Source organism: Gymnogyps californianus, chromosome 22, assembly GCF_018139145.2.
Source record: "Gymnogyps californianus isolate 813 chromosome 22, ASM1813914v2, whole genome shotgun sequence".
In the NCBI taxonomy this organism is placed as follows: Eukaryota; Metazoa; Chordata; class Aves; order Accipitriformes; family Cathartidae; genus Gymnogyps; species Gymnogyps californianus.
The window spans coordinates 6,466,878-6,605,544 of NC_059492.1; the positions used below are offsets into that span (position 1 = coordinate 6,466,878).

Here is a 138,667-nt window from a genome sequence, read left to right on the forward strand (position 1 = left end):
TTGGAGCTGCCCGCTGGCTCCTGGGCTGTCCTGTACTCCCCGGGTGGGCTCTTCAACAGCCAGAAACAGAGCATTTGTCTGAATTAAACCTGTATTTTTCTTACACAAAACATCTCTTTTAGAAAACACAGAAACAAAATGTTGGGGCTGGTGATATCTGGGACGTGTTCCCCCTGGAAGCATTTGCCAGCCAGGGTGCTGCCTCCCCGGCCCCGGCCCCAACCTGCTGGGCCAGTTGTGGCTCCCGCGGGGCTTCGGCACGTTCCTTCTGCCAGAGCTGCGCAAGCACCCGCCGCTGCAGACCCGCAGCAGCCCATCGCTGCAGACCCACAGCAGCTCTGCGGGCGCAGCTGGACCGTTCCTGTGGCACGCAAGGAGCTGGCCCGCAGCGTGTCCTCGCTGTTGGGCACAGACCCACAAACTTGGCAGTTCCTCGCAAAACCGGACTAATTCTTGCAAAGGCAAAGAGGCTGCAAAAAGTCTCCTCTGAGCATTGCTGGTGCTTGGCTCTGTCCTTCGAGGGCTTGGCCCTCCCTCCTTACCCCGGGATCACTGGATGCTTCGCTCTGATCTTACCCCCATACTGCAACCCGCCCCGTGCTCGCATCAGCGGCGGTGTGCATTACTCAAAGCAACTCCTTAAAAGCCAATGGTGCAGGGACAGACCCAGCCCGCCGTCCTGCAAAACCCTCTGGCAGGGTTTTGCAGGGTTTTTACAGCACGGAGTCAACAGCTGCCAACTCGCCTCTGGGTAAAAATCACCCGGGGTTTGTAAATCCAGGCGGCAGTAAAGCTCTGAGTCAGGCTTAGCATGCTGCCCTCCTCGCACCAGGGCAGCCCCAGGCTGAGCCGTGGAGCCGGTTTGGCCAGCGCAGGGCCTCGGGGCTGCCGGCAGCGGCGGGGTGCCAGCCAGGGCGACATGCCGGCGACACGCATGGACTCTTGCTTTCAGCAGCCCTGCTCTCGCCTGTGCTTGGGCTGCCTCAGGCGTCACCTGCGAGAGAGAAAACCGGTCCCTGGCGTGTCCTGGCATCCCAGCTCTGCAGCAGCCGCTTCCCCTTCAGCTCTCACCGTTAGCGAAGCATGACAGCTGGTTTAGCCCATTTTACTGGTGTAGAAACTGAGGCTCTGGGAAGGCTGGGACCAGCTGGGACCAAGCCTGAGATCCCCTGGGATCTCCCTAATGGTAAAGGTCCCCATCCATCCCCAAAACATGCTGGTGCAGGGCATGCAGGGGAGCGTGGCTGAGCCGCACGAAACCCTGGGGAGGAAAGAGGATGAGCCTGGGGAGTGCAGACCAGGAGCTGTGCTGGTCCGGTGCTGCTCCCCATGGGGAGCCAGCACCTCAGCAGCCAAAAGGGAGCTGGCAGGGCGCTGGGGATCCATCCTGGCGGCCATCAGCACGTGCCCCTGCGGGCAGCAGGGCAGAAGGAAGACGCAGTCAGGGATGGAAATGCTCTGTGGGGTCCCCTCCTGCCCCCATCCCAAGGGACGTGCCAGCTCACAGGGCTGCTGCCCACACAAGCCTTTGCTTTGCTGGCATGCCCAGTGCCCTGCACAGCCGTCCCCGCCTGCCACCCGGGCACAGCCTCCCCCATTGATCCTGGCCGGCTCCAGCGGATTGCGCTGCCAATTTACACCAACGTGCGCAATCAGGCTGGGGACTTGGCGGCAGGGACTTGGCCGGGTCGCTCATCCCTTACGGCAAAGCCTCTATCAGAAGGAAGTGCAGAGAGGTTGAGTCACCCCTGACTGTCACCGGGAGAGTGCGGGGCTGGGCTTTACTGTCCGCAAGTGGGACGGTCCCTCCACCCCAAACGAGTGTAACGTGGTGAGGGAGAGATTCTGGCAGGTCAATGAGATTAAGTGCAGCGAGAGACGAGCTCCCCCATTGCTGTCTCCCATCGCGTCTCTTCACCTACTGCTTCTGCTGCTGTTTCTCCAGGTCGGGTGACTCCAGTCTCCACCGGCCGCCATGGATTGGAAAACGCTGCAGGCGCTGCTCAGCGGGGTCAACAAGTACTCCACGGCCTTCGGCCGCATCTGGCTCTCTGTGGTCTTCGTCTTCCGCGTGCTGGTCTACGTGGTGGCAGCCGAGCGTGTGTGGGGAGACGAGCAGAAGGACTTTGATTGCAACACGCGGCAGCCAGGCTGCACCAACGTCTGCTACGACCACTTTTTCCCCATCTCCCACATCCGCCTCTGGGCCCTGCAGCTCATCTTTGTCACTTGCCCTTCCCTCCTGGTTATCATGCACGTGGCCTACCGAGAGGACCGTGAGAAGAAGAACCGGGAGAAGAATGGGGAGAATTGCCCCAGGCTCTACAGCAACACGGGCAAGAAGCACGGCGGGCTGTGGTGGACCTACCTGCTCAGCCTCTTCTTCAAGCTTATCATAGAGATCCTGTTCCTCTACCTCCTCCACAAGATGTGGGACAGCTTCGACTTGCCACGGCTGGTCAAGTGCTCCAACGTGGAGCCCTGCCCCAACACTGTAGACTGCTACATCGCTCGGCCAACTGAGAAAAGAGTCTTCACCTATTTCATGGTCGGAGCCTCCTCCATCTGCATCGTCCTCACCATCTGTGAGATCTTCTACCTCATCTTCAAGCGGGTTGTCCGGAGTGCACGGAAGTGGAAGAAGTCCACCAAGCGCTCTGTCAGCTACAGCAAGACCTCCACCTGCCGGTGCCACCTCAAGACAGAGGAGAAGGACAACAAGTCCCAGACTAGGTGTGTGCCTCGGCTCCCAACCTGGCTGCTGTCTGATGGGGTGCTGGGAGGGGAAGAGGGAGGGAGACGTGTCCAGGGATGGCTGGCCCCAGAGGTGGCCACCGGTGATGCCACCACCAGACTCTTCAGCCAGGACCTTGATGGCTGTAAGGGGAGGGGGACACATCCATGGGAATTCTCCTGCTTGGGACCATGGGCACGTCCCCGGGTTTTCCAGCGGCGCAGGCACGCTCGGCAGAGGTGGGTGCTGGCTGCACACGAGCATGCCTGAGGGTGTCTGTTCTTCCCACAGAGGAGAGGAGCTGTGAGCTCGCCTGTCCAGCCAGCTCACCTTCCCCTTGGCCCAGCAGTTTCTCAAGCCTGCCGAGTCCCCGAACCCTCAAGAGTCGACCCGTGTGAAAAATGACTAAACCCAACAAACTAAAGACCCCCGAGAGAGGCCCACGGGTGCCCGAGCAGACGCAGGTAAGGCAAGGGCAGCCCCGGAGCTCTGCTGGCTGCCACGGGGCTCGTACATCACACCAACGCACAGACGCCATGCACAACTCTGCCGAGCAGCCAGCCCCGCCGTGGCAGCCAGCGCTGTCCGGCCTGGCAGCGAGCCCAGCCAAGAGCTGCAGGGATGAAGCTGGGAGGGCACATGGGACTGGGGCTGGCATGGGGGGCCCCCTCCGAGCATGGGGCTCCCGTGTCCCAACAGCTTCTCTTGGGTCCTCCAGCTCTGCTGCTCCCATGCTGGGTATGAATGCATTGGTTGGTGCCCAGCCAGGGCTGGTGTCACCCAGCGCGGTGACAGTCCTCCTGGCTCGCTGTGCCTCGTACATGCACAGTCCCAAGCACTGTTTCATCCTCCTTTCTTTTGTACCAAGAAACCAAAGAAATGCTGGGCTCAGCGCCGTGGCCAGAGCCCTCTTCACGCACCCAAAGTAATCACGGAGGAACAGGGCTCCAGGCTGTTGCCAACTGCTCGGTTGGCCCAGTTTGCCCAGTTTGCCAGTACTGGGGCAGGAGCAGCTTTTCCCCCTTTGCTCATGCAAGCGCCATGCCGGTGTCCTGCCCAAATGCCCTTGCTGGCTCTGCTGCTTCCCTCGGTGCCTTTGCATCCCCACTCACCTCCGACGGATATGTGATGCACGGCACAAGCTACGGATCCAAAAGGCCAATAAATGTTGTGGTGTTTATAGACACTGGGATCTGCTCTGCGCGCTGTAAATCAGGGGGACTGGTGAGGGCAGAAGAAATGGATTTGCAGAGCTTCCCCAGGAGCCTGTGGCTGGGTCCTCCTCACTCCCACCCAAGCCGGGGCAGCGCAGGTTGAGCCCCGGGGCCGGCGTGCCCAGCGTCCGCTCTCTCTGCCTCCTCCTGGCTTGTCATGCGTCATTAAACTTTAATTCTCCAGAACCGAAAGCTGGCCCCCAAGGAAATCAAGGAGGGATCAGGATCAATTATTTAGTAAACTTTGATAAATGTTACAATAAATAGAAATTATTTCCATTTAATCTCTTCTTAAGCAGCACTATGCGGAGAGTCTGCTGGCTCTCCGGCCAGCAGTGTTTCCAGCTCTGCTCGGCCTGCCCACGCTTCCCCAGACCCATGAGTGTGTCACGGTGTGCGCTGCCACAGCCAGAGCTCGTGCCACTGCGAGAGGCCGTGACAGCGATGCCCACGCTGCCGGGAGGGTGACATGTCTCTGTGCCGGCAGGGTGACGTGTCTCTGTGCCGGCACACGAAAAAGTGCTTCCAGAATGGGCTGCTCCCGTGGGCACCCCAGCACCGTGTCACTTGTGTCACCCATGGTGCCAGCCCTGGGCACGGGGCAACCTGTGCCAGAGGAAAGATGCTCCGGGAGGTTGAACAGCACAAGGTGTCCGACTGGGAAGCGGCTGTGGCACCAGAATGGGGGTCTGCTTTGGGAGACCCGCACGGCTCACTGGGGACCTGTGGCTGGTGTGGGTGAAGCTCGCGCTGGGCACGGTCGTCCTGGTGGGTAAAGCAATGTGGGAGCTGGCACATCCGCGGGCGAGGGCAGCTCCAGTTCCTTTGTGGTTTTGGAGCAGCTCCCCAGAGGTGATCGCTTCCACCCATGGAGGGCTGGCGGGCTGCAGAGCATCACTGGGGACGGGCACCAAGGGGGGGCCTCGCTATAGCAGCAGACACAACCCAGGGGCAGTGGGAAGGGGGAAGCAGTATTCCTGGTGGGCCGGCTGGGAAATGGGCACTGGGCTCTGCAGCACCCTGGTGCCACGGCATTGGGCAGCACGTGGGTGTTACCTGAAGCACGGCAATTATTTTATATTAAACATAACAATGCTGTTCCGGCTCTGCCCTCCGCTCAGCCCCGGCACTGTCTGTGAGGAGGAAATGCCACGTCTCGGTGCGGGAGCGGCGGCAGCTCCCAGTTGTGTGTGCAGACTGGCCTAGTTTCTGGTTTCCAGAGGCCAAGCCCAAGCCCATGCCCCCACGCAGCCCATGCCAAGTGTGCCAGCCCTTCGCGGCCGCTGCAGGACAGCGAGTAGGGGCACACGGAGGGGCTTTGCCCCCCCCGAAGTCAGCAGGACTTAAGCCTGTGCATAAAACATCAGCATCTGCCCACCCGCTGTCCCCCCCTCCTTGTGGTGGTGCCTCCGCACCCCCCGCAACGCCCCGTCTGAGCCCCCCGACAGCAAAGCTCCGCTTAAAACCCGGTGGCGGGTCCCAGCCCCTGGATGCCCGGCGCAGCTCGGCCCGGGAGCCGGGGAGGGGGGGGGGAAGCGGGGCCGGGGCAGCGCCGGGCTCCGGTGTGGCTCCAGCACCACCCAGCGCCCGCCGCACCGCACGGACCCGCGGGGGACCCGCCGAGCGCCGCAGCAGCGGCCCGGCCGGAGCGGGCAGGGGACGGAGCATCCCCGGGGGACACCGCGCTACGCACGCCCCGGGGCATCTCCCCGGTCCTGCCTCCCCTGGTGCCCCCGCCGACGGGACGCGGGCACCAAAAGCGCGGCGGCTTTAGGGGCGCGCAGTGGGGTGACACGCTCAGGGTCCCACCCGTGGGCAGGCTCCGGGCACCCCCGGCGGCTCCCTCCCCCCGCTCAGCGGGTTTATCCCGGTGGCGGAGCCCCGGCCACAGCCGGGCTGCCGGGCACGGGCGGTGCCGGCCACCGGGCTGTCCCCGCAGCCCGCCGGGGACGAGCGGGCAGAGACACCCGGGCTTCCCACAGCCCACGCAGCCCCCACCACCACCCCCGGCTTTCGGCCCCGACGGCCCCCGGGGGTCCCGGCCGGGCGGTGCTCCGCGGCCCCGCCCGCCCCCTCGGCCGGGGGCAGCGGGACGGGGCGGCCCGCACACCTGCGGCACGGCGCTAAGCCCCGGCCCCCGGTTTCCTGCCCGCGCTCCTCCCCCGGCTCCCCCGGGCCCCGCACGGCCAGAGCCGCCCGGCCCGGCCCGGCCGCTCACACCCAGCGCGGCCCGAGCCAGGCGGGACGTGCCCGGCGCGGCGGAGGTGAGTGAGCGGCGCCCGGGACCGCCGGCGGCTGCGGCTCCCCCCGGGGGCATCGGGCACCGCTCGGGGAGACCGTGCTGGGGAGGGGGGCAGCGGGCACCCCCACCGCTAGCACCCGCTGTCTGCTTCGGGGCACCCCCCCTCGCCCCACCGCGGCTGGGTGTCCCCTTAACGGCGCGGCTGGCACCTCTGCCGGCTTAATTAGCAGAGGTTAATTAGGAGCCAGGGCCGTGGCCGCTTCCTCTCTCCCAGCTGGGCTGCGGGGCTGAGCTCCCGCGGGGGGATGCGGGCTGCGCTCGCCGGCAGCCGGGGGTGAGGCTGAGACACCCCGGGGTCCCCGGAGCCACAGCGGGTCTGTGTGCGGTGAGTGGTCTTGGGGGTCCCCGGGCCGGGGCAAGGGGGAGCGTGCTGGGCCTGGGGTGCCATTGCTCCACAGCAAGGGGGCTGGCTGGGGACTGTCCCATCGGTCTAGGGTGAGCCCTGAATGGGTGTCGGGGTGGCTGCTGTACCCCAGGGGTTTGTACTCCCCTCACCGGACGCTGCTGCTCTCTGTCCTTCGGTAGAACCGGGGCAGCGGGCTGTAGGAGAGGCAAATCTGGGCTGCTCTTGTGAGCCCCCGCCGTGCCCCCTCTCTGGCTGCCGTGGCCCTGACCTCCCAGGGCAGCCCCAAACCAGCCGGCCAGTGAGCCCTTTGCTGCGGGCTGTGTCCTGGGAGGCCGGGACAGCCACGAGCCATGGGTGCTGCTGGGGGAGGCGAATCCCTGCGCTGCCCCTTCTCCCCCAGCCCCATGTTTCCACACTGGGCAGTGGGGTGTAGGAGGAGCACTCCTGGGCTCAGCAATGCTGCCTGGCTCCCTCCCCCAGGTGTGGGATGTTCCTCAGTGGGTTTGCTGGGACCCTCTGCAGAGCAGCCGTGTCCCAAGAAAGCATGGGGTTTAGGTGGCCCCATCTGCCCTGTGCTCTCCAGCATGGAAACGGAGGATTGACTTGGTTCCCCTCCCCTCTCTGCTGGCAGAGGCACGAGGCTCCCTAAAAGATGGGCGACTGGGGTTTCCTGGAGAAACTGCTGGACCAAGTCCAGGAGCACTCGACTGTGATCGGGAAGATCTGGCTCACCGTGCTCTTCATCTTCCGCATCCTCATCCTGGGCTTGGCCGGGGAGTCTGTGTGGGGGGACGAGCAGTCGGATTTTGTGTGCAACACCAAGCAGCCGGGCTGCACCAACGTCTGCTATGACAAAGCCTTCCCCATCTCTCACATCCGCTACTGGGTGCTCCAGTTCCTCTTTGTCAGCACCCCAACCCTGATTTACCTCGGCCACGTTGTCTATCTCTCCCGGAAGGAGGAGAAGCTGAAGCAACAGGAGAGCGAGCTTCGGGCTATCCACAGCAAGGACCCGAAGATCGAGCAGGCCCTGGCAGCCGTGGAGAAGAAGATGTCCAAGATCTATGTGACGGAGGACGGGCGGCTCAAGATCCGAGGGGCGCTGATGTGGACTTACATCATCAGTGTGATCTGCAAGAGCATCTTTGAGGCTGGCTTCCTCGTTGGCCAGTGGTACCTGTACGGCTTCTCCATGGTGCCGCGCTACGTGTGCAAGAGAGATCCCTGCCCACATCAGGTGGACTGCTTCATCTCCCGCCCTACCGAGAAGAGCATCTTCATCATCTTCATGCTGGTGATGGGCTTGATCTCCTTAATCCTGAACCTCCTGGAGCTCTTCCACCTCTGCTGCAAGAACCTGCTTAGCAACATTAAGAAGGTGTCAGGGCCGGCCGGCCCGAGCCGGGACGCCTTTGCCGATGACATGGTCTCGGGTCCCTACCCGCCCAAGCACTACCCCTTCCTGCCCATGGCCGAGAGCCACACGCCGCCCTACCAGGCCTACAACAAGCTCTCCAGCGAGCAGAACTGGGCCAACTTCCACAACGAGGAGAACCTGGCGCTGGGCAGCAGCAGCAGACCACTGTCGGACCCCTACGCCCCCAGGGCTGCCGAAGCCCCCACCCCGGAGGAGAAGCCGAGCAGCCGGCCCGGGAGCTCAGCCTCCAAAAAGCAGTATGTCTAGTGCCGGGCTGGCCCGGCCGGCCGAGGGGACCTTCCTTGGTCCCTTGTACCTGCAAAGGTGCTGGGCGCGGGCAGGCAGCTGCCTCCTGCCTGGTGCTGTGCCGTATGGACGGGCCCCGCTCCGGAGGCTGTGCCCGCAGAGACCTGCCTGCCCTGGGATGTGATGCTCAGGAGCATCCGCCTTGGAGCGGAGCCTCCGCTCTCTCCTGTTTTCCCCACAGACCCTGCAAGGAAGGAAACTGCAGAAAGTTCCCCGGGACGATGTGTCCCGCGTGCCTCGCCGTGGGAAAGGGAGAAATCCCTGGAGCCACATGGCTGGGAACAGGCTGTCCCCAGGGCCATGGTAGAAGCGTGCTGCCTCTTGGGAGCCACGACTCGGCCGGACCCCGGGGCTTGCCGGAGCCCCCGCCGGCATGAGAGCTGGGCATGCGGCCGTGGGAAGCCGCTTGCCTCCAGCCTCCGCACGGAGCAGGCTGAGCCCGGGAGGGCTGGGGGGAGCTGAGCTGATGGGTCCTGGCCACCAGCCCTGTCCTGTTCCTGTGACCCTGGCAGGGAGCCAGCGGGGCCAGCAGCTCCTGCCCAGGGTTCGCTGCAGGAGCTGCCCCTTCTCCGTGGGGCACAGGGAGGGTTAAGCCAGCAGCAGCTCTCAGCCGGGGCTCTGTGGTGACTGGCAGATCCCAATGGCTGCAGGGTCACTGCTTGGGTGCCCTGGGAGTTGGAAGCTCCCCCGCCCCACCTCCAGGCCCTGGACCCTTTCCCATGTGGTGTGTGTCTCTAAGTTATTTTTAACCTGCTGGCCTGAGCACGGAGCTTTCTGCCTTAAAGGCGCAGTTGTGCGGGGGATTTGGGGAACCGTGTCCAGCCCGGGCCACGCACCCTCCAGCCCTGTGGGTTTTGGGGAGGAATTAGCCTAGCAGCTGCTGGTTCAGGGGGGTATTGGTTTTATTACTTTGCACTAGTCATCTCCTGCTGTGGACTGAGGTGCTGAGGGGGGGACAGAAGAACCAACTGCCACCACGAGAGCGGTTGCCCCAACTTCCCCAGCCCACTGATGCTGTGAAAGGGGAAGGTCCTGCCGTGACCGAGGGGCTGTGGGTCCTGCATGACCCAGGTGGGAGTGTGGGATGCAGACATTGCTCCTCCATGCTGTTTCCTTTCCCCCCGGCAGACTCAGTGTTGCATCTTGTTGAATAAAGTTGGATGAATGAAAAAGGTGAAGTGTGGTGTGACTGTGCTTCGTGCAGCCGCCTTGGGGAGGGTGGGTAAGGGTTTGGGGCCGAGGGAGAGGGAAGCTGCTGTCCTGTGCGCGATGGGGCTGGGGTGAAGGGGAGCGTGGGCACGCCCTGAGCTCCAGTTGTGCTGCTGGTGCCACCCACTGAAAGTGCAACCCTCCCTGCCATATTGTCCTGTCCCCTCGAGCCCAGCCTCAGCCCAGGGGCTGTCGTGGGGCCATCGTGGTGCAGGCTCCCAGTGGCCCAAAGCAGAGCTCAGCCCCTCTCCCCCTGCCCCAGCTCTGCCGCAGAGAAACCCAGCAGAGGCCGTGGAGCTGCTCGTGGCTGCATAATAGGTGGAAATGAGCCGCAGATAAAGGCACACAATGCGGCTGGGGCTGTTGTTTAGTTTCTCTGGCCAAGCCAGCCCAGGGCAGAGCCTGCTTTCTGCCGAGGGCCTCTTCAGCGAGGGTGGGACAGACTAAAAATACCCTGGAGAAAATGAAATATGGGTGATATGGGGTGATATCGCTGCCATCGGCCACTGGAGGAAGTGAAGAGGGAGGCACCCGGCTACGCTGCCCTTGGTGCAGAGCCTGGGCTGGCGGCCGAGCCTGCTTTTGGCTGCACTCCCTGCTGGGGATGGGGGGGGTAAAATCCCCTGAGGTGGGGGTCTGGGGTGCACATTACCAGCTCTCAGCCCTCCCCTGTGCCCCCCATGAGGACGCTGGGGCAGATCCCCTCCAGAGGCACCCTGCCCTCCTCCCACCATCTCTGGAGGCACCCTGCCCTGCTCCCACTGTTGCCCAGTGAGGACCCTCCGGGGCACCCCAGTGCAATGGGGGACCACAGCCCAGTGCTCACCAGGCATCAGCAGAGCTGCAAAGCCCTGCAGAGCTGCGGCTTTCGGGGGAGAGCAGCCTGGCATGCTCGGCCAGGAGGAAATACCCGTGTGAAAGGTAACGGTGCAGCCGTGCCGTCTGTTTACCCGCCGGCAGCGCTCCCCCGCTCGCCTCCCCTCTCCTGGGCTGATATTTTTGTTGGCACCGGGGAAGCATCACGCTTTTCCAAACAGCCCCGCAAGGTGGAAAACAAGACGGCCGAGAGCCCCCTTGCCTGGACACGGTGCCCGGCCGCGGGCGCTGCGCAAACACAGCTCCGCGTCCCGCTATTGTTCCCGTGTTGTGACAAGGCGACTCGGGGCGGCCGGCGTGACCCCGCGCCGCCGGGACCTGCCCACGGCACACGCCAACAACAACAGCGAGGGGCTCACCTGCGCGGCGGGGCCGGGGAGGGGGCGGCAGCGGGGGGACGGTGCTGGCAGCAGCCCCCCAGAAGGCGGGCGGGCAGCCCTTAGGCAAATAAAAGTTTGCAGCTGATAAGGGTGCAGGATGGCCTGGCGAAGCCCTTTGGCACAGCCCAGGGACAGATAGCAGCCGGCCGGACACGCACGGCCTTTCTCACACCTCCGTGCTCCCTCCTGAGTAAACAGGCCCCTCCGGTCCCTTTCTGGGAACAGCACTCACTGCCCCAGCGCCCAGCCCCATACCATGATGCTGAGCCCTGCAGTGGCACGGGCAGCCTGGGGGCTGCGGTGAGGGGCTCCCCATGGGCACCCCCAAGACCCAGCTCCGGGTCCAGTTCTGGGATAACGGGCAGCGAGCACAGCCCCAACTATGTGCTGTGATGCGCAGGCACCAGGACCCACCACAGCCGCCCAGCCGGGACGGCGGAGAGCCCTGGGCACGGCCATGGGGTGGGAGCACCGCAGGGCTGTTCCTGTGGCCACTCACAGGCTGTGGCCCCCACGCTGGCATTGCCCTCGGCATGGGTTTTTGGGGAGGGCAGCTTTTGTACCCTCACCTAAGAGCCTTGTGGGGTTTATCCCGACCCAAGGCTGGATGTACTTTCCAAGGCACAGCCGCAGCCCCCCAGAACTAGCTTGGCGAGCGAGAGCCGCCTGCCTGCGCTGTGCCGTGCCACAGGAGCCAGGCTGCCTTCCTCGGCAGGGTGCAGGCAGCACCGTGGGGCTGCTCCCGCATCCTCGGCTCCTGGAAGAAAGTGAGTGCCCAGAGAAGGAGGTGATGTGGCCGAAGAAGCGAAAGGAAGAGGGACAGAGGTGGACAGACACGGATGTGCACCTGACCTGACCGCCAACAGCCTGAGTCTGAGGGTGCACAGGCATGGGGTGTCCCTTGGGTGCACGGCCGGCACCGCTGTGCACCCCCTCTGCTGCTGGCCAGCGATTCGGGAGGATGCTGGGGGAGGTGGCCACTTGGAGCACCCCCTGAGTCAGGGAAGGCTCTGGGGCGGCTCTGCCAGTCCTGGGACTCCAATTCCTGCTGGGGATGTTGGTCTAACACCAGCCACGGCCCCCAGGAGCCTGCGCCAGTGACTCTGCCCCACAGCCATGGGTTTGCAGGGAGGTTTCTGCCCTCCTCCCAGTTAGGACCAGTCTGTGCTGGGCTCCCCCTGCACTATCCTGCCCTCCGTCGGGGGAGAGGAGCTGTGAGGGCTGCTGCAGCGTGTCCTGCCTGCAAGGCTCTGCCCAAGGCGCTGGCCAAGCACCAAGGAGTTTATTTTTAAGCTTTCCCAGCGTACAGAAAATAGCAAGTGTCTAAATCTGACCTGCTCACAGGAAGAGCCGCGGCAGGAGCAGAATCGCAGCTGAGAGGGGAGGAAGGGCAGAAGGCTGGGCAGGGGGATGCCAGCCGGGGCCACAGCACGGCCCCCATCCTGCTGGGGCCCCATCCGTGCCAGGGCTCTGCCTGCAGCTTCCCAGCGCCCCATTTCCCACAGCCCCTCAGGGGGGAGCGGGCGCAGGCAGGAACATCCTCCTGGGCCAGGCACAGACCCCCCCAAGCCCCAGCACCCTGTGCCCACAGCACCCACCATCGAGGCAACATCAAACCAGGTACAATCCTGCCCTTATCAGCACTGCTGCCAACAGTACACAACAAAGGAAAAGCAAACCCCAAACAGTTCCCTTCCTCCCCCTGGCCCATCCCCGGCACGGGGTTATATTTAGCCCTCCACGCGTGGGCACGGCAGACAATGCGGCCCCGTGTGAGAACCGCAGGCAGGAGGAAACGCGCTCAATAGCCCCGATGACTTCCCGCATCCTGACATTGTCACTTCCCTCCAGCCGCTTCCTCGTGTGGAGGCAATGGGACCGTGGCGCCCGGCACCCCATGCCCACCCGGGTGCGTCCTGCCCCTGCCAGCAGCTCAGGGCATCATCCCTGTGCAGCACCAGGAGGGCAGAGGCTGCTGCTTGCATAGCCAGGGGCTTTTCCTGGCACGGGGAGATGGATGTGGTCTAAAAGCAAGGAGCTGCGGTAGCCCCAGGGTGCTGGGGATGGGGATTCAGCCCTGGGCTGTGGCCACAAGAAGAGGCGATGCCGAGCGGGAAGGGACGGTGTCCCGCTGTAGCTCTTCCCAGCCAGGGCTCAGGGGATGTGTCTCGATGCAAACCAGAGCTGCTCCTCTCTCACAGCACTTCAGGACTTTGGCTGGCCATAGAAAGGAGCCGCTGGGCATGGCACAGCAGACCTGCACCGTGGGTCCGTGGCAGGAAGAGGCAAGATGGGGAGGCTGGGAAAGCACTCGGCCGCACTCAGGGAAAGGGCAAAACCAGAGCCTGGGAAAACAGCCTCGGCTGGCCGGGCAGGGAGCAGACATCCCCAGGGGCTGTGGGGGACGTGCCTGGGGGATGCACCATTTGCTATCCAGTGCAGCTGGGGTGAGCACCCTCCGTGTCCCGGGGCTGCAGGGACACCACACTGCGTGCAGGTCCTGGGTGCCCCGGGGTGACTGTGCTGCTCCAGGACGGGACACAGGAGCGTGAGTCCCTGCGGGCCCCAGCTCCCTCCACCTCAAGCCTCCCACACCGCTCCTCTCCTCCCCAAAAGCATCATCGCTCCCGGCCTTGCAGGAAGGGGCCCGATGGCTCTGAGCAGCCCTTGTGCCAGTGCATGGTCACAGCGTCCCCAGCCCCGCGCAGCTGGTGCATCCCTGCTCTGATCTAACCGGACATCCGCTGCGGCTGTCCAGGTGAGCCGAGCCGTGCCGAGTGGCCGGGGGAGCTCTCGCTGCCCCTGCCTGCACAGCAGCTGTCCCAGTCCCCTGGGCCGACCCCCAGCGAGCTGGGGCACAGCTCACCCCCCGCACAGCCCCGGCTCGCTCCCTGCATCCTGCCTCCGGAACCTGCCACCTGCTCCTCTCACAAGCTGGTCGCGATGGATCCCCCGGGGACCAAACCCGGCCCTGGGCAGGGCAGCGGGTCAGCCCAGGAGCTGCAGCCACCCTCGGAGCCGGTGGGGAGGAAGCAGCAAGGCAGCAGGGCCATGCCAAGAGCACCGCAGCCGGCTTGCTCTCCCCGAGCCTGGGGCACGGCCACCATGCGCTCAGCAGGGCCAGGCAGCACTTCTGCAGCTGCTGGATTCAATCTCTGCCCTGCGGCACAGTGCAGCCGCAGCCGGCCCCAGCTGCAGGGACTTCCCCGAAGCTGGACAAGCCCTGGGAGGATGCTGTCCTGCAAAAGGCCAGCCTCCTGGCCAGGCGTGGGGCTCCCTGCCTGGGGACAGGCTCCCCCCCTGCCTTGCACAGCCCCGGACGCGCTGCTGGCACGGTTCCTTGCCACGCTCCCGCTGCAGCGCCCAGCTGTGCCATGCTGGGAACAGCTGGATTACAAATGCGCTGGACCAGACCAAGGACTTGTGCTCGAGCAGTCGTGTGCAGGCTCGGGAAGCCAGTTTTTTGCCACAATGGTTTATTCAACAAAGCTTCCTCTCGCTCTTCGTGAGCCACTGTGGCTGCTCACCCCAGCCCCGAGTGCTTGCCGGCTCCTATTCTTGTCCAGCCGGTGCTTCCCAGGCAGCACATTGTTGGGATTCAATGGGAGGAAGGGTGGGTTTACGGCACCAAGGCTTTAAGAGAAAAGCGGCGCTTTCCCGCACTGCGACTGGTCTCTGGGAAGCGGCTTCACCCCTGCCCCAGTGCTTGCGGGGAACCACGACCCCGCAGCAGTGCCGGCGTCTGCCGTGGGGATGGATGAGAGTCCCCAGACACACAGAAACCAGCTGGAAACACAGTGGGACCAGCAAGGCAGCTGCAGCGGGAGCAGGGCAGGGGCTGGGGCTGCCCAGCCAGGTGCCATCGGTGCCCGCGCAGCCGCCGGCGGGGCTCAGGCCTTCCCGAGGGCATTGCTTCAGCACCGCGCCGGAGCAGCCCCCCCCCGACCGACGCGGTGTGGGCCCAGGGGAGGAAACAGGGCAGCGAGGCCCCGACAAAGCCCGATTGTGCCCAGCAGGCCCTGGGAACAGGCAGATCAATGGGCTATAAACAGCTGAGGGAGCCACTCCGTCGCGGGGTGAACAAAGGCATTTCGGAAGACGTTTCCGAGCTGGGTTTGGCTGGTCCCGGCTGGGGGAAGGGACGGGACCGTTCCCACCCTGGTGCACAATAGGGAACAGCCGTCGCCCAGCGTCACCCTGCAGCCAGGCTGGGAAAGCAAGAGGCCAAGGGCAGGGGCTACCTCAGGGGACAGTGCCAGCCTGCCACGGGGACCGGGGAGGTGGCACAAGAGGTGCTGTGAGCCCCAGTGCAGGAGGTGGCAGTGGGGCAGGGCTGGGACAGCCTTTGCATCGCCCCGGGACTCCTCCTGCACCTTCTAACCCAGCCTCAGCTGCCCTCGCACGCCACGACGGCAGAGGTCTGCGAGTTCCCGGCGGTGCCGGGCTGCAAGCCTGGCCGGAGGGCAGCGATCCAGCCCGAGGACAGCAGGTCGGGAGGTAAACACAGCCGGGCAGCGCCGGCAGTAAAGCTGTCAGCGGGGCAGGAGCGGGCCCTGAGGAAGCGGGACGGAGCGATTCGAAACGCTGAACTGGCTGCTGACCTCAGGGCTTCGCACCAGGCACGGCAGATTTATCGTCCCCAGGAGGGGAAGGCCAGGCCGGGGCAGCAGCAAGGCCTCGCTCAGGCACCAGGGGAAAAAACAAGCCGGGAGGCAGCGATAACCCCGGCTACAGCCCCGGCACGCTGCCGGCACAGAGCGGCGGCATGGTTACCGGCTGGCCCTGCTCGGGCAGCTCTCGCCGGGGTTTGGTCCTGCTGTGCCCGTGATGCCCGAGGCTGGAGGGGACACGGGCCACCAGTCCCCAGCGCTCACTGCCAGCCTCTCCCACCACGCGCTGCCCTGCTCAGCAGCCCAGCGGGACCCCCCCGTCCCCTGGGACCCCACGCGCCGCTGCCACAGCCCTTCTTGTCTAGATAAGGAGGTCGAAGGGAAGCAGATGACGTGGCCAGGGGAGCCGGGAGGGAGGCACAACCGCACCACGGGCTGGGATTTTGGTGCCTGGGGGAGGCACCTTCCTGCCCACCACCCTGTTGCCAGGCCCCGAGGTCAGTGCCCGGCCAGGGACAACGACGGCATTTCTCCCATTGTAGAAGGGGTTCCTTCTTGAAAACTTGGGGAGCAGAAACACGCTCTGAGGCAGGGTTGGGGCCAGGTGCTCATGCAGAAGACACAGAGGCCCAAGGACTGACAGAAGTTTATTCTGGCTGTTCCCGTACAGGGCAGGGACCTCCCCATTCTCTACACGCCAGCCCAAAGCCACCGCCACGCTCGGAGCTCCATGACGGAAGCAGGGCACCTCCCCCCGTCCCCCTTCCTCGCTGCGAAGCCCGGGGATGATGCAGAGAGGGGTTCCCCAGAGTTCTCCACCGCTGCTCAGGCTCCCGTGGGTGTAACGCAGGAGCGTGGTGCTGTGGTCGCGGTTCACAAAGAGCTACGGGAGAGCTGTAAGCAGGACGGCAGGTCCTCGGGCCGCAGGCGGTTAGCCTGACCCCAACCCCATGTCACTCCGGTCCAAGTTTCTTCTATCTTCATGCCACGGAAGAAACCAAACCTAAAGAGACGTGGGTGGAACCAGGCTGAGAGGGTTTCAAGGTTCAGGGGCCGGGACAGGCCGAGAGCTGCTGAGTTTCAGACACGCTCTATCTCCAAAGCATGGTTCCCTGCCCGCTCTGCCACAACAGAGGAGGTCTGGGTGCTGTGTCTTGAGCACATCCGTGGGGCGGGCAAACCTTGACCCTCCGGAGGGCCCCGGGAGGGTGAAGAGCAGCAGTGGGCACAGCGTATTGCCCAGGTACGGCCCGGTGTAGGAGGGAGGCTGGTGGAAGATGTGCAGGTGACAGGGGAGTCCCCAGCATGGTGCTGCGGGACGCAGCCCTCCGGCAGCCGGCCCCAGCCCCGGGGACGGTCGCTCCAGGGCACGGCGTTCGCCCAAAACAACTTTATTAACTTTTTTCCGGGCGGTTCCTGTTCAGCACGGCCCGAGGGGCGAACTCGAGCTTGTCCTTCAGGCTCACCACCTTGGTCAGGTCCTTGCCCGCTATCTCCTGCAGCTTGCGGTCCTCCCGCTGCTCCGAGATGCTCTTCTCCTCCTCGGTCGTGGGCGGGGGGTCGCCGCGGAGGAACCACTCCAGGTGGTAGCCCACCAGCCCCACCACGAAGGCCACCGGGAAGGTGACGTACGGGGCTTTGGAACGCACGGCCGCCCAGACCACGGACCACATGGCGCCGGGGGCTGCGCCTGGCAGGGGGGCGAAACGCGCCGGTCACAAGCCGGGCCCGGTCCCCGGCGGAGCCCGAGGCCTGCGGGCTGGCAGCGCCCGGGCGAGGCTCCGACGGGCAAGGCCGCACCGGGCGGGCCGCACCGGGGGCCTCAGCACCGACCCACAGGGAATCGGGACCCGGCTGGGCCGAGCCGGGACCCCCGCCCGGCCCCCGCGGGGCTCCCCCGCAGCCGGAGCCGGAGCCGGACCGAGCCCCGGGCGGCCCCCGCTCACCTGGGCCCGGCCGCCGCCGCCGCCGCTGTCGCCGCCGTCGCCCCGCCCCTTCCGGTCAGCGGCGGCGGGCGGGAGGGCGGCCAGCGAGGCGCCCCCCCGCGGGCCGGCGGGGCGGTGCTGCCCCCTGGCGGACAGCGCGGGACCGGCGGCGCTGGAGGAGCGGCCCGGGCTGAGGCCGCCCCGCGTGGAGAGCCACGGGGGGGAGACCCACGGGGGAGAGCCAGGGGAAGAGAGCCACAGGGAGACACCCACGGGGAGACCCACGGGGACAGCCACGGGGAGAGACTCATAGGGGGAGAGACCCACAGGGAGAGAGCCAAGGGGAGATCCATGCAAGTGCCCACGGAGAGACCCACGGGGACACCCCCAGGGAGATACCCACAGGGAGACCCACGGGGAGATCCACAGGGAAAGAGCCACGGGGAGACCCACGGGGAGAGACCCACGGGGAGATCCACAGGGAAAGAGCCACGGGGAGACCCACGGGGAGAGACCCACGGGGAGATCCACAGGGAAAGAGCCACGGGGAGACCCACGGGGAGAGACCCACGGGAGATCCACAGGGAAGGAGCCACGGGGAGACCCACGGGGAGAGACCCACGGGGAGATCCACAGGGAAAGAGCCACGGGGAGACCCACGGGGAGAGACCCACGGGGAGATCCACAGGGAAGGAGCCACGGGGAGACCCACGGGGAGAGACCCACGGGGAGATCCACAGGGAAGGAGCCACGGGGAGACCCACGGGGAGAGACCCACGGGGAGATCCACAGGGAAAGAGCCACGGGGAGACCCACGGGGAGAGACCCACGGGGAGATCCACAGGGAAGGAGCCACGGGGAGACCCACGGGGAGAGACCCACGGGGAGATCCACAGGGAAAGAGCCACGGGGAGAGCCACGGGGAGAGACCCACGGGGAGATCCACAGGGAAAGAGCCACGGGGAGAGACCCACGGGGAGAGACCCACAGGGAGATCCACAGGGAAAGAGCCACGGGGAGAGCCACGGGGAGAGACCCACGGGGAGATCCACAGGGAAGGAGCCACGGGGAGACCCACGGGGAGAGACCCACGGGGAGATCCACAGGGAAAGAGCCACGGGAGACCCACAGAGAGACCTGCAGACACCCCTCAGCTACCCCACAGGGAGATCTGCTCCTGCCCCAGCAAGAGCCCCCCTCCCACCCCACGGACACCCCTCTCGCACCCCACGGACACGAAGGGGCGGCAGACAGGGGAAAGGCGAGCCCGGCGCCGGCTGCGTCCCTGTGGGGAGGTGGCCGCTGGCCCGGAGTAACCAAAGTCATCTTTATTAATTGCGGCGGTTCGTTACAATAAAAAGGGAGCCACGTGTCACGGTCACTGCACGGCGCTGGCCGGGGCGGGGGCTGGGGGGCCCTTCCCAGGCACATCCCTAAATCCGGGGTGCGGCGGGGGGGGGGAGTGGGGTGGGAAAGGGCTTTGGGTGGCTGAGTGGGCGCTGCTGTCCCGGAGGTGTTTAGCACCGACAGATCCCCTGGAGCAGGGACCCCCAGCGAGGTGTCCCCCTGCTCGGCCCTGGCACCCCCTGCTACATGGAGGGGCACGAGCTGGGCCCCCCCCCAGCTGCCTCCGATCCCACCGCCCTGCCCGAGGGCCCTGGGCGAGGTTTGGCCCTGGATTTCGGGAGCTACTCGGCACCCACCGGCCCTGCCTGGGGGGTGGCTGGTGATGCTGCGTGGGGCTGGTGGCGTGGCAGGGTGGGGGACAGGGATGGGGTCCTCCCCCCTTCTGCCACCAAAAGGGACACTGGGGGGGACACGATGCTTGGACAGGGACCGGGGATGGGGACAGGGACAGGGCAGATGCAGCCTCCTGCCCCACCACACTGCTCTGCCCTGGAGGGCACCTTTGGGGACCCCCCCACCCTGCTCCCCGGTCTGTGAGCAGCGATGGGGGAGCTGGGAGCAGCAGCATCCCAGGGTGTCCCTTGGCCCCGCGGAGCACCAGGCGCATGACAGCCCCGTCCTGGGGTGTCCCATCCCCGCAGGGCACCGGGAGCTCGGGGAGAAGGGGTGACCCCCCGGGGTGATCTCTAGCAGCCCCGCACTCAAGGGGCAGCTGCTGGCCATGTCCACGCTCCCATCCCACCTGCTGGCACCGAGCCCGGCCCGGGGCAGAGCCACCGCGGTCCCTGGCACCGCAAGTGCAAACGGGCTGCGGGCAGGTCTCCCCACCACTACCGCCTTGCTCGCACACTGGGGAAGCGACTCCCACCGGCGGTGAGGCACGGGGGGACCATATCCCCCGTCCCCGGCTAGTGCCATGCTGCAGAGCTGCTCCCAGACTCCAGGCTGGCAGGAGGGAAGGACGGATGGATGGAGGGACAGACTGATGGGGAAGGAGGGCTGAGCGGGTTAGGGGAGAAGCGCGTCGCAATGCTCCGTGCGAGGGAAGCGGGGCGGCTCGCCGTGACCGGGGGTTTCTGCTGCTCTGGTCCGTCCCACCAGCCAGAACACAGCGCTGGTCACGTGTAGTTTCTGGTTTATTCCTCAGGTTATATTTATATATGTATATAGGGGAAGGAGCCCTGGGTCCCCCGTAGCACCCGAGCCGGAGGCAGGCGGGGGCAGCGCGGGGGAGCCCCTTGTCCCCACCGCGTCCCAAAGCCTCGTGCCGGCAGGGCCGGGGAGCGGGGCTGGGGGGGCTCTGGCCAGGCCGGGGCTGGGGGCCCCGTCCCCGCCGCACGCTGGGGGATTGCACTGAGTACAGAGAGGCGGGGGGGGCCTGCCTGCAGCCCCCTCCCCTCCAGCCCGGCAGGGCCGGGGGCTGAGGGTCACCTCTCTTTTGGTTGGGACGCAGGCTGGGGGGGGTGCAGAAGAGCTGGGGGGGTGGGAAGGGGACAGAGAGCTGCCCCAGGGAGGGCAGAGGGAGGGAGAGCCCCAGACCCCGGGAGAGGCTGGCAGGGGCATGCGGGCGGGGGGCAACGGGATGGGGCAGAACCGGGCTTGCGTTCACCCGCCGTCGGATCCACGAAAGGTCTAAGATAGAAAAGAGAGAAGCTGTGAGTGGGGCCAAGAGCTGCCCCAGGGTGTCCCCGCGGCCCCCCATCACAGTGAGCTACGGCCACGCCGTCCAGTCCGGGTAGAAAAGCGGAGGCTGCGGTCACAGCCGGGTCTGTGCCTCGGGGATGTAGATCTCGATGCTGTCCGCGCTTTCGGTGGCCGAGCTCTGGCGGAAGGAGGCAGCTCGCTTGGCTGCCAGGAGCCGCTTGCGGGCCTCCTGCCGCTGCCGGTCCACCGAGTCTAGGGAGCGCTCCTTCACCGGGTGCACCTTGGAGCGCGGCGGCTTCTTTGGTATCGGGGGAGGCACCTTCTTCTCTTCCTGCACAGACAAGGGGGGCGTCAGGGCAGGCGTGGGGCAGGGACCTCTGGGGAATGGGCGTCCTGGCGGGCTCGGGTGTGCAGGACTTGTGCACCTCTGTGCATGGCGCTGCCACAGATGGCAAAGCCAAAGCCACAGCAAGACGGCCCCGTGCCCCTCCTGCACCGTACCAAGTCATGAGGCAGGGCTGCGTGTCCCTTCGTCCATCTGCACGGGCGTGAAGGCGCCCACAGCATGCTGCCCCTGCCTGTGCCGAGACCCTGCCCGGCCCTTTGCAGGCAGCGCTGCCCAGAAATGCCCAGCGAGCCAGCTGCGAGACCGCAGCGGGGGAACAGCCCCTTCTTTAGCCTCAGTTTTTTCCACTCTGTTTTTTAAGTGTTTGTTAAAAGCAGTCGCCAGCGACAGCCCGGCAGCAGCGGTTTGGGCACAGATGTGCTTGAGGAGGAGGAGGGAGGGAGAGGTGACAGGGACGAGTGCCAGCGGCAGAGCCCTGCCCTTACCTTGGGCTCCACAATCTTCCACCCGTTGGCCTTGAGCTGCTGGAGCTCTGCAAACTTCATGCTGACATCCTCAATGGAGAGCTGCAGGAGGTCCCAGAAGCCGGCCAGGTCTTGGAAGGTGGGCACGGGGAACGCGTTGGGATCCTGTGGGGACAGAGGGACAGAGTGTCATCCACGTCCACCCACGGGACGTCAGCTCTGCTGGCCAGGCAGCCATCCCACCCCACGCTGCTGCAGGTGCTCTCTGTCCAGCTCTCCCCCATGGCGTTACAAAGTCCCTTTTCCACCGGCTAAGGGTACAAGACCTGCTGTCCACCATGGCTGACCCCCCAGCACCGCTGCCCGGCACTCACCATGTTCTGCTGGCAGAGGCGGTAAAACTGCTGCACCTTCTGGGACATGAGGAGCTGGGCACTGCCCACGGCGCTCCGGATCTTCTCCAGGACTGGCAGGGGGAGAGCAGACAGTCAGCACTCTCGCGGGGCACAGAGCCTCTCTGCGTGGTGGGGACCTGCACCCCCCCGGGGCCAGCAGGACGGCCCGGGCAGCTCAGACTCCCCCCAACCCATGTGGCATCTCCTCCCTCCTCCAGACCCCACTAGTCCCAGAGGGTTTCCCAGTGTTTCTTGCCCCCATCCAACCTCTTTAGCCTTGGCAGGGGAGATGCTCCAAGGTGGTCCCAAGGTAGGAGCACTGCAGGACCGTGGCTGTGCACCCCCGGCTCTACAGGAGCCCCAGTCCCTCCCAACCCCGCAAATCCCCCCAACTCACTCTCCTCCGGCAGGTCATAGTCCTCGGCCTCCCTCTCCATCTGCTGGCACCAGCCCTCCATCTTCTCCACCTCCGCCTGCAGCAGTTTGATGAACCATTCCCCATCACGGTGGCAGGGGGAGGCACGGCCGGAGTCGGGGAGGCTGCGGGAGCCCCGCTCCATCCAGGCATCCCGCCGGGGCACCTCCACCGTGTCGTACTGCAGCTGGTAGTCCTCCCGGTACGCCCACTGCCCCTGCGTGTGCACCGTCTTGTACACCGCGTACTGCCGGCCGGACTCAGGCTCTGAGGAGTGCCGCTGGAAGGGGCGCCCGAACTGCAGAGCTTTGTCCTCGGTGGCCACGGCCAGGCCAGTGAAGCCCTCCAGCTCCAGGTCTGCCTGCACACCCGCCGTCACGCTGTTGGAGCGCTTGAAGCGCGCTCGCCTGCGGAGAGCGAGAGCGCGTGGGGACCCTCGCAGCCAGCGAGGACAGCCCCGTTGCCCCGTCCCCGCGCCAGGTACCATGGCGGGCAGGGGCAGGGTGAGGGATGCCCGCAGGCAGGATGGGGCTGGGGATGCCGGTCTGGATCCTGGAGTATTCGGGGTAGCGGGGACAGCCCTCAGCAGTGGCAACCCGCCAGTCCCTCATCTCCTCTGCTCTTAGCCTGTTTCCATGGCTACCGGCACTGGACCGAGGATGGAGAGGAGCGTGCACCAGGGCCGCGTGGGCACGTTGCCGGAGCTCCCCTCCCGCGGGCCATGCAGGTCCCGGCACACGGCACTCCCACCCCAGCCAAAACGTCATGTTTAGCTGCAGAAAAGCCCAAAGGTTTCATCTGCGCCTGGGCCGAGCTCAAAGCCCAGGGCTGAGCCCCAGCGGAGGAGACCCGAGCACAGGGTGGGAGCAGAGCAGCCCCTTCCCCGGGCAGTCTGGTCACAGCAGCACAGTGCGAGGGTAAAGGGAAGGCCAGATCCTGCCCCAGGTGGGGGCAGCCGGCCCGGGATGGGGACGGTGCTGAGCTCTGGGGGTCTCAGCTGGAGGAAAGAGGGAAAAGACGCTGCGGGGCAGTGGTGGCAAGTGGAGCTCAGGGAGGCCCAGGGGGACCCAATCCCCTGGTGCAGCGAGCGTGGCAGGTCTCAGCCCAGCCCAGCCACATGGTACCTTTTGTCCTCCTCCACCTGCACTCCGATGGAGTGGAACTCCCTCTGGCTCCGGCTCTCTGTATCCGAGTCGGAGATGGCCTCGACCTGCCAAAGGGCAGAGGGAGAGCACTGGAGGGTGGCCCCGAGATGTGGCGCGGCGGCTCAGCACCACCCACGCCATGCGGGCAGGCTCAGAGCCGTCTCGGAGCCCGCAGGGAGGAGTGAAACCCACCTGGACACCGATGGAGGGGCGCCACTTCCGCTGCCGAGCCAAGCTCCTCAGCTCCTCCCGGCCGGGGATGGCCTTGATGATGAGCGTGGAGGGCTTGGGAGCGGCACGGGGCTGGACCGGAGGCAGGTCGAGGGCCACGGCCGTCACCTTGGAGGTCTCCAGACTCTCGGCCGAGTTGCAGCGGGCCGTGGCGTCTTTGGACCAGGCGGGGCTGCGGGTGACCTCGCCGGGCAGGTAGCTCTCATGGGTGGACTCGGTGCTGCTCTGCGCCGTGACGGAGATGAGGGGTTTGGCTTTGGTTCCTGGAGGGATGGGAGGTGGAGCTTTTCTGTAACTGAAGGCTGTTGTGGGAGAGGCGCAGGATGAAAAGGCACGTGAAAACACAGACACTGGCTCATTTCCCGCCACGAACAGGGGCCCCAGGGGAACAGTGCCCACCTCCTCCCGCAGCGCGGGGCTCACGGCCCCGCAGGGTTTGCACCTCAGCTGGCTGAGATCCGGGCTGGAGCTCAGAGGGGCTGTTTGGCCAGTTTATCCCCAGAAAGGGATCGGAAACCACCCCAGATGCATGCTGGCCACACCGCTGCAGCACCCAGCAAGGGGCAGAGATGGGGACAGAAGTGGAGGGAAGGAGGGAATGGCAGATGGGTGCTGGGGGCACAGAGCAGCCCCCTGACCGGGACTGAGCCACGAGCAGGATGCTCAAGCCCTGTGCCGGGGGCTGCATGGGGCCGGGGGCAGGAGGGGGGCAGCAGCAGCCCTTGGCAGGTGCCCAGGTGAGCAGGCAGGGAGATGCGGGGGTCCCTCACGCGGCCGAGCCCCCGCCACCCCCCGGGACTCACAAGTGCTGGGCTTCAGGATGCTGCTGGTGATGGGCGGCCCGGCGGGGGCCGACATGGAGAAGAGCGAGAGGCAGTCGTCGTCCTGGGAGCAGCCCGCCTGGATGGCCCGCAGGTAGCTGTGGCTCCGCATGCGGAAGCAGCCGGGCAGGTCCAGCGCCTCCACGGCCTGCGACTCCACCTCGCCGAAAACCGACTCGCAGACGGCCTCGAACTGGTGGTTCAGCTCGTCGTTGATCTGGGGAGAGCGGCGGGTGAGGCTGGGGGCGGTGAGCCAGGGCCAAGCGGGGCAGGAGATGCTCAGAAGAACATCCGCTGCCCCCCCCCGCCCCAACCTGCCCCGCGGCGCCCGTGACGTGGGACCCTACCTGGCCGGTGGTGAAGGAACGCCCGTAGCCCTGTCCCCGCGGGAGCATTCGCGGTGGCGTGCAGCAGCTGGGACAGTTACAGATATATGAATCAGAATAGTGCCTACTTGCAAACCTAATGAGAGACAGTGGGAATAGAAGGGATCGCACCAAAAGCAACATATTCAAGCAGAGCCTTCGGAAACGCAGCCGCAGCGATGCTCCCGCCGGCCGCCACCGCTGTCCCCACTCCTAACTGCCCCACAGCGTTATCCTGGGGGTACGGAGCCATCCCCCAGTGGTGCGGGGCCACCAGAGAGGTACATGCCCGCTGCGGGCAGTGGGGCTGGGGACGAGGATACTGCCTGTCACCCACCGGGACTGGGGCACGTCCCAGTCGTCTCCTTTTGAACATGCCTCTTCTCCCCAGCCTCTGCATGTGGCTGCAGCAGCGGGTCCCACCCCAAAGCCCATGTTCTTCTCCGGCGCCCGCCAAGGGCAGCTACGGCACAGGGGCAGGGCTTGGTGCCGCTGCATTGGGGAGTGCAGCCGTGAGCGGGGACAGTGCCACTCGTCCTCCCGGGGAGCCCCAGCCCATGGCCCCGCTGCTGCCTGCGGTGCTGAGACGGGGCCGGGAGGCGACAGCCCTTACTTGGTCCTGGCCTGGTCGGCGCTGGAGGAGCGGCGGTAGCTGTCTCGCCGCGTGGCCGCCCTGGGCGATACTTTGGCACTGGCGTCCGAGTCAGCGCTGTCCTCATCGCCCATGGCCTTGATGTAGCTGCCGCTGCGCATCCGCCGGCAGGGGATCTCCCCGTCCTTGCCCACCGCTGGGTACCCGCTCCACTCGTCCTGCGGCACCTGGAGCAGGAGGCAAGCGTGGGAGGACACGGTGGCTGGGGTCCCGCGGTCGGGACGCGGAGCCGAGCCCCACGCCTGCCACATGGCACATGCCAGCCCGAGCCTGGTGTGCATGCATGGCCCAAACCCAACATGTGTGCATGGCCCAAGGCCGGTGCACATGCTGGCACAGCTCCCCTGCCCTCCCCGCGGCACCCCAGAGCTGTAGGGACAGACCCTGGGGGCTCTGACCCCCTGGGAAAGCCCCTAAATCCAGGAGAGCTGATCCCTCCTAACAGCCACGGCTCCCTGTGCACCGTCTGGGGCCGTTTCCAAAACGCGGGGCAGCGCAGCCGCTCCCACCTCGCAGCCCCCCTGGCAGGCGCGGCCGGGCCAAATCCCACCCATGCCAGCACAGCCGCCCGGCTGATGTAGCGGCTGCCGGTTCCACCACGCACCGCTGACGCCGGCACCACAGGGTCCTTACCGGGCTGTGGCAGGGGGATGGTGTCCCCTGGGCCCCACGGGGAGGGCAGTGGGGCCGGCACCCTGTCCTGATGCCCCCGCTGCCAGCGGAGAGTGGCCCTGGCCACCCCCTGCCCCCGGCCAGTGCAGCATTGCCACTCCCTGTCTCCTTCCCCCGGGAAAGTGAGAGAAGAGTTAATTAGTTTTTAATTGGAAGGGGGGTGACCTAGAAGGGAGCCTGGTGATGAGGCAGGCAGTGGCACCCAGCCAGGCGCAAGCGGGATAAAAGCCGCGAGGAGGGAGCGGGCGCAGGGCCGCCGGCAGCCCCGAGCCGACAGAGCCGGTCTGACCCCAAATGCAGCGGGCACAGGGCAGGAGGCGGCAGATGGGGCTTCGCACTGCTGGCGAGGGGACAGTGGGGACCGGTGCGGGACCCTGGGGGACGGAGCGCAGGCACTGGGGACATGGAGAGGAGCTGGAGCATCCCCACAGCACCCTGGGCTGCTGGGATGGAGGGTCCCAGCCCCAGCTCACCCCACGGCATTGCTGGCTGCAGTGCCAGGGACGGCAGCCCCCCACCCTGCCCTGCCTCTCACCTGCAGGTACTGGTACGCTCGGTCTTTGGCCTTTGCTTCCTGAAGCATCAAGGTCTTCTCGGTGCCGCCGGCGCTGGGGTAGGCTTCACGGGCCTGGCTGACGGTCATGGTGTGCCAAGCGCTCCTCTTGAGCGTCTGGCCGTCCAGAGACATGGACATGCCGGCACAGGCCAGGCATTTTCCTTCCCCGCCGCCCTTTAGACTCTTCAAGGTCAAGTCTCTGAAGGCACTTTCGGGAGCGTCCACGCAGTACTGGGTGCCCTGGTCGGCGGCGTGCTGGCCGGACACCATGTAGCTGCTGTCGCTGTCCAGGTTGTCGTCGGAGCTCCACCAGCCCATCATCTTGGACCGGTGGCGGGAGTCCACCTTGCGGTCCTTGCTCTTGCTGCGCTTGCCATGGCGGGACTGGTGGTGGTGATGGTGGTGGTGGTGGTGGTGGTGGTAGCCGTCCCCGCGGCCGTCCATCTTGGCGCCGTTGTAGTCCCGCTTGGCCGGCGCCTCCAGGGAGTGGGACTTGGCGAAGAGCTTCTGGACGGAGTGGACGAGGTGGCGGATGCGGCTGGGGCTCTCGCTGCGGGGCTCGGCGCCGCCGGCCCGCGGGTACTGCAGCGTGTGGAAGCCGTCGTGGTGCAGTGGCAGCTGCTTCTCGAACTGGTCCAGCAGCGTGGGGGGCAGGCGGTTGATCTTGCTGGCGGGGTGGGCGGTCGCCATGCATTCGTCGCAGGAGTCGTAGGGCTGCTGCGCGTGGTGCATCCTCGGGAAGGTGCTGCTGGCGCTGGTGGAGGGCGGCTCGCTCAGGGGCCCGCCCAGGCACTCGCCGGCCGCGCCGGGGCTCCGCGCCGGGCAGTATGGATGCTCCAGGGAACACGGCTCGCTGGGGCTGAGGAGGTACGGCGGTCGGCCCTCAGGGCCGTGCTGGACGTAGTCGGCGGGATGCTCGCAGTCCTCTGGGATACAGCGGCAGCGGTGGCCGGAGGAGGGCTGTGCCTGGCTACGCTCCCCATGGTAGCCCTTCATGGTGTCAGCACCCGCCCCATAGCCTCGGCATCCTGCAGGGTTGTCCCTGCGGGCTCATCTGTGGGGACAGGGACAGGCACGGTGTCACACTCCCCTCTGCACCCCACTGCCTGTGAGACATTGGGGCTGTCCCGCGGGAACCGACTGAGGGGGCTGGGAAGCTCCCAGGGCAGGATCTGGCCCTGGCTGAGCCCCTGTGAAGCCGGGCTGGAGTGCCAGAAAGCTGGCTCTCCATGGGGTGAGGGGGGCACAGTGCCGGGGCCGGGCACCTGGGGTCACCCCCAGCTCGGCTGCTTGATGGGGCAGCGCTGAGGGGGGAGCAGGAAGGAGAAGGCGCTGCCAGCAGCGATGCAGGCAGCACGGGCCCTGCAGACGGCGAAGGAGGACACGCTGCCATCATCAGAAACTTGTTTTCTTCTCCGACACCAAATATTATGAAGTGTTTCTCCATTAGGAAAACGGTTCTGGCTGAGTTTTTCAGCCGTTGCGATTCACAGAGCCGTTAATGAGCTGCCGCGGGGTGCGGGGGGGCCGCGCTCTGATGTCTCCATCCAGCCCATCCTCCCTGCACGGCCCCGGCCATGGCACCTCACTGCGGATGGAGACCCACAACCGGCCGCCCCGCCGGCCCCCACGGCCCTGCCAGCCCCCACAGATGGAGAGCCAGGGAGCGGAGATGGCTATGCTGCGTGTGGGGCATCCCCACGCAGAAGCAGAAGGACAGACGGCGTCGAGCCAGGCTGAGCCCCACGTTGGCCGCCGGGCCGCCAGAGCTGTGGGCACCCATGGAGGTTTGTCTTCCTTATGGTCCCTCAAAGGCTCTGCCTTTTGTATGACTGTAAATGAGGAAATTACTTATTCTCCAGTGTAGCTTGGCTAATTAACAGGCATCATTAATGCTCTTGTTATCATATTTGGGCAGGGTGCTGTGGGCAGCCCATCTCCGGCAGGGAAAGGTGACCATGGGACGGTCCCCGCGGCACATGGGGTCCATTAGGCACGTGGGGATTGGAAACGAGGGACACCGGGAGGGCTGGGGATGCGTGGGGAGGGAAGGGCTGTGTGCCCCGAGGAGCCCCGGGAGGGGAGAGGGGCTGGAGGCCCCCGAGGGGCGCGGGGGCGGGCGGCGAGGCACGCGTTGGCGGCAGCAAGCGGCAGACAGGGCCGCGGCAGCGTCCGGGGAACGCGTCTGCCCTAATAAGCCTCCGCCGCCACCTTCCTTCCCGGCTTCAAGGCTGGATGGCTCGGTCCTGCGCCTCTCCCCCCCGCCCTCACAATCGCGCTCCTGCTCTAATGAGGCTCCCTAATTGCTGCATCTTAACCAAAGGATTAGCTGCAGCCAGTTACAAAAAGAAATGCCTCTCGCCTCCCGGGAGAGCTGCTACAAGGAGCGGACACAGCAGCGTGGGAGGGGGCTGCCTCCCCTGCTCTGGGATCGAGCCGGCAATCGGCAGCAGGACGGACGGACAAACAGACGGGCTCCCAGCCCCAGCTCTGCCTCTGCGGGCTGAGCTATCATCTCCTGCTCGGGAAGGGAAGCTCTCAGCTGATCCAAATATTGCCGCTGCGGCGGGAAGAAGGAGTCAAAATAGCTGAGCAGCCCGTCACCACGAGCCCGGCGGGCTTTTGTGCTCGGCAGGTACAGGAATTAAACAAAGCTGGGCCCCGCCGCCGCGCCGGCAAGGCAGCGCCGCAGCTCTCCCGCAGCCGTGGGCAGTGGTGGAGCAGGGGCAATGGCAGAGGATGGGGACATGCCATGGTGAAGGATGCTACATCCCGCCAGTACCCGCTCACCAAAGCCAGGCAGGTGCCTGCGCCCTGGCCAGGGATCCTCCCGCGGGCACCCTGGGGATGGGGAAGGAGTCAGGAGCGATCCTGTGGGTCTCAGCACAGGCAGCACGGCCTGGGGTCCCCATCCCCATGTGCCGGCGGGAACAGCCACATGCAGAGGGCAGGAGAAGCTGCCGAGCCCGCTCCTCGCCCCTGTCCAGGGTGGGCAGCGCAGGCAGGAGGCTGCCACGCAGGGCAGGGGAGCCGGCCGGAGCGCGGCTCACGGGCAGACGGCCATGGCCAAGAGCCGGAGCCGTGTCCCGCTGAAGGCCGCTCGCGCTGCGCAGCCCTTGGGAAGAAGGGGATTTGCGCCACCGAACCGCAGACTCAAAAACGGGGGGGAAAACCCAGCCCGGCTGATTTTTGTGCCATTTAACACCAGGGTAATTACCACCAGTGGGAACCTACCGCCCACACAATTATGTGCTAGGATAAACTGGAAGAGCATAATTACCATTACAAATAACTCACTTCTTGCCTTTATTGCATCCAAGGCCTGGAGAAACTCCCACCGGCGATTCCCCCATCGCCACCTTCCCTCTGACGTCTGCTCCCACCACGTCTCTCCCCGCTGCAAGGGTCAGCACAGGGAGGAGAGGGGCCCATAGCCCCTGGCGCTGAGGGCCACACCGAAATTCAGCCTCCTGCTTAATTTCCCACAGGGGCACTTGGCAGAGGCGGTTCTGCTTCCCAGCAGCCGCCCGGTGAGATCTCTGCCTTGGAGGCAGCACCATGCCGAGGCTGAGGGTTGCAGGGACCCGGGGCAGCCTTGGCAGCAGCCTGAACTCCCTCGGGACCTCATGGCACCCAGGGTCCCCCCAGCTTTCCTCCAGCTCCAGGACCACTAGCAGGGAAGAGACGGGACAGCAAAACCCCACTGCAACGTCTCGGTCTGGCAAACCGCCCTGGCGCAGGGCAAGACTGGGTTATCCAACATTTCCAGGTCAGACCCCGAGAGCTGGGGTTGATGGCCCCGCACTCAAGGGGTCCCGGCCCCCGGCCTTTCCCAAGCAGCCCCCGCCACGGGCAGCGCGTGCCGGGGTCCCAGCGAAGCCCGTCGGTGGCACTTACCGCCCAGCGCTCAGGGGGATGCTGTCCTCATGGCCCCGGCTGGTGGCACCTCCTCCCCGCTGGGTCTCCCGGGGGCAGCAGGCTCTGGGGGGAGTGACACGAGGGGGATGAAGCCCAGGGAGGAAGAGCAAGGGTGTTCCTCCCCAAAACCAGCCTGACCCAACTCTCTGTGTATTTTTGCAGCAGCTCAGCCTTCCCTCCTCCCCCAAGGCCACCCCGTAGGCAGCGCTGCCTGCACCGGCAGCGACGGGGATGGCTCTGCATGGCCGTGGACACGTGTTTCGCCCTGCTTAGCCCCAAAACCATCCCCAGCCCCATCCTCTTATGCAATTCCCTGACAGCGGGCGCCAGAGCCGGCCCAGCGGCCGCCTCGCCAGCGACTTTGATTTGCTTCGGATCCGGCCATATGCTCCACAAAGCCTCCTCCCGCCACCCCAGCTTTCTGGTGCGAGCAAAGGGATTTTTTCCAGCCGCCGGCCCGGCAGAGGCGCGAGCTCAGCCCGTTCTGCTTTGCAAATTAGCACGAGGTTTTGCCAGCGCGGGTCCTGCTGGAGATCTTTATGGCTGGGGATGAAAGCAGGAGAGAACAAACACGCAGTGTGAGCGCCCGGCACCGCGCGCAAGCTGGAGCCTGGGAAAAAAATAAATAAATAAAGTGGTCTGCCCACTTAGGAGCTGAGCAAATTTGATCTACAGTCGTCGGAAGAAAATAAATATGGAATATCGCCAGGTCGTTTCCACCGCGCTTTTAATCTATTTATTTTTTCCCAACCCGTTGTAAGCGAGAAGGATTGTAGAAAGCAAACATTTTATTTTATTACTAATTGCTCTGTTATTTTATTAGGCTGTATTAGTAAAATTTACTCAGCCTGGAAAAAAAAAAGAGGGGCTTAGTAAGAGATCGCCTAATTTAGTACATAATTCTGCGCTGAGTCATTATTTTCTTAAACGTTGAATTAGCTGAAAGCAGCTCACCAATGGTTCATTAATTGTGTCAGGCAGGGAAAGGAGTGTCATTAGGGAGAGGTTCGTCACCCTGGTAGGTAAGGGCTGGCCAGGGGAAGGGGACGGGGATGGGGACGGGGACGGGGACAGGGAGTGAGCAGGATGCAAAGATCACAGCAAACGCGCTCGATGCAATCAGGAAATCCAAGCCGATGACTGTTAACGAAAGAAAACCGAGCGGGCTGCAGGCGGGCACTGCCCGGAGAGGGTTGCGAGGGGCAGGAACCAACCGGCCGCCGCTGTAAATAAGGGATGAGGCAAGATTTGTAAAAAGTCATGAAGGACAAATACCAGCTGAAGAATTGCAAATGTGACCGGAGCAAGAAGTGTTTACCGAGGCTGCCAAGAGGGGCCGGCAGCATCGCACTGCCCAGCACGGCTGGCCAGCACCCTGACAGAGCTGGGCTGGGGGGGCCCTGGCACCCCAGTGCTAGGGGGCATCTCCCCTGCCTCAGCCCTGCTCTGGCACGTCCCTCCTCGCCGAGCACAGGTGCTTCCCGGGCACTAAACCCACAGTGTCCCAGGGCTCGAGCCCAGCGCTGCCGCCCCACTCCGCGCGCCGGGAGGCTGAGGACGGGACGTTCGACGGGAGGGGCAGGTTATTAAACACATGATTAATTTTGGCACCGGCCCCGACTGCCTGACAGCTCCTTCTCCAGGGCTGGGGAGAGCGAGTGCGAGAGGTGCTGCCTCTGCTGATGCAGCGGTTGGTGGGATGAAAAATCCTGCAATGCAGCACTGCTTCTTAATGAGCCATTTGTCTTTGAGTCTTCTTGACTCATTACCATGCCGGGAGAGGGATGGGAGTTGCCCCAAGTCCCCATCTGAGCAATTACTCCTGGAGCAGAGCAAGGAAATACGGCCACGACGCGCCCCAGCTGCCAGGGATACCGGCACGGCCGCCAGCACCGGGACTCCCCGCAGCAACGCAGGTGCCTCTGGCTGCCGCCGCCACGGGGGGAGCGGGACCCCCCGCCTCGCACAGCATGCGCAGCCCAGCACTGCCCGCCCGCACACCCTGGTCCCCAGAGCTGATTCCGCCGGGGCAAGAGCCACGCTCCTGTGCCGGGGCATGTGAGGGAGCCAGAGCATGCCGGAGCTGCCGGGGCAAAGCCAGCGGAGAAGGGAGCCTGGCACTCCATCCCTGCAAAGCCCAAACCCGGAGCTTGGCAGAAGAGCCACGTCTTCAAAAGCCCTGTACAAGCGGGGAGCAGCCGGGGCCAGCAGCCAGAGCCCGCAAAGAAGTTTGCTGAGAAGGCAAGAGGTGGCACAGGGAAGGGGCCGTGCCAGCATCCCCGGGTGGGCATGGGCAGAGGCAGGGCTGGCAGGGGTGAGCTGCCCCAACGCACCGGCACCTCCAGCCCCCTCAGCCCCACAGCGATGCTCATCCTGCCCACGGGAGCCAGGACACGGCACACGGGGAGCCGACTGCCAGAGGTGGGACCCCACGGCCAGAGCAGCAGAAGCGCAGCTGACTGAGTCAGGAGACCACCCTGGAGGGACCCCCGGGTCAGGCAGGGCCCCGGGGAGCCCAGCCCTCGCCAGCTGGTGCAGGATTCATGGGCGCTGCACTGCACGGATGAGCACCCATCACTGGTTATGCCCATGGACAACTTCCCTCCCACGGACGCACTCAACATCTGCCTGCGCTGCCTGGGGCCAGCAGCAGCCGCACACTCCCCCAGTGCTTGGTGGAAAGGGGGGACGTGCAGGTGACCCCGGGGAGCCCAGTGGGATGGAGAGCCAACGCGAGACCAACATGCCCGATGTTCACCTGCAGCAAAGGGAAGGGACGAGCAGGGGCATCCCCCCGCACCACACTCGCCCTGGGGGCTCTGCCCACATTCCCACCGGGCACCTTGCTCCAGTGCCCAGTGGAGCCCCAGGCGGGCAGTGGGCTCCAGGCATGCCCCAGGAGTTAGACCTGCCCCCGCCAGAGGACTCTTTCCAGGCATCTGGGGGCCATGGCAGCCCCCCCAGGCGCTGCCGGCTGTGCCACAGCCCCCAGCTGGCAGCGGTGCCGGATGAACCCCGTTTCCCCACCCGCCCCCCTTGGCTGTGCCATTTCACCCTCCCCACCCGCACGCAGCCCGCCCCGTTGGCAGGACGGGCTGTGCTGCCTGGGCTTAAAAAGCCACTTATCTCCCCAGCCACACTGTGTAATGACTTAAGCCAGGGATCACTCCAAAGCTGCTTTGGCGAGGTCGGGGTGGCATGGCGTTAGCACCAAGCGTGGCAGCAGCGACGATCTCTGGCCATCCTCTGCCCGTCCCCACCGAGCCCCTGGGCGGGCTGGCCCTTCCATCCCCGGCTCTGCTGCCACCGGGTGCTTGGCTGTGCCAGGGCTCTCACCTGCCACCGGCATTTCTCCATGCCCCGCTTTCCCCAGCATGCGGCACCCTCTGCTCCGACCTCAAATAACACCCATCCCATCCAGTTCCATTTGCAACACCGTCCTGTCCCATGGCTCTTCCCGCAGCAGGGCCACAGGGGCCAGGGTTTCCAGCAAGCAGGACCTGGGAATGGCGCGGAAGCAGAGCCCTTGGTCCCTGCACCAGCAGGGATGCTCCGGGCCACTGTGCCCCATTCCCAGGCTGCAATCCCACCCCCGGGGCCCCTCAGGGCCGGGGCTGGGATGGGAACAGGGAGCCCGGGGCACAGCACAGCCCAGCTCACCAGTGGAGGACCCAAACTGCTGCTTTAATGGATGGGCTTAATTTGCAAAGCTGATGAAAACCTAAATATTTAAATACATAATTCTGCACAATGCTCTTAGCGCAGGCCCGGCGCAGGGGCAAAGTGAGGGCGGGTACATGGCTGGCAAGCCGGGGGCACGGCAGGGATGGGGGGCACCCTGGCGGGACCACATCGGTCACCCGGGCACTGGCATCCCCATCACGTACAGTGCGGGGAGGGCGCATGCCCTCGCTCCCGCAGTGGGCAGTGCAGGCAGGGCAGGTGCCATGGGGTGCTCTGCCACAGGGTGCTCTGCCACGGGGTGCTCTGCCGTGGGCACCGAGGTCCCGCTCCAGCACCAGCCTCCAAAGTGTCCCATGGGGAGATGTGGGGAAAGGGGAGCGTGGTCCGAGCTGGGGAGCTGCGAAGGGCGGTGGGACAGGCCCCCGCGGAGATTACACCACCGATATTCCTGCTACAAGAGCTTAGAGATAAAAGAGATTTACAGGATTTACCAGCAATACAAATTGAATATTTAATTTTAGAGGCAGGGGAGGAGCGGGGGCCCGGCCCTGGGGGCACCCAGAGGTGTGCGGGCAGTGGGCGCAGCGGCTGCCCTGCCTCCTGTGGAGGCGTTTCCAGCTCTCAGGGGAAAACCGATGCCAGGGCTGTCACCGGAGGCCGGGGGGCCGGGCAGCCCCATGCCGGTGGGACTGGGCACCCCCTGCCCAACCTGCCCCTAATCCTACCAGCCGCTCGCCGGCTGCCAACTGTGCAGCACAGCCTCTGCCACCACGTGGGAGCTCCTGCGGGATTGTCCCCGGATGAACCACGTGCATGGCCCCAGCACCGGGAATGCTCCGGGGGGGCTCAGGAGGGACCCTGGCCCCCGCACGCTCTGCCCATGGGCCAGCCTGGAGCTGACGCTTGGCTGCTGCCTGCTTCGCCATGCTCCCCCCCCTGCCCTGACATGGGTGTCCCCAACAAGGCCGTTCCTGGACGAGGATGTTCCTGGATGAGGCCATTTGCCAGCCAGGGCACGGACTGTGCTGGGGAATGGGGCTGGAGGCAGCAGGAAGGGATGATGGAGCTGAGCACCCTCCGGGACAGGGTGGAGAAACCCCAAAGGGAACCCGGCCACCCCTTGCAAGGCCAGAGCAGGGGCAGGGGCCGGGCAGCAAGAGCCCCCTGCCAGCCGCGGGGACGGGGCTGCTGGCTGGCCCCAAGCCCCAGCACGGGGGTCCCCACGGTGCCACTGAGCCCGGTGCCCGTCCTGCCTCGCCACACCATGGCCAGGCATGCAGCGCCGGCGCGGGTGCTGCCATGGGGCGGGCTGGGGGAGGACAGCAGAAGATGAATGAGGGAGTCGGGAGGCTAATGGCATTGTCTGGAAAGTAGGTCGTGTGCTGAGCAAAAAGATATTTATATCAAAGCTCGTTCCCCCGCAGAAGCTCCCGAGCCGGGTGCAGGCAGCACCACAAGCCCGTGGCCGCAGCCCTGGCACCCCGCGGTACCCCAGGCCCCACAGGACCCCCCGCCTAGCCCCACACCCAGCTCTGCCATCCTGGGTACCCGCAGCCCACCAGCCCCAAGGCGGCGGCGGCAGCAGCAGCGGGTGCCCCGGCTGCACCGCTCGTGGGGTGGCAATGCCGGAGCTAAAGTTATCCCAATGGAGCGGGAGCTGCCACAGCCCTTTGCCTTTTGCTGACCTGGCTGCAGGCACCTGGCGACGAATGGGACCGGGTTATTTTTATTTTAATGTAACCTTTGCCAAGGTGTAATATTCCCACGGACGCTCCCCAGATGGGCACAGCCAGCCTGCGCCAAGACGGTCACGGCAGGTCCTGCCCAGCTCAGCCCCGTGCCAGCCGTGGCACTGCGGCCCCTCTCCCTGCACCCAGCCCTGGCATCAGCCCCGGCCACGCTCCTCGCAGCCTGAGTCACCCCTGTCCTGAGCTTCAGCCCGGTCTCAGCCTTGTTGCAAACCTCAGCCATCTCCTTTCCTTCTGGGGGGAGACCTGTGCTCCAGGTCCCCTCCCTCACACCTCTGACCTTCCCAGAAAAGCTGAGAAATCGTCCCAGTGAGCCCAGACAGAGCCAGTGTCTGCCAAGAGGTTTTGCCCCCTCTGGCCATGCCGCCCCAATGGCTGCGGACACGACCTAGCCCGCAGCTGCACAGCCATCCAGCCCCGCTCTCCTGTCCCCATCCCTGTCCCCATCGCCGTCCCCTGCCTGGGCAGCCTTGGAAGCGGCACAGGAGCAGGTTCATTTCCCATAATAGCTGTGTCGGCTGAATTTACAGCCTCGCTCTGAGTTATTAATAATAATGGCCTCACTCTTAAGTAGGGCTTTTCATCTGCCTCAGAGCCCTTTCCAGAGGACGTCTGTGGCATTATCACCATTTTATTCTCGTTTCAGCGGGCAGGAGAGCGAGACGGAGAATGGACGGCTATGCCTGCTGCCGGGCAGCCGAGCCGGGGTGTGCAGCGTACGGCCCCACGGGGAGCCCGGCCACAAAAACCCCCGGAGAGGCTGGAACACCCTGGCCCGGTGGGAGGCAGCCACTGTGCTCGGGCTCATGCTGGCCGCGCTGCGGTGATTTACACCGGCAGCGAGCCCAGGCCCCGCCGCGCAGATAAATCCACTTCAGGCAGCAATAAACCAGCGTCACCGCATCGGTAATCTGCAGGGCTCCCACCGCGGTGAAGAAGCAAGGGGGAAGGCGCTACCGCTGCCGCTCACACGCTTGTGCCAATAAATCCCTGTGTCAGCAGCGGGGTGGGGAGGTTTCCAGGCTGGAAATCTGCGGCAGAGCCGCGGCCGGAGGGGTGGGTGCCACGGGGCACCCATGGGAGATGCCAGCAAGGGACACCCAGGCACAGGGCACTGGCCTGGTGATGGCCCTGGCACATGGGACCCGCAGCAGCCACGTGGGACCAGGGACATCCCCGAACCGCCCCCCGCGCATTCCCCCGCAACGCCCACCCACCCCGGGCAGCACCGACGTCTCCATGCCATGCGCCGCAGCGGGGCTCTATCGGCAGATTTATTTCCCTGTAAAAGTGCTTTGATCTGAAGTTATTTTTTGTTTACTAGCAACAAGGTATTGTAAATACATCTTTGCCAATAATTATAGAGTCTAGGCGCACACCTTAATCTCCATAAAATATCAGATGCTACAATTTGCCTGATTTAATGAGATTGGAGGCTGATAAGCCGCTGAGCTAAGCTGTAAACTTGGTGGGGAGGAGGGAAATGATTGCAAATGTGCTAAAACGCCTTCGTCCTCCTCCTCCTGCCGCTCCATGTGCCCAGCCCGGGAGCATGTGCCCAGCCCCGTAGCCCCCTGCCCAGCTCCCAGGGTGGGCCCGGGCTGCGCCGCAGCAGCTTCACGCAGGGATGGGCATTTAGGGCAAACGAAGCTTTTTATACAACTTACCTCATTAAAACTCCAAGAGCTGAGAGCAGCACCGAGGTCTCACCGAGTCGCCCGCTGGGCTGCAGCCGGGGGCTCTGCCTCAGCATGCTCTGCACCCCATGGGCCCCATGCAGTGCCGTGCCACGGAGGGCAGGCAGCATGGCACTGCGGCCCCGGTGCCAGGCTGGGGCGCAGGCAGGTACATGTGCGCACGTGCACGCTCCCATGCCAGCAGCGTGCACGGCTGCGTGCCGGTGGAGGTGCGAGGATAGGGTCCCGAGGGGGTGCGGGGGCACGGCTGCGCTGCCCAGGGAGGTGTGCACACTGGCATCCCACGCTGTGCAGGGATGCATGCGTGTGCATGTGTGTCCATGCATGTGCACGCGTGTGCAGCTCTGCCTGGCCATGCCAAGGACAAAGTGGGGCTGGGGGGGTCCGTGCCGGAGGGGGCAGGGAGGGAGCCTGGCCTGCGGGGAGCTGCACACCCAACGCCAACCGCCTGCGTGTGCGCAGCCGTGCCCTCGCCACGTCCCTCCCCAGACACGGGGGTCTGTGCGGTCCTAGGGGTCCGGGGCGGGGTTCCCTCTCCCGCAGTGATGGGGGGGCCCTGCCTGGAAAGCAGGAGGCTCCTCCCGGTAACGAGCACCACCGTTTCCACAGCAACCTTAAAGACCTATAGCTGCCGCCTCACTAACGAACCTGCGCTGGTAGCATTCCCGGGGGATGCCGAGCCCTGTCCCCCTGCCCATCACCCCGGCCTCGGACCACGGCACCCTCTCCCCCCACCCGACAGCCCCCAACCCATCTCCCCCAGCTGGTGCCTGGGCTCACCCGCAGCCCCCCCCTCCCTGCACCGAGACCCCCAAAAGACGCAGACCCCTTGTGCCAAGCGGGATGGGCACCCCCAAACCACCCCTGCTCCTGCCCGGATGGGCGCAAGGAGCCAGCGGTGACCTACAAATGTCAGGCTGACGGATTAATTAATTTCTTTCTTCCTCAAGCCGTTATCAGATGGAATAAGACGTCACCTGAGACTGTTAATTGGGCTAATTATTCCAGTTTCAGATTTTAAATAATTAGTTACTGTTGTCTCCAGCCTTACTTTCACAATTTTCTAAAAAGGTCAGGTGGTTCCTGGCTCCCAAAACCCACGAGACAGGGCAGAGGGGCTGCGGCGGGGGCCCAAGCGCACCAAGCCCCCCATTCCAGCTGGGGACACTGGGGACAGCACGGTCCCCGCCAGCACCATGGTGGGAACCTGCCTCGTGCTCACACTGGAGCTGGCAGGAGAAGGATGTCCTCTGCCTCGACGGCAACGGAAGGAAACCAGGAGAGAGAAGTGGAGACAGAAGCGGAGGGTGAAGGATGGGGGTCCGAGAGGAGCCCTCCCCAGCCCTCTCCTCCCTCCCTGCACCAAAATGGTGATGCCTGCTTAGGCTGAGCCCCCCCCGCCGGACCAAGCCGCCCCAGCCCCTTGCCGCCTGGTTGGGACACAGCTCACGGCAAACCCCTTGAGCGGTGCCCAGGTCCCCCCAGGTACCTAATTCCTCCTTGTTCGAGGATAAACTCCCCAAGGGGAAAATCTCAGCCCAGCCTTTTCAACAAACGCAATTTCCCCCTGGGGTTTCCCGGCCGCTCGGCATGGAGACATGCACCGTTCACGCAGGACGCCGGGCAGGAGCACAGGCACCCGCCCTGCAAAGGGTCACGGCAGCCAAAGCGATACCTGGTGTCCATGGGCTCCCCGCAGGGACCACCTGCCACCCTGTCCAGGGCATGGGCAGAGAGGTGGGTGCCTGCCCGGGTGGCACATGCAAGGCAGAGGGACAAGCAGAGCCAGCTCAGCCCCCAGCCTCATCCTCTCAGGGAACGCCATGCTTTCTCACAGCCTCATCCCCCGCTATTAATAGCCTTCACTAGCCTCCTCGGGAGTCATTTGCATATTTGATTGCAACTGAGGCGGGGCAGGGCCCTTCAATCAGCCGCTCCCGCAGCCTCATTTGCATGGTTTGACATTTTGTTCTGGGAGCTCTGACACCGGCACCGTGCTCGGGGACACGGCTCTGGGGGGCGGAGGTGGGCGCAGTGTCCCCAGCCAGCAGTGCTGCCCCAGGCACGCCGCATCAGCCACCCTGCGCCCACCCGGGTGCACCGAGCAGAGCCAGCAGCACCTCTCCGGCCTGCCCCAAACCCGGCAGGGTGTGATGGAGCCTTGGTGGCCCATGTCCCCAGCTGCCCTGCTCTGCCCTGCCCCGTTCTCCAGTCCAACTTGCAGCACCCCATCCCCGTCTGACCTGCGCAGCGGGGCAATTAGCAGCGCCCGGCGGCAGGCAGGCCGTGCCCAGCCCGGCAGGCAGGGCGTGGGGTGGCGGGCACGGCCGTGGGTCGGCTGCCCGTCCCGCCAGCCCTGTCTGGAGCTGCCGCACATCAAAGGCCAAGGGCAGGCCGGGACGTTCCCAGGGGAGTGGGGGGACCCCGAGCCCCAACGCGCCCATCGGCACGCCCGGGGGGACCGAGGGGTCGGGACACGCTGCCGGTTCTCCCGTTGGGACACGCAGCGTGGGGCCCAGCGGGCAGCGCCGGGGCGGTCAGCACCGCGGACAGCGCCCGCCCGCCGCTACCACCGCCACGGCCACCACGGCCACCACTGCCACCACGGCCACCATTGCCACCACGGCCACCACGGCCACCACGGCCACCACAGCCACCACGGCCACCACACCGCCCGGCAGCACGTGCCGCAGACAGCCGCCCCGCGGCCCCGCCACCAGTCCCTCTCACAGCCCCAGGCCAGGGACACGCCAGGCGACGGCAGGAGGAGCCGGGCGGCTCCAGGGCCCCAGGCAGGCACGGGCAGGAGCTGTGTGCTGGGACGCCCTTGCTTCCCCCCGGCTCTTGGCATCACTTGGCAGGAAAAAACAACTCAGAGTGAGGCGTGGGATCGAGCCTGAGGATGACAGGGATCAGGAGAGGGCTCTGCTACTTCCCTCACTCCTGCCTCAGTTTCCCCTCCAAGAAAACACAGCGGAGAATACACGTTCATGTCATGGAGAGGCAAGGTGGTGGGGGAAAACCATGGAGAGGTATGGAGGGACCCGACTGCCACTGTGACTGTGCCAAGGAGCGAACCGAAGACAGGCAGGGCTCGAAGCACAGATGTCGGCACCGGCTGTGCCGCTCCCCGGCAGCGGGGCCGTCTGGCAGGCAGGCAGACCTGGGCTCCCCTGCTCCATCCATGGGCCAACACACAGACACCGCAGAGGGGACCCCGTCCCTCGCACGCATGGAGCTGCAGCCCTGCCCTGCTCCCCATGCTGCCAGGACACACACGGCCCAGCCGCCCTGGGACTCTGCTCCCTGCTCTGCTCTCCGGAATGCAACAGGCAGGCAAACGAACACCCACCCCACGGGGGGCTCAGGCAAGGCCAGCATGTCCCCCCAGCTCTGAGCACGCAGCAAAGCCTGCCCCACACGCAGCCCGCTCCCTCCTCACCCCCGCAGCCCGTCATGGACCCCACTGCTGCACGCCTCGGGGACAGCCAGCACAGCGTGGCCCCATGCAGAGCTGGGCCGGAGCAACGGGGTCTCACCTCCCTCATCCTGAGCAAATGCCCGCACTGAGACCACCGTGTCCCCAGGGCTGAGCACACCGTGTCCCCAGGGGTGAGCTCAGCTCAGGCACAGCCCAGGCTGCCACCCGCAGCGTGCACAGCCCCAGCGCACGCAGCCCCCGGCCCCAATGTGCGCAGCCCCTGGCCCCCAGCCCCAGCACACACCCCAAAATGTGCACAGCCTCCAGCCGCAGCAGACACAGCCCCCAGCCCAGCGCAGGGCTGCAGGGAAAGGGAGGAGAGACCTCTGGGCTGGGAGCTCGCCATCCCGGCCGGGTGAGCTTCAAGGCTGTGCCGAGGCTTGTCTGGGCGAGGGCTGGCCAGGAGCCATACGCTGCACACCGAGAAGAGGAGGTAGCTGCCAGGGAGGAGGACTCGGCCAGGAAAGGGTTAGGAACGGCTCCGCGGGGGTGCAGGGCTGCCTGGGGGGCTCCGGCTCTGCCCAGGCTGGGCGGACTCCGCTGGGCACAAAGCGGGGGCTCTCCCGGGAGAGGGGCTCTGCGAGGCATGGACCCCCCTGTACGGAGCCAGGCCCGCTCCCCTCCTGCTCAGCAGCCCCTTCTCCTGCCCCCGCCACCCCACTCACCCTGACGCTGCTGCTAAGCCATGAAGTTGCCCGCCTGGGCTCGGCAGGAGCCGGAGGACGGAAGCGGCGTGGCAGCTGGATTCGCTCTCTTCCTGCAAAATCCCTGCGGGCTGCCCATGCCGTGGCCAGGCCGCGCAGCGAGCGGTCGCCGGCCCGGCCGGAGGCGTCCTCGGGGTCACGGCCACCCACGGCAGGGCGGCGGTGGCCACGCTCCCGGTGCCTGAGCCGACACCGGCACCTTCCAGCGGGCGAGAGGCGGTGGCAGAGCCGGCGCCCCCGCGCGCTCGGGACACACCCACGCGCGCTCCCCGGCGCGCTCCGGCCACCCCCGCACAGAGCCACGCACCCCCGGGAAAGCGGCTGCCCACGCCAGCAGCGCCCACGCACCGCCCCGCACGCACCGCCCCGCTGCATTGCCGCGCGCGGACGGACAGACAGACACAAGCCCCGCACGCCTGGACGGACACACGGCCCCGCACGCTCGGACGGACACACGGCCCGCACGCTCGGACGGACACACGGCCGCCCCGCACCGCTGCATCCCTGTGCACCTGGACGGCCCCGCGGCCACGCGCACCCCGCTGCTCCTGCACCGCTGCAGCGCTGTGCACCCCGCACCCCCGCTGCTCCCACCCCGCAGCGTCCCCCCACCCCCCACCCACACGCTCCTCTGCACCCCGCAGGCACCCGCGCGCAGCCCTCGCCAGCCCCCCGCACCCCCACCCCCCCGACACCCGCTGGCACCCGCCGCAGCTCCCCTGGCACGGGGCTGTCCCCAACTCCCCCCCCCACCCAGAGAGGGCCCAGGGGAGCCTGGAGCAGACGCATGTCGTGACATGAAACACCGAGACTGATGCTGCACCGATGGCACCAACAGCACCGACCCGGGGTGCATCAACCGCCACGGGGTCTCGCCCCAACCCCGCCGGCTGGGGACACCGACTCGGCCGAGCTGCACCACCACGGCAGGGAAAGCCACATCCAAGACACGCAGCGTCTCCCAAGTAACAACCAGTTCACCATCCCCAAAACGAGGGGCCCGGGGCCCCCAGTCCCACCACAGCCCCTCCAGCCCCTTGGGGAGACACGGGGTGCCCCGGGCTGAGTCTGCAGCGCCAGGGATGGGACACTGGCAGGTCCCCCACCGGGCATCGCGTCGGGATTCGATACCTTCAGCTTTCGCAGTCCTCTCGCTCTGAAAGCAGCACCCCCACACGCCCACGGACAGGCTGTTCTCCCGCTCTGCTCTGCCCACCAAAAACTTCAGCTAATTCCCAGCCCAAACAGCTCCCGGCCTTGCCGGGGGAGAGGGCCAGGCAGGCAGCGAGGCTCCTACCACTGCCTGTTGCCCGAAGCTGCCAGTTTAAGCCCAAACAGACCCTCGGTGAAACACCGAGCGCTGGCAACCACGCCGCAAACATCTGCTCTTCCAGCGGCATCATGATTCACAGGCTATTAATTGGGGCTTGGCAGCGCTGGGAAGTGTTTGCATCCCCTGGCTTTGCTCAGAGCCACAACTCGCCGCCGACGAGGTCTGGGTGCTGGGGAAGGAGCCAAACCCAGCAATGCACCGGCTGCAGCAGAGCCACGCTGGGACAGGCACACGGGGCACGGTGCCCAGCTCCCGCACCCGCTGCCCGGCCCCATGGGAGCAACGCAGAACGGGCCCCAGGAGAACAGCAGCAGCGGCGCTCCGTGCTTGCCAGGAGCAGCCAGCACCGCTGGCACAGCACCACTGCACCGCGCAGCAGCCCCAGTGCCCACCGGCCCTGGGTTGCGGTGGGGAGGCCACCTGCTTTGGCTCCCACCCGGCCATGCGTGACAGGGTCTGTGGGTGCCGGTGATGCTCTTGCAAGTGTCCGGCTCCAAACAGCACTGTGTTTCTGTAGGGTCTCCCAGCTGCCTCCCCACGCGGCACTGAGCTGCTCGCTCCCCAGGGCGCCGGCATCGCCTGCCGCGGCGGCTTCGAGGGGAACCGCAGAGCAGCACCCTGCTCGGGCAGCACCAGACAAAGGCTGTGAAAAGCTTCCTCCAACGACAGCCAAGAGAAATCTGAATTCAGAAGCTGATTAGAAACCATGTCATGGCTCCTTCCCGCTCCAGCATTTGGGGAGCAGTGAGCTGGGGGGGAACGTGGAAAATCTAATTAGGATTGAGGGCAGGTTGTAGAGGCGCTGACACGGGAGCTGCGGGAGCACAGCTGCTCGCAGGAGGGGGACACCGGGCGCCCGCAGCATCCCAGCCCCATGGAAACGGGGAAAGTACAAATTAATTCTCCTTAATCTGATGGGCACTTGCTCTGCTGCCACGTGCCGCCGCCGCGGCTGGCAGAGAGCAGCCCGGCCTCCCCATGGCTTGGCTCGTGTGCCCATGGCAGCCGTGCCCTCTCCGTCCCCCCGTGGCCAACACCGTACAGCCCTGGGGACAAGGTGCTGGGCGCTGGGCAGGGCAGAGGGAGCAGAAGGGGCTTGATCCTGCCCGGCCTGGGGGAGGTGGGTGTGGGGTGCTGAGTTCAGAGCCTAGCCCTGTCCTTGGCTCCTGGGGTGGCCCCCCTGTGCTGCTGCTCATAGGGGGACCAGGCATCACAGGGCCATCGAGAGGGCCACGATCCCGAGGCCGCTTTGGCAGCACAGGCTTTACACCCAGCTCTCAGGGACGGCAGAGCCCCGAGGCCACACTGAAGGGCACTACGCAGGGTCAGCAGCACCGGGCACCGCTCTGCACGTCCCCATCCCCTTGCTTTCTGCTGGCACCTGCCGTGCCCCGTGCCACCAGCACCACGGGGATGTCCTCCCCCCTGTGAGGGACGCGGGCTGCCACCTCCATCCTCCCCATCACCGGGATGTCCCCCAGAGCACATCCAACCGCACACCCCTGGCCCCCGGCCCTCCCCGCGAGTCCCCCGGCTGCCGGCACGTCTCGCCTGCTATTCTTAGCTCTCCAGCGCTGCGCTCTCCCGGCAATGGCACCGTATATTACTATTATTGCTGGCTGCCAACGTCTTGAAGCAGGCAGCCAGGATCGTGGTGGGGCTTCCACAGCCCTGGTGACCTGTCATTTGGTCCCTGCCGGGCTCTGGTCTTCAACAGGCTATTTCAGGAAATCCAATTTGATGGGCAGAAGGAGCACAAGCCACACGTTCGGCTCCTGAGCCGGATCCAGGCTCCTCGCGTCCCTGCTCAGATCCAGATTTTAGCTTCGCCCGTGATGGCAATAAGGGCCAAGAGTCACCTTTGGCTCCAGATCCAAATTTCTGGCTGGGTGGGATCCAGGGTTTCAGATCAGCTTGTCGGAGAGACGCGAGCGCCTGCAAAACCTGGATCTGGAGCCCCAGCCCCAGCCCCAGCAGCACCACCTGGGCACGAGACCCCAGCGTGGGGCCCAATCCTGCTCTCACGGGTGGGCAGACCCGTGGAGACTTACGCACCAGCGCAGCCACTAGCCTCGGGGCTCCTGCATGGGCTCTGTGTCCCGCAGGTCCCAGCGTGGCTCTACCTCCGAGCGAGTGATGGGGAGGCTGAAGGAAGGGGCCCCCCAGGGACCCCCAGCCTGGGCTCCCCACCACCCTCTGCTTCTCTCCCTGTGCCTTGCCCAGGCTGCTGGGAGCCAGGCCCAGCAGGAGGGCTGGGTGCTGCTCCTCCAGCCCACACGGCACAAGCTCTGGCATTCGGGAGGGAGATTTGGGCATCAAGGGCTCGGCACCAACTCACCCAGGCTGGATGGGGACGCCACAGTTGTGTACCCCATTCCCCGCAGCAGGGATGCCCAGAGCCGGTCCTGGTGCCCAGGCTCAGTGGGGTAACAATGCCCAAGGCAGCCCCAAACACGCTCATGCCTGTGCCACCCCACGCCGGTGCTCTCGTTGTCCCCACAGCCAAGAGGGGCCCCTCCAGCTCAGATGCTCCATGGTCACTTTGATAGCTATTTTTTCCCTCTCAGCCCTGCCGGCGCTTGAATAACGCTTTGAAAGGGCTGACATGCTTCCTTCCAGCCTCCCAAGTGTGGCCGTGCCCGTCTCCCGGTGGCCATCCCCCTGCTCCATCCCTCAGCAGACGGGGTCCTAAGGGCTGGGAGCCGCGGACGCGTGCAGGAGGAAAGTGGGAGCACGGGGGCGAGGAACCGAGATAGATGGGAAATGACATCCATTTCCTAAAGGAGAATCTGCTGCTGCTGGCCAGATCCTGCACCGATTTACAGCAAGGGAGGCCGCCTGCTCCCAGCCCGGACTTCCACGGGGGCAGCCAGCACTCAACAGCCCGGCTCTGTTCCCTCCTGCCCGCTCAGGACTTCATGCCTGGCCTGGGGAGCAGGCAAGGAACCCCTGCGGGCAGCGCGGCCCTGCGCCCCACGAGGGAGGCAACATGCAGGGCTGGATGTCACGGGATGGAGAGAGACAAGCGGTCCCAGCGCCAACTTGCTCTGCAGGTTTGGCACAGGGTGGAGGGACCAGACTGGCTCCCCCAACAAAACCCAGCCGTCCGGGAGAAGGAAGGAGATGAGAGGAGACAGACAGCCAGACCCAGGCCCCCGAAAAGCCTGCGAGGCTGGGTTGTACCATGAAGCCTGGATGCGTGGCAAGAGTCACAGCTCGGCTTGTGCTCTGCAGCAGCTCCCAGCACCTGCCGGTAGCCCCGGACCCGCACCGGCCCGGCTGGGACACCGTTCCCGCACCCAGCACCAAGCCTGCCTGCCTCATAGCTGTGCAGGCTGGCGAGATGGGAGACCACCGGGCTGGGGAGGGGTCCTGGGCCTGCCCAAGCCTGGCCAGAGCTCTCTGCAGCGGGAGAGCACCAGGATGGCTGGCGTCGCCTTCCGGGGAGAGGCTGGAGGGGCTGAGAGCTTCAGCCCCCTCCCCAAAGCCTCAGGCAGCAGGAGATGGGGGATGCCCGCACCCCTTCTCCCGCACCCACCGGGGGATCCTGACCAGCCGCGCCGGCTGAGCTGAGCGCCGCGGTGCCGGTGAGATGCCCCCAGCCATCTTGCCAGCTCCCCCCGGCTCCCCCCCAGCACCCGCTTGGCGGGGCTGGATGGGTCCCCGGGCAACACGTCCTGTCCCCCCCGGGGCCTGTCCCGTACGGCCCCGGCGCCCCGTTGGGGAGAGCACACACACACACACACCCCCACACACACACACACCCCCGCGCTGGGCACCGCGGATCCCCCGGGACCGGGGCCCCCGCCCGCCCGGCGGTGCCCCGCGGCGGCACCAGCCCCCGGCGGCAGCACCGCGGCACCGGCCGGGCCGGGCAGCGCCGGGCCACCGGCCGCCCCCCCCCCCCTCCGCGCCCACAGCCCGCCGCCCCCGCCGCTCTTACCCCGCTCCCGCCGCCTACATCCTCCGGCCGCTGCCGGGCGGCTCCCCGACGGCCCGGCCCGGCTGCTCCGGCCCGGTTGGTACCGGAGCGGCTCGGTTGGGCTCGGCTGGTCCCGGTTTAGCTGGTCCCGGCTTAGCTGGTCCCGGCGCGGCCCGGGCCGGCGCCCCGCGCGTGGGAGCGCGGCGGGCGGCAGCATGCGAGTGGCGGCGGCCCCGCAGTGCAGCGCGGATGGGCGCGGAGCGGCGCGGAGCGGTGCGGAGCGGAGCGGGGCCGCCGCCGCGGCGCAGCCAAGACACGGCGGTGGATTTTCCCCGGGAGTCAGAGCGGGAGGCGGCGGCGGCGGCGGCGCAAGATGGCTCCGGTGCGGCTCTGCCGCCGCCTCCCGGCACCCCGGGACCCCCGGCCCCGAGCCCGGCGGGGTGCAGGCGGGATGGGGGGGGGGGGGGGGGAAGCGGGGGGAGCCGCGGGGGCCACGCGTGTTAGGCCGGGGAGCTGCCGCGGGCGGGGCCGCTGCGTGGGCTCTGCCCCGCGGTGCTGGGCTGGCAGCAGGACAGGTGGTACCCACCCGTGGGCATCCCCCTGGGGCACCCCAGGGCGGCAGGGGCACCCTGGGACCCGTCACCCACCCCTGCTTGTGGCCACGCTGCCTGCCCAGGAAGTGCTGGGCTACCGGGACAGCGCTGGGCTACCGGGATGGCCACGGGCAGGGTGCAGCCCCCCGGGGCCCAGCCTTCCCCCAGGAGACTGGGGGCCGCCAGCTGCCGCCCACCCGCCAAGCCCCTCGCGCTGCGCCGTGTAATTTGCTAATAATAATAATTACGGCGCGCGGGGCTTAGAAGCGCAGCGGAACAAGAACCTGGTTAACGCCTTGCTGCGCGCCGTGGCGGGAGCCACACCGTGGCACATGCCCGGCCCTGGCACTGTGCCGCCCTGAAGCCGCCCACCACGCCGCGCGGGAGCCCCTGCCCGAAGCACGGAGGGACATGGCCCAGGCAAGCGCCTGGAGCCAGTTTTCAAGCAGCCGTGTCCTGGTGTTTTGTGTCCATGCCCCAGCACTGTGGTCCTTAGCCAGGCCGGCTGTGTCACCAGGCAGGGCTGTCCCCAGCAGTCACACCATCAGTCACCCAGCGGGACGGCCGGGGCTGGAGGACACGAGTGTTTCCCCGGGGCGGCACAGGGCAGTGGGATAGGAGCACGCTGTGGGGAGAGCGAGGCCGGATCCAGGCCCTGCTCCCAGCGCTGCGGCTCTGCAGAGCCACCCCCATCTCAGGGCACTCTGCTTAGCAGCCCCGTGGCCCCTGTCACTGTCCCCCCCCCGCTGAACAGTCCCTTCCCTGGGACACCCTGCCAGAGCTGGAGCTGGGGCTGCCCCTGCCCCTGCCATGCAGAAAGCCCCCCCGAAAGTCCTGCTGCCCCCGGGAGGGGAGCCCCAGCCCTCGCCAGGCCCTGCAGCACCCTGCATTGCCACCGGCACGGCTGCTCCTGCTGCACGTGGGGAGCGGAGCTCAGCCCACCTCCCTGAGCAGTTATATAAAAGGATTAAAATTTAATATGAACTTCAAAAGAGGAACAACCGGGTGGTCGAGGACGGCTGGGCCAGGGCTGGGTGCGGAGCAGAGGCACCCTTGGCCATGTCCTGGCTCTGCCGAGACACGGCACCGCAGCACATGGACACCAGCTCCGTCCAGCCCGGCCCATGGGCACAGCTGCATGGATCCAGAGCAAAGTGCCCGGGCACCATGAGCACCCCGGCATCCTGTGAGCCCACACCGGGTTAACTGTGCCGTGGTCTCCCTGAGTCACGATGGAGCACGATTCTCATGGCACACGGAGATCCCGTCCCCCCCGGGGCCTGGCTTGCCCCCCACCTTCACCTCCCCGCTGGCAGCTGAGCAGCCTTTAATAACCCACCACCGACAGGCACAGGGCACAGCATCACCCAGCTGTCCCGGTGCCTGGCTGCCACCCTGCCCGTGCCGTGCTGGCGGTCCCCCGGGCAGCCCATCTCCTCCTGCCCAATGCCTCAGGCTTCCTTCGCAGGCACCGGTGGGTTGGAGCATGCTGGAGAGCAGCCCTGTGCTGGGGGGCGAGACCCCCGGTTGGGGGGCAACTGATGCACCCTGGCCCCCACCACGCGCCCCAGAGCCCACGTGGCTGCGCAGCACCCACCGCTCCCGTCCGTGCAGCGCAGGGGAGTGGGGCTGCGGTGGCGGCAGGAACGAGCCAGGGCTGGGAAAACACCATCTTCCGCCCACGCAGCCGCCCACGGCCCTGCGCTGGCTCCGCCACCCCCACTGCATGCCAGGGCTCGCTGGGAAGGTGGGCGGCAGGCGCGGGGCTGGGGGCTGCGCTGCACCCACCGTGGCCACCCACCCGTGGGCAGGGCAGGGGATGGGGCGGGGGGAGCAGGGCCCCGCAGCCCTCGGTGCAGGAGCCGCCCCGGCGCAGGCTCCTGCTGCAGGAGCGGGGCTGAGCCGTGGCTGGGGCTGGGGCTGGGGGCCGGGGCTGGGGGGCTGGGGGCTGCCCTGCACCCAGCTCTGCCCCGGGGTGCAGGAGCCGCTGGTGCTGCTTGGTGTGTGGCACAGGCGCCCACCAGCAAAGAGACCGGGGAAGCCTTTGGCTCATTCATTTTTAATCCCGGCTGAGAGCAAGCAGGGTGTGGGTGTGAGGCTCGGGCACGGTGCAGGACAGGACCGGCCGCGTGGCCCCAAACAGCTCCCCCGGGCAGCCCAGCTCACACCACGGGTGTCTTTGATCATGCATGTCCCCATGGGATGGAGACCCCCCGGAGGGGACAGCAACCCCTGGGCATCCCTCCCCGTCCTGTCTCACCACATCCCACCATGGCTCAGCCTCCCCCGCAGCAGCTCAGCCCCCCCTCGCCGGGCAAGCCGCCCTCCCAGTGCCTGCGAATGCGGAGGGCAGGATCCATGCGTGAACGGAAACCGTGGGCCCGTGAGCACGTGGGGATGCGCAGAGAGCAGAGCGGGGGTGGGAGGAGGAGGCGGGGGTGCACAAAGCCAGAGCTCCCCCCACGCTGCTCCCCACTCCCAGCTGGGTGCCAGGGACTCTGTCCCACTGGGACTGTGGCACCGGGGCAGCCGGGGGGCAGGACCCCGGCACCCGCCCCGCTATGAGGAGGCGAAGGAGGATGCGCAGATGCTGGGCACAGGCCCAGCGGGGGCCGGCGGGGAGAGCGGGAGGCATCGGCCGATCTTCCGCAGGGTCCGTCCCACGTCGGCACGGAAGCGCCGGATGGAGAAGCAGTAGACGAGGGGGTCGAGGCAGCTGTTGAGGCTGAGCAGGGCCACACTCAGCGCGTGCAGCACGTCCAGGGTGGCGGGGGGCCCGCAGAGCGGCACGGGGGGCTGGCTGCCCACCCAGGGGGCCAGCGTGAGGTGGTAAGGGGCCACGCAGACCACGAAGACCAGCAGCATCCCCAGCACCATGGCACGCGCCTGCTGCCGGTGGGAGCCCGGCGAGGTGGCTGTGGGCACCGAGAGCGCCCGGGCGATGGAGGCGTAGGTGCCCAGCACCACCAGGAAGGCAACGGCGAAGAAACCCACCATGGCATAGGCGTACACCCGCTGCCGGCCGTGCTGCTCGAAGCAGGCGGTGGCCCCGGCGCGGGCAGGGAAGGTCTGCTGGGCGGCCAAAGTGGGCACGGCACAGCCCAGCCCCAGCAGCCAGGCCAGGGCGCAGGCCAGCGCGGCTCCCCGGCGCCCCGTCAGCGGCAGCTCCCGCCGCGCCGCCCGCACGGCACAGTACCGATTGAAGCTGATGAGCGCCATGAAGGTGACGGCACTGTAGGTCGCCAGGTAGTAGGCGGCCCCGGCCAGGCGGCAAGCGGCCTCCGAGAGCAGCCAGTCCCCCCCGGCCAGGTAGTAGGGGATCCAGAGGGGCAGGGTGAGGTTGAAGAGGATGTCGGCCAGCGTGAGGTTGATGAGGTAGATGCGGATGGCCTTCCTCACCTTGCCGCTCTGCAGGAAGACCAGCAAGGCCACCAGGTTGCCCGGCAGCCCCACGCACAGCACCAGGCAGTAGACAGCGGGCACCAGCACGAACTGTACCGGGTCACTGGGCACGCACTCGCTGGGGTGCCCCGCCGGCAGCAGCCCCGGCACCGAGCCGTTCATCCCGGGCTCCTGCAAAGACAAGGGGACAGTCAGCAGCACGGCCCCAAACACAGCCCTCGGGTGACAGGGAAGCGACATTGACCTGGATGGGACGACCTCTCCGGCTGGCGCCTGCGGTGGCTGCTGGGCACGGGAGGCAGAGCCCCTCCGCGGGGATGCTGTCGTCTGCCAGAGGGGCTCAGCCTCCAATGGCTCCTTGCAGGAGACAAGGGGCTCTGGGACCCCCTCTTAGCCCAACCCCAGCCACGTCCCCCCACGCCACGAGGGAGCCCGGAGGCCACCGCCAGCCACCCAGCCAGGGCTCCCGGGGGAGCGGCAGGCGCAGCCGCACCGCAGCCGAGGGGCAGAGCCGTGGCCAGCGGCACCCCAAGGTGCTGCGCCGGCTCCAGCTGGCAGCTGTGGGGCTTAACACCTCCCACGCAGCCACGTGCCTACTGGGGCCACCCGGCCCCGGCCCGCTCCCAGCGCCCCAAATCCCCCCATGCAGCACACCCATGGGGAAGTCACCCACCGGCTCAGCATGCACCGGAGTGGAGAGACCCTGGGCATGGACAGGGGGGTACAAGAATGGGGCCAGCAGCCCCCCGCGCCCCCCAGCCCTGTGCGAGGCAGGTTTGCCACCCCGCTGTTTGCCGGTCCTGGCATGGAAAACCACATTGTGCCGCAATGGCTGTATCCCAGGGCTGCAGCTATTTCACCTCCCATCACCGCCTGCCCACACCACACCGACAGCACTGAGTCACCCAGCGGGTGTTTTCCAGCACGGCAGGGCCGGATTCAGCACATGCAGCACCCAGCACCAGGACAAGGTATGGAGGGCATGAGCTGCCGAGCCTGGGGGGGGTGGGATTCAGGGCTCATCCCGGCGGGCTTCAGTTGTTCTGCAGAGCCAGCGCAGACCCCCAAGGAGCCCCCAGCTGCCTCAACGGTCCCCCTTTCCTTTTCCTCCCCCACCCGTTTGCACGGAGGATGCTCCACCTCACCCACGCCGAGCTGGTTACTTACCCCACTGGGTTGGGCTGCGTCCCCTCCGGCTGCTCCTCGCTGTCTGATCCAGCCAGGCTGGGGAAGGCTTTAAGTGCTGGGGGAGGCAGGGGCTGCCTGATCCCCCCCTGCCACCCCAAGCTCCCGTGGGGGTTAGTGCCTGCGGGACAGCAGCTGGAGTGGGGAGAGCACCTGCGTGTGTATGTAATGGGGGATTCCCCGCTGGAGCCATGCTAAGACCCCCTGCGCCGGCTGACGGGGCTGGGGGTACGGAGGGGGGGCTGGCCACACCAGTACCAGCGCAGCCGGCCCCCCCGTGTGGCCCCAGCCCCGGCTAGGACCATTTCCCAGGGCTTTTTTCCCACCCACGCTGGGATGAAAGCAGCAGAGGGTCAAGTTTCCGCACCCAGCAGCTGGGGGGAAAGGGGGATGCCCTGAAAGGGATCAAAGCAGGAATCTGCCTCCTCCCAGCTCTTAGTGCTTTTGTTGGCTTCAAAGCTCCATTTAGGGGGAGCAGCACCCCGGGCCCCCCAGGCTCTTTGAGCATCCGACTCACTGCTTTGCATGGTCCTGCAATTTGTGGATGCTCCTTTGGGACATCAAAGGTGCCACCCCAAGGTGGTTCAGGTCCCGCTGGGGGTACGGGGGTGTTGTACCCCCTCTGCTCATCTCAAGATGGCCAGTCTCCCCCCACAGCCATCCCAGCTGCCTTGCTGGGAGATGCACCAGGTTCATATGGGATCTTGGGGTTCATCCCAAGTGGACTGCGTCGGCCATGCCCATCCGGGGTGGCGGAGGGGTCCCTGTGAGTGCAGGGCCCCACTGGAGCAAGATCCCCAAAAAGCATGTGCCTGCCCAGGCACAGGGTCTGGGGGGTCGCGCTGCTGCTGTCACCCCCCCGGATGTTCAGCAAGTGACCTGACACATTGCTGGGTGGCTCCAGGCGGCCGGGGGGCTCCCACCCCCGCGCGGGCTCTCCCCACCGGCTGTCTGCCTCCGCGCCAGCTGCCACCAGCTCCCGCCTGTCCCCAGGCCTCGTCCCCAGGCACTGCTCCGGGGGAGCGGGGCCTCCAGCCCCAGGATGTCCCCTCAGCCCCCGCAGCTCAGCGTGGGGGGAGGCAGAAATAAACAGGGGAGGCAAAACGTGAAAAACAAGAGGCTTTATTCCAAAATACAAAAGCCCCCAGGAGAGCAGAGCCAGCCCCAGCCCAGCGTGGCCAAACGCTGGGAAGAGCCGGACACCTTGTGCGATTTTAGCAACGGAGCTGCCGGAGCGGTGGCGGTGCCACGGCAGTGCCAAGGCCACCATCCCACAGCACCAGCCCGGGTCCCACAGCGTGGGAACAACCAGCACCAGGGTCCCTGGCAGCGGCAGGACAGGACACACTGTGCACCAGCAGCAAGTTACCTTGCAGGACGTGATGCCGCCCCCGAAAATACCGTAAGGGCATCGCTTCCCGCTGGCCGAGCCGGCCGTCCTTCCCGCCTCTGGTCACTCGAACTTGGGCTTGGGGGGGGCCGCGTGCCCACGGATGTTGAGCAGCAGGAGGAGGCCGAGGCAGAGGGTGGCGGGGGCACACATGGCCAGGGGCTCCCGCAGCACCAGCAGCGTGTAGATGGCACCTGGGCGAGGAGCAGAGCGTAGGAACTGGGGTCCCTGCCCGAGGGTCCCCCGAGACCCTGCGCAGGGCGGCGGGCGCCCGCTTGCTCTCACCGATCATGACGACACTGAGGACGAAGTTGCTGATCTCCTGCAGGAGCTGGGGCCCGAACGCCAGCAGCAGCCCGGCCACCGCCTCCACCCAGCCCACCACCTCCAGGTACTGGCCTGGCTCCGGCACGAACCCGAACTCCTTCAGGGGAAACACCTCGGCGAACCGCACGAACTGCGACTTCTGGGAAGGGCGGGAGGGGAGCGGAGCTGCCCTGAGCCCGGGGCTGGGGGGCACAGCCCCTCTGGCAGGGTCTGCTTGCCTCAGCCCTGCGCCCCAAGGGGCTCAGCCCCTTCCCTGGAAAGGCTCAGCCCTGCACCCCAAGGGGCTCTGGCTTGCTCACCCTGAAGGGCTCAGCCCTGCCTCCCAGCATCCCAACCTGCTCACCCCCCCACCCAAGGGCTCAGCCCTGCACCCCAGCACCCCAAAGGGCTCAGCCCCTTCCCCAGAAAGGCTCAGCCTGCACCCCAAGGGCGTCAGGCTTGCTCACCCCAAAGGGCTCAGCCCTGCACCCCAAAGTGCTCAGCCCAGCACCCCAACCTCCTCATCCCCCCCCAAGGACTCAGCGCTGCACCCCAGGGGCTCGCTCCTGCACCCCTCGAACCAGCCCAGCCCCAGCCGCTCACCCCTCCGCGGCTCGCCGCCCCCCCCGCGCCCCGCAGCCGCGGCCGTGGCCGTGGCCGCGCTCACCATGTGCCGGTGCAGGTCGGCCGAGAGCTGCTCCGAGAGCTTCGCGGCGCCCGTCAGCAGGAAGAAGAGCCCGAGCAGGACGCGGAGGGCGGTGAACGCCGCCGCCATGGCGGGGACAGGGGCGGGCGGCCGGGCGGGGACAGGGGCGGATCGGCGCGGCACGGCTCAGCCCAGCCCAGCCCGGCTCAGAACGGCTCGGGTCTGCTCCGGCCTCTGCACCTTGCCCGGCCCCTGGCCCGTGCCCCCCGTGCCCCGTCCTGGCTGGGCCAGGCAGGAGCAGGGACACCCCCCCCACCCCCCCAGCCGTGGGGTGCTGCTGGGGCAGGGGGTGCTTAGATCTGCAGCTTCACCCCCCCCCCCCCCGACCAGCACCATCCTCCCACCAAACCAGAGCTGGATGAAAAAAATGTGAAAAAGTGGAAAAAAAACCCCCAAAACCCGCAGCTGGGGTTTTGCGGGCACCGTGAGCAGGTCGAGCTCCATGCCGGCACCCGCAAAGGGCCGCTGGCTCTGGGTGGCCAGGGCCGCGGTGTGAGGGGCTGCGGAGACCGCGGGGCAGGCAGCAGCACGGGCAGGGATGCCGGCAGCCCTGCCTGCAGCTCTGCGGGGTCAGGCAGCGAGCTGGTTAATGAAGGCAGCTGCACTAAGGATTTTATTTCTGGCACCAGGGAGGCCCGGCCGGGGTGAAGGAGGCAGCTGCCACCCTCCCCGGGCCTGCGTCACCACCTGCGCCAGCGCTGCTCGCGGCACGTCTCAGCCGCTGGCACACGCCGAGGCTCCCGGAAAAGGCAGCCCTAGATTGGCAAGAGCCAGGGCCCAGGGGAGCCGTGGGGGCACTGACGTTATTGCAATTCAAGCGGAAGTGTTTTTTTAATGCCAACAAATCATGAAAGAGCAGGAACTGTTTCCCAGGCACCAGGAAGCACCGCACAGCACAGGAGGCACCGCCGGCCTGGACCAGCACCGACCCCAGCACAGCCGCGGCCCCATGCTGCCGCCTTGCAGGGGCTGCCACGGCTGCTTGGCTTTACAGGGGGGCGGCAGCGGCGGCACTATTTTTACTCCTGGCAGCGCGTCATTCCCCGGCTCTGCTGGGAGAGCCGCAGCGAGCGTGGCCGAGGAGCTGCTCACAGTGATTTGGAACTTCTCCCTGCTCCGGCTCGCAAGCTCAGGGATGATAAACAGCAACAGGCCAGGGCAGGCTCCAGCTCTTCTTGTCTCAGAAAGCCCCTTGGGGGAAAAAGGATTTAAAAAAAAAAAAAAAACCAAAACACAAAAAACCCGACCAAACCCTGAACAATGGATTGCGGCAGCTCAGCGCCCTCGCACCCGCAGTGCAGGGTCGTGGTTTCAGTGTGCTGGCGTTACCGCAGGAAGCATTTGTCACCGCTCCCGGGTTTGTTGTTCAAGCAAGCCAGGGAGACACCCGCCCACAGAAATCCTCTTCCTTCAGCTTCAAAAGCAGCAGCCCCTCTCTCCGACAGCAGGGTTTCGCCCCCGCCGCAGAGCAGAGCCCGCTCAGGGCCAGGACAGAGGTTGTTTTTTTTGTGCAAACATTGTGAAACCATTTCACTGCATGTTTGCCTTTCCCAGGCGGCCGGGGCCAAGCCCAGGGCTGCCCCAGCACTGCTAGCAGGGCACCCGGTCACCATCCCGCCCCAGGGACCCACACCATTCCCAAGCCCCGGCACAGCAGCACAGCCCCAAGCAGCCCCTCAGGGCAGAAGGACACAATGGCAGATAAAAGCTGCGGCCTGGCTGGGACAGGACTCTGAACGCAGCCCACGTGGTACCTCGTACCTGCTCTCAACCTCCGATTTGATTTTTTTTTTTAATTACAGGAGCTACTTAACGAAACATTTGTTAGAACGAGGCACAATCAGCTTTACCAGCCAGAGGACAATAACCCACTGGCATGGTGCCCAGCCGTTAAGAGTAAAACCTCTGTGCCAGTCACCTACCAAGCGATGAGAATGGCCGGCACCGATGCAGAAATCGGGGGAGCTTTTTGCCATCCTCCAAACCACATCCCATTTCAGTAGAGAAAGCAAAAAACATGGTTTGCTTATAAAAGGAGTTGTAGGAGGTGAAGTTCAGCACTTTGAATGCTGGAATCACATTCAGGCTGGAAGAGTTTCACATAGGAAGCAGCCGATGCTGCAACAGTGGAAGAGAAATTAGGCCAAGTTACTGGAAAATAACAGAATTTGAGGAAAAAAAAAAAAAAAAAAGGCTGCACAAGCCTGCAGTAGCTGTGGAGGCAAAGCCACTGCAACCCAGCCCCTTGCAGTGCGGCTATTGAGGAACCACAAAACCTCTTCTCACTGAAGCCTTTTCAGAATCTGGACAATACCATAAAGAAGTCAAATCAGTGTGAAATACCTCAGATCATCCTGTACCCCATCGCTTGATTGCATGAAAAAAAGCAAAAAGCAGCACTCAGCAGCTTTTAATGCAGCTTCTCTACCATAAACCCGCTGGGCCGCTGTGAAGCACCCCTGCCCCCCCGCTGCCGCCGCAGTCCCTTCGCTCTGCCCCAGCACCAGTGATGCTCCCAACTGGGGTGAGGCCACAGGCCCGACCGCCCAAGGGCGGCTGCTCTCGCCTGACCAGCCCCGCCACGCCAGGGGAGTCGGGATGGGCACCGAGGCCGCTCAGCTAACGCTTACTGCTATAAAATAATCGAGTCAAGGTGAGAAATGCAGCTACAGCAGTTCTGACCAACGTTACCGTTTTGTTAACGAAACTTTCTGAGAGGGAAGTGAACAAACAGCATTTCAGCCACAGCAAAACATATCCCTGGCTGGGATTTAAAGCACAGGCGAGTTGTGTTCCAGCCAGGCACTCATCCTGCACCACCGGACACCCAGACAGGTCTCAAGTATTTCATACGACTTTGCCACATTAAATCCAATTTATGTGGATCTTTGTAGTCTGGCAAGGCAGTTCCCAGCCAAATGTCCGTGACTCCTCATGCCGCTGTAGGGGAAAACCTTGTTACAACACAGCTGTATGAACAGAGCCTACCGCTGGCGTATCTTAACACATTAAACTACTTGATATTTAAACAAAGGATTACATTTAATAAATGACAGCATGAACTATGTATGTGCACAGTACAGCTGTCCAAAGAATCAAATGAAGCAATATGAACCATGGCAATTTGTGCTGCAAGAGCTAAAACCAGGACTTTTCTGGCTTCCAAAGAACTCTAACTTTGGCATCTCAGACTTAATTACTACAGTCATCACCAAGAAAACTATGAAAAACCAATCAGGCACACATAAACATTTAGAATTCTATGATCTAAGAATACAGCAGTACACAGGACTCAAGACGGGGGAAGGAATGGGTGAAACTTCCAGAAATATTTAAAGCACCTGAGGTGCAAGTGTAATACATAAAAAAAAAATATCAAGCTATTCATTTAGCAAAAGCACCTATGGCTGCACAGTGGTCAGGAACACAGCTAGCCTGAAAACTGGAGCATTTTAACTACAAGAGGAAGCCCATGGCACAATCCCAGCAGGAAAAAATACTGTATTAGGTATTTGTCAGTTTTTTATGGGTTATGAGTGGTTATCCTTCACGTGCTTGTCACAGTATAGAGCAGGATCTGACGACCCAAGCCCTTCTCACTCCAGCACTCCAAGCACGTTGTGTGTCCCCTTCTACAGCCTCATCTGTGGCAGTGTTTCTCAAATTCATCCATACCACATTATGCCGAACAGATTGCTTACTCATTGAATACTCTGGAATAAAACAGAAGTCATTTATAAAAAAATTTAAATATTTTATTTTTAAAAATTGTATGTTCCTGGCTCCTCTTCACTGCATTCGGACTTCATCTTCTTCTGCAAGTGCGAAGCACACAGTTAGCAAGAATGTTAAAAACGCCAGCAGAAATCACACCTAATGACATGGAAAGGGAATCGGTGCATCACAACAGGCCATGCACCTCTCAAATGTTCTCTGGGATCGTAAGTTCTCATGTCAGACTTGAGATTAAATGAATGGCATTCACATTTTCATCTACTTCATCCATTTCAAAGACCTGAAACAGCTTTGTGTTTTACTACCCTAGAAACAAGAGCAGCGGTGACAAATCACACACGATTCAATAGGAATTCACCAATTGAATCTCCGTGGCTTCACGTCTTACAGGTTCAGTTGTGGCATATCTAAGCTGTTACTTACCCATCACTCCTGAGTTAAGGTCCTCCTCACACAAGATTTTAAATATCTGAAGTTCCCCCTTGTAGTTTAAGTGGTAAATTAGAGGGAAAATTTCATTAATTCCAGCTCTGCAAGTTAGTTTATTTCCCTGAATCGCTATCTGCTTGTGGTCTTGTATGTGCTAATTTATACTCTGGGTTATTTTGAAAGTTCAACGTTCATTAAAATATTTCAGGAAAGTAGCTTTTTAACAACTTTTAGTTGGATTAACGTTCGAGAAGCAGCTGCTCTATTGTTCCCCTTTTTCCTTGCTGACAATCACCCACCCCGTTTGCTGGAGCCTGAATGTAGAAATGGTTATTTCTTGTTTGACCACCTATAGCATTCAGAGGACAGAGGGTTTTTTTCAGCCCTGCAGGATCAAATGCCTCAAACAATGGTTATATCTTGGGTCTACAAAAGAAAGATTCAGAAGTTTTATATAAAATTGAGATTAATCAAGGGCAAGTTTCAGACAGGAACTACATAATACATCACAGGGTGATGGGCTACCGAGCTCTGACAGCAGTTTAAGGACACCAACTACTTACTTGTTCACTTGTTGTCTTGGTCCCTCCACATATCACTGGGCATCATGCTGGATGTGCTCATGCTCGGCTCCTGAACTGGAAAAATATTCAGAAGTTATACCCACAGCGATTTTGAAGTCTTTTGTACAAACCCACATCTAGAAAGGTATTTTTAACCACTGCTGTCAAGATATGAAGCCCACATGGAATCTGGGTGCTCAACCCCACAGCTTGACAGCAGGTACTAAGTTCTACCCTACACATTTCATGTATTCACTCGTACCCATTTCTCAATATTCACCAATTTAAAGGTACTCGGTGACTGAACATCAAGTGTCCAGAAGCCTTTATTATTTCACCCATTCAGAACAAGACCAGAAGTTATGCTTACTTCCCATGGATGAGCACTCCGGTTTCACTCAGCTTTCATCTTCACCTAAAGGATAACAACTGAAGTTATTATAGTAATACACAGAAAATTCTGACCATTTCAAAACTAACTTAAAAATAAGGTTTTTAAGATACATGGACTGATTAGTTACGAGGGGGAATTTACAAATTATTCCAAAATATTAAGTGGAAGAATAAGGGGCAGAAATAGGCTAGCCTGAACACTTGTAAAGAGATGAAGGAATATGCAGGTAGTTGAAGAACTGCACCTTGTCTGAGCACAAACCGTAAATCACCAGTCTGAGTACAATGAAGTTTGATTGCAGCCAGAGGTATACTATCCCTTATGTGAAGGCATTAACAATTTTGTCAAGCTACTTCAACTATTTTACCCTAGTTTGTCTCCTGTAGTAATGCCCTTTCTTCCCCTTCATGAAGGAGTGCAATGCCCCTGACTCCTAGCAGCCCTCAGGTTCAATAGTCCTAGAAGTGCTTCAAAAGCCAAAGGAAGACACTAGAGGTTAGCGTTGTCAGTCTACTGCTTTTATTCTCAGCAACAGATTCTTCCCTTCTGAAGACCCACCCTTTTACTATAGCTAAGTTGAGGGCAAACCGCAATGGTCAGCAGCTAGGGATGTAGTACAAGGTTCTGTGCACACCTCTAGTTGGGAGGCAAATCACACCATGGTCACAATGGGATCTGACCAGGCAGGGCGAAGTTCAAGTTTAGTCTCAAACCCACCACCTGGGTTTTATCATGGCCCTCAGGAGCAGAAGTAGAGTATGCACGTTTTGTTTTCTATGCCATAGCAACAAACACCATGCATAAGGGATACTATATCTTTGTGCATCCTTTTAACACTCCAGATTCACTTATAGCCACACTCCTCCCAACCCTCCCCAGTTAGCTCTTCAGTACTGGTGTTCAGAAGCAACATTTATAGAGATGGGGTATTCACAGACCACTGCGGGATTGCACAGCCAAGTCCTAACGTGTCAATCATTATCTAGCAGCAATGACAGAGGTGGGAGAAGGCCAATCCTCCCTTTTTTTCCTTTTCCAGTAAGCAGCTATTTAACAGCCCCACTAGCTGGTATAGAGAGAAAAAAAAAATCTGAAGCTAATTAGCTGATTCCAAACTTGCTAGTAGTGGAAGAAGCCAAGTAATTACCCAGAACAGCATACTTTTTATGCATCCTTTCCAACATGCTTACCCTCATTTAACATAATGGAACAAACACTGGCCTTCCTGATCATGTCACTGCAGCTGGCAATGATTAACAGAGACATGCAACCCCATTACTGCTCGAGTCCTAAAACTACTCACAGGCCTCAGTGTTTAGCTATGGGGAAAACTGCAAGCAAATCAACACTTTGTATGCTTAATGTTACAGTAAAGCCCCCATACACGCTATGCTGTGCTCTCTCCTGACAGCACCAGTATCTGGATCTGAGGGCCTAGCAGGTACGCATATGTATTCTGACACCACACTTCTGAGCTTCAGATAAGCTTTTGAGAAAAAGTGTATTTCACACACAGATAAAACCAAGATGAAACACAATGCAAGCACTTTAATGTCATTACTTGTACCCACTTGTTACAGACTGACTTAGAGCAGACATGACTATTTGCTTTTAAGTTAGCTACCACACCAAGTTTCATTACTGCAGACAGTCAGAGTTTGTATGAGACCCATGGTTCAGTCACAAATTGCTTGCTCCAAGAGTGTCAAAAACCTGCTAGTTCAAGTACGTAGAACAAGGCAGATGTGCCAATAACCCCTCCACGACATTCCTGCAGGTCAAGTCAAGTATTCAGAGCACACTGGAAAAACTAGTCAGTTCTGAGCGCTGGTTTAAAGACTAATAATTCAGTTTTGCTACACGACAGTACACATACTGCCATCAGTTTTGCTACTGAATTCTAGTCACAGGTGAGAGTAAGCCATCACGAAAAGCCAAACTGTCTTTGTGACAAGTGGTGTCACTGCTTGACTAGCTAGAGTTCGGCTACACTCACTGTGGTGTAACCAAAGACCTGTTATTATGATCTTAAGGTGCAGCTGCTACTTTAAGCTTTCAATGGAACATGAAAAGATAGCTACAGCAGAGGGCAAGGCTGTCCAGCAGATCCTCTGTTCACCAGCAAGAGTCTTGCCTGGAAGATAACACAGAAGGGTCCAAATGTGACAATAATACCAGAAACAAGTATGCAAAGCAGAACTTTGCAGAACAAGCAGAAAAACACGTTACAACACCTCTGAAATAAACTGAACATCAGAGAAGAGCTAGATCATGTGCTGAAACAAGGGACCTTGAAATTCAGGTTCAAGAGCTAATGCAAAAGAGCTGGAGATCAGCGTGTCTGGATGTCTGGAAATATAAGCATGTTAATCCTGAAACACTACATTCAGTATTTCTAGTAATGAAGAGTTTAGAATTACATCCCCAAGACTGATGAAAAATGAAATTGAGCATTACACTATCAAGATGACTCTACGAGGCAGAAATACAGAATCTCATGACTGTCAATTAAAGGCAGAGGAATGTATTATGCTTGTCAATCAAAGATTAAAATAAAGACAACTGAAATGTCCAATAAGCTCTATGAAACTACTCACAGGGATATTCATTCAAGCACTCATTTGTATGTCCTCAAAAATATTCCACAGCAGTCTCAAAGCTGACTGTATTAGCAAGCTTTAAGTGACTATCACGTAGTGCACACAAGGCTAGAGCAGCGATTACTAACGCATTTCCTACTGAGCCAAGACTCTACAAAGGGATGTGCTGCAGATGGGCCATTTTGTCACTACAGAAAGTTTAAACAGTCCTTTGCTAGGCACTGATATAGCACCTAGTTGACTAGTGAAGTGAGCGTAAGATCACATTCCCTCTTCCCCACAGAGCTCATTCCAAGAATATCTTCGTTACATCGGAACTAAGAAAAATCCACACAAGCCGAGTCATATGTACAAAGGAATCGGGTCTGAAAATACTTATCTAAGAATCACAGTAAGTTGCTTATTGACTCTGAACAAGACAAAGCTTAAAACCGAAAACCACGCAGCTTTGATGCAAGCTTAACATACAGGTATCAAGAGTGCTGCACTGTAATTCCATAGTCAGAAGTGTGATGTCAGAATACCCACAGTATAAGATTACATAGAAAGTCACCAAGTTATATTATATTGCTTGTTACCTACCTGTATGCAGTCGGCAATGAGAATCTTGGAGCAAGCAGGAATACTACATCCGGGTCCTAATGTCCATTGCCATTTGTGGTACTACGTTCCTCACAGTTATGAACTGCAGAAATGCTGGCTAAGTGCAGTTATGTAGCAGGCCACTAGTTTTAAGTGTAAATTGCAGTCTCAAACTCCAGCAAAAACTTGCTGCCACAGTAAATGGTTGCCAAGGAGAAGCCAAGAATTTTTCTACCACAAAAATACCACAAAATCTCAAAAGCAGTTTCAGTTTCTCATCAGCTGTATAAATGATTAGTGTAATGTGTCTACACCAGAAGATAAGATTATTCTGTATTCATTTCTGAGAAAGCGTGAAGATATGTATAACGATACCAGTTTCTACATGCTGCAGTTTTTAGAGATCCAAGTGTCAAAATGGGCTCAATTTTGATAAAGCAAGCTAAATTGCAACAGCCAATGTCCTCCAAGTCCAGTACAAAAATGTTTCATGTGATCCAGACCATCCAAAAACAGGTCTGACCAACAAAGCACTTTTCTAAATGGTTTTAAAGATTCAATTATATCAAGCTGATTTTATGAAAAAAGTCCAAAACCTCATAGGAACAGCTCAAAGGAACTTTCTCGCCTCCCACATTTAGCAACTTTATCAGATTTTAAAGTTGACATGTTTGCCAGCTTTTAAGACACCACCTTTAAAAGGTCTTGAAAAGAAGTTGGCTAGTTAATTGTATGCCTGTTTAATACATGCAACTCAAAGCAGAACTTGTTTTAGAAATTCTGCTTATGCAGCTACGACAAAGCTAGATTTAACCAAACTTTCAGATGTTTTGAAAACTGCCAAATCTTTCAATATATTTACTAATCATGGTTTTGCAACTCAGCTAGTTTTCATACCTAGCAACAGTAGCTTACGTACAAAACAGGGGTACCAAAAGACAACCTCTGTAAGGTACAAGGACATCAGCATCCTTCACTCTTCCAAGTTACAGAACTACAAAAGAACATACTTTAGGATATGCACCAGCATCTCTTTAATAAAGAATGACATGTAATCTGAAAAATAAACTGAAAAAAATTAATTTAATGTTTACGTTCAGAATTCCCCATGTCAGACACCTTCACCTTTTGCGGGTGTCCCATGAACACCCTCCAGAAAACATATGCATTGTTTAATACTACTTCAATAAAGCAAATTGCATCGGTACGGCTGATTTTTAAACTAAGTATCCAATACAAGTACTCCCAAATACTTGGTCTGCAGTTTAGGAACTGCCAATTCGGAATTTCCTGAATAGCAATTCATTGTTGTAGCATGTTATCAACCCCCTAACTTTTCTGGGAAAATAAGAAGCATTCACCAAACAAGCTGAGTCGCTATTTAGTGCGCTTAACATTCCAAGTCAGTGTTACCTGGTATCAGCATTTCACAACATGCTATTTTTTCATTTAACAGCACTTACAGTGAGTACTTCAAGAGGGATCATCTGCACTCTAAAATACTGCAATCTGACACAAAAGTTTTAACCGCAGAGGAAATTTAGCAGAGAATTTAGAATTAGCCAATGCTTAGCACAAGGAATGGAAAGATCTCTGGACGATTAAAGCTACTCACAGAATGCTCAGTAGTTGGGGAATCTGTGAAGGTACAGCCAAAATAAGTTTACCTACTTTGTGCCAAGCAGGTTGACGTATCCTGCATTAACACCAAGGTATTTTACACTGGGAAGTCACGTTCCCAGCTTATCTGGTACAATGGAATAATAACCAAAGCAACTACCTTATCAATGAGTCCAGAATGCTTTGAAATTCTTCTGGGGCTTAATAAAATGAACAGCAAGCTAACGAATTCATCAAATCTTCTACAAAAGAACCTTAAAGGGAGTTTATTTGTACTATGTAGTATTAACTATTAAACTCCAGATTCAGATACTACTTTTGATGCATTATCTCCAAACATTGATAATAAAAGAGTGATAACCATCATGCAAGCAAGCTAATTTCTGTATTTTACATACAGGTTTTTAGGATTTGCCCACCAGCTACACGATTTAAGAATAGTTCCTGCAGTCCCCATAATACAAATGATTGTATTCTGAACTATGCAAATTAGTCCACGCAATTAGCATGAGGACATAAGCAAGTTAACCTCAATCACTCAAGTAACACTTCTGGTCTTTTTGCCAAGCAATTTCAGGTAAGTATACAATACGGAGCAAGGCCAGATCCTGTAATCTCAGACAGCTTAACAGCACATAAATATCACATTAACAATCCTTTAGTTAGGAAGTCAGCCAATACAAGTAATTCTATGAATTTATTTTAAAATAACCATTGCTAATCTTCTGCTTAAAGTCTTTAAAAGATTCCAAGCAGTAACTGCCAAGGTGGCAAGTGCTACCACCCCACCACCCATTATCCATAGCTAAAATATGAAATTCATTACATACTGCACTGCTTGCAGTGTAGCTTTAATTATTGTATCTTACAGCACTTGCAAGATTTCCATTTGCTTCCTTACTGCAGCACAATTAATGCTCAAAAAATCGGCACCTCCTGGAGAGTTAGGATGCTATTTGACCCAATCTTTAGCTAGAGGCATTACGGGAAGAGATCTCACTCTTCTCTACAGTTCCACACCCTGGTCTAGTTTGACCTCTACTCAAGACTCTTGGTTTACTGCAGAAGGTGTGGTATTTAGCCTCGTATGTTTAACCACGAATGGCAAGAAGAGTTACTACATTTAGTTTTCTATTTATTTGAAGCACAGTAAAAAAAAGTTGGTACACTTTGGGAATTCAGTGGCACAAGGTACACTGCCATCAAGTTAGGGACGTTATACATCAAAAAAACAGCTAAATTTGTTTTGAAACACTGCATTACATAATTAAATTGTACTTGCCCAACAGACCACTTACAAATATTAGGTCAGTAAGTTTCTAACATCCATAAAAACGTAGCTTTCTTACTAAAATGCAAGAATTAAAAAGTTGGTGTCTAAACAAGACAGACAAAAACAAACTGGAATGAAACTACAGGTCACATCTAAAATCGGGGCTTTTTGTTTGGGCCTTCATATTCTTCTCTCCCTCTACCATATCCTGTTGGTGTTCCAGGCCCCATTCCTCTAGGACCCTGGCCACCCACAGGCCCCGCACCTCCCTGCCCAAAGCGTTCAGGACGCTATTGGAACAGAATTAACAGTTCATTATATGTAGTTGATGTCCATGTGTGTTAAGTATATATTTTTAGAAGGTTCCGTAGTCAAGGTTCGTCGATACAATCACCATTGAGCCGATCCACAGGTACCGGGAACATAGAAAGGAAAAAAGGGTAATTTAAAAATTAGTTTATTGTAATACATGCCTTGAGGTATGTTCCCACTTGATGCATTCTCATACATCTGTTACAAAGAACAGATCCTCCCTGCAGTGCTAGAAATGTAAGCATTAGTGCAGATGTGAATTAACAACTTTTCCAAATGAGCTCTAGCAATTTTCAACCAAGTTAATGCAAATAGCTTGCAAACTTCTCACCTTTAGTGCAGTAAAAGCTTAGATTACACCACTGTCATTTCCAAATAAGCCTAGCCAGAGAACGTATCTTCAGTTCACTGAAGTATGAGCTGACATTCATAAAATGTCATTGTAAACAGAATGCCTACTCACCAGTTAATGGCATGTGCTGCAATAGAGACCATGTGCTTTTCAAGATGGGGTTAAGACTACGGTCTGCTGACTAAACTGCAGAGGCCTTAGGCAGTAACCAAAACTGATTGTGAGCACTACTGGATTGCAAGAAGAAAAAAAAATGTGAAAAAAGCTAATGACCAATGATTTACCTAACCAACGCAATTGCTCGATCAAAAGACTTGCATTTCTTAAAATCCCACGTACTCCGGAACTGCTGCTGTATAATATGCAAAACTTGTTCAAAGAACTACTATTTGTTCAGTGTTTCAACTTAGAACTATGCACAAAGGGTTGTGTGCATCCAGTCAATATCTCCCTTCCCACCCCACCTTCACCACAAGCTCTTGGAAAATTCACAACTTCACAGCATTGAAAGGTTTCACACCAAGATGTAAAAGCTAAATTACCCTGCAATAAAGCAGAGACTTCAGGTATTTTTTACTAGTACTTCTAGTTGCATGTACTTCATTCAGTTACTGTACCAGTAGGTGTGATCAACATTCAATCTACAGAACTGACAAATTATAAAGTCAAAGACAGCTTTAAACTTTCATTTCAAGCAAGTTTTCCACTACCGAGTAACAGAACAATGGTAGGTTGTTTGTTACAAAAAGTATCTGCAACTGAAAATTCACACTTCAAGTTCTTGACTTCTGAAAGTCAGTTTCAATCCTTCCAAGAAAGGAATTTCAGAAAGATTACCTCAGTTCTTTCTGCCTAATTCATGGCAGCTTAAGCTTATCTCCAATTCTGTTTAAAAGATATCAGCCCAGTAACTGTGACAGCACTGTGTGGCAGAGATCCCCATCCTAAGAAACTCAAGGCAGTTAAACCATCTTACTGTCACACCTTTTGACCATAACACTTTTTTAAGTATTACACAAGTTCAGCATGCACCTGTACCATGATTTTCAGGAGAAAAATGTACACAGCATTCACCACAGACTGCCTAACTGTTCACAGGAAACTTAGGAACTGCTTAAATATCAGTAGATTATATAGATACATTAAGGCCAACGGCACTGTCTACTGAATCAATGATGCTCTGCAAAGTTATCATTCCGAAGATATGGTTCCCAAAAAAAAACCCGGAAGATACCCGACAAGCTACTATGGTAGCTCACCACATTAAGCCAGAGGCCTAAACCCACCCAAAAATCATTTAGTTCAGCTTGTGTTACAGAGTGTACACCCTTTCAGGAGGGTGAAAGCACACTAATATCGCCACCTAAGCCAACACAGATTTCCATCCTACCCATTAAGCATTTCTTTAATCTACATCCATATTGCTTCAGTGTGATAACACCAAGCAGGCTCAGAGCCCATTCACACATATAGTGTGCCAAAAATAGTACAGTTTGGAAACATACCTCAGAACATGAGATATGCCATAGCTTTAACAAACTACCTATATAGTCATGCCCAACACAGGAAAACAAGAACGGGCTATCATTCCTTTGTGAGATAGGAACCACAAAATGGCTACAGTCAAGGATCACTGGAACATGCCTAAAGCTAAAAAACAGCATTTCTGCTCTTCTGTGGCAAACATCAGCATACAGAATAAGTGATATGCTGTTTACCATTGATTACTTAAGTTAATCTGCTGCTGAAATAGACATGAGCGCAGATTTTTGAATTAACAGCATACCCATACCAACATGCATCAAATCCTAACTAGGCTTGGAAGGGCCAAAATAAATGCAGTGTTACACATTGGAAAGGAGAACAAAAATCTCTCGTCCATAAATACAGAACGTCAAATTACTGAAAAGCTACTAGGTATGTCTTTTAATTATGAAATTTGTCAGATTCTCTAGAATTTATAAAAAATCCTTCCAAGCCTAACAGTGACGCAGAATTTCCAAAGTCCAATAAAGTCAGAGTTAATTGCAAATATGCTTAACAGCACATTTGAATTCACTTACAAACAACTTCCGACTGTGTAAACTACCATAATGGTTAAGAACTAAGCTAGTACTACATACTGCCACACTAGTCTTCGTGTTAAACACCTGACAAGAAAGTCAGCAGTTAACAGTGAAATTTACACAACCATCCGAACACTGGTAGAGAACTCAATTCCCAACCACAACATTTCCCTTGTGCTAAACTAAAGCCACCACAGGATACATTACCATGTCACTTCCCATCATAGAACCACTCATGGCTGCTTGGCCAACTCCTGGATTAGCTTCATAACCTATGCCGCCACCACCTCCAAGAGGTGGAAATTTCTGGGCTGCAGAAGCATAAGGATCTAAGAAAGAGAAATACATAATCATATTCCGACAATTTCTAAGTTACCCACATAAAGCAATCATTTAAAAATTCTTTACCTCCCATGTTCATTGTGGTGGCACCACCCATTCTCATGTCTCTCTCCCTCTGCACAGAAGAAACAACTTTTAGCACGGAAAATCAACTACTGAAATCCATACCTTTCAGGAGATAAAGCACATGTACAGCCAACTACTACCATTTCACCTACACAAAGACATCACATGATCTAACCTAAAGGAAGCAAAATGCGTCAATCTTGAAAATACATCAAAAAATCCCTGAACATGGTAATGTATCCAAACAACATAATGATTTCACTTACTGGATCCATGTAACCCATTCTACTATAATTCTCTTCCCTCTGTCTTCTCATTTGTTCTTCCATCTCCCGCTGACGTATCATCATTTCCTCTTCCCGCCTGCGACGCTCCTCCTCCTGCCTGATCATCCCAAAGCACACTGTTAAACCTCAGCAGTGTAACATGTTTAACACTTCTCATCAACATCACTTGCATAAGCAATTTAAAAGGCACTGAATGATTACACTTAAGCAAAAAAAGATACTCTATGATGCTCAAATACTCGAGGAAAAACTTACACTGCAGTTCAATTTCTCATACACAAACTGAGGCAGCAATGGTGTTTCTTGAAAAAATAAAAACTTTCATATAAGTCACTTAAAAAAACAACAAATGTACCATTAAAAAAATCCCATGAAAGCGAAACCAACCTCAGTTGAATTTCCTTGCGTTTCTGCATTTCTTGATTATGGAGTTCTTCCATACGTCTCAGTTCTTCCTGACGCCTCATAAGGTCTGCAGAAAGGAAGCTTGTCAGCAGCTATTTCACAAACTCATGTCGAATATAAACTCAGATTTGAATTAGATCAACCTCATCTGCACTATGGCAGACAGCTACCTTCTGAGTGTCACTATTCTTAGCAGTATTTAATTTAAATAAAAATTTAAAAACTACTAGTTGCTCTTTTTTAAGCCTGAAATTCTCCAGTTAGCAGTAGGAAGCATTAATTTATTCATTAAACTGTTAAACAGCTATACATTTAAGCTAGCATTTAAAGCAAAAAGATGACATAGAATTCAGAGCCAATTACCTTGACGCAAGAGGTTTGCCTGATGCTCGTGATAAGCATCTTCCATCTCACTTTCAAGTTTGTCCTTGGCATCTTTCATGTTTTTTGCCACTTGCTCTCTCTGCTGTTTTTCCATTTCATCTAAAGATTTCCACCTCTGGGAATATTCAAATTCAAAACTGCCAGGCTGAGCAAAACGGGGAGGAGTCTCTCTTTCCCTGCAGAAAGGAAGATGCTCATTCAGACTGGGTAAACCTGGAAACTGAAGGTCAATAAAAGATCACAAGCAGAATAGCAGAACTATCAAAGAACATCAAAGGAGTCCTGAAAATATTACCTCACAACTATGGGATAGAAAACTTGCTGTGACAGAACGGTGATAACAGCACAGCATTTTTCACCCTTAAATGGCAGCATTTAATATAAAGAAATTCTACAACTACCGTAGCAAATATGGAGACTCCTGCACTATCGCATCCAAGCAAATCTTCCCACTTACAGTTCTACTGCATGTTTATCTTGTTCTTAACTTCTTCCTTAGACATTCCACTGCTGGCAACTGCCAGGTGCAAAATCCTCAAACAAGACAGGCCATTGCCCAAGTAGGTACAGCTGCTCAAAACGACAGCATATGGAGAGACAGATTTTTTCAGTGCTAACTTACCCAAAGCACTATATGTTAAAGGCAAGTAATAATCTTCACTAACTTAAATAGTTTCCAAAATGGCTAAGGGCCAACAGCTTATGCTGTCATATAAAGAAACTGGAGTCTAAGATTCAGTAATTAATGGAACAAAACTAGGAAAGTTCAAAAGCTTTCCATACATTAGCAATATAAAGTATTTTAACATTTTAGGAATGCTACACTAATCTACACTGTTTTCAAAGACACTGCCTCTAAACTGTTCATAGTTTTTGATCAAAGCAAGTAATTTTGAACACTTTCTCATACAAACAAGACTGACTGGATCTCCCCCTTGCAATCCCTTTTGTGATTTGGGAAAATACAACATTTCTACAACAAACAGGTTTAATATACAGATCCTAACCTAAAACCGCTACCTAGGAAAAGAATCCTATAGACTCTTATCTACTCTTTTATGCCCAGTGGTCAGCTTCATAAGGCACATCCATAGGCAACTAGTTCTCATTAATCATGGAATGAGTTACAACTTTATTTCATACCATAAACATCTGTTTGTAAGTTCCCTACAGGATCATCAACATGAGATACGCCTTAAGTGAGATGACAGCTCTCAACAACAGGATGAGCAAACAGTTGAAGTCTGATTTTCAAGAGTTTCTACATATACCAGAAAACATCTGTTACTGGGCTGCTATTCAGGCTTTCCTGTTTCTTTGTGATACAATGTAGAAAATTGCTTGTGTAATACTTAGTGAATATACTGAACGAATCAGCATGTTACATTATCTAAAAACAACCTCCTACCAAAAAACCCAGGAAGTGAAAATACTACTCAAAATTCAAAGCCTGTTTCTGAAAAATTACTCCATCTCCTTCAGAGTCAGGGACAATACTACATACATCATTTATATACTCTTTATACCAAAAGATAGTGCCTACTTTTGATACATCGGATTCTTCTGAGCAAGCTTTTCTGGAAGACCATCTTCATCATCCAGTTGTTCCAATGGTTCCACAATAACTGGCCTAGGAGTGCTAAACAAAAAAATACTCATTTTATTTTTCCATAAGAATCTCCATTCTGAAAAACTAGAAGCCGACAATTTTATTCGGCTTAAAACTACAATTCCTAAGCAGCAAAATACTTACGTTGTCAACAAAAACACTCCTTCAGTACACCGTTCAAATGCTTTTCTTGCAGCTGGCTTTGATGCAAATTCAACAATGCCTTTTCCTGTTGATCTACCTCGATCATCTACAATCACAACAGCTCTTTCCACTGGACCAAACTGGGAAAAAGCTTCCTCCAGCAACTCGTTGGACACATAGGGTGAAAGATTACGCACTGAAAGAGCAGCAGCATGTGTGGCAAACCGAACACGAAGCTGTCGACCCCTCATGGGGGTATCATCCAGTTCTGCCTTCGCAATTTCTGCAAGAGCTCTAGATTCCTGAGGAAAGGTTAAGATCCAGTTTTAGAAAACCAAGTTGTACATTACTATTTCGAGAGAATCAAACGGATGGACGTACAGTATGAAAGCCTACCAATTTAATGAATCCAAAGCCTTTCCCCTTGTTGATAAAAACCTCTCCCGGCTCCCCATACTTGGCGAACAGTCTTTTAAAGTCTTCGTCTGTTATATCAGCAGGCAAATTCCCAACAAACAAGCGGCAACGCTGAGTATAGGTCTTCTCCCCGGGTCGCCTCAGAAGAGAGAGGTTTGCTTTAAATCCCTACAAAGAAGCAGACCAGTTCGAGCCATCACTGCGTGCAGCCCCACCGCCTGCAACCGCCCAGCTGCGGCCTTCTCCCGCCAGGAGGCCCAGAGCACCTCCAGGGCACCGCAAGCGAATACAAACCCATGCTGCCACAGACCCCTCAGGCTGCAGTCGGGAGCTGCCTAGGCACCTAGGGAACACGCACATTATGTTTAGGCGTCCCCGCAGACCGGCTGCCTTCACCGCCCCTCTCGGCTGGCCCTCTCCCGGGCCCCCCGCCCCGCGCTCCTCCCCTCAAGATGGCGGCGAGGGCGCGCGGAACCGCCGTCCCCGGCCGCAGCCGCCGCCATCTTGTGGCTCGGGGAGGGGGAGGGGGCCATGACTCACCTCGTCCGAGAGCTTCTCGCCGCCGCCGCCGCCGCCGGCCGAGCTCTGCTGCGAGGAGAGGCTCTGCTGTCCCTGGTGCTGCTGCCCGCGGCCGCGCGGTTCTCCGCCCGGCCCGCCGCGGTGCCCCGGCCCGCCCTTGTGCGGCCCGCCGGGCCCCTGCTGGGGGCCGCCCGGTCCCTTGGGCCCGCCGCCGGGCGACTGTCCTTGTCCTTTCTTAGGGCCGCCGGCTGGGGTGGGGCTGGGGCTCGGCTTGGGCTGCGGCTGCCCCCCGGGCCGGAGGGAGCCGAGGAAGGCGCCGACACCGGGGTCTGCTGCTGCGGCGGCTGCCCCGCGGGCAGCGAGGACGGCGGAGGCGCTCCCGGGCCGGCCTGGCTGCCGGCAGGCCCCGCCGTGGTGGCGGCGGCTGAAGACGACGAAGAAGGCGGAGCGGAGGTCGACGCGGGCGGCTTCGGAGGCTCGGGCTTCGGGCCTCCGCCCGGCGGGCCGCCCGGGCCCTGCGGGCCGCCCCCCATGGGGCCGCGGTTCTGGCCCATGCCCATGCCGGGCGGCGGAGAGCGGAAATCGTGGTTGGGGCCGCCGCGGCCACCGCCGCCGCCGCGCCGGTGGAAGCCGCCTCCACCGCCGCCACGGCTACGGAACCGATCCCGTGACATGGTGGTGGTGGAGGGAGGAAGAGGAGAAGAGGTGCTCCGGCCGCGACTGCTGCTCCTCAGAGCCCGCTGCTCAAAATGGCGGCGAGCAGAACGGCCTCGCCGCCGCCTTTGTCCGCCCCTAATATAGTTTCCCCGCCCCCGGAAACCACCCCCTCCTCCCCGCTGGCCAACCGCCGGCCTCAGCGGCGATGACCGATAGGTGGAGTCACCAATAGCATGTCCCTGTTCCGCTGACTCTTTGATCTCATTGGTAAGGAACCTGCCCTCTGCCGATTGGCTCATTTGACTGCCGACGTTAGCACGGGATGATCCGTTAACCTCCTGTGTGCTGATTGGGCAGTTTGATCGGCGGGAGGCGAAGTCACCACAGAAGCCCGGCTTGCGATTGGCTGTTTGGGGAGTCAGTCGGACGGGAGCCCGCCGGCCCGGCAGTCCGGCCGGGGCAGCCACGCGTTGCGCAGGCCGCGGCCCCCGGCCCAGCCCCGCGGCCGGGGCAGGGCGGCTCCCATCGGCCGCCAGCTTCGGGAAGCCGCTCGCCCGCAGAGGGAGCAGAGCCGCGGGGCCTTGCGGCACCCCCGGATGAGCAGCCGCAGGCTTCAGCTGGAAAAACTTCCAATAAATATATTTGCAAATAAATACAGTTGGCTGCTTTTAGCACGGTCGGCGGCCTTCACTTCTGCTTTGAAAGCAAATCTGATATAAAAAATTTCCTATTTATTTGTTCAAGGATGGCAGTGGAAACCCAGCTCCAACGTGGGAGGTCACTTTCACCCCATTTCGTTTGAAAAGCGGGACAGGGAAGCACCAAAAGTGAACTCTGAACTGGGAACAGCAATCCACAGTTGACAAACTCCCTGTAAGCGCAGGGTACGGCACTCTGCTCCGTCCCCTTTGCTGACAAGAAAGTGGATGTCAGTTCCCCAAAATGTAGAACAGTGTACTCCCAGTAGAAAAATAAAGCAGCTGTAAAAATTCATAGCGGCTATGGTCACTATATTCCACGTTCTAACACAGAAAACAGGCCGAAAGTACTCTCCATCTATTTAATGTCACTGGTTTCAGCAGTGTTGCACTGGAGACGTGCTAACGTTAGAACAACATGACGCTTTCATACTTCCACTTCACGAGGGTTTCAGTCCATCGTGCTCCCAAGCTCCCACCGATGTTTCACATTCAGTTTCGGGTCTGAAGAATCAAACCCCATGTGAAACCCAAGCGAAAGCCACATGTTTATTTTATTTGCACAGAAACTGTAACTGTTGCGCTGTTGTGATAAAATATTACCAGTCAAGCTCATAAATATTTGTGAAGCCCTGGGCAGTCAAAGGCTGACTTCATTCTTAACAAAATGAAATTCCCCGTGGCTTTACATTTTTTAAATAAAAATCTGCTACTTATAGATCTTTTCCCCAAATCAGTATTGTACTGGCTGTATGACTTCGACCACTTCCAAGTGCAGCAGCATGGAAGCCCCAAGTTGTTTTAAAATGGATTCTCTAGGAGATGTCAGCCCCTCTCTGCGAGCAGTAAATGTTTCCACCACGAGGTGTCTCAGAGGTTAAAGCGCTGGAAGAAGAGATTTGGGACTGGCTCTTACTGCACACAAACAACTGGCACTGCCTCGCCGTCACACCTGGTTATCTCTGTTCAGGAAGCAACGAAAAATATTGAGTGTAAAAGTGTTGTTTTCACCTTTGTTGTGTCCTAGGTGTAAGTGAACTGTATTTTAGGGAGCTATTATTTTTTAGCATCCTTTGAAAGAAATGAAGAGTATAATTCTGCTCCCTGTCCTGCATAAATCTGTACAACTTATCTGAAGTCCATAAAGAAGCTTTGAATTTCCATGTATCTAGTAGAGGCCAGGACACGATCACATGTTTTTGTAACTGCAATATGAGTATTTATCCTGGGCTTGAAATCAAAGAAATCTTGATGTCGCTATGAGGACGTGAAATAAAAATGACCTCTGGTAACAATCGCCTATTTTGTAAATATTCACACTAGGCAGCTTGCTGTTTTCATACAAAAACAAACACTGAGGAAGAAAGCTTGAGATGTTCTCCCCAGTGTGTCCCACTGTAAATAAACATTGTGTCTGAGACTGGAAACTCTTTATGACAACTGCAATAACATTTGAAGCGGCTCTGTAGTATTTCTCCATACTTTGTATTGATCTGGTTATTGGGATGTTTAGTGCATACATACATTAGTTTAGTTTAATAGGGGCTGTTGGGAGAAGCAAGAAAGGAGGGAGAACTCAAGACCCTTCCCTCCCCCAAAATTCTAATATCTACTTAAAAGATAACACCAGTGTTACGACTTCGGAAGATTTTTCATACCGTACAACTGATCTACAAAAGTGAATTGAGCCATGGTAAGAAGCAGTCCATGACTGAAGAGAAAAAGACCTGTAGCAGGCCTTAGAGGGATATTTGGAAGAGAGAATCAGGCTGACACTGAGGTGTCTGAAGTTATGAATGTCTCAGCTGCCATCGAGCACAGGATAATCTTCAGGTGAGAAAGGCATGGATCTCAGCAGGTGGTTGATTTAGATCATTTTTCCCTAAACCGTTTCCTCCTCCTATAAACATAAACAAAAGACTGACAAGAAGAAATCTGCATTATCTCTATATTATTAATTGCAGATTGCAGGAGGAAAGAGCGGCATGTGTCCAATGACCTAATTAAGAATAATTACCCCATGAGGTTCTGTAAGTGTCCCATGTACAAACAGTAAAATTGCATGAATCACAGTAACGTGTACCACCGCTAAAGAAGCAATTAAATGTTGTGAGGAGATGCTGTGTCTGCATTCCCTGGGCATTCCCTGGGCATTTTTGACCTAGAGGGAAACAGTTTAATTCCTGTTAGCACAAATTCAAGTATGTCACAGAACTAGAGATACTCAGGAATTTTAAAAATCAGGAAGCAAAACAAGGAGTGGACAGGGAGATCAGAGCAGTGAGGCACCCAGAAGGTGCAGGCTAGTGTCCTTACCCGGCTGCAGGCTCTGCTAGTCAAGTCTGTGGTGCACTCGGATAAACCTGTCTGGAACAGCAGGGATTTCTGCAGAATGGTTTCATTATTCTAGGGCTCAACACAGTTTCATGAATAACAGCATCACCTTTTATAGAATAAAGGAGGAAGTACAATGCCTACAGGAACATCTGGTACATAAAGCTGAGAGGCAGGATGAAAGGAGTGGCTAACAGCTGCTGTAACGGCTATTCAGCCGCACAGCAGAGCTCTCAGCAACTTCCCTGTGGCACTTGATGAAAGTTCTCCTCTCCCTCCTGCACTGTTTTCAGTCCCTCCTTGAGCACGGATTAAATCTGCTCTCCAAGAGGTTTTTCCTGTATACCATGACAAATATGCCTGTAGGCCATTTTTTAACCCAGATGAGTGAAAGTAATGCAGGGCCAGATAAGAGATTACAGTGATAGTAAAGCAAATTTAGAGACTGAAAGAAGGGAAGGAGGGGTTGATTGTCTTTGTACAGTAACATCATTGATTTCAGTGGATATAATTTTGATTCCTAATGGAACAAAAGAGATCCAAATCAGGCTCAAGAGTCTACAAAAAAGGTAATATTGGATCTGCAGGGAAGTCTGCTATCTGAACACTACTGACACCACGAGTTCACAGTTCTGCTGGAGACTGTGTTCTCTAGCTGGAGACTGTGTTCTCTCAACCTGGAAGGGTTAAAGTTCAGGATTTTCCATTTCTAATTTCTCTGAACTAAATTAAAGTTACTGAAATGTCTTAGGTAGCAGTAGTTTTGAGTCCTCTGTCAAAATCCAAACTAGCATCAAAGTCACAAAAGAGATTTCTTTCTGTAAAAGAAACATTCAGCAGACCAGTGAGGAAGTGCAACAGGAAACTTCCCCGGTTATGTCCCCTCTTTTCCCTTTCCCTTTCCCTCTTCTCCCTACCCTTCCCATGATGGGCAATGTAGCTGGTGTGGAAGGTCACAGGCATATCTCTAGCCTGTTTACAATTACTTTGCACTACTTAGCAGATCCAAGAACATTGCTTTACTCCTCAGTGGTTTTTCTGACACTGCTTTGTGTTCTAGACTTCATGAGGGAGGGCTTGGTTGGTGTGACTGGATGGGTAAGTGTTGTGGTTTAACCCCAGCTGGCAACTAAGCACTACGCAGCCGCTCGCTCACTCCCCCCACCCAGTGGGATGGGGGAGAGAATCGAAACACCCCCCCCCCGTGGGTTGAGGTAAAGACAGTTTAATAGGACAGAAAGGAAGGAAAATAATGATAATGATGATTATTATAATAATAATAATTAAAAAATGACAATAATAATACTAAAAGAATTAGAATGTACTAAATAAGTGATGCACAATGCAATTGCTCACCACTCGCTGACCAATGCCCAGTTAGTTCCCAAGCAGTGATCCACCCCTCCCAGCCAGCTCCCCCCAGTTTATATACTGGGAATGATGTCATATGGTATGGAATATTCCTTTGGCCAGTTTGGGTCAGCTGTCCTGGCTGTGTCCCCTCCCAACTTCTGCCCCTCCAGCCTTCTTGCTGGCTGGGCATGAGAAGCTGAAAAATCCTTGACTGAGTATAAACACTGCTTAGCAACAGCTAAAAACATCAGGGTGTTATCGACATTATTTTCCTACTAAATCCAAAACACAGCACTATACCAGCTACTAGGAAGAAAATTAACTCTATCCCAGCCAAAACCAGGACAGTAAGACAAGCACTGGGCCTGCAAAAAGAATCAATGGAATCACTGAACCCAAGAAGGAAATGTTATACACTGCTATTATAACCTGAGAAGTGCAACTGCCTATCATTCATACTCACGCAGTTCCCACTGCCATTGTATCTGACCATCTCATTACCTTTAACATGTTTAACTTCATACCCTGGCTTAAAAATAGAGAACTCTGAGATCGGGAAGTCCTGTGGCTTGTCCAAGATCACACAATCCACAGAAAGGCAAGAAGAGGAATCTGGTGTCTTGAGCACTGGAACAACCGGTCTTTCCCTCCCCTGGCTGCCTGTTCTCTCCTCTCTCAGCAGTAGCTGTGTTCTGCCAGTGGGCAGAGTGATGCTTGTACACACTGTGCATGTCTGCTGAAGGCACACTTGAGCGTGCCAAGTCTGTCTTCCAAGAGGCTCCAAGAGCCCTCCGCTTCCAATGAAGTCAATTGGAGTTAAGGATGCTTACTGGCTTGCAGACGCACTCAGCACAGTTGTACGACAAAGCCATCAATCTATACATTTCCTTGAGCTGTGGAGAGAAACAAGATATGCATAACTGAAATTTATCCTGCTGCCCTACAGTTAACAGCTTCCATTTCTTCTATTAAGAGAATTTAAAATTTTGTCACTGACAATAAACATGTGACAAGAATGGGAGGTAGCTGTTAAAGAGAATCCTGTTCTTCATTCTTATAGATGAGACAAGCGCTCAACAGAAAACAGATACATCAGCTCTGCAAAAATACCAGCAGTTCTGAACTGCAGTTCTGGTTAATGTTTGGCTATGCAAAGAATGTAAGCGGGGCAGAAAAAGTGAGTAGACTCACAATGCTGTATTTCATCAGACTGCCACGACTTTCTTAAAAATTTAAAGACTGGCAAGTCTTCCCTGTGTAGTTTTTTAATCCAGTTATTTCCAAAACATAAACTCATACAAAAGGGGAAACACTTGAAACTTACAGGAGATAACCATAAGAAAATTAGAAAACCTTTTTTTCGTAACATTAAAATGGTAGAAGTATTCAAATAAACAGTTTTATTCTGCATTTGGAAAACGTGTTGCAGTCACAGCACAAAATTCAGGATGATGTTTTAAACAGCAGCAACTGGAGTTTGTAAGTGGGCACTCCTGCGTAACTAACAATAAAGACGAGGTTTCCAAACAACAGAAATGGCCAAACAACTCCATAGATCATTCATGTCATTTTTCAGTAACTCTCAGAAGACAAAGATAAAATTAACACTGCTGTAGCATCAGGCAGTTGAACAGACTTCCTAGAGGATTATAGGTCTGGCAACCTGACACTTATCCCAGGCAAAATTTGTGACCTTGAGCACACTCAGATTTTGCAAAAGTGTAACAGTTCACTTTTTTTTTTTTTTAAATTAGCTTTGGCATCTTATTATGGCAAATAATACTCTCTAAACATCATTGTATCACAATGCCTAGCAGAGCCTGCAAGCAGTCTGAAACAATGTCTCATTGAGGTCTTACTAATCTCACCCTATCTTACTCTGGGTGCTCAGAGATGACATCTTGTTGCCAACACTAACTCTTGCACTGCTGATCAAAGAAGCACAGGCTATGTGGCAGGAAGGAAGTTTACGTGGGGTGGGAGTTCAGATTTTCAGCAAGGAGAGAAGAGCAGATGAAAAAGCAAAAGCAAAGACACAAAAACAAAGAGAAAATTTGTATTTCCTCTCTTGTGCCTTGACACAAGAATCTGCTATGAGCCAGGTACAAAACTTCTGTTACTATAAACTGGATCTCCATTAGAAAAACTTGCCAATAAATCTATACTGGTAGCACAAGCAAGGTGTGAATACAGCTGAAAAATAGTTAATGACCGTGTAAGAATACCTACTGCAACAAAGATGAGTTTTCTGCTTGCTCTCTATGCTAACCTCCACCCGCAATCTGCTATGGACTAGATGCATCAATGTCTCGAGGATATATCTAGCTGATATCTATAGTTAAATAAGAAACCCAGTTCTCTTCTCCCTCTGAGTTTTGTGCTTCTGCCATAGACTTTTTCACAATAGATCACCCAGTACAAAAAATAAGCTTCAAAAGTACTGCAAGAAACAGTGACTTGTGGATGGCATACCGACAATTTTTAAGGCTACAGAGTAAAAAAGACTGAGAGTCACTGACGCAGGTTAGCATCAGCTGTTTATAACACAGAATTAGGTGTAAAAGTCTAGATACCACATTTGCACGTTGGTCACTATCTGTTTAAATATTTCATGATGTATGCAATTAAGTTCCTTCATCACTGTTGACTCTGTGATTTTAGAAATCCAGTGTACTTATCATTATCTATGTTCCGGGCTTATTTTCGCATTTCCACAGGGTTGCACAGTGACAATGAACGAAAACAATTTCCTTTGTATTTATAACCAGATTCACTTTGGGGATCTGAGAACTGCCATATTTGGTGTGCAAAAACTGATGTCTGGCATGTTTGGAAACAAAAGCCTGTGTTATTTAGACTTAGAAAGAAGATGCAGAATAGATTTATAATTATTGTAATTAGCATAAAAGCATGATTGCACTGAACTTAAATCCTGGTCCAAATTTCATATACACCCACAAATCCATCCAAATAGAAATTAACTTCATAATTAATACTGGATCATTCCCATTACAAAAAGACACTATTAATTATTGATGACGTTTGTATTTCTTCCTAGCTGTTTACATCTTTTCACCCTCCAGTTCATGGAGTGCTGTGGAGAATGCAGCGTGTGCAAATAAATCCCTCAGAGATGTGTGACTACTCCATTCCCGTCCTGCCGGCACGCAGGAAGACCTGCTCCTGGATGTTCTTATCAAGCAAAATACAGAGGGGCATTTGTTTGCACGAGCAGAGCTAGAATATTCTCTTTAGAGTTCAGCTTCCTCCTTTCATCCCACCCACCACCAGACACTTCCTGACATTTCTCCTGCAGGCAGAGCAAGGCAACTGCTTTTTTTTTTTTTTTTTTTTTTTCCTTTTGCAACGGCTGCTCCTTCAGTAATCAGTGGTGGTGGGGGAAGGGGATGTTATCTCAACAGCAAACACAGCCCAGCAAGTCTGGGACGTGAGGAGGAGTTTCAGGATGAAAACAGGCCCCTGCCAGCCCTCCTGCGTTTGTGTATCTATGACTAAGCACGCTGAATGCGTCGCTTTTTAAAACTTGGCTTTTCTCTTTCCTTGATCTTTGTTGTTTCCAAGCCTCCTGCTCCCCTTTGTCCTCGCAGCCCCGGGGACCTCGCAGAGGCAGGCCCCGGACATCACCAGTGCCAGGGAAATGCAAATCCCGCCCAGCGAGCCAGCCCCGCTGCCTATGTGCCTGGTGCCGGGGGACAAAGCCAGAGCAGCTCCGGAGCTGGGAGACAAACCCACCTCGCTGCTGGCCCTGGGACTGTCTGTCCCCCCAGTCTGCTCACGCCTCAAGAGGAGACTCCATTAACAATTGTTTTTCCACTGAAATATTCACTGGTTTTGCTTACGTCATTATAGCTCTGCCTTGGAAGTGTCTGCAGTACAGGGCCACCTAAAATGAAGAGGTTTCAGCAGTTCTGTCCATCTCTGGGACAGAAAAGGCTGCCGGCTGCTCATCTCCTCCAGAGCTGTTACTACTGCTCCACTGGGGAGGTGCCTCTAGGTTCAAGGGACCAGTAGGGAGGGTAGGAAATAAAGCTGCCAGGCTCCAGTTTGTCTCACCTAGACCAGACTCAACCTCATTCCCCAACAGAGCCTCCTCTGAGCTTTAAACACAGTCTTCTCTGTGCACCCAGGCCAGATGTGCTGAGGACTGGGATTTAGGGAGGCTGTACCTACCACTCCCATTAGCACTGCCTAGTGCATCTCTCCACACTTGATGTAGAATTGACCTCGTCATATCCAGTCTCAGTCCCTCACAACGGTGGTGACAAAGAAGCGCCAAAAGCACCACATTTCAACTCCAAGCTTTCCTTTCCTTCATCTCTCACGTTCCTTCAATTCTCCAAGTTCTGTTTCCTCAGTTTTCTCATCACTCTGTCCCTGCTCTCAGGCCATCTTATCCCACAACCACACGGCACTGTGCTGGTTCCATCCTTGGTGTCACATGCCAAGTGAACTGGCACGCTGCTCTTAACAAGTCTCGTGCCTGTTGTCTGGACTAGATGCTTGTCCTTGTGTCATGGTGTCCACTGGAGGCCAAACGCCGTCCTGGCAAAAGGTGGAATTTGCAGAGGGATTGAGGACAACCTGAAAGAATCTCTGGATTTTGCTCGGGAAACTCCATTGGCAATAGCACATTGTTAGTAGCACAAAGCACGTTTGCACAGGAGTGACTTGCCAGTATAGCCACACTGGTCTAATCTACACTGGTTCAACCTTTCCCAATGCAGTATCTTGGAAGTCAGGAGAGATAACGCTTTGCTAACTCCAAAGTCCCATATTTTTATACAGTACACCCTACATTGTTCTTCTGAGTCTCTCCTTGGGCCTTGGATGTGGGTACAACATATGCAACAGCCATGTTTCTCAGCCCACCTTACAAAGCCTGTCCTATTTGGATGCTCACTGAGCTCACTGGAAAGCAAACAAGATTATTCGTTGTTATTAATTTGTATTTGGCCCGAAACATGCAGCAGTACTGTAAGCACCTGCAACTGCAATTCTCTGAAGAGAACCTGAGCTGGAACAGAGGAAGGAGCGCCTCGATCTCAATATGTACGGCTGGCAGGTTTTCTGGGTGATCTATATTCAGCTGTGCATGCCCGTGGGTATGTGGAAAGATCATTCATCCAGTTCATTGAACTACAGCCTGCATGTGAAAGGAGTTTCATGGTTTCGTTTTTAAATGCCACTGTTTTAAAGACGAATAGTCTCACGCAGAATTGTGCAGTAGGTTATAATATGGGCACTCCAGGGGTAAATTAAAAAGCAATTCAAAAACAATACTGTGGAACAATCTTATCTTTTCCCTGCCTTATCCAGGCATTTATCTAGGTCTGTTCTGCACTAGTCATCACCACATTATCTACATATTATACAGTGTCCTTTTTAGCCACATTAGTACATATACAGTTCATTTAGAGTCAAAAGTAAGTCAGGTCTGAACAAGCTGGAAAACATCCTGCTCTAGTTCAAAAGCCCTATTCAGAGAACGGGCTGAGAGATGGCTACAGAACACACCAGGGCTGATCTAGTTTAAAATGGTCCACGCTTACTGTCACCCTCTCATCTGTCCATAGTATCAGCTTAAGCACACCTTCCATCATGCATAATTTCAACAGCATATGGTTGTATTATGATCTATTTTAATGACAGGATCTATTTCTAACAAAATACTTTGTTTAGTGGTCTGAAAGTACTTTCAGCTGCATGTTGAAAGTTCAAATATTTCCATCAACTCCCTAATTTACTTATGCGAACCATGCAATGAAATAAAGATATTCGTTCCTGTTAGCATGCTTGAACAAGTTATATAAAATTTTCATTTTATAAAATACTATGGAAGTTTACAATGTAGCCCAAAGAAGTTATAACAGTTTTATCACGTCTTGTGACGTTACTGGAAGTCTCATGGTATTTGAGGTTTTTCTGAATGCCTGAGCATTTTGAGTTGTGATTACATGAAAACATAGGTTTAATTAAACCAAACAAACAAACAAACAACTCCCCCACACACATACACTTTCTAAACTTCAGCCTGAAAATATGAAGGCAGTGCACTATAATGCCTCAGAAACCAGAGGTCAAAAAGAAAAAGCAAGTTTGTTATTCTTAAGATCTTAACTCATAAACCAACCTTGTCTTTTAAGGTCTTCCTCCTGACTTCTGAATACTTGGATTTCTCAACATTGTTACTAATTGTTTAGGTAATTTATAAATATTTATATTCTAAGAGGGCTATTGCCTCTTTTTTCTCTCTCTCTGTAGGTTCTGCCTGCCTAAAAAATCCCATTCAGAAATATGTGCATTGTCAGTGTTCAGATGATCTGCACATGTACAGCACATCTGTGCTGTTACACACATGCTTTTGGGAAATCTGTGTGTGCACATTGGCCTTTTATGCACAACATCCACATGTCCTGCCGTCTGCTCAGGGCACTATGTGTCAGTGGATGTGTCCGAGGGAACCTTGACATGTGGCAGCCCTATAGTTAGACTATATTAGAATTTCTAGCTATTCAAAACCCAATACCAATATAAATACTAAGTCATATTAACATCTTTTATTGTTACTATATTTTGTGCCCATTAAAAATATTAAAATATTCCTTCTTTTCATCTGGAGCTATCTAATGATAAAAGTACTTTTTGAATAATTATTAAATTTCACATCAAGCTCACAGTTTACATATAACATCTTTTGTCATAAAAAATTCCCAAATTCTTCAAGAAATTTCACAAAATAACTCTTCAGCTAGAATTATTTTATACTTGAGGACGAGGATTAATGTATAAGTGAAAAGCATTATTCATAACTTATTAAATTATTACATTAATTATTTCACTGTCCTTGGAATGCAGTCATTTCTAAAGAGAGATTTGACAGGATTTCCTAAATGAATCCCAATCTTATGTATCTAACATTTTAGGCCAGATGAAGGACAGTGTTTATATAAGGATCACTTCATTCACCATTGAAATGCAGCTGCTGCTTAATACCACCCTTTAATTGTGCAAATCAGATAAAGCTAGGAAGCAGAGATTTCTCTTTAAGACAAAGTTTTAATTAGCAGTTAGATTATTTAAGTAGTAAGGAGAAGGGAACATATTGTTCTTATCAACTGCTTGTGGGTGCTGGTAATGTTTGACATTGTTGCCTTTTTTATTGTGAACAATCTATATCTTACGCATAGTTTCAAATTTTTTCTTAATAGGCCTATGTCTTGCTAACGTTTTGAGTGTCTTAATTATTGGAAAGCATGAAAATGACCGGCAACATTATAAAGCTTTAAATATTTAGATTTTAACCTTGAAAGGTTACACTGATTTTTGCAACCGAAATGTGACCTCTCAGGTATTTCAGGTTAAACAGATATGCAAATCTTCATGGGATTAAGTCCTCAGAGTCTGTAGAAACAACCCTTATATGAACTTTTGATCAACACCAGATGAGGAAAAATGTGGTCAAATATAAACCATCCATTCCAACATTAAAAACATGGCTGTTTTGCAGTTGTACCAACAAATGTTAAATTAACTAAAAAATTACATAATGTTTCATTCATGAGCGATCCAGCAGAGGCACAACAAACAAAAACCACATCGGTCTATATTCTCAGGCTGATTCCGATAACGAGGACAAACTGAATGTCCTGCAAATACTCCATGCCGTCTTCAAAACCACTGTGCAGTAGATTCAGCACAGGAAGGAAGCGCTTCTAGACTCCACGGCAGTACAATTAGAGGTGAATAGAGTTGGGCTGAAAGGTACGTTGAAACCTTTCATTGCTTTGGGTTTGGAACGCAATTACTTTGTTAAATTATGGTTTGTACTGTGTTGAGCATCCTGTTGAATAAACAAATACATACCCACTCCAACAGGAAGGCCGCGAGTCCAACGTGCCAACTTCTGGAGTGTTCCTGAATGGAAGTCGCAATAATCCCGGTCTACCCCGCACCACTGGATCCATCCCCAAGAGCAGCCTCACCACTGGGGCTGGGTACGAGGCGGGATGCTGGGGAGCACGGTGTGAGCATCGCGCCATGGAGGTGTCATGCCGTGAGGCGGGTGCTGTGGCCTGGCGGCGCTGAGGTGGGAGCACCACGTCACGGCCAGACACGCCAAACAGCCTCGGCCTGGCGGAGTGTGAGGTGAGGCGAGGTGAGGCGAGGCGCGGCCGGCCCACGGTGCCGCAGCGGGTCACCGCCGCCAGTCACCACCACAGACCGGGCCTGGCGGCCATGCCACGAGGTCACGGGCCCTGTGGCCACCATGGGGCCAGTCGAGGCCCGCCAGGGCCTGACACGTCCCGGGACGAGCCTCGCACCTCCCGCCCCGAGCCCGCCCGGAGGTGCCCGTGCCGGGCCGCCCCCCGGCCCCCGGCCCCCCCCGGCCTCTGGCGCTCTGGGGGAGCCACCCAGCCTGGCCCTGAGGAGGCCCCAGTGCGCCTGCGCGGGGGGGCCGGGAGGCGGGGACGCGCGGCCGTGCGCAGGCGCGCGGCGCATGCGCGCTGGGGCCCCGCGCTGGGCTTGTCGTTGCAGCTTTAAGAGGGCTCGCGGCCTGGCGGGTCCGACCCCCCCGCCGCCCTGAGGGAGCCGCCGGGCCCCCGCGCCAGCCCCCTCCTGCCGCAGCACGGCGCGGGGCCGGCCCCGGCACCCCGCGGACCCTCCCCCGGCGCCCCCCGAAGGGGGGGGAAGGCTGAGAGGGAGTGACCCCCGGCCCCTCGCCCCGGGCTGGGACAGCGGAGGGGGGGGGCGCAACATGGCGGAGGCCAAGGAGGAGGGGCCCGGCCCCCGCGCCAGGGTGAGTGGGGGGCGCGAGGGGAGGTCAAAGGGGAGGGGTCAGGGGGCGGGGTCAGGGCGGGAGGGGGCCGGGGCCGGGGCGGCCGGGCATCGCCGAGCGCCGGCGGCCGCGGGGATGCGGCGTGCGAGGCGCCGCGGCTCCCGCCGCTGTCCAGGGCCCTGACAGGCGGTCCCGCCGGGCCGGGGGGCCCGCAGCCTGCCCAGGCGCCGAGCGGCCGGACCCGGCGTGCGGGGCCCCCTCCAGCCCGGGGACAGGCGGCCCCCGGCCGGTGCGTCGCAGCTGCCCGCTCGCTGCAGGCCGGCGAGCTGTGCTGTCCCCTCTGGCCTTTGAGCCGCGCTGCCTCTCAAGGTTTCTTTAGTTTTCTCTTAGTTCTCCTGAAGGAGAGTGTCCAGGCATCATTTTCGTAAGCGTCTTGGCATCACTTAAATAATAAACTTAGAGCTAACTAGGATCCATCGTCACCGTCTGTCTCCTTGTTTAAAACACAACGTTCTTGCTGCTCTTTTAAAATTTATTTCGATTGTCCATGTCAAACCATAGTGAGTCAAGATGGCAGTTTCGTCCAGTTGTTAGGTACTCGGGCTGTAACCATTGTGTGAGTACCATTAGCCATGCTCATCCTGAGACTTGGTCCTTCATTGTCACGGCTTGGTCTGTAAGTACGCTGGGCATACTCATCTACTTGAAGAAATACTTTGTCTTTTAAACAAATGGAAGGTTCTTTGTGGCCCACGCCTTGTAGCCTGTGAAGTAACTGAGGGAGAATAACTTTTTAAGCAGTGCTCAAAATAATCTTGCAACAAGTCACGTCCTCTTTCCTGCATGCGTGTAACTTTTGATTGAAAGCTTTCTGAGAGGAATGAGGTTAAGTCACATTTGTAGTTGTGTGGAAGAGTCCATAGTGCACTACAAGACTCTGAGCTGTCCAGTTCCCTTTTCCCAAAGATGAAGATGTTTTCCCATTCTCCAGCCTGGAGAAAAACAAGAACACTAGCCCAAGTTTTCCACTCCTATATGTGAGAGAAGTTTAATTTGCTGAATTTATTTCAGGGAACATGAAACTTGTGATTGCAGTGAAACTAATTGTTGCTAAACAGAACAGTTGACCTTCCAGGGTCTAATTGGAGGAGTTGCACAGACGTTGTTTGGCTACTGCGCACTTATGGAAATGAACATCATCACTGAATTGTCTCAGACCCAAGTCTTTCAGACACTTGCACTTATTTATGAGCAAACTCAAAGAATTTTGCAGAACTGCTCACAGATATTACATAAATGTATAAGTCTTTGGGGGATCAAGATTTTGGCTATCTGCAAGAAGTTTAAAGGGAAGTGGCTGCATGTAGGACAATAACTTAAGAAATCTTAAACTTCATTCCCGGTCATTGAAATGTTAGTGGACATAAGGAAACACTTTCACACCATGAGGACAGTCAGGCATCGGAACAGGTTGCTCAGAGAGGTTGTGCAGTCTCTGTCCTGGTGCCTAGTGGTCTCTTCATGCTCATTGCCTTGATATGCTCAATTTATCTGTCGAGTTACCTGGTATTACCAGCGGAAAAAAAGAAGATTGCCTTTTTTCTTCTCAAGCGTGCTAATTATCTGCTAAGGAATAACAAAAAAAGTATCATCAAGTTAGTATCATCTTCCTTGGTCTCAGGAAGAATCATTTCTCTGTTGGTTGGCTGATTATCCAGTGGGTGTTAAGTCCAGAAGTCTCCATCGATTATTGCTCCACGTGTCCCTGAACATTACAGAAAGCCTCCCGTGCTGTTGGCATTGACAACATTCTCTGCTCCTGCAGAAGCAGAGAACTTGTTTGGTAAAATTTAGGGATGATCCAGGAAAGTGGAGTTGCCCCAGGCGAGTAAGTAAGGAAAGAGGAAACACAACTTGCCAATCTGGCTTGAAGGAAAATACCTTCCTGGTCCCAAGTCTGACAGTGAGATTAATCTTAATTGTGCCAGAACGGCTCTTGTGAGATTTTAAAAATAAATAGTAGCACCAGCGCACTGCATTCTGTCAGTTTGCAATCTTCAGAGCCTGAGAGGTGAATTTCCTCATCTCCCCTCCCCATCCCAAAACCAGTTTATGCACCAAGATGTTCTTGAGGAACATGGGGAGAAGTGAATCCCTCCTGGCTGCTTGAATGGCTGATGGAACCAGTGAAGAATGAGATTAGCGTACCATAAATACAGCACACTTACATATCTTCCATTAAAGCCATCATTAATGAGGTCTTGGAAGACCTGCATATCCCATGTCTCTTTCCCATAGCGGTCCAGTTCCCATTCTACAGGAGGTCATGATGATGGACTCTTCCAAATCCTGTGCCTAAGGAATAATGAGCATTTCTTATAAAAAATTATTTTCCTTCATATGGAAAAAATAAAGACTAATAATTTCTTCAGAGAGGAACTTAGCAAGTGGTGGTGTATTCAGAATTGTTCTTTTCAATGTTAAAATCTTTTGCAAATGTTATTATTCCAGAAGCATATATACGGAAACTGGCATTTTGCAAACCCTGTTGATAAGCAGTTGCCATCTTTTAGCTCAATCCACGATAATGAGCAACCAACTAAAAAAGAAAGATTTTGCCAGTGTAAGACTGACATAGAAGTTTGTCTAATTTTGATTTTTAATAGTATCTGGAAAGTTTTTATGGCTAAATTGTTAGTTTAGAGAAGGTTAATTTCTGCCCCAAATCAAAACTGTTGTATTTTCTAAGGAAAATATATCAACATATTTAACTTTTCATACTTATTAAATAATATCAAGATTAACTTGAAAAGTGTCTGCTTGTATGGTTTCTTTATTTAGTTTATAATAATATTTGTGGCAATTCAACTTTAATTTGTGTATAATATCATTGTCTTGAACAGTTTATATTTTGAATAGAATGATCATTTATTTATGACAATACTCTGTCAACCCATTGAACTAGACAGGACAATTTGGGCTGTACAGTGCTAACTACTGAAATTTGACACTTGGGCTCTTGGCGATTAATTTGGTGTGAATAGGTGAACACCTGGGTGTCTACATCAATAAAACAGCTGTTTGGAAAAGATTTTTAATTTTGCATGGCTTTAATTAAAAATTGAAGGAGATCATCAAATTTAGGAGGTTTTGTTACTGAACTACTCTTGAATGGTACAAAGATGATGAAAACATTTCTCTGCAAAGGCTCGTGCACCTCTCAAAGGATGCTTTGATGTCATAATCTTTGAATTCACCTTCTAAAATTAAGCATAATGGATCTCAGTCTTTTACATTAGGACTTTTCCCATTGTATAAAATACAGAAAAGTTAAGTAAGCTCTTTATGCCCACTTCAAGGCCCCTTGCATGATTAGGATAGTGGAAATTAATTCTGAAATCACTCCCAATGTTCTTGAAGAGGTTGTCTCAACTTTTCTGTCGTGTAATGACTGTTGTATCCCATCATTCCTTCCAGATATTCCAATTCACATTGGCCTTTCCCTAAACAAGCCTTGTAGCAAGTTTTATCTAGTGAATTTTCTTCAAGGTTTTCTGTCAATGACCAACTCTGTTCAGATGATTTCCATCATCCATTTTACAAGTGTCATAACGGCATAAAAGCAGTGCTCTTGTACCTCACTCCTGCTTTTGCTCATAACACTTATTCTCTGCGATCATCTAAACTCATCAAAATAAGGCTTCTCCAGCAGAGGATATTTCGTCAAGGGCATATTAGCAGAATCGTGTGTGCTCTCAGTGTCTATCATCTTAGCCTGTGTTCTGCCTTATGTTCTTTAATAGAAAAAAATTGTGTTTCCGCAGGGGCAAAAGAGGGAGATGGGTAGAGTACAGCCACAAGGTTGGGCTTTTTTAATTAGTTGTCCGTTGGGAACAAGAAAAAGAGAGTGAGCAAGAGTTAATCTGGGAAAATAACTTGAGGATAAAATGAACTCTGTTATTGGAAAGGTCCAGCAGAGTGTTTCATGAATGCTGTAGGTGTGAGGCCGTGATAAACTAATCCTTGCATGCTGCTGATCCCAGGAGCAGTTACTTTATTTCTAGAAGCTCATATCAGGCTGAAGCGAAAGCCACATGATAGTTGAGTTCGAAAGAGATTAAAATCTGCTATCATGAGCTGCTCTTGAACTTTATCAGGAAAAGGAAGACTGATTTAAGCGTCGAGCAGGCTGCAGATTAGTGCTAACCTCATGACCTACAGGAGATGACCTGTATCGCCATACTCTTTTCCTTTGACTCTGACTCTCTGGAAGTGCTACTCAGAAATTTCAAGGGAAATAAGAAGTTTAAAAGACTGTAACTTTGCTTTACCGAGCTGGTACTGATCCAAAAATTGCATGATATATTCTGTCCTTTCTGTAAATACTGATTGAAGAATGATAGTAATGTATTTAGTTTTGGTTACCATGTTTGCTATCTGCTTTAGATATATCTGTTTAATTTTAAAAGTAGCTTGAAGTATTATAGGGCTTACATATACATTAGATAGTTTTAAAGTGTGCTGTGTATAATACCTTTGAATTTTTTAGTAAAAAATGTATGATAATCAATTATCATTATAACCAAAGTTTATTACCTCAGATTTTTGGTAACAAAACCAAAACTTAAATTTTACATTTGGTCCTTTTCCCTTTTGATAGCTGGTCCAGATTCAGAAAAATATTTGAAGCTGTATAAGAGCTTGGAGAAGTTTAGTATCAAAAATCCGAGTCTTGGTCCTGAGTTAGCTAAGTACTTGGATCTGAGAGCCATCAGGATTAGCAGTTACTTAAGACCCAGTCTTTGTGTCTTAAACTTTTGCTGTCCACGGTGGTGGTCAGAAAGCACGAACTCCCCCGGAGGGTGGCACAGGAGAGCACAAGCAAGGTGCAAGAATCCTGGACTCTTCTGAACGAACAAACACTGCGAAGTTGCCTTTGTGTGTCAGTCTGCTGTGCCTGAGCTGAAACGGTCTTTGCAGACTGTGTCGTATTTTAGGTGAGAAATACAGGACAAATAGTTGTGGTAGGAGATTCTTGGGTTTACTTTCTTAGCAGTGTAAAGGCGAGTGTAGAAATAAATGTTTTCCATTTGCAATCTTTATGCTATAAGCTGTACTCACAAAATAGTTACCTGTCTAGTCTCACCCAGGTTCTCTGGACTCTGTCTGCCATCAGTGTAAGAGATGGGAATCTCTGAAAGATCATCTGCCCAGTCCCAGGGCAGGATGAATTGCTGCTGGAGGAGTCTCTTCATTTCCATTGGAAAGAGAGGAAACCTGAATCACTAGCCTAATAAACTAATGTTTAGTTGTCTAAATTCAGGTGAGAAGAACCTGAGACAGAATTAGCACAACTGTACAGAGTTATTCCTACAGGAGAAATTTTGGAGTACTTGCTTTCTTTTATTATTTTTTGAATAACGTGTTTGTGTAATTTTTTTGAATCTTGATATTTGTTAAAACAGTCTAAAAAGTAAGTGGAAAGATTTCATCTTTATTAAATGGTGCTATTTGCTCAAGAAAGCTTTTATGAAATACAGTTTAGTTAATGCAGACTATTAACAGGTCTTTATTATGTTTAATATTGCCTGGTAGGAATTGTTATAGTGCTCTATGAAAAAATTAGACTTTTTTGTGGGTTTTGGCAAAATTTCTGCTGTCTTGAAACTTACTAAATTGATTGGTTAAATGTGTTTTAAGAAAGTTTCATTGCGGGGAGGACGACTATGTAAGGCAAGCTTTACCTCCATCACTTATTTGCAGGCAGAAGAATCAAGCAGACGTGGGTCAGTGTTTTTTACTGTCTCGCTGTGATAGTCGTTCATGTCCTTGCAGGCGTTTTGTGCAGACAGTCTTGTTTGTTCGTGTAACAGGGCAGTTCTCGAGTGCTCCGTGAAGCAATCACAGGAGCTTTGCTGAGAGCTTTGATCACATAGTACTAGTGTTTTTTCTGCCTGTTTTTACAGGTGTTCAGGCATTTCATTCTGAAGAGCCTTGGATACTTGTAATAATATCTGCAAAGAAGGGGGAACATCCAACTAAGCTGCCTATTGTAAGAACCACTTCTTCATAGGAAAAGAAAAAGTAGAAGCCAACCAGGGCAACAACTACAAATGGGACTGGAATTGTAGCCACCTGAAAGAAAGAAGTACCAGTTTTTATAAGAACAGGAGAGGAGAAAGTCGTAGAACTGTACAGGAATGTCGAAGAGAAGTGTAACAGGCAAAAAGAAAGCCTGAGTTAGGAAGGTACTTTGAAGAATAAAGTAGATCACATGATTGCTTTTCTCTCTTTAAGGACAGAAATACTGAAATAGAGAGAACTGAATATACATACAGGCTCTTCAGTTTTCACCACCAATTGTTGTTGTTGGCACCGAACTCTTACAAGAAGGGAAAAGACTTGCAATACCTAATGGTAGAAGGGATGATTCACCAGTGTGGGCCTATTAACATATAAACCATTCTGTGAAGGAGGGCTGATAATCCCTGCTGTGTTTATCAACAAGCAGAGGGTGCTACATTTGTAAATTTTCCTGATTTGCATGCAAAGCCATCTTGTAGGCTTCTTATTTGAGGACAAATTATAATGAAAAGCAGGCGACTTAGATTTTATACATGTTTCACTTTCTTTAAAGATTAATTTACAGAGGGTTTGTTTTTTTTCCTATTAGTAACATAACTAGTAGCAAGCAATTACTAACATGGTTAATTATCCTCTTGGGGGAGACAATGAGCAGAGGGATCTTTCCGAGGTTATAGTGCTGGTCCTCCACCCCAGATTGTTACCGTCATTGCTTCTTAGTTGTATTATATGGACTGGCTTTCCCTTAAAAGACATGGTGATGTCTCTCTCTTAATGAACTGCTCAGCTTCTGAGTTAAGTGGAATTAAGGGGATTGCGTGCTTTGCAGAACATAATCTCTAAATAGCTATACTTTTGAAAGCTTTGGCCAAAAGTATACATTTGTAATCTGGAAAATGCTGCCTTTCTTGTGGGATGCTGAAATACGTAACTGAACTGAAATATTTGATTTGGAATAATTGCTTGCTGAGTATCACAGCAGAAACATACGTTGTTATGATATGGACACTGCTCCAATTTTGGTGATTTTTCCATCCGTGTAACTTCAGTTTAGTTTTTCTGACTTATGCTGTGAGAAATAGGAATTTTCCTCATTTCAGCTCCCTTACACATTTAGTGTAACCAAAATCCCAGCGTCAACGGTTGTTTGTAGAGTGTCTTAACCAGCAATAGGGAAGTTCAGTGTGTAGCCAGGGGTGAGGTTTTGAGGGGAGAAGTTCTTTATTTTTAAAAGAAAGCCTTTATTGTGGATTTCTTGGTTTTTTTGCTTGATGTGTGTTTTGCGTCTGAGTGTGTTTCTTAATCTGCGAAGCCCACACGTCTAGCAGGCTTCAGATCAGCACATCAAACTGGTGTCTTTGCAAAAACCGTTGCAAGGTGAAGCCTTCCCGTGTGGAGCTGCTTCCTTCTCAAATCCATCTCTTTGTGGGCGGATAGGAGAAGGGCTCGGATCCCCCTCTGGTTTTTGTAGGTGTAGATTAAAACCACCAATCATTCAGAAAAAGTAAGGCACGTTGTAACTTTCTGTGTGTTTGACAGACTCATCTGCTTGGCCCCATATAGGTTGGTAACAGTATGCAGCTTGTGTGTGCGTGTTTGGTGGATATGGAAACCATAAGGTCAACAGGGGCTTTGTTTGGAATTGGCCTGTGAATATTCAGAAAACTCAGGAATGTCAGAAAAACCTGGGAACAGAAAGGGCCAAAGCTGAACCGCTTCCCATGATTTCTGGTGAATCATTCAGAATTCTGAAAATGCACAAATGAAACGGCAGCAGCATGTGCCTAAATCTTCTTTCCTGAAACTTAAAAATTGAAGAAGCATAAGTAAGCGAGATGCAAGGTAAAACTGTGTTTCTTGAACAGAAAGATGGGGAGCCACAAGTAACTGAAAAATGCCTGCCTTTGTCTTTTTACATGTATAGACGATTGTTTGGGATTTGCCTTTAAAAATACCCATCATAGTATCCATTTAATTACCCTTAGACTAGAATAGTGATTAAAAAGAATCTTTTGAAGTTTCAAGCATGGCTTAGCTGCCTTCAAGGACATACCTCGCAAAGTCTGCCACGCTCACGCTCTCCCTCTCCCCACGCGCGGCTCTGAACCCCTTCTCCCCTACGAAGAGCAACGTGTGGCCCCCCACCAGCAAACTGCCGGGGCTCCCGGGGTGCCAGGCTGCGCGTTGGCCGGCGTGGGCGGCTGTCCGGCACGGAGGTCCGGCGCAGAGCCGGGGCGGCTAGGGGGCTCTGCAGGCCCAGCACCGCGCGCCGAGCTCTATGGCTCGCCTGACCCCGCCGGGTTCTCTTCCTGCCGCAGCGGTTCTTTTCCTGTAGCAGGTATCTGCAGCAGCCTGGCTCTTTGTTACCCTCTGCTCTTCCCTCCCTAGGTGCTCCGAAGGTATGAATCGATAGGTCTGTCTGTGTTTCGGTGGAAAGCAGCTCCGTGAGAGACCCGCTGCTTAATTCTGCTCGTGCCGCGGAGTTTTCCCGTAGCAGAGGTGCAGCGCGGTTGGCTGGCTGCCTGGCATCCCTTCCAGGGATGTCATGTGTAAAAGGTCAGGGGATGCTTCCTGAGCTCACTGCACCTGGTTCAAGAATAGCAATTACAATTTAAATTACTTTTTTTTTTTCAAACGGTGTCTTCCTTATCAGTTTAATGAATTCTGAAGTGGGGGGGTTTTGCTGTGTATATAGGGACAAGGAAACTGTACAGACAAGAAATTGAGAATCATCTCTATTTTTAATTGCAGTTTTCTTAACGTCTGCTTCCTTTCCACAGTTTGCTCATGGATGCAGTAAAACCTAGGTTCAAACTTCAGAAGGGTTGCTAGAAAGATATATGCCTGTGTATGTAAAGTTGTTAGGTTGTTTTATTTTTTTAAAGAAATTCTCTATTTTGCATACAAAACAAGGTTGTAGCCATACGCAGCTTCTCTCTTTATATTGCACAAAAATAATCTATTAATTGTTTGTTTTATGGATGCTGTGGCAACTTTGAACGCCGTTAAAGTATTGAACAGGTTTTTAGTTATTTCAAATTAGCACATTGTATTAAAGTGTAAACAGTGTCCTTCTGTCACCCGCTCCAAGCAAAGACGGGTTAGTGCTGAGGATGTAACACTGTTCCCCTAGAGTCTCATATACAATTATAAAAAAATAGCAAAATACCTACTGGATTTTTTTTTTTTTATAAAGGCAGTACTGTCTTTATGTAAAGAGCAGTTAATTTAAAGCAAAACATATTGCTTCCAGGAATACCTAATTGTTTTGTCACCATTTCTGTATTCTTGTTTCATTTATTTATTTATTACAACCTAAGTAGGCAGAGCATTGCTTTGTGTACAATGCTAGTTAATGAGACAGAGTCACTAAGAAAGATATATCCTAAAACATTTAATTTTGCTAATATCAAACTTAAACTGTTCTGTCTTAAACTCTTAGGGAATGCTCACTACTTAAAAGCACTGAGTATCATTAAGTTATTCTCTGGCAAAATATTAGCCAAAGTGATTTAATGAAGGTGTTCTACAATATGACATTCTAGAGTTTTGTTTTACAACTGCAAGTGAGTTTTGAGGACTGTGTTGAGGAGTTGAAGCCTAGAGTATTTTAACAGAAAACTTTCTGTTCCTGATACTTTCCATTCTGTAGTTATCTAGGACTTAGTCTGGGATATTGAGGTGCCTATTCTTAGATCTGTCAAAAATGACCCATAGGAAATGCCATCTGATGAATCAGTTTCATGCTTGCCTCTAGAGTACTGTTGTTCCACTCATCACCAAATCTTAAAAAATCTGAGCAGAAGAAATAAAGGGAATTAAGAGTGATGACGACTAATCAAAGGAGGAAGTATGAGGACTGGTGAGAGAAGGAATTGCCTTGCAGAAATGTAACGGAATAATATAGAAATAGTAAGCTGGGCATTATTACTTACGTTTCTGTGTAATACAAGAGCATAATCCAGTGAAAGCCAACTTATATGACTGATTAAGGTGATACATTTTTATGTAACTATTGATATACAAAATTTCCTCCTGAGATGGCATTGAGCAAGATTGTAATAGGATTCAGGAAGGGAAAAGAAGTGTATATAATTGAGAGAATACCCCACACTAATTCAGAAATAAAGTATACGAGCCCTCATTTCAGGGCATAGTCCAGTTATAGACTGTTATGGAATGAGTAATTTATTGGGGATATATATATATATTTATGTGTATGTAGATATACATGTATACACACATACAAGCATACAAACCCTTCCCCTAGTTTTCTCTCTTTGGATTTACACCATGTGGGAGTTCTGATGCTGTTCACCATCAGAAACTAGATGGTGGCTTAGTTAAGACTGCTAGTATTATCAGGTGCTGAAGTTCCTGTTTTATAAATATTTCCAATGGAAGCTTTTGACCACAGACACAAATCTTCCTCTGTACCCTAAAACCTTTTAAAGGAAGAAAATATTCAAGATGATCTCTTATTTTGATAGCCTCATAAAAGAAAGAGAAAAAAAACAAAATAGGGTTTTTTTTCCTAGGATGACCTTGTGGTTGGGAAGTGTCTTGGATTCCTTCCAGGTAGATTGTGAATGTTTTCCAGCTTGTCCAAAATATTTATGGTAGTCCCTAATGTGATCTTGCAGGTGGCCCCTTGTGCTGACTTGCATGTTGTCACTTCTTTGAATGAAACAGAGAGCTCCAGACTGCAAAATGTATTCTTTTCCTAATAACAGCATTTCTGTTTTTGTCACCTATTATTAAAAGATTTGTTATCACCAGAGGAGGAGGAATACCTCCTCATGTATAAGGTAACTAGGATTGTGGTAGAACCTAGAGTACTTTCCCGCAGGTACTCTGGATCTCAAAAGAGTTGAAGAACTACTTTGATATAAACCTGCTTCGAGAAGAGGATGATCTAGTGCTTCATCTTGACTGAAAACTTCTCTTGCCCTACCAGCAAATTGAGACTTTTTTGGAGAAGAAAGAGCATTACTGACAGGAAGCAAGAAAAGGTTCAAGGAAAGTCAGCATAGAGAAAAGGACCTAGGCTATTGTTTTTGCCTCCCAAGGCTTCATACTCTGATATTATTATCAAATGGCAACAAGTTCCTTTTTCTGTTCTTCTATAAAAACAGTACACCACTGCTATCCATGTCCTCAGCGTCTGGTATTAGCACTAAGTATATCCAGTATTTATGGGGATTAATTTTACGCTAGTGTAAACTTAGTTGACTACAAGTGGACTTCTAGATCAACATTAAACTTGGATCTCTGGAGACACTTCTAGGATCATTATAGCAGTAACAGAATTCAGGCCTTGCAAACCTTCCTGGAAGGTGTTTCCTTACTCTTTTTTCCTCTAGATAATTACAATGAATAGACTTGCATCAGCCTTGTGGAAAAGTGTAACTTTTTTTTTCCTTTTGGTTCTGTATTTCACTTTTCCAGCCTCAACTATCTGCTCAGAGAAGCTGGAAAGTTTTGGTGCAGTATCAAATTGTCTTGATATTCACAGTGCTGGACAGGTCCTCATTATTCCATGTGTGTCAGATTAAGCTGAAGGAGCTAACTTGTCTTTGTAGACCTGCAAGTGATACTGGAATGAGACTGACAGACTTTTTTGCCGTCAGATGAACCCTGGGACAATATGTTGTCATCCTTTCCCAGAGCTGGCTGCTACTAAACTGATAGTTCCCATCACAGTCCTGTGGAATATCGGATTTATCAACTGAATGACTTGAGTTAAATGAAATTAGAGATCATCCCTTTGCTATCAAATCCCATTACTTTCCTTAAGATGGCTTAAGAACTGAATTGTGAGCAGGATCTACCAGAAAAGAAAGCGTAGAGCTGGAGACGTAGAGAAAGGAGAGATGAGTTAAATGAATTGCTGTTATCTTTGAGGCAGAAAGGAAGGATGCTAATGAGTTGGACATTCTAAAGGAAACTTTAATTATGCTGAGCGCGCATACTTCTTCAGACAGCATTCAAGCATGCTGTCAACTTTAACGTCTGTCAGAGAATGTTTAATGTAAACAGATGTTTTGTACAGCACTCAAGAGTCATCATCTTGTTCTTCTTTGGTTACGCTCATGCTGGCGCTCATTGTCTCATTACTGTTAGGAAGTTAAGCATTACGTTTCACTGTTCCTGGAAAGGGGACATTCCCTGTTAGAGAGATGAAACCTTTGGATCTGTGCAGCCCACGTCAGTGGAAGCTGTATATGCTGCTATTTTTCCATTTATAACGTTCAGAGGAAATGAAGGCTCATAGAGCATCAGAGAGGGCAGAATCTATGACCTTGACCTGGTACAAGTATCTCATGTAGAAGTGAAAATTTTGACATTCCCTTCCCTCTCCTTTCTCCTCCACCTTCTCTGGGAAGCAACGCTAATTCTAAATTTTCATTGTGTGCTTTTTCTGTATACTTCTGAACTTGTTAGGGTGAATGTGACTTCTCAGTAATGTAACAGTCTTAATTCGTAGAACGTTGCTTGGGGCAAGAAAGGAAAGAGGAGGAATTGTGATCCTTCTTGTTGGTTTTGGTTTTGATCGGATACTTTTTAGCAAAGTACATGGCAGCTGACCAAGATAATGATATAGTGCTTTCCTTTTTACAGTTTGAAGATAAATCTGATGCGGTATTTGATATTACAGAAAAATGTAAGTATTTTTATTTATTTATATAAGGCCGTAGTTTCACAAAACATTTCTTAGAAGTATCATTGCTTCTGAAAAAGACTTTCTCCTAGCCTTTGCTACTCATTCCCTCCCTGCATTGCCTTCTCCACAAGTGTTACAAATAAGATGAAATGAAGTTAATGTTTTTTCTTTCTTTGGTTAGTTTTACTCAGTTTAGCTTCTGCTTCACTGTGTGGCGAGTGGGACAGAACTGTTTCTTATGTCAGCAATGTTTTATCAGTAATGTTGGCCCAAGAAGGCTTAGAGTATTCAAGGATTACAGCATCAGACAGATTAGTAAAGGACACTTACACTTGTCCTTTGTTACACATGAAGTTGGTGAATTTTCTGACTGTTTATGGCTTTTTTTTCCCCTAGGTGGTGAAATTCTGGATGCAGAAATGTCTGAGGACACTGACCACAACTTAACACCTGCCCTCGACAGCATATCTTACGGAATACAGAATCGAACAGGATCTGAAAACTCACTGCTGGATGATGATGATGATGATTATTTTCTGAACTCTGGGGATCTTGCAGGCATACCTGTTGTTGGGAGCGACAACGAAGATGATCAAAATTTCACTCCAAAAGACACTCTTTCTTCAGCAATTCATGATGAAGACCATCTGGAAGAGGGCAAGAGAGTTACAGAACATGAATTGGACAATGAAAAAGAAATTCAGATTCAGAATGCAATCCAAAAGGATCTCACTTCACCATTTGAGCAGGGCCCTGTATTTAAATCAATTCGAAAAGATTTTAGCATAACGAGAGATAATGGCAAAGAGACTTTTTCAGCAAAGGACAAGAATAGAGAAGGACATTTTCAAGAACGTGAAAAACGGTTGGAAAAAATCCCTAAAGATATGGATTCTAGATTGAAAAGCAGTTTTCTTGACAAAGCAGGTAACTGTTGACATCGTAGACCTGGCTACCCAGCAAAGAGGAAGAAAGAACTAGACAGAAATTAGCAATAGGGCTAGTTATTAAAAACATCGTCTTGTTGAAGAGAATATGCATAGCTGTGTGTAGGGAAGCATTTTATAAAGAACCCTGAAATACAATGAACTCTGTATTAGGACTAGGATTTGCAAAAGGGCCTGGCAGCATTAGGAGGGGTCTCATCCTCCACAGCTTGTTTCAAAGCCTCAACATATCCTTTGTTGTTGTGGTTTACTAAACCAAGCTGGGTGACAATTCAGGCTTCCTTTTGTTTATTCTCACTGTTTTTTATAGACCTTGGAACTCCTTAAAAGAAAAGATGATGAAGTTTAGGTTAAGCTGATGGCCAGGAAAGATTTTTTTGAGCAAAGTACCAATTCTTCCTTAAAGTATATGTATTTAAAGCAGTATGCATTTGATAGTGGCATCACGGAGAGGCTTGCTAGAAATGTATTAGTGTCTGCAGGAAGTAAGCCAGAGAGTAACTTGAGATCTGCTTTTCCTGGGAGACTGCGCTCCTTCCTCGGATTCTTGTGTCTTGGACTTTGTCCAGCCAACATGGAGAGAACCAAAGATGCCTGTAATCCATTTCTCATTTGAGGGAGCCTGACAGTCACCAGTAGTCTTGATGCCCACACACTTGTTTTTGACTTCCCAGGCTCTGAAAGTTATAGTAGAACAGTGAATGAAGGAGTTAAGAATAACCAGGCTGGAATATGCAATTTAATTTTATTCAGAAGACTGTATGGAGAGAGGGTTGGCCAACAAGTGAGAGCCTCCTGGCGACTTGTTCAGATTCACAGCTTACAATTCTGATATTTAAATATCTGTATGTTTAGTAACAGCATCTTAAAATCAGTGCTTCCAGGTTGCACAAATGATAGAGAAGCAATACAGGTGTTTTTAAAATAAGGAAGAGTTAAAGGTGTCTCTTTACTTTTATCTTCAGGTAGAAATCAAGTGAAGAATATTTCTGTGCAAAAGACATATTTCAGAAAATTGTAAATACCTACAGTTAAAAGATTGTGGCTGAAAGCTGTGCAGCCTCAGGTAGAGCAGTCAGTAATTGAAACAGCAATAGTAAATGCTCATAGGCAGCATCCAGTATCCAGGCAAATCCAGAATTTTTATAAGATACGTGCTAAAAAAACATAGGCTACTGTTTCCTGAGAAGGGGGGAAAAGGCAAAAGACCGGAACAGCAAAGAAAAGGATGAAAGTTGTTGCTCTGAAAAATATTTTCTGATTTAAATGTCGAAACACGGGAGAGTTCAGAACCCACTGGGGTGTAGAAAATTCTTAATGAACAATATGCCTCAGAATTTTACAACCAGTTTTCTGGAATGGGAAAATAATGACCCAGTAGAATAATAAAAAAATGTCAATTCTCTTTAAGAATTACCATCTTATTTGCAGGGAGGAGAAAGGGAGTAGTTTAATACTTCTGAGGTGCTGTCAGACTATGGGGTTGGGGATCAGTATGAGACTTTAGATAGTTTTAAAGGAAATGCATTGGAATCTGTATTCATTTATATTTGATGTATATGTTTTCCTCAGTTCATAATCAAGTAGAAGAAACATTACGGACGCAGTTAGCGCCACAAACTCCAGAAACTAACTTCAGGGTAAGCTATAGATCTTTCAAACACTTTTGCAAGTGCAGCAATATACTGGAATAATTCAAAATACGTATTTTGTATTTGAGTGTAAATTTGAGTATCAAGAAAACCGATCTTCTGACTCTTAGACATCTTTGCTACTTAAACAGTGCATATAATTTCGTAAAATTTTGCTGACCCTCTCTTTGGATTGAGGATTCTTTTGATAGCCACTTTCATGTTCAGCATGGTCTGACTGACTGGTGAGCCGAATCTAGACCTGGATGCATCCATCTGACCTGCTGCCTTTTTTCCAGATGAGACAGGGAACAGCTGTATCAACAGGAGACACTGCCCAAACAACCGAATGCCCCTACTGACAACCAACTTAGAGAGCTGGGTGGCTTCTGCTTTGTCCAGAGGAGTGAAAAGGATTGGGGGTGGGATGGCAGAGGGTGCTGCAGGGAGGTGGAGGCAGCAGCTACTGCCCATCATTTCTCCCACCTTCCAGTGGCAGGACCCATTTCTCTTGGTCTGCAACAGAAACTCCCCTTGGCAGCAGCCCAGCTCCTAATGGCAGATGCAGGAGGGTGAATTCTTTTTCATATTATTGTTTCAGGAGTCTAGCTACCTATTTTCTAGTAAGGAATCTATTGGACAAGAGCTGGGGAATTCCTTTGCACCAAATATTAGAATTAAGGAGGAGCCTTTGGATGACGAATATGATAAAGCTATGGCCCCACAGCAGGGACTATTAGACAAAATTAAAGATGAACCTGATAATTCCGAGGTAAGTTTCCCATTGCATTTCTCATTTTGGTCTGACAGCTGACCGCATAAGCTGGACATAAATTCAGCAATTTATTTGGTTTATTGACCGAAATTTAACTTGAAGAACATAGTTTAGTAGAAGGATTTTTCCCTCTTATACTACCATGAAACCCAAACCCCCAACTTTTTGATGTCATGTTACCATGTCACGGAAAATGTTTTGCTTTTCAGTTAGAGACAAAGCAAAGTGCTGTAAAACTTTCATTATTAAATCTGTGGCAATGTAGACACTTTATCTCAACTCAGTCTCACTAGGAAATAAAATGTAAATCATGTTTTACTGAATACTTTGTGAGTAGTCACAGTTAGCGATGTGTAGTTGAAACAGTGCTATTCCTGCTACTTCCCTCTTAAAGGTTATTTTTGCGAGTACAGTGGTTCGTTGTTTGTTCTTGTTTTAAGTTAACTCTTAGAGGTCTTACCTTAGCAAAGCATTTAAATACGTACATATCAGTGAAATCAATTTAAGTATGTGTTTAAGTGACTTTCTCATTTGAGACTGACATTTTTTATGACAATACAGGTAAAAGTTCAGTAATTGCAAAATGGAGAAAGTCTGACCTATGGATTGAGTGGTGTTAGGGCAAGGATTGCTGAGCTCTAACCGGTCTCTTTGCCACTGGTTTGCTGTGTGACACCAGGGAAATGATCTGTGTTGCAATTCGTGTCTCCTCACTGCTAATATTTGGGTTACATGCCAAACTTTACATGCAGTTAAAGGTGTGCAAAGCTTCCCAAGGTGATTCATCCCACTTGCATCGACACGAGAGTGCTGGTGTTCCTGTGCGGGCGTTAGTTTTTCTGGCGTCATTCTGTGTACTTCTGCTAAATCTCCTCTTCTCTCTGGGCCTGTCTTCCCAACGTTTTTTCTTCTTTTCCCAAAATACTCTTGACTTAATAAAATAAAGAGGTAGACTAAGTATTTGAAACTATTCAGATTTCACTGCCCTTCTGATTTGTTCAATGTCTGTGAGATTGTTTGTTTTTTTTTTTTTTCTCAAGCGTATATAATGTCGAACCATGTGTAGGTTAGTTAAATCTGTCTATTCTTTTGTCCTCCCAAGATGGCATCTGCTGTGTGGATTTGTGTGGAATGCAATGCAAGATGTCTGTGGTTATCAAAGATCATATTAATAAGTAAAAGTGAAGACTTGAAGAATTTAAATATCAAATATCGTATTGTTCAAAATATTAATTCCTGGAGTAAAATCCTGTAATTATCAACTCTGCCTGATACTGGAAAAGTATGAGAACTGATGAAGGTTCATTTTGTTTTGCTTTAGTTTGAAATGAATGTGGGGTTTTTCGTTTTTTTCATGCATCCTGAAAGATAAGAGCATTTCTTACTGTAACCGATAGTTGGAGCTGAAGGTTCTTGGCTTTCAACACTGTTACACTGCTGTGAAACTATGCTTGATCATGCACAGTTGGTGTCAGGATTTGCCTCTGTTTCTCGTACTAGTATTGACAAAGGATAAAACTGCAGTTAAAATGCTTAAAAAACCGTGTGTCTGCAAATAACTAGTTTTTAAATTGTAATATTAAAAAAAATGGTGCTTTAAAACCCGTCATCACAGCATGCCCATACACAGCCTAAAAGCTTCTCTTACTTGAGTTTTGAATGTTTCAGTCTGATGGTTCACATGATGAACAAATACCATTGCCTGTTCTCCTGGGAAACCTGTTGAGAAATAGTTTGGTTGTCTTAGTATAGAAACTTTTAATTTTCCCACAGGAGTAAGAGAAGTGTTAAGTTTAAGCATGTATTACCTGGATGTTAGTGTGTGATTTTAGGAGATGGCTTAAGCTGAGGGAGCAGTTCACTGCCACTGAGAAGTGAGAGCTTAATTTTGCTTAGTGATTTTTGAATTGGCTTACCTTGCAGCCAGACAGCAACTGTGAATTTAGCTCAGTCATAACATGACATCATGCCCTCACTACTCTCAAATGACTGTAAGTAGGTTAAATCTTATCATCTCTGTAGTTCCAAGAGATTATGCTTTTCAGCCTATTAAGATTTACGTGTAGAGTGTTACAAGCTGCTTTGTGGTTCAGGTTTCTAGGGAGAGCACGGGCAGGAAGCATGGTGTCAAAGTATGAATAGCTGCTGTGGAGTAAGCTAGTAATTTATAGTATGTCAGCTATTCCACAAGCGACTGTCTGTAGGGATTTTCTCATCGTGTAGAAAGTGTGAGGTTATTCCCCTCTCACTAAAGCCAGTCTGAGCAGGGACTGTGATGGTCTGGCTCTAGTGGTGCCAGCTTTGGTCTGCTGCGAAGCTTCACGTTAGGCTCCCCCAAGGTACTTAACTCATGGTTAAATACTGAATGCTTCTCACCATCTAGGTCCCAGTCTCTGTTTCATTATTACCATCTATGAATGTGAAGATAAAGCTTGTTTCACAGGATAGGGGCAAGGACTGCAAAGCACTTCTAGGTGGAAAGTTTGTGTGAGAGGAAAGCAGAGATTTCTCTTAAGCTTTGTCTGGCTGAATTCTGAGGTGTCTTGGAGTACAGCTGGAAAGGGGCATGCACCAGGCTGCCGTGCTTTTCCATTTCTACACGACACCCTCAGTTGTAGTTTGCTGTGAACCTCTGAGCAGGTTCTGTGTGTGGTGTTCGTACAGCAACATCTGTAAACCTGGCCTTTGGAGCAGGCTTAGGACACTCACTCTTCCTTAAGATTCAATACAACATTATGAAAGAATGGAAATCGTGTAACCTGTTATTACATGTGTGTATTTGTTCTCCTTTTCCTTTCCCTTTGTTTTAGGAGTACGGCCAACAGCCAAAAACTCAGGAAGGGGAGCTGAAAATCAGTGCTGTATTTTCAGTCAGTGGCAGTCCTCTTGGTAAGGAATAGGCAAGACTAACTTTATTTAAATCTGTAAAATATGTCACCTTTGCAAATAGTCTTGCAGTTTATTCTGTATTTCGTTTGCTATGTCTGACCCCAGTAGGAAAACAAGTAGTTTGTTTTAGAGACAATGAAATTCAGAGATTGAAAAATAATTGTATTTTTGAGGCAAAGGAAAATTGAATGTGAAAGGGACATTAAAAGTGTATTCTCAGTCTTAAGAGTAGCTGAAACAATCTACTATGCAGAAAACCAGCACAGGGCATGTATTTATGGCGAGTTCATCTGCTATTTAATTCTCCCTTAGACTCTGACAGCCCAAATGAAGTCATAGGCTTTGTGCATGCCCCCTGCACAGGAGTGAGTTATGTGCAATACATATATAACGGTTACTCTATGTTTTCTCTGTTCTTTTTTTTTAGCTCCACAGCTGTCATCAGGTTTCCAGCCTGCTGTGGCATCCTCTGGCATGAGTAAAATGCTTCCTTCAGTTCCAACCACAGCTGTTCGGGTTTCCTGTTCTGGCTGTAAAAAAATCCTGCAGAAGGGGCAAACTGCATACCAGAGGAAAGGCTCTACCCAGCTCTTCTGCTCCACACTGTGCCTCACTGGATACACTGTTCCAGCTTCTCGCCCACCAGCTTCTACCAAGAAAACCTGCTCAAGCTGCTCAAAGTAGGACAGTGTTTTAATTTGTTCTAGTAATAATTGATATTCAAGCAGATAATGAAAGGCTTCAATTCTCTTTTTACGCAACACGCTCTTTCTGTAATGCCTGCTTCTGTTAACGCTTCACTTCAAAAAATCGTGGCCGATACTGTTCCTTGTTAATTGGTCTGCCCGCTTTCAGTTCCATTTCGTTAATTGGATTTTACATACACATAGATTTAAAAGCCTCTGTTGTGAAGTGTGCATCTTGTCTTTTTTGGATTTAAATGAGCCAAATATGAAAAACTGTATTTCAAAAGGTACTACATTTTCCTGCCATTTTAAAATATCGTTGCACTCTCAAAACCACTAACAAGAGTACATTTTCAAAAAATATTTTATATATTCTTTCTTCTAGATGAAAATAGATTTACTGAATCCCTAAAATGAAATAAAACATGGGTAAATTAATATATTCAAGGCAGGATATTTCCTTAGATTCTAAAAAAAATTTAACTTTCCAGTCTGGCTCCATTCTGTGAGCTTAGATTCCTATAGGTCTTAGCTCTTCAAAATACATCACTGCTGCTTTCATAAGATGTAGAGAGATTAAATTTATTAAGAATTGAGTTTTTTGGGTAGTTGGGATTTCAGCACCCAAATCAGTTACTTTCTGCCTAGGCCTAGAGTGGAAAGGTGAGGTGTGCTTTTGTGAGGCTACTTGGAAAAAATTCTTTAGAAAAGATCTACATTTTCCACAGTCCTGTTGGAAACACAGGCCTGAATCTTCAGCTCTTAAAAACATTTTAATTATTAAAATTTTGTGTTAATTTGTATTATTATGTCCAAATTAGCAAAAGGAGACCTTTGTGGCTGGCTCTTTAAGATGTCATATTACTATACCATTAACTTGAGGCAAATAAATAACTTTGCAGACTGGTTGTGCTAGCCTGTTTATGGAGAATTATTCATATGTATTTTTTGGTTATGAAAGTTACTTTGCAAAAGGAATGCTGCTTTGTTCATCATTTCTTCAACAACACATTTATTACTTTCAGTTTTACAAGGTCAACTGAACTTAAACTTGAGACTTCAATTAATTACTCTTTTCACTTGCTGTCTCAGTGTGAAAAGGCCTTGTAATAAAGTTTAGCAGTCTTGGCTGTAATTTGTATTTATTCTGTTGAAAATGGTTTACCTCTGACAAGACAAGTGAGAAGGAGGTATTCTTCCAACCAAGAAAATGATATAAATATTTCCTCCTAGTTTTTTTGACTTAAGGGCTTTGAAACTTTTCTATGAGTGACTGTTTCAAAAGAAAGAAGAAATAAGGAGAAAGTTCAGTTTGTTAAATAGAGCAACAAATAAACAAAACTATAGATGGGAGATAAGAGATGGAAAGTTACAATACTAGTCAGACTGTTTTGGACTGAAGTACGTGGTGATTAGAAATTGTGACCTTTCGTTTTTCCCTTTTGCTCCCCTACCCCATTATGATTGGTATTTTCATTGTTAAAGGGAATTATTCCACGTATCCTGCTTTCTAAATTTTTTTTAGTAAAGACTGTGCAAAACAGTTATCTTTTCCCAGTTCCTTTTGAAAAGATTTAATGATACAGCTTGATGTATTTATAGGCCACTCCTAAGTCCAGGTACAAAATGTTTCACGAAATATCTACTTGAGAATTGTACTTCTTAACTATTTTCCTAATAGGAAAAGAAAAATGAAGTCAGGTACTTAGATCAGCAAAAAGAAAAGCTTTAAATTAAATGATTCCACCCTCTTCTAGAGAATGTTTAGTCTGCAGAAAAAGAAAGGACAGCAAGTTGACATGAAACCAACATTAATTCTTTATCTCTGTTTGTTTTTCTTTTTTCCATAGAGACATTCTAAATCCAAAGGATGTAATCACTGCCCAGTTTGACAATACAAACTCCAGTAAGGATTTCTGCAGCCAGTCTTGTCTTTCTACATATGAACTGAAAAGGAAACCTGTTGTTACTATTCATACTAACAGCATTTCAACCAAGTGCAGCATGTGCCAGAAGAATGCAGTGGTAATTGCAAACTACTTTGTCGTTTGAATTTCCTTTAGATCAGGACAACTTGCTGTCTCAGAGATGAACATACATATTCTTTCTATTCTTGTTATATATTCTTTCTTTTCTTCCAGATTAGACACGAAGTGAATTACCAGAATGTTGTACACAAGCTCTGCAGCGATGCCTGCTTCTCCAAGTTCCGCTCAGCTAACAACTTGACCATGAACTGCTGTGAGAATTGTGGAGGGTACTGCTACAGTGGCTCTGGCCAATGTCACATGCTTCAAATAGAGGGACAGTCAAAGAAGTTCTGCAGTTCAACATGTGTGACAGCATACAAGCAGGTATATTTTGACAGAATATTAAAAATATGTCTTTGATTAGAGTTTGAGTGTTTTAAGAAACACACAATCTATTAGTTGATTATTTCAGTTACTATCTTGGTCTAAGATAACTCCTGTTGCCATTTGCTGCTTAATCTTTGCCCAACCACGTTGCTCTGTTTCCCTTACCACCGAACCGGCTACCAGAGTATTCCAGTGTGAGAGAAGCCACAGTGGGACCACTCGACAGCAGTCCACTGTGACTTATTTCAGCCTTTGAGATGCTCCCTGTTTGAGTATTCTCTATTAAATTGTAGCATTTGAATTAAGTGGAGAGGAAAAGTAATAATTAGTTGATAATTTTGATTTTCATTTGTAAATTTTTAATATTTTAATTTTTATTATAATGGAGCCTCTTAAAGACCTGAGCAGTTGAGAGCGCCTTAATTTATTATAATAGCTCAATTATTTTTGACTGACTTATTTTAATGCAATTACTTTAGGAAAAATTGCCCTCTGATAAGATAGTGTAACTTCATTTTGTGACTTGACTCTGCTGCCCCATTATTCAGGCCACTTAGGCCAAGAAAGGCCTAATGAATTAAAAAAAAAATCTGGTTCAAGTATTTCATCCAGAAAATTACCTACAACATTAGTTGTCCTCTGAAACAAATCTGGAAATTAAATTAAATAAGCTGGAAAGGAGAGGATTTTCATGCTGCTTTTGCATCTCACATCAAAACCCCATATATGTTAGTCTTCCTGAAAATACAGTACGTTCAAAGTTTATAAGGTTAATCTATTTTTTATTGGTTTTTAAACAGCATTCAACTCAATTGTCAGATACATTCTGATAATTTCTGGGGTTTTGTGGGTGTTTTTAAATCCTTAAAAACATATACTCTATTCTGTCCTTCTGTGAAGATCTGGAATAGCTGTTGATAGAACAAAGTGCATTTTTAAGGCTGTCATAAGAAAATGATCTGGTGCATTAGTTCTCAAAGTTTTTTCCAAACTTAAAGACCTCAAAAACCTTTTACTGTTGTAAACACAGAAAATGTATCTATGAAAGGTAGGCTTCTTTTTGTGTCTCTTTTAAAATGTAGTCTGTAGACCATAGATTGAAAAGTGTGATTATTACTAGGAGATATATCTCTTCCCAGTTTTGCTACCAAATACATCTTCAGGGAACCTGCTTCTCTCTGTTTCTTGTTTTCTCATCTGTTAAATGTGAATATTGCTTACATACATAGCTGATGTATTAAAAATCATAAGCAAAATGTTACTGCTCAGCAAAAAGTTGAAGTCGTCTGATACAAGGTGCTTGATATGTGCTATTACAACACGTAGTGTTGTTTGCACTTGGAGGCCTTCGCCCTGACAGCCTGGGTACTGTTTAAATGGGCCTGCAAAGGTAGCGCTTACCCTGAATGAGAGATAGCCCAAGTCTCAGGTGGTCAAAGTATGAATATAGCAAGCATACTGGAGAACTCAAATAAGTATATCTACATCATAAATAATACAGCTGTAAAATAAGTGCTGTTTCAAGTGCACTGGCAGTCACTTTTATACACGTTTTATGTTAGCGATTAATTTCCAGGTTAATAAAAATACTAAGTTTCAAATGAATGATGGATTTCCATGTTTCCACAGAAGTCAGCTAAAATTACACCTTGCGCCCTGTGTAAATCTTTGAGATCTTCAGCCGAGATGATAGAGAGCACAAATAACTTGGGAAAAACGGAACTGTTTTGCTCTGTTAACTGCTTGTCAGCGTATAGAGTAAAAATGGTTACTTCTGCAGGTAAGTTTATCCTTTTGCTTCTTTAGCATGATTTCATGTAGTTCATATCCAAACTTAATTTGTCTTGAAAGTTAAGGCTGGTATTCTTTTTTGGGAGGGTGGGAAGTGGCTTTTTTTTTAAGGGGAGGTGCTGACATGGGAACATAAGGACTTTCTACCATAGATAAACCTAACAGTGACAGTACAGCCATTTCAGCTTTGTTTTTAGAGAGCTTAAACATGATAATAAACTTTAATCTATTTTCTGCTCTTGCAAGTGCAGCTGGTGGGTTTCCCAGCTAGACAAATCCACTTCTGTGGACATATGCCATACCACTGCTGTGACTATTCTGCCCCTTGTTCTCCAGGGTGATTCGCTTAGTTACCTCTGCCTAATGTTGCATTGAGCTAGGCAAACATATTCTCAGCTATTTTTCTTGTAAAATAGAAAAATGCTTACTGACATCCTAGGGATACTGGGAGATTAATTAAAGGATCTGGCAAGCAACAGGCACCGCAGCTGCAGTGTCTGCTTCTGAATCTGTAGAAACTTCATCTTGGGCTTCTGTGTGTACCTTGGCTTGTCATTCAGGTTCTCTGTTTTCGTATGCACAGTGCAAAATTATCTGCAATACAACTTCATGTTGCATAAATCACTTTTTCTTTTCTGTTTCACCCTCAGGTGTTCAAGTTCAATGCAACAGCTGTAAAACTTCATCAAACCCTCAGTATCACTTGGCTATGTCAGATGGGAGCATACGCAATTTTTGCAGCTACAGTTGTGTAGTAGCTTTTCAGGTGTGACATCTAGGATTTCTTCTTAGCTGAATTAACAGAATAATAAATTGATGGTGCAAATATCTGGGATGTCGGGTAAAATATGTAATATTGTAGAATAAAGTCTATTCCTCAATTTGCTTTCCTGCAGAATTTGTTCAACAAGCCTGCAGGAATGAACTCCTCAGTGGTACCTCTGTCGCAAGGTCAAGTCATTGTAAGCATTCCCTCAGGGGCAACGGTATCGGCAGGTGGCACCACCTCGACTGTGTCCCCCAGCTCCATGAGCAGTTCAGCTGCAGCTGGTCTACAGAGGCTGGCTGCCCAGTCCCAGCAAGTCACTTTTGCCCGCCCTGTTGTAAAACTCAGGTGTCAGCACTGTAACAGATTGTTTGCAACCAAACCAGAACTGCTTGACTACAAGGTAATAAAGATTAGGGCTTTTCAAGCTCGTATTTCTCACCAGAAACCCAAGAAATTGTAGCTTATATGCAGTGGTCTGTCAGTACTGCTCTGTTGCTTACTATGACCTGCTATGGAGGAATTTGGAACTGATTTTGGTATCATTTAACCATTATCAAAATTAATACTGATACTAGCTCTTTGATCTTAAAAACAGAAAAAAAAACCCTCCAAAAAACCCAAACCCTATGATTGCCTGGCTAGGTAAGCACATTCCTGATTCTTGGTCCCAGAGATGATCCTTTTAATTCCAGGACAAAGCACATTGGTGAGGGCTTTCTGCAGAAAATTGTGCTGTCTTTGTTATAAAGCTAAATGGGGAGACTTATTTGCTAGTGCTGTCTGTTGTTGATTTCCAAGGGCATAAATATGCTTCTGAGTTTTTACTAACAATTAAAATGTATTATCTGGGATGTGAAACATTGAAATGTTGAAACCAAAACATTCTGGCTGTGTTGCAGGGTAAAATGTTCCAGTTCTGTGGGAAGACCTGCTGTGATGAATATAAGAAGAGGAGCAGTGTAATGGCAATGTGTGAATACTGCAAAATTGAGAAAATTATCAAGGAGACGGTGCGATTCTCAGGCATAGATAAACCATTCTGTAGTGAAGGTAAGAAAGGGCAAGACTGTGTCTCAGACAAATCAAGTCAGAAGTGTTTTGCCTTAAAATTGTCGGTGATACTAAGAGAAACCTAATCTTTTTAGGTTAGAAAACTGGTTTTTAGGTTTAGAAACACAGAACTTTGTGTTTCTTTTACATTTTAATGCTATGTTTCAACAAATTATTACAGACATAACTAAATACAAGAACTAGAAGTGCCGAGCAAATGTCATTTTGATATTGAAGGATGTTTTTGGTTTTTTGCTATTTTCTCTTGTTTTAGGTTGTAAACTGCTCTATAAACATGACTTGGCTAAGCGCTGGGGAAACCACTGTAAAATGTGCAGTTACTGTTTACAGGCTTCCCCCAAACTGGTCCAGAATCACTTTGGGGGGAAAATGGAGGAATTTTGCTCAGAGGAGTGCATGTCTAAGTTCACAGTTTTGTTTTACCAGGTAAGCAATATTCTCACATAGCATCCTCTACAATATAAACATATTAGCAAAAGAATGTTTGTATATTAGGAGCTGTGTGAACTGCCTGTAGTTCACTTCTGTGTCCATGGAATATATTGCATATATGTGAGAGATGAGTAAATCCTTCTTAACTTTTGAGTAGCAGTTTTCTGTATAGAGAAAACCTAATATGGGTTGTGGGAAGACAGGCACTGAATACTCTGCTGCTTTGTTACACTGCAAAAACGATGCACCCTTACAGATTTCTTTACACTATATTTGCTGAGCCAGGTGCAAAGAGGTTTTTGTACACGTACTCTTTGTTGCTGTTTACAAGTGTGTTTAATTTCTCCCTCACTCTGTTTCCCTAGATGGCAAAGTGTGATGGTTGTAAGAGACAAGGTAAACTCAGTGAGTCCATGAAATGGCAAGGGGAGATCAAGCATTTTTGCAATCTACTTTGTATTCTGTTGTTCTGTAATCAGCAAAGTGTTTCTGACCCTCCACCCCCAAACAACACAGGTAAAACAGGCTGGGAATAGTATTGCCTTTTGGTGTGCATGATAGTGATATGAACATTTAGTTGGAAACTCAATTCAGTGAACTTTTTAAGATATATCTTGTATATATTCTTGCCATTGAATGGGCTCAGTTTTACATCTCTCTCATACTTTAGACAATTTCAAACTTCTGCAGGTATGAAATGAGATTGCTTCATATACCAAACCTAGATTGTGATTTTAAAGAAGATGAAACAAAAGCACTTGCTTTTCAATCACTTTCATAAAACAAAGGCCCATTTTATTGGGGTAAAATGTACTGATATCTATTGAAGACATGTTAAATACCTAGCTTGTCTCCTCTACTTGATAACACATAGCCAGATGCGGTAGAATGTTAATGTTCATTTAACAAAAAAAATTAAGTGGTGAAATTAGTAGACTTAATGGTTGTAAATACAGACTTCCATATATGCACTTAAAATAGCCAGTTCTGTGTAGTCTATAGGCATATGAAGAGTTGCCATTTCTATGTCATCAAGTGTTGATTCTTGAAGTATCAAGGCCAAGATTAATGTGCGTTGTAGCTGTTTCCTTGCTCATTATTTTAGCAGATGGAATGGGAAGGAGGGTGGGAATGAAGCCCACAGGAATAGGAACTGTGAGTTTCTGTAGGGAATGAAATGCAAAGGGAAGAAAGGAAGAAAGGCCCACAAAGTCAGGAAGAGGAAGCGAAACAAAGGGCAGAAATAGCACTGATCCTAAAGAGGGGCATAACCTCCCACTGAGTGATGGTGACTGCAACAGTAAGGTACCCAACCAGCAATAAAGAATATTAACTGAAAGTTTATGGTATGCACCAGGCCATATTCAGCTCTTCAGCTTTGTGCACATCTGCTGCTCACATTGGTGGGAGCTGTTTCCCCTGATTAATATATAAGTAACTTTATACTTTCAGCCCATAACTATACCATGTGACATTCCTGGTCTTGTCAGTACGTTTGGCTGTTAGTAAGGATAGCAAAATGTATGGTGGGCCTGCTTCTCCAGAAGTGTGCCTGCAACTTCAGCTGAAGCAAGTGCAACAACGCCTTTGCAAAACTGGTCTCCGGGCATCTCTCTGAACTGGGGGCTGCCAGGATAATGGGGTGCCTCAGAACAGTATTTTTTGATGAAATGTGGTAATTCATGGTAATGTGGTAACAAATGGTGCTTTCAAATGGAAAGAACCTAAGAATTCCTTTCACTGTGAGAGCCTCATAAAATTCACTTCATTGTTTGTCAGGATCTCAGCTGTAGCTGTCTCCTGTATTACGTATGTTTGGCACCGAGCACAGTGAGGCACCCAGTCCTCTTGTCTCCTGAGTGCTGCTGTAATACACATGCTGTTACAAAGAGAAAGCTGCTTTCATACTATGGTGAACTTCTGAAATGTTTCGGTGACTGGAAAACAGCTTAAGTTGGCTTGTGGAACCAGCTCCTATTTAAACTGAAACGCTGCAGTTTGACACCTAGATTCCCTTCTCATACAGCAGGCTTTCTCATTTGGAGATAAATCTGGAGGGTGGGTGTTCTTTCAGAAATGCTGTTTTATAAAGTATCTTATTGCTTATTTTAGTTTTCTTCTCTTCACTCTGTCCAGCAAACCTTTCTATGGCACCAGCTTCCTCATCAGGCCCTCCTTCTTTGAGAAAGGACTCAACCCCTGTCATAGCAAATGTGGTGTCCCTTGCAAGCACCCCTGCTGCCCAGCCTACGGTTAACTCCAACAATGTTTTACAGGGTAAGACTGCTGAATATGATGCCTGTATTTTTAAATCTCTATTCCTGAACATTTATATTTGTTCAGGGATCTTTGCCACTGAGGACAACAGCCACTTCATTATGCTTCACATCAGTGCAGATGGTTACAGTTTTGTCCTTCCTTTACCTAGGTGTAAATAATGATTTAAATTTATGTGCATACACCAGGGAATGAGGTTTAATGGGAATTCTTTTTCTTGACCTTGGCAGAGTATGGGTTATGGTCCTTGATGATAAGTACACAGGCTATTGTATGTTTTTTTCTTCACAGGTGCAGTCCCTACTGTGACAGCAAAAATAATAGGAGATGTAAGTTTTACGAGAGACTCTTTTTCTCACTTTCGCCCAGATTGTATCAATAACAAGTAAAGTATCCAAGAATTTTGCACCGTCATTTTGTAACTGCTTTTCCTGGTTGTGGTTGGGGTTTAAAATTCATCCAGCTTGCAGATTTTTTTTTATAATGGATAGAACTTGTATGGTATAAAAGTCTTTTGGTGTCCACTGACAGATTGATTAGATGTTTTAAGACAAAGCTTGTCAAATTGTAGCTCTTGAGATGTTCATGTGTGGCTTCTGTACTTGAGGCTACCTTTCGTACCCAGAAGTGGGATGTGATGTCAAAAGGACTAGCATGGGAGGAAAGGGACCAGCACGGGCTGCTGGGGCTGACATGACCAAGCTCTTGCAGCTTAGCTTTCCTTCCCCACTCCCTAGTAGTGTGGTAACGGAGCTGTGGGGAACCATTGTCACCACTTACCTGTGAATAACTCCTAGAGTTCCTGTTCTTGAGCTCTGAGGTATGTGGTATACATCTTGCAACTCTTAAAATAGGAAGATTTTATCATGTAGCTCTTAGGTTCTGAAAGACTGACACACTTGCTTTTAGATGAAGTGTCATTTACGGATTAGAGTATGAATTTTCCCTAATGAAATAGATCCTGTTATTTGAATGTATGACTGAAAATTACAGTTAGCAGGACATGAAATTAGTGCAAGCATGAAGAGTCAGTCTGTGTGTGATCAGGATTTGATACTGATACTACCAGCATTTGTGTTCACTTTTTACTTTTATTTCTTTTCAGTGGTTTCACATCAGTTTACTAAGTTTTTTGGGTATCTGTATCAGCCAGACTTTTAGTCATCAAAAGTATCTTAACGTAACTCCTCTTTATATCTTTGCCATCAGTAAGATTCCAAGGTCAAAAGTTTATAGAGGTTATTTGACTACAGAAACCAAGCATTCTTGCTGATTTGTTCACTGCACTGTTAACAAAAAACCAAAAAAAAAGCCTATTGTTTGATTAAAATAAATTGAGGTGAAGACCAGAAAGCACCAAATACATTAGCAAGCTGTTTTTGCAGTAATTTTTAAATGATCATTTTTATCAGCAAGGGGAGTTGTAAATTGTTGTAAATTGTTCAACCTCCCATAGTAGAGAACAAATACTAATCTTATGATAGCTTTCAAACCAATACTGACTCTGCCCTCATTTGTATTTTTCCAAACAGGCTAGTACTCAGACAGATGCCCTAAAGCTACCACCATCACAACCACCTAGGCTTCTAAAAAACAAAGCATTATTGTGCAAGCCAATCACACAGACTAAGGCCACCTCATGCAAACCTCACACACAAAACAAAGAATGCCAGACAGGTATGTGTCTAATCTCCTACCCATTTTATAAAAGTCTGTATTGCAATTGAGAGAGTAATGCATGATTTATGTGACAGAGAATATTTTTTAATATATTTTAAAACCTTAAATGGTTTTCAGATTGTTGTATGGTATTTTCCAAGTAGCAATTTGCCTTACAGATGTAAAACATTTGCTATTCTTTAAAATCCGTCAAGCTTCATATGTGATGAATCTTGAGATTTGCTTTAACTCATCTTTAGCATTCTGTGATCATCTTAATTGTGGGGAATGAAGTGCAATGGTTAAGTGACATGCAAAAGGCTATAGAGGGGACTTGTTTTCCTGAGGACAGAATTTGTGAGTTCTTAGCTCTCACAGCTCAAGCCACAAGAGCAGGCTCATTTCAATGAAGTGCGTGACTTTTCAAAGATTATTTCAACTCTCACTTTCCTTTAGTTATTAGATACAGATACTAAGAACTTCTGAAAATTAAGTCCCTATTTCTAAGATCATTTCATTAGATTCATATTTGCTCTAAGCTCCCTCTGTGGGAGGGCTGGGAGGAAACAAACACCTTCAAAGACTGTTACATAGTCCAGATTGCCATTGAGGAGTGTTTTTTTCATCATTGTTACTATGGAAGGAGCTTGCGGTATCTAGCCTTGATGTAAACCTCTCAGTGAGGAAGATGAAGTTAAGTGGGAAGATTGTAGTTGGTTTTTTAATTGTACCTTCTTACAGTCTTGTAGTTAGTTGTGAGATAATTGCAATAACGCACCGATGCAGACCTCAGTATTTAATACTTATTTCTACTCTCTTCCCTTCCAGCATTCGTGTATGTAGTCACAGTGCTGTTTATTTCCAAATTGTAGTATTAATACTTGTTACAACAATGCTAAAGTGAAAGATGACTGTGAACCAAGACGCGGTACTGTGCACACTGATTTACAAGCAGAAGTCCAAACAATTATGGACACTCTGGAGTGTACTGGATAGTCATATGGCTAAACAATTTCTGTTTTGTTCTATTTTTGGTATAACAGAAGAAGAAGAAGAAGTTCAACCCCAGATCATTGTGGTACCTGTTCCTGTACCAGTGTTTGTGCCAGTTCCCCTTCACCTCTACACTCAGTACACACCAGTTCCACTTGGGATGCCAGTACCTGTAAGTTACACTTCAGGTCACTAGAGAAGTGGTTTACAGTCTTGTTTCTGAACAGGACACAGAGCAATGTCCTTGGGTTTTGTGACTAGTCATGCAAGTGGTATTTGGAGTCCTTGAAGCCATTTCTTTCCTTACTGCATCATGTTTGGTTAAGCATCGTCACACAAAACTACCAATTTCTGGGGTTATTGCAGAAATGAAACAACTTGTCCAGCCTGGAGTTATTTTAAAATTCAATTTAGTAGTCCTAAAGTATATGTAAGATTAAATGCGAGGAATCTCCTTGTGTATTTGCTGTTTCCCTTCACCCCCAAACATGCTCTAATATTTTCCACGTGTTCCATAGGTACCAGTTCCCATGCTCTTCCCAACTACCCTGGATAATGCTGATAAGATCATTGAAACTATTCAGGATATCAAGGAAAAGATTCCCACAAATCCATTTGAAGCTGATCTCCTTCAGATGGCAGAAATGATTGCAGAAGATGAGGAGAAAGAAAAAACACACTCTCATGGTGGTACGCGGTGTTTCTAAAAAGGAAACTAAATGCAGTGAGATGAAGGTCCTCTCATCACAGAAAATAGATAGAGAAATAGATGTGGGTCCTATATTGGCTGCTTCCCAAGTATGCATGCCAAGTTAAATGGTCCTGTTGTCTTACCAACATTTATTTTCCACAATGAAAGTGGTCATGCAGGTGAAGTGCCAACCTAGACAGGACTATAATGCTTATAGTCTTACCAATTTTGATTACTTACTCTTTTAAAATGAGGAGGCCTTCTGGGAATTCAGCTGAACTATATATTTGGAGATAATTTTGCCTCTGTGTACAATATTCTTTGTTTTGAAAACATACTTTCTTTTAAGATTAATTTACTGTTCCTCCATAGTTCCCGTCTCAGGTGCTGGTTATAGTTGCACCTTTCTGAAGCTTTTGTAATTTCACAGAGGTTTAGCAGTCAACATTCAGTAGAGCTATGCTTAGCATAGAACCCACATTAGATACTGAGCACTGACTGTGGTTTAAATGTCTTTGCATTCCCTTTCCCTGATCCTAGGTGCTGATTTGACTTTTGTTGACAGTAACAGATTACTAGAGGTAGTAATCTCCAGATCAGTACATCATGCATTAGCAGAAGGAGTCAAAATCAAGAAGACAGAGCAGCTGCTTTACAAGAATATTTTCCTATCAGGCTTTTTATGGTGGATTCTTGGAGGGTGATGCAGGTTAGAGTGTGTTGGATAGTGATCATCCCATGTAATAGAAGTGGAACAAGCTGAAAAGAAATGAACAAAGTATCTCACTTGTCTACAGATGACTCAGATAACAAACGCGGAGGGATGGAAACGTTTGGAAAAGCAAACATGGGTTAGTTCTGCATTTCTGCTTCTCCCATAACAGCATGACCAAGGTAGAAAGCTGTTAGGAGAGCTACTAGGAGGAGAAGACGCATCATGTGTGTTAGTATTATGACCTAATATATAGGTATTTGGTGTTCAAAGTATTTTGTATTAGTTATGTAAGCTGTCAGTCATTTGTAGATACAGATTTCCTTCTTTTTCTAAAGGATCTCAAACATCTGAGCATGAGCTCTTCCTGGACCCCAAGATATTTGAGAAAGGTCAGTTAGATTTTTTTTTTTTGCAAATGGATTTTGATCCTGCTGTATCTTTTCTTGCAAACTCCTCTTTTTGTCTGCACTTTCCTATAGTACATGGTATATCTGATCACTCTCATTACAGACCAAGGTAGCACTTACAGTGGAGATCTAGAATCAGAAGCAGTGTCCACTCCGCACAGCTGGGAGGATGAGTTAAATCACTATGCCTTACGATCAAATGCCCTGCCAGAACCAGATCCAGAAGTGAAGCAGTTCTCCAAAGGTGATGTGGAACAGGACCTGGAGGCAGATTTTCCATCAGGTCGGTATAACGTGAGGAAAAATGCATTGTTGTATAAAAGTACACACAATTTTCTGAGTAAGCATTGTACCAGCAGCCTGCTTATGAAGGGTATGTGTTTTCATGTAGTAAAACTGGGTATTTAAAGATGCAGTAATTTATCAACTCTACTAAAAATTACTATTTTTAAAATATTACTGGTATCTTTAAAGACGGCGTTCTACAGAACCCCCGCCAGGAGTAGCAGGTAGCCTTGCTTGACTCCTTTGAATTTATCACTTCTGTGTCCCTAGGTATAATCCATGTGAGTGGTGCAGAAGAACGTAAGTTTGCCTGAATAAGTACACTCACTGTTTGGGGGGAGCTTTTTTCCTCTTCTGAGAATTTACTTTCTTTATACAGAAGGTACATAGATTGCCTAATTATTCAAAGGTAAAGCTTTATTTGAATATACAGGTGTGATTGCCAACTGTAAGGTATTCCACAGTATCTAAGTGACACTTCTACCTGGGCTGTTAAATCATATAATTAAACTCTTAATGGTGTTGATTTGACTTCAGACTCGTTTGACCCTCTCAGTAAAGGACTGGGTTTGCATTCACGTTCACGAGCAAGACGGAGACATAGAGATGGCTTCCCACAGCCAAAGAGACGGGTAAGAAAGTACTTCTGGAACACAAGTTCCTTGCATTTGAAGTAATAATATTATGTGCATCGTTATTCTCAGAAGTAAAAAAATACTGCTCCAGGGTGAAAATGAGAATTCCATTTAACTACACTGTATATTTCTTCCTGTTCTGCTATATAAGATAAGATTTTCTTTCGTTCCCCCCCTGCAACTAGGTAGAATAAATGCTCTTTTTAGTGCAGAATGTTTTTAAAATGTGTATCGTTTCAAAAAACTCCAAAAGAGATGTCTTTGAAGTAGTGTCACAATATACAGGAAAGAATAAATCTTTTCTTGTGTAGCTAGAGGAATGTATTTCTGTGCATATTTATCACAGAGAGAATTACTGTATTTTAGTGCACCTTTTCTGTAAAATGTGGTTAATATTTGTCCACATATTAAAAATACATATATATCCACTCAGATTCCATCATGAGAGTAGGATTTTGTTATCATGTCAGCATAATGGCCTTTTTATGTGAGATCAAGTTAAGCATCCATAGATGAAGAGCTTATTAAATGTTTATTTGTTTTGATTTGTTTGTTTGCCTATAGGGACGGAAGAAGTCTGTAGTTTCTGTAGAGCCCCGGAATCTGATGCAGGGCTCCTACCCAGGGTGCTCTGTTTCTGGGATGACCCTAAAGTATATGTACGGGGTAAATGCCTGGAAAAACTGGGTCCAGTGGAAAAACGCACAGGAGGAACAAGGGGACCTGAAGTTTTCAGGTAAATTTTTCTCTCTCAGTGGAAACAGAAATACTTATTTAAAGAGCACTTGGCGTGATACGTTGTTCAAATAAAAATTAGGATTAGATATTACTGAGTTTTAAAATATTCGTGAGTGGAGAAAAGATTTTATGGAATACTATCTTACGTCTTTTCATGCATTTAAAAATCATAGCTATTACATTCTTAATTGATCTGTTACCTATTAAAACAGGCTCTAAAATACCAGATTCCTTTTCGACATTAGAAACATTAGTCTTTTAACCTCCACTTTGTGTTCATTAGCACATAGTAATTCTTTATTTGTAGAAGAGATACTTTATGCAGCTGCAGGGCCTTTACGGAGCTATTATCAGGCCATAATTCTAAGTTGACAACACTAACTTGGCCCCATCTTTTTTGTCTGTAGGTAATGCATTCACGAAGTATTTGTTTGTCAGCGTAGCTGTTTGCTGTAAAAAAATTGTGTGCTACAACATTAAAATCTTAACACCTTATTTCTAGGCTTCACAGCTGGAAAGAAACCTTCCAAAAGTCTACCCATTCTGTGCTGCACCCTGCCTGAAGCTAACTTTAGAAGGCGTGAATTGTTCCTTATGTCTCACTAGGGTGATAGATAATAATGACAGTATAAATGTCACTTTTGTTTGTTTTTCTAATTATGGATTTTTTTTTTTTTCCAAAAGCACAGCAATCCTGGGATTTGGCAGTGTCTAACTCCCCTTTTCCCTGGTCTCAAATCTGTCTTACATGCTTGCACTGAGAGTTTTGTGGGCAAATTTTCAGAGTCAAGCAGAGAATTTTAGTTAGGAATATAATTGAGCTTTTGGGGGATGGTGAGGAAGAGACTAAACCATATTAAATACTTCTGCAATGTAAAGATCTAAGCGTGGCAGGGCTTATATAAGAAAGATCCCAAAGGGGAAAATTCTAGTTAGAACGAGATTTGCTTCTTCCTCTCTTATTTGGATTTTTTGTTGTCGTTACATGAGAACAGCTGGTTTTTGTTTCCCAGAAAAAGAGCAATCACATGAGTTACCGTGTTTTTTTCTTGTGGCTAAGGAAGCAAATATTACAGTCAGTTCCAGGAAACTGTGTCCACCCCCACCCCTCCCAGTAAGGTTCCCTGCTTAGTCCCAAGCAGGCACTTTCCTAAGGTGTGGAGCAGCCAAGCATGGTAATTTCATTGCAGATCCTTTGACTGATTGATTCCCTGGTTGCTCTGCTTCCCTTTCCGAATCCCATGCATGTCCCGTTAAACTCTTCATTCCTTCTTCCTTTAAGGAGTCGAATATGCTGCACTCAACTCGTGTCCAGAATTATTAGGAAATACTCGAGATCTTTCTCTCACTCAGAATTCCCCTGAGTCCAGCTATAGAGGTGAAACCTATTTATCAACCCTGCGCTGCCAGCCTCAAGTACATGCAGCCACTGCCATGCCACATCTTTGGGTTCAGCAGACTCCCTAACATTTAGATGTCTTAGCTTTAAATACCTGCAGCCTTATTACTCAGTTGCAGCATTTGTACTCGTTGCACATGCAGGTGGTTTGGTTTTTATTGGCCAAATCCTCATTTAGTTGTTAGCCAACAGATAGGAAATAGTTCACAAGTTTAGTCATAAGGGTACTTCATGCATGAGATAGAAGATTTAATAGTTCTGCCTACATGAACTAATAAGGAATGTGTGAAGATTTAATCTGTTGAATTAAGTTAATTTTTCTAATAATTTTCTTGGCCACAGTTCGTCCTGTGAAACTCAAGGAGGACATTCTCTCATGCACTTTTGCTGAGCTGAGTTTTGGCTTGTGCCAGTTTATTCAAGAGGTGCGGAGACCAAATGGAGAAAAATATGATCCTGACAGCATCTTATACTTGTGCCTTGGAATTCAGCAGGTAAGTCAGAGAATTAGGGTATTGCTGAGAACATACAAAACTTGCTCTGGTTATTTATGCTTTGTATCCGTAGTCCCATGTAGCTGCTTGGTTTTTGTAGAGGAGGCAAGAATGTATCTTTTCTGTGCTTTATTCTTAGTCTGTCTTAATCCCATATTTGACTGATTTGTCTGGACCTTTTTATGATCAGAGTGAACAGGCTTCTTCTGTGCTTGGGGGGAATGTGGCGTGGAGGGCTAGATGTTTCTACCTAGACACGAATGTTGGGGTTTGATACCTTTTTAATCCTTCTTCATGTATAGGAAAGGTTTGCTCCTCAGAAATATTTCCTTTATGATGGAATGTTTTAGATCTAAAATAGTTGCACAATGCTCTTCTAATATACAAGTTTACATGGAAGAGGTTACCCAGCAAAGACTGAGCTCCTTCAGTGGCTACACAGATACCTGTTGTGTTGGCAATATTTACAGAAAAAATACAATGGGAATAATTGCATTGTAATTAATGAGTGCTAAGAGTAATGTGAGAAGTCCTTGCTACCTGCCTTGCTACCTGCCTTGAAACAGTTGCAGTACAAACCTAGTATAATATTAACTTCTGTTTAAAACTCAATGTTCAGTATATTTCTGTTAGGGGCATTTTTTTAGAATAGCCTGCTTGTTCCTTTCCTTAACCAGTCATTTGGAGATAAGGAATCAAAAGCTACTTCTAATGTAAAACCTATCATTTGAGTAAGCATGGAATTATCTTGATTTTTTTTTTCCCTGGCTATGGTTGACAAAAATGTAGAAAGAGTTAAAATTCAAAGTGCCATTGATAAGGTCTAGGAGTATCGGCAATTTTTGTGTGTTCCAGTTTTGACTTATTTATTGATACACACTCCTGACTTGTAGAAAACTTTTTTTAACTGCTGCTTGACAAGAGTTTAAGGGACTTTTACCTTGATGCTGTAAGTCAAGCTATTTCAGCAGCCTAGTGCTGGGCCTGTATCTATTGTCAGGAGGTATTAGCATGTGAAGTTCTTTTCAACAGAAAAATACTCAATAACTCTTCTGTTTTTTGTAGGCAGACTTTTTTCAAGAATATTTAACACTTAGAGGATGATGATTTTTCAGAAAACAGCTCTAGAGCTTGGAATATTAACAATAATTCTTGCCTAGATCTCTCATTTCATACTGGGGAGGTCCCAGTCCCTGCAGAAAATTTGATTTGATACCTTACTGAAGATTTCCACAAAGTGTTTTGGACCATAAGACACTGGGACATAAGAAAGGAAAAGAATCTGATGTCCTGTATCTTCTCTGCAATGTTATATAATCACAAACTGTATGTCTTCCTTTTTTTCTCTTGTAGTACCTGTTTGAGAATGGTAGAATAGATAACATTTTTACCGAGCCCTATTCCAGGTTTATGATTGAACTTACAAAACTTTTGAAAATCTGGGAACCTACAATTCTTCCAAATGGTAGGACAATTATTTTGTTTTGTGTAGCTGCATGACAAAGCCGTATTATAAATTAATATTTTCTCAATGCCATGAAGAAGAACGTGATCTGAGGCACTCACATTAGTCTCCTCTTTCTCCACCATGTAATTGTTTGTGGTAGACTAGCATCATGGATTTTTATGTCTGTCTCTACCAGTTCCGGATTACACTTAAATATATCTTTGCCTCTGATCAATCTCTCAACTCATTTGAAAGAAAGGCTTCCCATTCCGGTACTCAACATGCTAGTTCTTCTCTTCCCTCCAGTTTTAGCTAATCTTTTTTGAATACAGGTAGCCAGAATTGTATATAGTATTTGAGATGAGTTTCTGCAAATACCATGTACAGTTGGACTGGTATTTCCCGATTAGTACTCGAAATACTCCTTCTGATAAATCCAAGGATCACATTAGCAAATCATTGGAATCTTGTTTCGACTCCTCAATTCCAAGTTCTTCTCACCTCAGTCACTTCCAAATTAAGAGTTCCCAAATTCTGCAGATATTTTCAGTTGGTCTTCAAGTATGATCATGCAGTTTATAAAGCTGGACACCAACTGTATTAGTACCTAAGATCTTTTTCAGACTATCAGTGAAACTTGAGTGATGTTGGCAACTCCATACATGTATCCACGACTGGCTTTTCATTTAGAAAATGAACTTTTCATTTAATACAGAAATAATCCAATTACTTATTGGATACAGTGATTTTTTTTTTTCCACAACAAATCTCCTATAAGCCCCCTTATCTCCTTTTCCAAACTGACTTATGATAATCACAATGGGCTATTTCTATATAAACATGGTACATTTTAAACTCATGCTCCATGTCTTAGGAATTATACATTTTTGCAGTTGGGTGACTGTGGTTTAATACAGTGAAATTAGAACTCTAGTGAGATTCTGCTGGTGTCTGCAATCTTCCTTTATATCCTTCTCTCCATTCTTCAGGTACTGGAAGATCATGCTGTTCCACAGCTTGGTTCTCCATGCTGCCTCTTATGTTCGTGCATGCAGTGTTCTTGGTTTTATTGGAATTACAATTGCTGATGATAGGTCTGAATTTGATCTGATATGCGGTTCATTAATATAGAAGGTTAGCTGAAAGAGGACTTCTATGCATCTCTGGCAAAATCTGCCTACTTAATTTTACTCATTTCTGCCTTCCCACCCTGCTCATGTATGATGTTTTCATTGCTTTGGGAAAATTCTGAAAATCTGCTAGATTAGACACAGCCTGTAAAAGCTGCTCATTTGTAACTGAATATGGGGACAGCCCTGAAATTGCATAAATAACTCTCTTCTTTTTTCTTTGCTCATTGTTTCTAGGTTATATGTTCTCAAGAATTGAAGAGGAACACTTGTGGGAATGTAAACAGCTGGGTGCATATTCCCCTATCGTTTTATTGAACACACTTCTATTCTTCAACACCAAATATTTCCAACTAAAGAATGTCAGTGAGCACCTGAAACTATCCTTTGCCCATGTTATGAGACGCACCCGAACTCTGAAGTATAATACTAAGACGACATATTTACGTTTTTTCCCGCCCTTTCAAAAACAAGAGGTAGAATCAGGTAAGTGAGTGCTTTCTGGTCATCTGAATTTTGGCAATCATATTTGTATTGTCTGCTCCTTTTTTTAAAAAGGACTGGGGAGAAAAATACGTTATGCAGTAAGCAGAGCTATGGATATATATCCTGTTATTCTGTACATTATCAAAATTTTTTCACTCTAGTAAGGTTTAAAGAGAAATTCTGCATGAGCCAAGGCATCCAGTAAAAACTTACAAAAGAGGTGCCACACATTTGGCTGCAAATTTGTTTAATAGTCTTTTGTAACATCCTAGGCTTGCATAAAGCTTTATTAACTACTGCATGAGTGAAAGGCCTTTGCTGAAGTCCTTTTCTCAGGACTTCGTATTCTTGAGGTCCAGACGCTTATTGTGCCCTTTTAATTCCCAGGTTTATGCTAGGTCTGTGCAGTGAACAAACAAGGCAGCCCAGATGGAGAACAGCAGTTTAGATGAAGCTAGGGGCTTGCACATGAGTAAGGGCTATCTTCTTGACCTCAGAGGCAAAGAAGGACAGATTTTTGTTCACAGTTATTTTTTGGTATTTGGAAAAGGGAAGTCTTTGATCCTATTGGCTTCTTCAGTTAATAGTTCCAGTGTGTTACGTGAATTCTGCTGTATTAAGAAAAATTATATCTTCCATATTTTTCTGCCAGATACTAGTTCTTGTTGATTTTCTAGAAGAGGAATGGGCTGTGGACAGCCTGTAGCATATGCAATCTGTTGCCCATCCAGCAGATCAAACCATTTGACTTGCATGTGACAGATAATCAGTTCAATTACCGTGTTTCTGTGTGATGCAAAGTCCCATCACTAGGTGCTAGGCTAAGTGACTAGGGCTTATTCTTGAAGGCACTGTTTTTCACTGAGCTTCTGTGATGCCGTTTTTCTGTATCCAGATAAATTATCTGTAGGCAAAAGGAAACGCAGTGAAGATGAGGAGATTCCAACAGCAGTGGAAATGGCTGAAAATACGGATAATCCCCTGCGATGTCCAGTCCGACTTTATGAATTTTACTTATCAAAATGGTAAGTGACAGAACTTGATTTTTGATCTGTATGTAGTCCAGAACAGGCATTTGGGCAAGGATCCCACTCAGACCTTTCGTGCCTGTGCTGTGCTCTCTCCAGTTACTGGTCCCTCAGTGTGACTGGAACCATGCTGACAGGACTTCCAGCATCAGCACTGCTGTTAGACTCAGCAGATAGGTAGTGTTTGCTACTGGTGTTGAGTCAAGAGTAGAGTTACAGAGAGAGATGTATTCTTTAAATGCCTGTTTACACATCCACAGGGTGTAAATGTAAACGGGGGGCATTACTACAGTGACCATGGCATTCTCATCTCCCTTAATTCCCATACAGGATCCTTCTTTTGAGAAGATTATAACTAATACCCTGACATCATGTTCCTTGTGAAAGAGGGTAGGAAAACTGTGAATTAGGTAAAACTGCTGATAGCTTTTGCCTGCTGAAATGTGAGATTAACTTGTATTTAGGAGTTAGAAAGGAGATTACATAGCAAGGACATATATATAAATCATTTTGTCTCTCCTGTTTCTATATAAACTTTAGTTAGATCATTGAGCAGGTGGAATATGATGTTCTTCTCTCTTCAAAGAAAATGCACATGCAAAATGAAACAGCATCTCATTAGTGTCAGCTAAAACTCAAATAAATCACCCTCAAAAATGCACCTACTGAGCTTACTACAAATAGTCCCATTACTTAGGCAGAGGCATGCCTAGCAGCTGTCCTGACTCTTTGTCTCCCTCTTCTTACCTTCCTTGTCTTCACTTGCATATCATTAGAAGCTTTTAGCTGTCCTTGGGCTGGGAAAACATTTTCACGCTCCTCATCATATATCATAGCCGAGCCCCTGCAGTGGTGCAAGCAGCAGTAAAAATTCACTTTGCTGTTTTAATGTGAATATTCCAGAGCCAGGCAGGAGGGATCCTTGCTCTAGACAGAGGGTTTTGTGTCTCCCTACCAGAGCCCGAAAGCTGCCTCAGAGTCAGATCGTCAGTCTTTCAGGCAGATGGGCTTACCATTCTGCACCATGAGCAGGCAAGCTAGGATTTAGTTTTGCTAGCTCTTGAACATTCCCTGTGGCAAAGTGCACAGCAATTCTGGAATACTAGAACCAGTTTCATTCAGAGATTGAATGTCAAATGCATCTGTCAATCGTATCAAGATGCTAGTACCATTAATTGGATGATACTATGATTGAAGAACCACATCTGTAAAGAAGTCACTCTAATTTTCTTTGTTTCTTTATAAGCCACTAATGCTAAGTGACCTGGAAACAAGTTAACTGTTCCCTGAGTTGAAAGGGGGAAACCAAGTCACTAACAAAAAGATTTGAATTATGCTGTTTAAATTAGTGTTGTCGTCTCAATGTAACTTTCATTTTCTTTGCTGTTTCTCCTTGACGTTTTTGTAAGTAGGACTGTTAATGCTGCCTTCCGATAATATGCTCTTCCTTTCTTTACGTTGACAGTTCTGAAAGCGTGAAGCAGAGAAGCGATGTATTTTACCTTCAACCTGAGCGCTCCTGTGTACCCAATAGCCCCATGTGGTATTCCACGTTGCCAATAGACCCAGGAACCTTGGACATCATGTTAACGCGTATTCTTATGGTGAGGGAGGTACACGAAGAACTTGCCAAAGTCAAATCAGAGGACTCTGATATTGAGTTATCAGACTAACTGAAGTGGGGTATTTTCCTTTGAATACACATCAGAAGCACCAAACTGTGAATACGTCCAGCCTTTGGAAAATGTGTATCAAATAAGCCAAGATAGTGTCACCTACAGGCATATTTTGAACCACAGTGGATGTACAAACTGGAACTGGAAGGAAGCAAGCTGTGTAAGCTGCAAAAAACAACGTCCTGTGGCACCGATAAATCCTCTGAACAAATTCAAGATGAACTAACCTATTTGAGCGGTGCATAAATCCTTTATCTGTTTAGGATTTTTAAAAGTTGTGAGATATTTTTAAGGAAAACGGTTGTGTAAAATCTACCATAACAATGTTGGGCATGGAGAGCTAGACTGTGGCTCACGTGACTTCTCAGCCTGATGGCTGGCAGTCCTTGCTGCCAAAGAACATGTGGAGATCCTAGAGCTCTTCACGAGGACAGGAGAGAAAGTGGTGATATTTAGACAAACAGACACCTTCCGTTATAAATACACATACACATATGCTTTTATAATTTTTTTGAAACTGGGATCAAATGTTAGGAAGGCAGAAGCCGCTGGCGTGTCTGCCAGGGAAGCTATCTAAATGGACAACTGTCTGGCTGCTGTTAAATGGTCACACGATGCCAGAATCTAGCTCTCGGTCCAGGCTAATACCAACTCTAGTTCTGTTCGGTCTTCGACGTGGAAGAGGTGCTGTAGGTCAAACTTCAGAGCGATCATGTTACGGGACGAACATTTCTGGGGTATGTACAGGAGAGTGACTGTCCTGGATATGTGCAGAAAATCCCTTACCTAGCCCAGTAGCTCTGCAGTCTGTCGATATAATCTAGCAAATACTGTGGTGCGCGGAAATTTTTTTTTCCCTTAAGGCAGCTTTCCTTTCTCCTCTTTCCCCACTCCTATGGTTTTGGTTATTTTATAAGGCAACTCTGGAGGGCCTTGTCATTTCAAATGAACGATACATGCACTCTTTCTCTTTCCACCTTTGCAACACGTGCAGTGTTGTACAAAGGATGCAGTATTATTTTTGACAGCAGAACTGTGGTAGAAAATTACCATGTGTGTTTTTTTCCCACCCCACCCAAAGAGATTTAGTCATAGTGCTGGAAATCGAAAGAGATTTTTTTAAGGCTTGGCTGTTACTGCATCTTTTTGAAGAGAAAAGCTCCCACATTGTGTTTAGAGGACAGGACATTATCAGATACTGTCTGTATCTCCATTTTCTCAAGCTATAGATGTGTGTTTCTGATGACCAGTGGTCACAAATTCATTGGAAACCCAAACTATTTTTAAAGAAGAGAATTGTATGGTTTTTATCTAGCTCTGGTCAGTTATCCATCTTCTGTAACAGGGGTCTGATATTTGATCTTGTCACTAAAATTTCGAGAGATGAAAATCAACAGCCTTGAATTATATTTCCTTTTTTTTGTTTTGTTTGTTTTTGTTTTTTAATTATTTTTTTAGCAGTAACAAAAGTAATTTAACAAAAATAAAATCAGAAAGTAGTCTATTGACGTTGTGTACTCGGTAGTCCTGTCCCTGCCTGTAACAGATTTCACTGATGTATTTTTTAATACAGAAAACTATGTGAAAAGTAAACCTGCCCCTGATTCTGTCTGATCAAAGCCCATCTGTGTCTGTCATTTCTGGTCGAAGATACTGCTTTCTCCATGTCCTGGCCTAGCGCTCCCGGGGGAGATGTTTTGGCCATAATACGTACCCTGCCAGTAAACTACCCAGGCACTTGGAGGCTCAGGGATGCTCCTGCAGGCTGATTTCTTGTTCTGTGAACACTAACCTGTCCCTCCCCACAATTATATTAAATAGTGAAATAGCAGGCACGGTATTTTGGATTGGGATGGTTGATAGAACGTTTCAGGGAAAAGAAAATCATTCTGGAAAGATGAGCGTATAGGTCTGTAGGGGATAAAAGAAGGCCGAGCTGTGTCTGTTGCACGCAGGTGTGCCCAGAACCTCGATGTCAGTAGGAGAAGGGGAAGGATCCAGGAATTTCTGTATTTCCTGGGCATCCCCTGCAAGAGTGCAGCTGCTCTTGGCTGCCTTTGCCCGCTCCCTCCTTCCCTGACCACCCCCAGGGAATAAGCAAGGCAGCAGTTAGGACAAGCTGTGGGGAGGGCAGGCTTTGGTTGGGTGGGAATTGTCTAAAATCTAATACCACGTCTGAGTTTTCCCTTAATAGACATTAACAGAAATATTCCCATAGAATAAAGTAGTATATTTGTATCTTATGAGTAACGTACTCATTTTTCTTTCTCTGAAGACCCTCACTCTTTCTTGTCTGTGAACGCTTTCACGTACGTTGATTTTTTCCAGGTACTTGGAATGAAAGATACTTGCCTTTTGTATTCTCTCAGCAAGGAAAGTTAAATCGCTTTAAGCTTGACTGGCTGAAAGCAAAGTTGTTAAACATTGTGCTAACTCCTTTTACTTAGTGGCTCTGAGATGAGACAGGTTTCAGTGCAGTTCGATGATATAATTAACGGAACAAGTAGTTTTAGTTTCAGTTCCTCTGATCAGATACCTTCTGCTTTGGCAGCGGTGTGCGTTGTCGGGGGTGTCCCTGGGCTATCTTTGCCTCTTGAGGAATTTCTAGTCAGCCCGGCTAGAGTTCACACTGATTTACAAGATGGATTACCTTGAAGGATTACAATATATTTATAGATTATACACACGGGATCAAAGTTCTGAACACTTAGACAAAGTTGTTGTAATAAACATACCTGAATCATTTGCTGACTGTGCAACAATGTTTATTACTTGAAATATTCTTGTAAGGAGAAAAATCATGCTGTAATCTCAGTGTGGACAGAGAAACGACAGAGATGAGTGTGAGAAAGAAAAATAGAAGATGGTGCTTCCTGCTAACAGGGTTTCTCTCGCTATGCCTTCCCACTGCTAGACACGTGTTGTTTAACTCCCCTTCATTTTCAGTGTGCAGGGATGATGGCATAGCTCTGCAGACCGGTTTGAGAGCTCGGAAGTGAGCGCGTCGTGTTACTCGTTACCGAGTGTGTTCACAGTTCTGGCTGCTAACGCAAGTCTTTGGATTTTGCAGAGATTTTTGTTTAAAATGCTGCTGCAATGTGACTATTACCTCCGCGGCGCCGGCAGTTTCCTGGCAGCTCTCACTGCGAGAGGTGCTTGGTGCAAACCTGCTGCTCTCTCCTGGCTTCGGTTGACTAACGAAGGAAACTGGGGGCACGTTGAATGCCACAGAATTAGGTGCAAAAAGAAATTAAATTATGTTATGAATTATTCTGCCAACTACTGATCTAAAAGAAACCCCTGGATTTCTCTGGCAGTAGTCTCCAGCCCAGTGATGGCGCCTCAGAGACTTGAAATAAAACGGCAGCAAAAAGTCACTCATTTCACGTTTCCCCAGGGTGTGCTCCTGCAACGGCGAGGCTCCGCTGGTGCTGTTTTAGTGCCAGGGTCACAACAGTGACTCTGAATATGCAATAAAGTCTTTGGGTTTTGGTAACAATCTCAGTAACTCTTCTCAGTCCCTTGAGCAATAGTTTCACTGTTGCCTTAAAAAGAGAAAACGGAACGAATGCTGGTGTATTAAATCCTCACGGTGCTCTTCTCAAACCACTGGCACCATGCTCGCTGTCTAGGTTGGAGCTTTGCTCCCGTCAGCACAACAGGTTCCCCCCCTCTTTTTCTTTCACGTATCATCCGTTTTAAACATTCCTGACAGAGCAGAGGCAAAATTAAGATTTGCTGTCTTCTATTAAACAGCTGCTTGTCTGCAGTATGTCCCCTGGAGCATCACCAGCCTTGCAAGATTTAAAGAAATAACAAGTTTTGAGCAGTTGAGCTCCTGAGCAGTTATTGTTCCTTTCTTTTGCAAGAGAAACTACCCAGTTTTGAGGACGGTGTTTTCTAAGCAAGTATGAGCACCAAAAAGGTGTGAAAATCATGGACCATTGCTGAGGAGAAAGTCTAGAAGGAGTTTCAGGAGCAATGAAGCGGGATGGGAGTGTACTCTGCCTCTTAGAGTGCAGGTCTTGCCTCCCTGAGGGTTGGTATGAGCAGAGCCGGCGTGAGCCACCGCTTTTCATCTCCTCATCCTTGGCAGATGAAATGGCAAGACCGGTCCCTACCCGGTCACCTCCTTTCTTGTCTCACTGCGGCCAGCTGCTTGAGAGAAATCTCTCTCGCCCAGCATGACGGCTGCAGATGTGTTGGGCAGGTAGGACTAATTCTGCTTTTGTACCTTCCCCGGGAGGAAATGGTTAGCTTGAAAAGAGGAAGGTAGAGTGGTTTTGCACAATATTCTTGCATTTGTTAAGAAGTTGACTCCAGCCCTGTTTTTTAGAAGGTGGCTTTTTTAAACTAAGGGGGGAAATTACTCATTTAGTCTGACCACTGGCATGAACAGATCCCCTCTAACTTCATCCCGTGGCTCCTGTGTCAAGCCCATAGCACCTGGCTGAGCTGTAAGATCTTGCATTTTTATCTTCAGTTTCCTCCCCCCCCCCCACTTCCAAGAAGCATTCGATAACTTTTCTTTTGTGTTGTGCTTTATGAGGAAACTATTTTGGACGTGCCAGAAGGAGCGAGTGGTGGCAGAGGAGCTGTTGCAGGGTGCTGGGAAGGGTGCTTTGGGCAGGTGGGCGATAGTACACGGCAAGAAACTAATATGAATATTTAAGTGTCTAGGTTTCATCATTTTCTATTCAAAGCATCTCAGTTGGATGCTATTAAGAAAAATTAGTGAATGGGGGCATGGGTCATAGATGGGACAAACTTAGAGAGAACCTGAATTTAAAAGCATTTCAGTTCCTGCACCTAGCGTGCTAGCTCTCCTGCTGTCTCGTGGCAAATTGCAAAATCTGCAACGGCTTTTTTATTTTTCAGTTTTCATCAATCGATGCTGCTGCCATGGAGGTTGTTGGCGCTCAGCCGATGGCACCAGTTCTAGCTCTGGTCCAGGGAGTATTGCCGAGTTGTAGAATGGTTTTTAGAGTCATAAAGGCTCAAAGGAACTTGGGCATCTTGGATTCTTCTAGCCACAGAACTTAAATTTCCATTGGACATAACATTCACTAAGCTAATGGTTTTTCAGCAGAGATACGGTTTTTATTAAAGAAACAAAACCTGAAATATCTTAGATTATCACCTGCTTGGAGGGAAAGAGGGAATTTATTACAATTAAACAGTCAAGCTAAACAAAGCACTGAACACCAAATCTCAAACCGCATCCCAAGTGCACAATTTTAATGAACGCAAAGCCAGTCCAACTTCCCGGTGTTCAGACTTACGCGTGCAGGCCGCAATAGCCACATTAGCTACGGCTCGGTTAATTCTGTGGTTCATAGTCGACTGTTAGGCGAACGGCATACCTAGGGTCTTAGGTCTATGAGTCTTGGACTTTTTATTCTCTTTTCTACATATTTATAACACAAAAAGCCAGAACAATTTGAAAAGGTCTTTTCGACCTGCTGGGAGCCAGGCTTCTTCCTTCAAGAGAAGGGTGTGGGTGACGACTCTTGACTTTCTCCCCAGTTAAGCCACTGACTCCTTATATAGCCCAGGATCCAGTGTACACGTCACGTCACTACTGTTGTATCGATGAAGCCTCATGTTTCATCCCTTGCCAATCTGTACCTCGGTTGTACCCATCTGTAAATTGGCCAGACTTTCCTACCTCGTTTGGGCATTATGAGGCTAAATTCTGTAGGATGCTTTGCAGCCCCATGATGAAAGGTGCTATATAACTGCAAAGTGTTACTTCAAAAGATTTAAATAGGTCACCAGTGCATCATAACCTATATTAAAAAGACTTTTTCTTATATGAGAATTTATAGAGTTCAATGTATGGTATTAATAAGTGAATTATTGAGACCCCAAAAATAGTTTTTGTTTGAATCGTATCTGTATTCTGGAAAAGTGATTAAAAACCTTTAACCTTAATAAAAGAGTACATCCTCATTTCCTGTATGATGTTGGAATCTAAGTTTAAAAGCAGAATCTCACAGATTTTAAGGGCGGGGGAGGGTTTAGTTGCTTTTAAACCAGCATTAAAATAGCAGCTTAGTATCTTCACAGCAAGGCTTGGTCTTTCCCACACGGCCGTAGAGCAGCTCACGCTGAGTTTTGCTCCTCTTCGAAGGAGGAGGATCCCTCTGGGATCGGCTGTAATTAGATCCATCACCGGCAGAGTTTGTTACACGCCTTCCCCCAAACCGAACGCAGCGGAACCGGTGGCTGCTCGAGCGGTGCCTGACGCCGTCAGCGAGCAGGAGAGTCCTCGGGACCGAACATGGCCTTTGCTCTGTCGCCCTGAAATCCCAGAATCGCCCAAAAGCCACAGTAACGTGGAAACACCATCGCTCACCTGAGATCCTCATTATACAGCGCTTGATGTGGCTTCCAGCGAGGGCTGGGAAAGTCTCATGGGTTTCCGAGTGAGGTCCCTAAGGCTCCTCTGTGTTAGGAGCCACCAGAGCTTTACTCAGTGCGGTTTTTAAGGCCCGGATCATGCAGCTGGTTTACACTTACTTTGAACTGTGCTGGTGCGCCCACAGCCGGGCGAGTGCCTGTGCAGCCAGCATATAGCCTTTGGGTTTAAAGAGGCTGCTGAGAAAACAGATACAGGCAATCACAAGCAAAAAAAATTACACGAGTGCTGATTAAATGATCCCGGCAGGCTGAAGAATTTGCATCCAAAATTATGCACACCCTGGTGCAGCCACGATCACCAGCAGGCATCATGGATGCATCGTATGAGTGTCTGGGGGTGCAAGGGAGAGTATTTGTTTTAATGGAGGCTTATTATTACTACGCAGCTGACACTACCATACCATCATTTGAGGTGAGCTGGGTTTGCACTGGGATAGCTGGTGTTCACTTCAGGAGACAGGGAAAATTGGAAATACGATTAAGAACGATGGCGTGTGAAGTGCAGAAGTGGTAGGGAAATACTGTGTCTGCTTGTTGACTAATGCTGTCGCTTAATGCATTTATTTTAGGTAATTACTTAAGAGCATAGTAACTGAAACCCAGCTGACTGCCAGGGAGAGCCTTGTTCACCTATGCTTGGGACACAGTATGGGACACGTGCCACGTGTCAGTCCAGCCTGCCATCTGTCACCACGCATAGTGGGAATTAAACATAGTTTATAACAAACCTATCTACAGCCTTGCCGGCGTCTCCGCTTTTCAGGGGGAGAGAGTGCAGGACTGAAAAAACTGCAAGGCTGGGTCTGTTCCTGGACCACTGCGAATCCCGAGGCGCGCGGCGGATACCTGGGCCCCGACCCCACACCAACCACCACGACACCCCACCTGCAAACCACTTTTATTGGTTTCAGTGCACTCATTGCTCAAGCGGATCCGCAGTGGGCGAGTCGCTGGGGGGTCTGCGGGGGCTTCCCAGTGCCTGCCATGCTGCCTGGCAGAAACCTCAGGCTCAGGCACCTTCTAGTCTTCGTCACCTTTGTCACCTTTGTCACCTTCGTCACCTTCATCACCTTTGTCATCTTCGTCACCTTTGTCACCTTCGTCACCTTTGTCATCTTCATCACCTTCTACATCTTTGTCACCTTCGTCACCTTTGTCATCTTCATCACCTTCGTACCTTTGTCACCTTTGTCACCTTTGTCATCTTCGTCACCTTTGTCACCTTTGTCACCTTTGTCACCTGGAGTTGTCTTCCCCTTGACCAGCTTGGCACCGGCTGCTGCACCCAGCGGCCCCAGGGTAGATGTCAGCCCAATTTTGGCACCAAGAGAGAAACCTGCAGCTCCTGCAAACACAGAAAGAGGCGTGATGCCCTGGGAGCATCGATGCTGCCTGCTGAGGGACCGAGCACTGGGCAGAGATAGCCAAGGACCTCTCCGGACTGTGCCAGGGAGCCAGCCTGGGAGCGCGCTCTGGTCCCTGAGCACAGCCAGCCCGTCTGCTGTCCCTTTCTGGTTCTAGCCAGCACCACCGACAAACGTAGGCAATGTTCTTGCCAGAAGAGCAGACGCCTACCCGCTCGGCCCCCGATGGCCTCAGCCTTGGTGCCCTACCCCAGCAAGTCCTGACTCTTCCTACCGCATCGTGGATTTATCCCTTCCCCACAGGTTTGGCTGACTCAGACCAACGACGGGTTAAAGGGCTGGTTTGGCTCTACAGCAAGCCGAGCGTATAACCCCGTGCAACTCTCCTGGGATGAACCCGGCGCAGCTCAGCTCCCCTGCCCTCCCCACTCACCGATCGACTGCAGCACCGCCACGGCGCTGCCGGCAGCCACTCCTCCGTTGTTGGCTATGGCAGCTGCTGACATCATCTTGGCAGCCACGGACCCAGCGGCGATGCCGGTTGATGTAAAGCCCAGGGCGCAAATGCCCGCCGGGATGCCAATGAGTGCCACTCCTGCAGGCAGGACACGGCGGCATTAGGGTGGTCTCTGTGACCCGCATCTCCCCCTGCCACCAGCACGCCGGATCCGGCCTCCCAGAAAGGACAGAGGCGTCAGAGCGGGGGGCGAGGGCTGCGGGGTGCAGGGATGGGGACACCCCATCCTCGAGGAGGAGAGGAGAGGCGTGCAGGGCTGCAGCAGCGGTTGCGGACAGATTTCCAGGCACAGGCCAGCGCTGCCCCCTCCCTCGCAACAGCACCCGAAGTCTCCCCGGCCCCGGCACTCGCAGCCCCCCCAGCCTGGCCAGGTCCCCCCAGTACCAGCCTGGGAACGGGACTGGGCAGCGAACCCGAGCGCTGTTCATCCGACGCCAGACCCTCACCTACTCCGACAGCGGCTCCGATGGCTGCTCCTTTGAGTTTGTTCTTCATCCCTAAGAAGGAAAAAGGCAGGCAGGAGGCCGGGCAGGCAGGAAAGCTTCGCTCGGACGGGGCCGAGCACCCTGTGCCGGGCACCCTGTGCCGGGCAGGGCAGGGCCGGCGGGGCCGGCAGCACCTCCCCCGGCCCCACCGGCCCCCGCAGCCCCCCCCCCCTCCCCGGGAAGCGGCCCCGCTGCTCCCGGGCCGGGAGGAGAGGGGAGAAGGGGCGCACCCCGGGGTGCCCACCGCCCGCCCTGCCCGCCGTACCTGCCCGCCGAGCTGCCTGCACTTGCCCGCTTGCCCGCCGTGCCCTGCCGTGCCCCGCCGACCCGGAACGGTGCCGGAACTGGAGCCGCCCGGTCCCGCCCGTTCCCGCCCCGGGGCCGCTCCCGCTCGGCGCGTCACGACCCGGGGGAGGAAGCGGAGATCTGCGTTGGGGTGTCTTTATTTGGGGGGGTCAGATACAGCTGGGGGGGGGGACGACACACACACGACACACGGGAGAGATGCAGGAGGTCCGGGGTGGGGGGGGTCACGGCAGACATCAGTGAGGGTCCCGGGGGGGTCACAGCAGGGCAGCCCCCATGACAGCCCCGATGGCTGACAGGGCAGCCTTCACAGCTGTGGGGACTCCTGCTGCCCCTGAGGAAGAGGAGGAGAAATCAGCCCGAGCCCCCCAGCCCAGCCCCAGCCCCAGCCTGGGGCCCCCACTGTCCCCCATTGCCTGGGGGAGCACCCCGAAGAGGAGCAGCCCCCCCAGACCTCACCTCCCTGCTGCCATCAGGCATCCCCACAGCCAGGCCACCACAGCCAGCGGGGCCACACCGGGCACCCCAGAGCGGGTGGGACCCTGGGGGTCCCAGCTCCCGTGGCCACCCCAGGCCCTCGCCATGCTGCTGGTACCGCCCGGGGAGGCCGAAACACAGGGTGCACTGTGGTGACCCCATGGGCACCCTGCGGCACCGCACTGGGAGCACTCACCAAGCGACTGCACTACGGCCACCAGGCTCTCGGCAGCCGCGCTCCCGCCTTTGGCCCTGGCAGCTAGAGACATCGTTCTGGCAGCCACGGATCCGGCTCTAATTCCTGCTTTGGTAAAGCCCAGAGCATACAGGGCTGCCGGCACGACAGCCGTAGTGAGTCCTGCATCGGAGAGCAGCAGCGGTGACACTCCCGCCGGCACGTGCGTGTCCCCAGGCTGCAAAACCCTCAGCCCCAGATCGCTCCTCAGCCACACGCGTCCCCCAGCCCCGAAACTGGGGGTGCATGGAGGCAGAGCTCCAGC

The 138,667-nt window shown here is 51.8% G+C and overlaps 9 protein-coding genes across 16 annotated transcripts in view; 3 read left to right on the plus strand and 6 right to left on the minus strand.

Moving 5' to 3' along the window:
* The first annotated feature begins 1,968 nt into the window (after positions 1–1,968).
* GJB3 (gap junction protein beta 3) lies at positions 1,969–3,384 on the plus strand. Its single transcript, XM_050909938.1, has 2 exons — positions 1,969–2,733; positions 3,026–3,384. Exons 1-2 carry the CDS (start codon positions 1,976–1,978, stop codon positions 3,039–3,041), a joined length of 774 nt encoding a protein of 257 aa, XP_050765895.1. The 5' UTR covers positions 1,969–1,975; the 3' UTR covers positions 3,042–3,384.
* A 2,766-nt stretch (positions 3,385–6,150) lies between these two features.
* On the plus strand, positions 6,151–9,489 carry GJA4 (gap junction protein alpha 4). 2 transcript variants are annotated; one of them, XM_050909813.1, is made up of 2 exons: positions 6,151–6,212; positions 7,228–9,489. In XM_050909813.1, the coding sequence occupies exon 2, from the start codon at positions 7,249–7,251 to the stop codon at positions 8,278–8,280; it is 1,032 nt and encodes a 343-aa protein (XP_050765770.1). In that variant the 5' UTR covers positions 6,151–6,212; positions 7,228–7,248; the 3' UTR covers positions 8,281–9,489. The 2 variants fall into 2 exon arrangements, with proteins under 2 accessions (XP_050765770.1, XP_050765769.1); XM_050909812.1 differs by lacking the exon at positions 6,151–6,212 and adding an exon at positions 6,528–6,575.
* Positions 9,490–15,988: 6,499 nt separating this feature from the next.
* On the minus strand, positions 15,989–17,281 carry SMIM12 (small integral membrane protein 12). Its single transcript, XM_050909941.1, has one exon. The coding sequence runs from the start codon at positions 17,065–17,067 to the stop codon at positions 16,789–16,791; it is 279 nt and encodes a 92-aa protein (XP_050765898.1). The 5' UTR covers positions 17,068–17,281; the 3' UTR covers positions 15,989–16,788.
* A 3,201-nt stretch (positions 17,282–20,482) lies between these two features.
* On the minus strand, positions 20,483–27,428 carry DLGAP3 (DLG associated protein 3). The gene is made up of 10 exons (XM_050909881.1): positions 26,412–27,428; positions 25,166–25,371; positions 24,535–24,649; positions 24,170–24,404; positions 23,328–23,668; positions 23,115–23,200; positions 21,973–22,397; positions 21,555–21,646; positions 21,202–21,345; positions 20,483–20,701 (listed from the first exon to the last, which is right to left on the minus strand). Exons 1-10 carry the CDS (start codon positions 27,426–27,428, stop codon positions 20,483–20,485), a joined length of 2,880 nt encoding a protein of 959 aa, XP_050765838.1.
* Positions 27,429–50,071: 22,643 nt separating this feature from the next.
* LOC127024968 (platelet-activating factor receptor-like) lies at positions 50,072–51,076 on the minus strand. Its single transcript, XM_050909715.1, has one exon. The coding sequence runs from the start codon at positions 51,074–51,076 to the stop codon at positions 50,072–50,074; it is 1,005 nt and encodes a 334-aa protein (XP_050765672.1).
* Positions 51,077–53,205: 2,129 nt separating this feature from the next.
* On the minus strand, positions 53,206–54,570 carry TMEM35B (transmembrane protein 35B). Of its 2 annotated transcripts, none has more exons than XM_050909981.1 (3): positions 54,463–54,570; positions 53,775–53,952; positions 53,206–53,683 (listed from the first exon to the last, which is right to left on the minus strand). In XM_050909981.1, exons 1-3 carry the CDS (start codon positions 54,568–54,570, stop codon positions 53,553–53,555), a joined length of 417 nt encoding a protein of 138 aa, XP_050765938.1. In that variant the 3' UTR covers positions 53,206–53,552. The 2 variants fall into 2 exon arrangements, with proteins under 2 accessions (XP_050765938.1, XP_050765937.1); XM_050909980.1 differs by having other exon boundaries at positions 53,775–53,955.
* Positions 54,571–58,234: 3,664 nt separating this feature from the next.
* SFPQ (splicing factor proline and glutamine rich) lies at positions 58,235–73,337 on the minus strand. Its single transcript, XM_050910033.1, is given in 13 exon segments — positions 58,235–58,316; positions 59,229–59,303; positions 59,599–59,643; positions 68,635–68,756; positions 68,836–68,884; positions 69,102–69,219; positions 69,510–69,594; positions 69,891–70,087; positions 71,455–71,550; positions 71,665–71,966; positions 72,061–72,249; positions 72,622–72,884; positions 72,887–73,337. Coding segments are annotated over 11 exon segments (1,830 nt in total). The 5' UTR covers positions 73,275–73,337; the 3' UTR covers positions 58,235–58,316; positions 59,229–59,303; positions 59,599–59,622.
* Positions 73,338–86,413: 13,076 nt separating this feature from the next.
* ZMYM4 (zinc finger MYM-type containing 4) lies at positions 86,414–130,721 on the plus strand. Its single transcript, XM_050909764.1, has 30 exons — positions 86,414–86,460; positions 99,145–99,187; positions 99,584–100,114; positions 101,707–101,774; positions 102,367–102,537; positions 105,351–105,429; positions 105,857–106,109; positions 107,966–108,140; positions 108,257–108,469; positions 110,102–110,252; positions 110,914–111,029; positions 111,160–111,432; positions 111,932–112,082; positions 112,357–112,529; positions 112,901–113,051; positions 114,672–114,812; positions 115,104–115,141; positions 116,345–116,489; positions 117,518–117,636; positions 117,983–118,154; positions 119,206–119,259; positions 119,381–119,560; positions 120,100–120,194; positions 120,762–120,933; positions 122,218–122,313; positions 122,677–122,828; positions 124,182–124,293; positions 125,643–125,891; positions 126,787–126,916; positions 128,385–130,721. Exons 1-30 carry the CDS (start codon positions 86,419–86,421, stop codon positions 128,590–128,592), a joined length of 4,653 nt encoding a protein of 1,550 aa, XP_050765721.1. The 5' UTR covers positions 86,414–86,418; the 3' UTR covers positions 128,593–130,721.
* A 5,181-nt stretch (positions 130,722–135,902) lies between these two features.
* LOC127025173 (interferon alpha-inducible protein 27-like protein 2A) overlaps positions 135,903–138,667 on the minus strand; it is a 3,549-nt gene continuing 784 nt past the window's right edge. Inside the window, exons 3-6 of one of the 6 annotated variants that reach the window (XM_050910026.1) lie at positions 137,346–137,396; positions 136,816–136,977; positions 136,232–136,363; positions 135,903–136,151 (exon numbers count right to left, since the gene is read on the minus strand). In XM_050910026.1, the coding sequence (XP_050765983.1) occupies positions 136,039–136,151; positions 136,232–136,363; positions 136,816–136,977; positions 137,346–137,396 (458 nt within the window). In that variant the 3' untranslated portion in view covers positions 135,903–136,038. Of the gene's footprint in view, positions 136,161–136,195; positions 136,364–136,815; positions 136,978–137,345; positions 137,397–138,667 lie in introns of all 6 variants that reach the window. The other 5 variants (XM_050910024.1, XM_050910021.1, XM_050910027.1 and 2 more) reach the window with 5 other exon arrangements.

Coding starts and splice junctions, on each gene's coding strand:
- GJB3 (XM_050909938.1), top strand. CDS start 1,976: ATGGATTGGAAAACGCTGCAGGCGCTGCTCAGCGGGGTCAACAAGTAC.
- GJA4 (XM_050909813.1), top strand. CDS start 7,249: ATGGGCGACTGGGGTTTCCTGGAGAAACTGCTGGACCAAGTCCAGGAG.
- SMIM12 (XM_050909941.1), bottom strand. CDS start 17,067: ATGTGGTCCGTGGTCTGGGCGGCCGTGCGTTCCAAAGCCCCGTACGTC.
- DLGAP3 (XM_050909881.1), bottom strand. CDS start 27,428: ATGAAGGGCTACCATGGGGAGCGTAGCCAGGCACAGCCCTCCTCCGGC. Junction 25,372..26,411: donor GAGCGTACCAGTACCTGCAG/GTGAGAGGCAGG, acceptor CTCCTGCTCCAG/GTGCCGCAGGACGAGTGGAG. Junction 23,201..23,327: donor GCCCCTCCATCGGTGTCCAG/GTGGGTTTCACT, acceptor GCCCTTTGGCAG/GTCGAGGCCATCTCCGACTC.
- LOC127024968 (XM_050909715.1), bottom strand. CDS start 51,076: ATGAACGGCTCGGTGCCGGGGCTGCTGCCGGCGGGGCACCCCAGCGAG.
- TMEM35B (XM_050909980.1), bottom strand. CDS start 54,570: ATGGCGGCGGCGTTCACCGCCCTCCGCGTCCTGCTCGGGCTCTTCTTC. Junction 53,956..54,462: donor CCGACCTGCACCGGCACATG/GTGAGCGCGGCC, acceptor CGCCCTTCCCAG/AAGTCGCAGTTCGTGCGGTT. Junction 53,684..53,774: donor CCTCAGTGTCGTCATGATCG/GTGAGAGCAAGC, acceptor CTCCTCGCCCAG/GTGCCATCTACACGCTGCTG.
- ZMYM4 (XM_050909764.1), top strand. CDS start 86,419: ATGGCGGAGGCCAAGGAGGAGGGGCCCGGCCCCCGCGCCAGG. Junction 110,253..110,913: donor AAAAATGGTTACTTCTGCAG/GTAAGTTTATCC, acceptor TTTCACCCTCAG/GTGTTCAAGTTCAATGCAAC. Junction 119,260..119,380: donor CCCCAAGATATTTGAGAAAG/GTCAGTTAGATT, acceptor CTCTCATTACAG/ACCAAGGTAGCACTTACAGT.